At 38.5% G+C, this 144,179-nt stretch overlaps 6 protein-coding genes and 1 pseudogene across 6 annotated transcripts; 3 read left to right on the top strand and 4 right to left on the bottom strand.

Moving 5' to 3' along the window:
• Nucleotides 1-21,434: 21,434 nt before the first annotated feature.
• On the bottom strand, nucleotides 21,435-21,803 carry LOC142173571 (uncharacterized). Its single transcript, XM_075239190.1, has one exon. It carries the CDS (start codon nucleotides 21,801-21,803, stop codon nucleotides 21,435-21,437), a length of 369 nt encoding a protein of 122 aa, XP_075095291.1.
• Nucleotides 21,804-23,641: 1,838 nt separating this feature from the next.
• Nucleotides 23,642-26,596, top strand: LOC107794558 (endo-1,4-beta-xylanase 5-like; annotated as a pseudogene).
• A 997-nt stretch (nucleotides 26,597-27,593) lies between these two features.
• Nucleotides 27,594-30,334, bottom strand: LOC107794555 (thaumatin-like protein 1). Its single transcript, XM_016617051.2, has 3 exons — nucleotides 29,687-30,334; nucleotides 28,895-29,564; nucleotides 27,594-28,075 (listed from the first exon to the last, which is right to left on the bottom strand). The coding sequence occupies exons 1-3, from the start codon at nucleotides 29,757-29,759 to the stop codon at nucleotides 27,721-27,723; spliced, it is 1,098 nt and encodes a 365-aa protein (XP_016472537.1). The 5' UTR covers nucleotides 29,760-30,334; the 3' UTR covers nucleotides 27,594-27,720.
• A 35,675-nt stretch (nucleotides 30,335-66,009) lies between these two features.
• Nucleotides 66,010-71,522, bottom strand: LOC107829556 (thaumatin-like protein 1b). Its single transcript, XM_016657003.2, has 4 exons — nucleotides 71,277-71,522; nucleotides 70,475-71,180; nucleotides 66,623-66,711; nucleotides 66,010-66,510 (listed from the first exon to the last, which is right to left on the bottom strand). The coding sequence occupies exons 1-4, from the start codon at nucleotides 71,341-71,343 to the stop codon at nucleotides 66,506-66,508; spliced, it is 867 nt and encodes a 288-aa protein (XP_016512489.1). The 5' UTR covers nucleotides 71,344-71,522; the 3' UTR covers nucleotides 66,010-66,505.
• A 12,612-nt stretch (nucleotides 71,523-84,134) lies between these two features.
• LOC107816434 (auxin transporter-like protein 2) lies at nucleotides 84,135-88,711 on the top strand. Its single transcript, XM_016642154.2, has 8 exons — nucleotides 84,135-84,417; nucleotides 84,512-84,697; nucleotides 85,108-85,220; nucleotides 85,313-85,496; nucleotides 85,930-86,027; nucleotides 87,212-87,419; nucleotides 87,524-87,781; nucleotides 88,111-88,711. Exons 1-8 carry the CDS (start codon nucleotides 84,256-84,258, stop codon nucleotides 88,378-88,380), a joined length of 1,479 nt encoding a protein of 492 aa, XP_016497640.1. The 5' UTR covers nucleotides 84,135-84,255; the 3' UTR covers nucleotides 88,381-88,711.
• Nucleotides 88,712-119,592: 30,881 nt separating this feature from the next.
• LOC107816435 (glycine-rich protein 2-like) lies at nucleotides 119,593-120,614 on the top strand. Its single transcript, XM_016642155.2, has one exon. The coding sequence runs from the start codon at nucleotides 119,678-119,680 to the stop codon at nucleotides 120,335-120,337; it is 660 nt and encodes a 219-aa protein (XP_016497641.1). The 5' UTR covers nucleotides 119,593-119,677; the 3' UTR covers nucleotides 120,338-120,614.
• On the bottom strand, nucleotides 120,290-125,876 carry LOC107816433 (uncharacterized). Its single transcript, XM_016642153.2, has 2 exons — nucleotides 123,965-125,876; nucleotides 120,290-123,555 (listed from the first exon to the last, which is right to left on the bottom strand). Exons 1-2 carry the CDS (start codon nucleotides 125,358-125,360, stop codon nucleotides 122,990-122,992), a joined length of 1,962 nt encoding a protein of 653 aa, XP_016497639.1. The 5' UTR covers nucleotides 125,361-125,876; the 3' UTR covers nucleotides 120,290-122,989.
• Nucleotides 125,877-144,179: the final 18,303 nt, after the last annotated feature.

The following is a 144,179-nucleotide window of genomic DNA, read 5'->3' on the forward strand; positions in this document are numbered from 1 at the left end:
TATGTTTTAAGCTGAATCAATTCCGCACGATAAGGAAAGAACGATGGGAAATTATCCTAAATGCCCTGTAGCCTCTCGAAGATAAGTGTGGACGTCATCATACCGATCCGCAAGACTCTACTAGACATTTGCTCATGACTTGTAAAACCTATGAACATAGGGCTCTGATACCAACTTATCACGACCCAAAATCCACCTAGTCGTGATGGCACCTAACCCAACCCGTCAGGTAAGCCAATTAACAACTAACCAATTTAAATGAGATTTATTATGAAAGAAATAAGATTACAACCGCTTTTATACAAGAACTTCCCAAGGACTGGTAGTATAAATCATGAGCTTCTATGATTAGAATTTACAAAGTTGGTATGAAACAAATACATCATCTGTTCGAAATGTACATAAACAAATAAAAGAAAATTCTAAAGCTGTCATGAACAAGAGGTAGCTAACAAATGGAATGCATGTACTTCTTCGAATCCCGCTCTCGTCGATCACAGCAACATCAACATCCAATATCTGCACACAAGTTGCAGAAGTATAGTATGAGTACAACCGACCCCGTGTACTCAATAAGTAACGAACCTAACTTTAGGTTGAAAGTAGTGACGAGTTGGAGCACAGGTCAAAGTCCAACACCGATAGCCAACAACGGCTCATAACAATATAATAATAATTGTACAGGAAATAACTCAAAAATAAAATGTTCAACTCATTCACAGTTCCAGAAAATAGGCATGCTTTTCAAGTATAATAGTGAAAACTCAAATCTTTTACCGAAAATACCAGAATATGAGTAAGTTTATAAAATCGTGATTTTCCTTCCAAAACTTTTCAACAGGTAAATGTTTCATTATCAAATAGCATGAGGAACAGTACATCTCTATGCCTACATGTCAATGTGTATGAGAAGTTATGAATGACGCAATATCGTACAGCATGAGGAAAATGCATCTCTATGATTGTATGTCAAGTGTGCATGTCAATGCAGTGCAACATAGTGAACAACCATATGCATACTCTCAGAGTATCAATCCACTCAGTCCTCCCAATCACTCGGCACTCGCACTCAATAGGTACATGTGCTCACTGGGTGTGTGTGCACACTACGGAGGGGCTCCTTCAGCCCAAGCGCTATAATCTGCACGGACAACTCACGTGTTGCACGGATAACTCACGTTCTATAATATAAATATCTGGATCCGCACGGATAACTCATGTGTTGCACGGACAACTCACGTGCTATGGTATCAATATCTGGATCCGCACAGACAACTCACGTGATGCACGGACAACTCACATGCTGCACGAAAAACTCACGTGCTATAGTATCAATAACCTCACAATAAGGCTCTCGGCCTCACTCAGTCATCAATCTCTCCAGTCTCTCGGGCCCACAATGCCATGAAACTAGCCCAAAAATGATGTTATGATGTGTCAATATATGGTAACAGAGACTGAGATATGATATGAAATGAATGAACATGACTGAGTATGAAATTTCAATGCAAGCAAATAACTCAACAACAGTAATGACCTCAGTGGGTCCCAACAGAATAAGCATGTATCCTAGACATGGTTTCTAACATGAATCACAACTCAATAACTCTAGTACGTAGAGATTTCATGATTACAGATAAGTTCCAGTAACTACACAGCACCACTGAAATAGCAAAGTTATAATTCACACGATGCACGCCCACACGCCCATCACCTAGCATGTCTGTCACCTTAACAGCAAACACATAACATGAAATTTGGGGTATCATACCCTCAACACTAAAATTAGAAGTGTTACTTACCTCGATAAAGCCGAGTCCAATATCGAGCAAGCTAAATAATGCTCCAAAAATTTCATTCTACGCGTATCAATATCTGAATGGCTCGAATTTAGTCACAATTAATTCGATTAAGTCAAACACAAATTTTAGGAATTAATTCCATATTAAAATACTAATTTTTCCACAAAATCCAAAATTAAACTCAAAAATTGCCATTGGGGCCCATGTCTCAGAACCTGACAAACGTTACAGAATAAGAATGCCCATTCAACCATGAGTCCAACCATACCAAATTTACCAAATTTCGACAATAACTCGACCTTCAAATCTCATTTTCAAATACCTAGGCCCAAATCTTCTAATTTCACCTCAAAAACACGTAATATAGTCGAAATACTCAAGGATAATCCAATATTATTGACTAGCAATAATCACATGTGACTTACCTTAAGTTTTCCCGTGATTTCTCTTTGAAAATTGCCCCAAACCTGTGTTGGAAATGTCCAAAAATGGCAAAAACTCGGAACCCCTTCGAAATGTATACTGCCCAGGGGTTCCGCACCTGCGACTCACTTAGTCGCTTTTGCGGTCTCGCAGGTGCGAGAAACCAACCGCTTCTGTGGTTTGACAAGGCCTTCAATGCCTCCGCTTCTGCGCCCCAGAAACTGCTTCTACGGGCTCGCATTTGCGAGGCTCAGTCCGCTTCTGCGGAGCTGCCTAACCAAACGCCATTGCGCTTTTGCGATCAAACTCTTGCATGTGCGACCCGCTTCGGTCTACCTTCCCGCTTATGCGATCACATCCCCAACCCACGCCTAGTCGCATCTGCGATGGATAACTCGCTTATGCGAGAAAATGTCTGCAAGTGCGATTGCACCAGAAGGCAGAATTCTCAGATTTCCTCTAAGTCCAAATTTTGATCCGTTAACCATCCGAAACTCACCAGAGGTCCCCAGACCCTCAACCAAATATACCAACAAGTGCTAAAACATCATACGAACTTAGTTGATTCCTCAAATCACATCAAACAACACTAAAACCACGAATCATACCCCAATTCAAGCTTAATGAAACTAAGAATTTTCAACTTCTACATTCGATGCCGAGCACTATCAAATCAAGTCCGATTGACCTCAAATTTTCAGAACTGAATTCCGACCCTAATATCAAAAATTCAACTCTCCGGTCAAACTTCCAAACTTAGATTTTCTATTTTTGCCATTTCAAGCCAAATTCAACTACGGACTTCAAAATAAATATCCAGACACACTCCTAAGTCCGAAATCACCATAGTAAGCTTTTGGAATCATCAAAACTCTATTCCTGGGTCGTTTACACATAAGTCAACATACAGTCAACTATTTCAACTTAAGCTTTAAATCTTGGAATTAAATATTCTAATTTATTATGAACCCTCTCTGACGAGTCCCATAATTAATATTAAACATAGGATAAGCAGTAAATGGGGGAACGAGGCTGTAATACTCAAAACGACCGATCGGGTCATTACATTAAGTCCTTGCGAGCAGAAGACCATTTGAAACATTTGCAGGAAACCTTAAGCACATTGAAGAAGTACAATATGAAGCTAAACCCGGAGAAATGTGCATTCGGAGTCGGGTCCGGTAAATTCCTCAGGTTCATGGTGTCCAATCGGGGAATCGAGATTAATCCCGATAAGATCAAGGCCATCAAAGATATCAATGTTGTGGACAATGTCAAGCCGTTCAAAGGTTAACCAGATGCATAGCCGCCCTGGGGCGATTCATCTCGAGGTCCTCCGACAAGAGTCACTGGTTCTTCTCACGGTTGAAGAAAAAGAATAACTTCTCATGGACCCCGGAGTGCCAACGAGCCTTGGAGGAACTCAAACGGTATCTCTCGAGTCCACCTCTGCTTCATACTCCAAAGACAGACGAACAATTATACTTGTACTTAGCGGTATCCGAGATAGCGATAAGTGGAGTCCTGGTCTGGAAAGAGGAAGGTACGCAATTTCCGATCTATTATGTTAGCCAGATTCTAGGCGAGGCTGAAACTAGATACCCTCACCTAGAAAATCTAGCGCCTCTAGAAAGCTAAAACCGTATTTTCAATGCCACCCCATATGTGTTGTAATTGTTTACCCATTAAGAAATATAATGCATAAACCCGAGCTCTCGGGACGATTGGCCAAATGAGCCGTTGAGATCAACGGGTACGATATCGAATATCGGCCCCAGACTGCTATCAAGTTTCAAATTTTGGCAAACTTTATAGCCGACTTTACATCGGCCCTAATACCCAAGGTCGAAAGAGAGTTGTTCTTGAACTCAGGGACTTTTTCAAGAATCTGGACCCTCTTTACGGACGGCGCCTCGAACGCAAAAGGGTCCGGACTTGGCATTATATTGGACCCACCAATAGGTAATGTAGTTAGACAATCTATTAGAACTATAAAATTGACTAACAACGAGGCCGAGTATGAGGCTATAATTGCAGGCCTCGAACTGGCCAAAAGCTTGGGGGCAGAGGTGATCGAAGCTAAGTGCGACTCCCTTCTTGTGGTGAACCAAGTTAATGGGAGATTCGAAGTTATAGAGGAACGAATGTGAAGGTACCTAGATAAACTATAGGTAACATTACATCGGTTCAAGGAGTGGACTCTACAGCATGTACCTTGGGATCAAAATAGCGAGGACAATGCTCTCGCTAACTTGGGATCATCGGTCGGCGATGATGAGTTCAACTCGGGGGCGGTCGTACAACTCATGAGATCGGTAGTGGAAGAAGGTCACGCCAAGATAAACTTAACAAGCCTAACTTGGGACTGGAGAAACAAATATATAGAGTATCTGAAGACCGTAAAATAGCCCTCGGACCCTAAGGAATTGAGGACTCTGCGTACGAAGGCGGCCCAATTCAGTTTATCTGAAGACAGTACCCTATTTCGAAGAATATTCGATGTCCCACTCGCAATATGTGTAGGACCAGGATACACCGAGTATGTTCTGAGGGAAGTCCATGAAGGCACCCGCCGACATGGAAAAGAACGCGACGGAGTTCATACGAAAATGTGACGGGTGTCAAAGGCATGCTCAGATGATTCATCAGCCCGGGGACCTGCTAAATTTGGTCTTGTTACCCTGGCCGTTCATGAAATGGGAGATGGACATCGTCGACCCCCTTCCATGGGCACCCAGTAAGGCTCAATTTATATTATTTATGATTGACTATTTTTCTAAATGGGTGAAAGCCCAAGCGTTTGAGAAAGTCAGGGAGAAGGAAGTCATTGATTTCATCTAGAACCACATAATATGCCGGCTCGGAATGCCGGCCGAGATCGTGTGCGACAATGGGAAGCAGTTCATCGGCAGCAAAGTAAGCAAGTTCTTCGAAGACCATAAGATCAAAATGATCCTATCAAAACCCTATCACCCTAGTGGGAACGGGCAAGCGGAGTCCACGGACAAAACCATACTCTAAAACCACAGAAAGAGATTGACCAACGCCAAAGAAAAATGGAACGGAATCTTGCCTGAAGTCCTATGGGCATACCGTATGACCTCGAAGTCCAGTACCGGGGCCACCCCATTCTCGTTGGTTTACGGCTACGAAGCTTTAATACCATTCAAAGTGGGAGAACCGAGTCTCAGGTTCTGATATGCGATTGAAGAGTCAAACGACGAGGCCATGAATACGAGCCTGGAACTGTTATATGAAAGGCGTGAAGCCGCCCTCGTCCTGTTGGCCGCCCAAAAATAATGGATCGAGAGGTGTTACAATCGAAGAGCCAACCTTCGACACTTCAATGTCGGGGACTTAGTGTTAAGGAAGGTCACACTAAGCACCCGGAACCCGAACGAAGGGAAGCTGGGGCCAAACTGGGAAGGTCCGTATCAAATTATCGAGATCACCGAAAAAAGATCGTATAAACTCGGAGCAATGAACGGTGAGCGACTACCGAATAACTGGAACATAACTCACTTAAAACAATACTACTGCTAAGGTACGACCCCATTCATTTCTTTTATTTATCTACATTTTGGACTAATACTTGCAGGTGACCGTCAAAGAATGATATAATTTTTATGCCTGAAAGTCGTTGCACTCTTTTTCCTTTGAACCGGTTTTATTCCAAATGGGTTTTCTGGCAAGGTTTTAACGAGGCAACGATGGATCGTGCTAACTTAGAATCGAAGACCGGTTATGAACCGTTGTCAAGGATCATATCAACAGTATCTGAGGTTTCTCTATGATCGGCCTCAAACACTGGGTGGCATCACCCTCGGATAATGATTTTAGCAAGGAAAGAAACTTTATGCTCGAAAAGCCTAAGCTCGATCGATAGGATTTACTGTAAGGGCCAAATGGTCAAATGAACCGTGCCCAACATATACCGTCCGAGCCTTGACACAAAGCTTGTACACATGTCTAACCTTTTATATTATGCCGCCTCACTCAGGGACTGCCGCCCAATACAGGTTCGGAAGGCCCGGGATAATGATGCCCGGGGGCATAAAGATTATTAGGCAGTGCCCGAACTTTAAAGGCTACGACCATCCCAATTCGGGGACGGTTGTCTTGGGAAAGCCCGGAAGACTCGAGGTAATAGGCCCACTGGGAAACACCCGAACTAGAAAGGCTACAGCCGTCCTAGAACAGCTCGGAGATGCCCGAGACCCGTAACCAAAACATAAGGCCTTCAAAATTTCTAAACCAGTTCAAAAGGCTACCCTCGGTAAATTGTAATCTAAAATATTCTAAGTACTTTGGGGAAAGCTTTTGGTCATACCAAGCCCCTTACAAGTATTAAGCAAAATAATATCGAGAACAAGGCCTGTTCGAACCTCTGAACAAACCTAATTATTAAATGCTACGGCATTCGATATCTTTACGATCATAAAGAAGAGCGAAAGGAAACAACCTAAACAGCTTGGTGTTCGTCGGAGCCCGCCTCATCACAGGGACCATCGGGGTCTTCTCCGTCCAAGATCCGCCCGAACCCTCGGAGTATTCTTCGTCCTCCGGATACACCAACTTCTTGGCTTTAATCCCCTCAGCACTTTCGATCTCGACCGATAAATCAGAACCTCGAGCATGAACCTCCTCGAGGGCCTCCCTTCGGGTCTGCTACTTCGCATATTCGACAATGTCTTTCAGGCGGTCCCGGGCTTACTTGGCATCAGCTTTGAACAGGGCCACCATCTCATCGGTATCGGCCTTGGTTATTTCAGCCACCGACTTGGCCGCTTTAAGCTCCTTGGTAAGGGTCTCTCGATCCACAATAATCGAGATCAGCTGAGACTGAAGATCCTCAATTTTCTGGGACTGTGCCTCAGCCTTCTTCCTCGTCGCTTGAAGTTGGGCCTCCACCGAGAAAAATTGCACCCGGGAAGTCTCTTTTTCAGATGCCAAGTGGTCCGTCTTGCCTTTCCACTCTTCGGCCTCAAACTTGATTACATCCATCTTGGCCCGGAGTTGGTCGATCCGATCAATCTTCTGTTGGACCTGCGGGTTCTGACCATTAGTCACCATGTCTAACTCATCGTCACTAACTTCAAATATTTTTACCTGTTCAACCAGGTCGGCGTGTTCTTTCCGAGCCACGTCCACTCAACTCGAAGGCTCTTAGCCTCTCCTTCACGTTGCTTGCTGAGAAGTTTGTACGTGTCTCTCTTCTCAGCAAGCTCTTTGGCTTATGCCTCGAGTTATATCAACTCGTCTCGGTACAGGAGGAAGGTCTCATGGTGGAGCATCGAGGCCTACAAACATGAGGAAAGATATTACAGTTATCAAAAAATTAGTTCAAATATCAGAAGAAAAATTAGAATCATCAGGGATTATCGATAGTTACCCGGTTATGTTAAACATGCACGGTGAGTCTACCTCGTTTATTTTGGCCTGGTCTTCCTCCGTAACTAGGCACCGGAGGTAACTAGCTATCCCTACGGGGCGGAAACAATCCAGGCATCCTCCGAAACAGTGATGATAATTGACCGCTTCCGACCAGGATCCACACTCGGGGCAGAGAACCGGTTGACCATTCACGGGCTCGAGTAATGCCCACCTACCCCCGAGGACGGCCTTTCCTCGGTACCTTTAGATCACCTAATCCGGTGACGTCCTCCGTGGCAGTGGAATCCATGCCATAAAAAATAGTCGAGGGGATTGTCCACTCTATGGGCCCCCTTGTTGGGTCGTTCCTTCATAGTTTGGGCCTCGTTGTACATAGACTCAGTAAACGAGGGTGACTCAGTGATGTCTATCATACCAAGTTCCTCTTTCGGGGCACTGCCCGTATCCCGGGAATCCTCAACTCTGATCTCTTCATCGACCTCCCTGGTCTGAGGTAGATCAGCCTCACGGGTCTCTGGTTCAATGGCCCCTTTCTCTTCGTGGGGCGACAGCTCGCGTGCCACAAAAACAAAAGGTTCTTCCCCCTCGGACTCGTCCCTCAACCGATAAAGCAAGTCTGAAGCTGATGCTCGGGAGATGGTGTTTTCCTTTTCTCCAAGCTCGGGGAACTCGGAGCCCTCTTCCTCTTCTTTTCTCTGACTTGCCGCGAAGCAGGAGACTCTACAGGTAAGTCCCCATCCCCAACCGAAGGCCTAAGCTCGACATTTTTAGGCAAACCTGCAAAGGAAAGTAAAGGATATTAGAACGCGATGTTAGAATAAAAAGATTCACTATGACTTGTTCGGGAAGAAGACCTTACCATGGGAACGGGCCTCCCAACGACCTTTTGAAAGCTTGCGCCATGAGCACTCGGAATAGGGCATCTGTGATACGATGTCCTCGACCCACTCCTTGAGCCGAGGGATAGCATTCGGAACCCGAGCAAGGGCTACAACATAACAAGCGACGATAAGAGCTTAAAGGGAATACTTACGTGATGCATTCCACTTTTCGAGGAACGACCTCCATTCGACAGGTACTAGGTCGGCGGTCCTCAGACGAACAAAACGTCCTTGCCAACCCCAATCCCGGTCCTCGTTAATGCTCGAGAAAGAGGCTTTGTTGGCCCTGCGTACTAGCTTTATTAGTCCCCCCGGAAGATTTGGGGACTGTATAAGCGCAGTAGATGATCGACGGTGAACGAGCACCCATCAATTTTGTTCACAAAAAATCGGAGGAGGATCACGATCCTCCACAGTGATGGATGAATCTGGCCTAGGTGCACGTTGTACCTCTTGTAGAAGTCTAACATGACCGGCTCTACCGGGCCCAATGTAAAGGGCTAAGTGTAAATACTTAGATATCTCTCGACATGGGTGGTAATGGTTTCTCGTCGGGAGCTCATGTCGTTTCTCGTCGTTTACTCTCCGAGAAACGAGGGGACTATCTGTATACGGGTAAAACTTGGCTCATGGTACACCCCCAATATCTGATAAAATAAGCTGAGCTCCAGACATGATGACAAGGGACTGAGATAGAGGCAAAAGATTCATCAAGTGAGAATCCGGGGGCACGACGCCCGCCCTCGAGAATATCGGGGTCACGGTTCGGATTCGGTCTTAGCCTTTAACGACTTCCAAGAACATTGTCAGGCAATCGGGCACGGCCAACAGAAGGCCGTAATATCCGTGACCGTCCGGATATCACGGCAGGGATCTCGACTCGTATCGATGAAGAACCGGCAATCAATTAATCAGAGAATTTTTACCTGTTATAGAATTGTACCTAGAGTAGGATTCGCCTACTATATAAATGGGGTCTGATAATTCATTAAACATACTGTAACACATATTCCAAAGCAATATATTATTATTTTCTCTGCTATTAGCTTTTTCCCTTGCTCATCAGTGCTGGCCATAACAAGCCCGGATCAAGGGCAAATATTACAATAAGACTGGAACTATCACCCTCTTGTGGTTTGAATTTATTCTATCTTTGTTTGTTCAATAGTAACTTAATTTATCACTTTGTATCGAATTAATTCGCGTATCTTTAAAAACCACTTCAAATTTAATTGTTATCTGCGATAGACAAACCACTTCTGCGGGTTTTTGACCGCTTGGGTGGTTACGCTTTTGCGCTCATTTATCCGCTTCTGCGGAATAGCCACTTCCACCAGTTTTCACTTCTGGGAGAAGGAATCTCCATCTGCGGAACGGCACCTGAGAGGATACTTCCGCATGTGCGGTTAACAGGCTTCAGACCTGGACACTTATTTCATTTCACATTTTCTTCATTCCAAATCCACAAATACACGACCTAGCAGATTGAAAACACATCTTTGGCAGCCTTTGACAGTCTATGCACATCTTGGGCATCTTTTGGAGCTAGGATTCTTGCACACACACTTGGGTCTTGAAGATTTGGAGCTTTTGGTTGAGAATTTCTTATCCATTTGTGTTCAATTTTTCATTTCCTTGCTTTGTATTGAATATCTAAGTGTGTAGTATATTTTTTAGTATTTAAATCTTGTTTATCGGAATATCCATATTTAAAGTGTGGATTAAATACCTTGTTGTGCTTATGTATTGAACGATTTTTATTTATTGTGAATTTAGTTATTGTTTCTTTAATTAATCTTGTTATTGAATGTTTCCAAAGGGATTAGCTAACCCTGGGACTCGCCCATTCACTTCGAATTAATTTTGAAAAAAATAATTCAGGGTTAGAAAAGATTAATTAACAAGAACTTGAGGCGTTATCTCTCACTTTATAGATTCTACCTAGGAATAGGATTGAACTACTTGTAGCCATATTCGGGTGTCCTTAACCTCTTAATTATTTTAGGGATAATTCAATTAGGAAGTCTTATTAGTCTTCGAAAGAAGCTAATATAGAATTATTACCCGAGGTTAATTAATAATAAACTCACTCATATTTATAAAATCGTGAATAATATTGGATCGTTACTTGAGTGTAATTTCCAATGCATCCATGCTTGTCGTCGTTGATTATTTTACTTGCCTTTTAGGTTAGTTTATATTTTCGCAATTAGTTATAAATATTTTCTCAAAATATTTCTAAGTGTTTGGCTTAGCATAATAAGTGATAATTCTCTTACACGCCTAATCGCCTATATATTGTTCTATGTGGGATTCGACCCCGACTCATAGTTGGGTAAATTATATTGCATGCGACCGTGTCCATTTACTTTTTAGTTGTTGATTTGGACGTCATCAAAATTGGCGTCGTTGCCGGGGACAATTTGGCGAATTTAGTTGTTTGAGAAAAAAGCGTAAGTGCTTTGGTCCGAACTTGTGAATATTTGTGTAATTATTTTCTAATCTTTGTTTATTTTTCTTGTTAATTTTCTTGTTTATTGTCATAAATTTTGAAAATGGCATCACATAATGAAAATTGGTCGGATGGTAGTTGTTCATATTTTGATGACCATTGTCCTTATTGTGGAGGACCACACTCATGGCAAAATTATTTTAATTCTCCCGGGGCCGGATTGTGCGCACAATCTCAAACCCATGAGTAGAGTATTTGTGATAAGTGTGGTAGTCAAAATGGACATTGGGATAATTGAGCTTATTTGTCCTTCCTTTTCCCGAACCCCCGCTATGATGATTCTACTTTTTGTGATGATAATTATAGGGATATGAAAGTGGAAGAAATTGAGAATGGTCAAAATGGAGAGTTCAAGCTCATAATAGAATGCCTACTTGAAGGAGGAAATAAAGAGAAAAATGCCTTGGAGGAGCTTTTGAAAAATAGTCTCCAAAATGATTTGGCGCTTGAAAGATTAAACTCACAATTGGGAGAAATGCTTGAAGCTTTAGAGGTCCAAAAAGCCTCGAAAGTGAATGATAGCCAAGAAGCTTCCTTAGAGGTTAAAGCCGAAAATCCTTCTTTGGCACTTGATCAAAATCAAGAAGAACTCTCAAATGCTCAAAATGAGAGGATGATGCTCATGTTGGAGGCCATTCTCAAAAATGAGGAGAAGCACTACTTCGCACTCGAGGACTTGAAACAAGTACTAACTCAAAATGATTATAATATCCACACCTTGAAAAATCAAATGAAAATATTGGTTGAGGCTCACTATGCTCACCAACTTGAGAGTGTGGAGAGAGGTCAAGAAGAGTCCAACTTCGGGGAAGAAAGTGAGCTTTATTTGAGGAATCAAGAATTGAATATCCGCCAACCGACTCCATGCTTGTTAATGATGCCAAGAAAAATATGCAATTAGAGTCAACTAAACAATTTGAAGATGTGATCGAAAATGACTCTAGTTCGGGAGACTAAGAGAATGTCAAAATCCGGAAAGAATTACAATTTGGAGGCTTGATGTCACATTCCAAGAATTTTTCAACTTTGGAATTGCATGGTGATATGGGAATTGAGCTGTGCGAATCCATATGGAAGTGCAAAGAATAAAAACAAGAGCCATACATTTTGCAATTTGCATATTCAAGTGGTGAGAAAAGTGGTAAAGTTGATTCGCGTCGTGCCACGACGGTAAATGCAGCGCTTGATGGGAGGCAATCCATCGTTTTCAAATTTTTAGTCGTTTTTGAAATTTTCTATTTTAGAATAGTTTAATATGTTATTTTTGACTAATCCGCAAAGTTTCAGATTTTTTGGAAATAAATTAAGTAGTTTGAGGTGTTGAAACAAACCAAAACAATGGTTGCCCAGCTCTGCATACCAGAACTCTGGTTCAACCGCATTTGCAGAACGTTGCAGCGCAGATGCGTCATCGCAGAAGCACAAATTGAAGCACAGATGCGGAAGGTTTGCAGAAGCGATTTATTAACCGCACACGCGTGATCGTAGAAGCGGTCACAAATGCGCAGATGCGGCTCGTTGGGTAATTTGAAAGAATCCATATGTGCCCTAACAGGTAAAATTCAATACCCTCCTTCCCCAGAAATCTAACTCCTCTCATCTCTCACGCTATTGCTCTTCACCACTGCTCACACTCAAGTTCTCACACACAAAGCAACATAGGTATCATCTTCAGTTCCCTTTTCTACTTCTCTCTTCTATTTTTATTTTCTTCTTCTTCTTCATCTCTGATTTTTTTTTAATGGACGAACTCCCACAGTCCAGTTTTTCTTTTTATTTTATTTTATTATCAATGTTAGTTTTAGGAGTGAGGGACATTGGTTGAGTGTAGTTTTGTGTGTTGTTATTGTTGGAAAGAATTGGGGAAGTCTGAATACCCAATTGCTTCAAAGAATCAAAACTCACTTTGTGCTCGCTAAGTGTTCGACAAATTGTCCAAAGGAAATTTTAGTGTTAAGTACTGTAAAATCAGGTTTAATCAAGTCGTATGTTCATGTAGTTCACTAATTTAGAATTCTTGAGTATAAATTATGTGCTAAATCATGCTTACAAGTGAAAAGAGTCGAAAATTTCTGGGCCTATGAACCCTCTGATGAGTACCGCAGATGCGAACGCAGGACCGCACCTGCGACCTCGCACCTGCGATGCCCTTTCCGCAGGTGGGATTTTTGGTCAGCTAGGGCAATCGCGGAAGCAACAGACATTTTACAGAAGCGGGCTCGCACCTGCGATTGTTTTTTCTCAAGTGCGATAACTATGTTGTTTTACAAAAATCAGTAGCTCTACAACTTTTACTTCCTGGGTCCATTTGGCTTGATTCTTTGGCCTAATTGCATTGCTTTGAATTGCTAAACATAATTATAATCCTCGACTAACTTGATTTTGACTTTTAGGTACTTTAAGCTTAAAAAATGGACCAAAACACACACGAAAGTGCTACATATCATCATGAAATTGAGGAAGAAACTTAGGCGGAACAATTCAACACTGACCGATTCATGTCTGCTGATTGTCAGCGCCGATATTATGACAACCTTCTTACAAAGAAGGTCGTACATGAAAAAGGAATCTCTGGGGATAAATTGGCCGAATTGCTTCCAGAATTTTATGGCCATCTATAAACCTCCAGCTGGTCGTGTTTCATTCCTACTCCATGTAAGGCCAATGAAGAGTGGGTTCGTGAGTTTTATGCAAACATAAAGCATACAAACTTCAACGACCCACAACTCACCATCAGAGAAAAAATAGTGAGGTTTGGAATTGAACAATTCAATGACATTCTAGGGCTGCCTGACCATTCACTTGAGCTGGTGCTAGAAAAAAATCATTGCTCAAACGGAGATTGGCTAGTTTTCAAACTTTATCCAGCAGACAAGAGAGAAAAATGGGCAAACAAGAGAAAGGGTTTGAAGTCTATCAACTTCACAATTGAAGCCAAAATGTATCTTTATATCATCTGCAACAGAGTATCACCCTGTGGAAATGTTTCGGATGTCTCATACACCAGAGCCTTGATCATTGGATGCATACTAGAGGGCATTCATGTGAATGTCAGCCATTATATCATGTAGGAGCTGAAAGAGTATTTGCTAGATGACAGCCCAGGCTTGATGTTCCCTTCACTAATTATAGAGGCGTGCAAGCGGGCTGATGTTGAGGTACGTAGCACCGATCGTTGGCTACCAGCCGACAAACCCTTTCATTCATTGAGAGAAACGGGGGAGGGTAGTGCAGTAAAGAGTAAGAAGAGGAAAGTCACCACTTCTGCCGGACCAGAGTTTTTTTCAAAGACAACCCTGCCTGAGGGGCCATTTAGGATGCTGAACTCACAGCTTATCTCTATCCGTGACTTAGTGTCACAGCTCCCTAGTGGGCCCTCACACTCCCAGCCCACACCAAAGTATTTTACAAGGGAGGAAATGAAGATCTACCTGGAGAACCAGAAGAAGCAAGCAGAGTCGCAAGAGAAGTTGACAGCTTCTGTTACCAGGCTCGAGGAAGCCTATGGCAACATAGCCAAGGCACATATAGATCTTCAGGTTGATTTCCATAAGGAGAAAGAGAAAAATAAATAAAAAAGAACAAGTTCATGATCAAGATGTGGAGAGGCATCAAGGTCGTCTTCAAATGAGGGCAGCCGAACAGGAAGATACCAGTCGAAGACAAAGATGATAGTGAAGAGTATTCCTTCCTCTCGAGTATTGCTGATGCTGATGCTGATACTGATGCTACCGATGATGATGAGGCCGAGAGCTCCACACGGCAGTGATTAGCTTTTTCCCGCAGTCTGCTAGTCTGATGCAGACCTCACGGAGACCCTCAAACTACTCTTGTTTTATCTTAATTTTGTGCAATGAGGACACTGCAATATTTTTAGTTGGGGGTGGCTTTAGGGAATATGCTTTATTTGTACATTGATACTTAACTTGTGCCCTTGTCGGGCTTATGCTTTTGTATGGATATGGTGTGCCCTTGCCAGGCTTGTTCTACTATTGTTTATCATGTGCCTTTGCAGGGCGTAGTTTGTGATTGGTGATATAATTGCGGATTAGCCGCTTTTGTTATTCTATTTTTTTTAGTTATTTTATTTTTATTCCTTTAGTTTTTATTCTATTTTATAGAGTAGTTTTTAGTTATTTTATTTTTATTAAATTTAGTTTTTATTCTATTTTCTTTAGTAATTTTTAGTTTATATTATTTTTATCTCTTTAATAGTAATATACTTTGAAATAAATTTTCTTGGATTTTATTTATGCTACGGTTCTTTCCCAAGGAATATTGTTGTGTTGAACCAGGTGACTTTTCCCTATGATGGATGGCATGAAGATTTTCTTAAGGGAATTAGTCTTGTTTTGGTATGCGAAGATTTTTGGATTGTTTGGTACTAATAAAATTAGTCTCTTGTATATGAAGTGTGAATTAAGGATACCCCTCCAAATTTTGGTTGTAAATTAAAAAAGTAAGTTGCATGGGGAAGAATAATTTTTGTAATAACTTTTTGGTTCATTTTGTGACTCTTTGCGCACTAGTTGGCATGATATTGCTCTAATTGTTCTTAATAAGAAGTGAAATTGATCTGTCTTGATTAGTTCATGTGCCATGTGTGTTAGTTTTTGTCAAAAATAATTCTTGTGTTTACTTTTATCATCTAGAACTTGACCGGTTGGTCTTTCAATGCCAATGTTAATTATGTTTGGTTGGAGGGATGGCCTTAGGCATTCTTTGTGATCTTTGAAAAAAAAACTCTCTTTATCCTTTCAAGCCTACCATTATATAAATATTATCACTAGTTAATCCTATTTGAGCCTTTATCTTTTTCTTTGGCCAACACATTACAAACCTTTACCATTTTGTGAAATAATTTCCTCTCTTAAACCCGTCCCTCCTTGAATATTGAGAATGAGGCTAAAAGCCTAAGTTGGGGATGTTGGTATTAATTGAAAAATGGTGAAGATGTACATTGTGTGTAGAAGCAAATACCTCAAAGTTGTGTTAGATGAAGATACTCAAGCTCCAATAAATAAAAGTGAAAAATATATATGTGTGTGTGTGTGTATATATATATATATAATATTCCCAACTGGTACATAGAAAAAAAAATGGAGTCTTGAGAAAATTAGAGAGGTACTTTAAGGTGGTTCTATGTTGATAACTAGATGTCAATAAGGACTATGTGGTTTAAAAAGAAGCAAAGTGCAAAAAGAAAGACAAATGTGAGTAGTGTTCAAGGAGGGTGTAGTCACTTGTATCCCAAATGGTTATCCTAACCCTTCCCTAACCCTATGTTACAAGCTTAAAAAGTCCTTATGGGATCTCCAACTGAATGTTCTTGAATAGGCGGCAAATTAAAATAAGGGCAAGCTTATGGTATGATATTGTATAACATTTGAAATTCTTTGTTGTGAGTGAGTGTCTTTGTGCATTTGTCCCTTGTGTCATTATTGTAAATATGATGATTTTGGGAATTTCTTTCTTGTGAGGGCACATGGATTATGATAGATTGGTGACATTGATAAATTCCAAGTTGTATAAATTGAGCATATGTAGTAGACTAGTGCTTTTGAGTCACTTCTTGAGGCTTGGTTGTTGTCACTTGGTTATTTTGAAACTCCATTGCATTCTTGAAATTGTTTTAGATGAGGGAGTTTTTTGGTTGAAATTCACATGCTTGAGCCTAATTATTAGCACCAACCAAAACCATAAGTATTGTGCTTAATTGAAGAATGTGATTTGAAGATGATAGCGATGCTAATTAAGCTTTAAATGTTAGAGCCTCATTAAGTATTTGGCTTTGATTTTCTTGAGGACAAGCAAAATCTTTAAGTTGGGGTATTGATAAGTGGTGATTTTACCATTTATTTTAGTTTCTTTTCTTTAGTTTTTGTGTCCTTTAATTATAAAATAAGGTAATTTATGGTGTGCATTGCTAGATTTTCAGGTAAATGAAGTCTCGAAGAGAGTTGAAATCAAATGAAGCGAAATTGTGCAAAAAAAGAGTAAAAGAAGTGAAAATATTTCCAGTGATCTCGCATCTGCGAGAAAAAGGGCCGCATTTGCGGAATGAGGCGTGTAAGTCTGGAACTGCATCTGCTCTAGACAAACCGCTTCTGCAGTTGCGCTTTTGTGCTCATTTTGCCGCTTCTGCGGAATAGCCACTTCCACCAATTTTCGCTTCTGCGAACAGGAATCCACATCTGCGGAACCGCACCTGCGAGGATACTTCCGCAGGTGCGGTCAATGGGCTTCAGACCTGCACACTTATGTCATTTCACATTTTCTTCATTCCAAACCGACCTAGAAGATTGAAAACGCATCTTTGGCGGCCTTTGAAAGTCTCTGCACATCTTGGGCATCTTTTGGAGTTAGGATTCTTGCACACACACTTGGGTCTTGAAGATTTGGAATTTTTGGTTGAGAATTTCTTACCCATTTATATTCAATTCTTCATTTTCTTGCTTTGTATTGAATATCTAAGTGTGTAGTATTTTTTTCAGCATTTAAATCTTGTTTATGGGAATATTCATATTTAAAGTATGGATTAAATACCTTGTTGTGTTTATGTATTAAACGATTTTTATTTATTATGAATTGAGTTATTGTTTCTTTAATTAATCTTGTTATTGAATATTTCCAAAGGGATTAGCTAACCCTAGGACTCACCCATTCACTTCGAATTAATTTTGAAAAAAATAATTCAGGGTTAGAAAAGATTAATTAACAAGAACTTGAGGCGTTATCTCTCACTTTATAGATTCTACATAGGAATAGGATTGAACTACTTGTAGCCATATTCGGGTGTCCTTAACCTCTTAATTATTTTAGGGATAATTCAATTAGGAAGTCTTATTAGTCTTCGAAAGAAGCTAATATAGAATTATTACCCGAGGTTAATTAATAATAAACTCACTCATATTTATAAAATCGTGAATAATATTGGATCGTTACTTGAGTGTAATTTCCAATGCATCCATGCTTGTCGTCATTGATCATTTTACTTGCCTTTTAGGTTAGTTTATATTTTTGCAATTAGTTATAAATATTTGCTCAAAATATTTCTAAGTGTTTGGCTTAGCATAATAAGTGATAATTCTCTTACACGCCTAATCGCCTATATATTGTTCTATGTGGGATTCGACCCCGACTCATAGTTGGGTAAATTATATTGCATGCGACCGTGTCCATTTACTTTTTAGTTGTTGATTTGGACGTCATCAATCCTTGATTTTGAACTCTGAATTGAGAAACAACTTGAGGTCCAATTGTTCACTAGAATCATCTCCTGTAATTAGTAGACCATCAATGTAGACTGCAACAATAGTGGTTCTTCCTTTTATTTTTTCAAAGAAAAGAGAATAATCGTTGAGAGAATGTGAATACCCCTTAAAATTCATGGCAGTTGTGAGACTCACATACCATTGTCTTGAGGCTTGATGCAGTCCGTATAAGGATTTTTTCAAAAGGCAAACATGGTTGGGATGGAGGTGTTGTGCATGCTGGAAATTTCATAAAAACCTCTTCTTGTAAGTCACCATGCAAGAATGCATCGTTGACATCTAATTGAAAAAATTTCCAATCTTTCTTGACTGCAATTGCAAGTAGGCCTCTGATTGTTGTCATCTTGACAATTGGGGAAAAAGTCTCATTGAAGTCTATTCCTTCCCTTTGTGTATATCCCCTGATAACCAAACGTGTCTTGAACCTTTCCAATGAACCATTTGATTTGTACTTGACCTTGTAAACCCATTTATAAGGAAGTGTTTTCTTGCCTTTGGTCAGAGGTACAACCTCCCAAGTTTAGTTAACCTCAAGTGCTTCCAGCTCCCTGGCCATTGCCTCTTTCCACCCAAGGTGTAAAATAGCTTATGAGTAAGAGATGGGTTCAGATAGATAGAAAGTGGAGTTGATAATAGACTGATTAGAAAGAGAAAGAGCAGTGAAGGGCATAATAGGTGGATCAATTGGTGCAGAGAAGCAAGAGTTAGTGAGTTCAGTTAGATAGACAGAATTACAAACATAATCATTTAGATAGGATGGTGCATTGTATGTTCTAGAGGACTTTCTAGGCTCAGGAATAGAAATAGACATTTATGATGTAGAGGTTGAAGGAACAGGTGAGTGTGAATGTATTTTGGAGACTGTTTGAGGTTTGAGTGATAGGTTGGGTGAAATGGAGTGTGATCTTTGAGGTGAGGGAGAAGGTGTTCCGGAGACCGGTTGAGAGTGTGATGTGCAAGGTGGAGTAGAGTGAGGGGAAGAAGCCAGAGGTTCTGGTGAATCAAAATGTGGTGTAGAAATGACAGAGTGTCATTGGTCATGATAATAGGGAAGATCAGTTATGGAGAATGGTTGAGAGAGGCAAAGGGGTACAGATCCTCATAGAAGTGAACATCTCTTGAGAATGAGATCTTCTTGGTCTCCAAGTCCATGACTTTGTATCTCTTTTGGAATATAGGATAGCCTAAAAATACACATGCTTTTGCCATTGGCTCAAATTTACTTCTTCCACCACACAGAGCAGATGCATAGCAAAGACACCTAAAACTCCTTAGTGAATCATAAGTAGGAACATGTTTGTACAAAACAAAGTAAGGTGATTTCCCTTTAAGCACTTTAGAAGGTAACATGTTGATTAAAAATGTAGCTGTTAGCAAGCATTCTTCCCAATAAGAAATGAGAAGTTTAGATTGAAACAATAAGGCTCTGGCAATCTCCAAAAGATGCTTGTGCTTCCTCTCAACTATCACATTCTGTTGAGGGGTAGCCACACAAGATGTTTGATAATATTTAAGATAAGCAGCCTCTTGGGACCCTATTCCAAGCTCAAAGGCATTGTCAGTCCTAAGTTTCTCTACTTTCACTCCAAAGTACATTTCCACCATTACTAAAAATTCTTCAGAATTGCAAATGCATTACTTTTGGTACTTATTAGAAAAGTCAAAGCCCCTCTGCTATAATCGTCCATTATAGTTAAAAAATATTTGATTCTGTTGTAAGTTGGTACCTTATAAGGTACCTAGGTGTCAACATGAATTAATTCAAATGCCCTTTTTGGTTTAATATGACTCAAAGAAAAAGGAGTTCTAGTTTGTCTATCCTTGGGACATATATCACAGAAGCATTAAGAATTGGAAGAAAATGAAATAAAAGTGAGTTTCTTCATTGATGAAAAAAGGCAAATGCCCTAATATAATGTGCCAGAGGTATACATCAGAAATTGCACTTGCAGAAAAGGAAACAATGTTGAAAACTGACTAAAAACTTTTTGATTTAAAGATGAAACTATTTTTTCTTCTGAAGAAGTCCTAACTCCACTAGGCTCCAAGATATATAATCCTTCCCTTACATTACCAAAAACTTGAGCCCTATTCATTAAAGGGGGCTGCAACATACATTTATCAGAAGTGAAAAAGAGAATAGAGTGAAATTGAAAGCAGAAACTATTTAACGGATAATAAATTATATATGAAACTAGGCACATGCAACACATTTTCTAAGATAAAATCAAGAAGAATAGATATCCCGCCTATGTGAGTGACAGTAACCCTAAAAGAATTTGGCAGATTTATATGTAAAGGGACAGAAAATGGTGACAAAGATATAAAAGCATTTGAATCAAAACACATGTGTTTTGGGGCTCCTAAATCAATGTAGTAGAATTGTAAACTGAAAAACATAAACCAGAATACTTATTAATAGTACCCGCCACTACATTTACATTGATTTCTATACCATATTTTGCCACTTTAACTTATTCGATCAGTTGGACTAGTTGGCTGAATTGACCCTTTGAAAGGTGATGGTTAATGGTCTCATTATAATTGTTGTTATTGTCATATCCCTATTTTATTGAGAAAGTCCCATTGCTCCTCACTTGCATTTGATTTCTTTTAGTGAATTCAAAGTCTTCTGAAAACCCTATGATTCTGTAGCAGTCACTCATAGTGTGTCCTACCTTCTTGCAATGGGTACAAGACACATTTGGGTTGAATTTGGTTTTCTTTCCTTTGAAAGTTGAACTCTTTTGAGATGTGTTTGTTGCCTTCTGGGAGATGTTTCCATGTTTTTGTTAGTGTCCATAGGTTCTCTATGTTTGCTTCCCATTCTTTTGTGAAAAATTTGCATACCCTACAAAGTTATTTTGATTTGCTACCATGAAAGAAGAAGAATCAGTAGAAATAAGAGGATTAGCATAAACTTCTCTTTGATTTTCATCTTGTAAAATAAGTGAATAAGCATGGTTGATATTTGGTAAAGGGTTCATAATCAAAATGATTACCCTTGCCTGTCCATACTCATCATTTAGTCTTATTAGGAATTGAATTAGCCTCATCTAATGATTTCTCCAATTTTTGTTTTCTTTCATAAAACACAAAGACAATTGCATTTTACATCATAGTTGAGTGAGTCTAATTCATCCCACAATCATTTGAGCTTTGTGAAGTAAGTTGCTATATCATTTATTCCCTGTGTTAACCTTGATAATTCCTTTCTCGAGTGATAAAGTTTAGCTCCATTGGACTGTCCAAACCTGTGCTCTAAGGTGGTCCATATATCCGCTGATTTTGAGTAGATCACATTATCCCCAATGCCTTTGGACAGTGAGTTGAGAAACCATGAAGTCACCATGTCATTGCATCTACTACATGGTTTGTATTCCTTAGAAGTGACAGCTGGGGGAGGACAAGCTCCATTGATAAATTCTATTTTGTTCTTTGCTGAAAGTACTATTAGCATTAATCTTCTCCATCCTTGAAACCCCTTGTCATCGAAGGCAGCATTGACGAGGGTCATACCCGGTGTATCAGATGATGGAGGAAGTAAGCATGATTTGGATCAATTGTTGTAGATCCACCAGAAGCAGGTTGAACCAAGCTGGTCTAAGTGGTGTCTGGCATGATTGAGAATTGACATCGAAAAACGAAGAGAAGCGGAGATGAAGAACTGAAGGATCTAGCTTATTGCTCTGATACCATGAAATAATAGGAAGAAACCAGTATTGTGAAAATTTTCTATGTAATTTTATTAACAGTTGCATACTCCCTCTGTTCCAACTTATGTGAACCTATTTTTTTTTTGGTCTGTTCCAAAAAGAATGACCCCTTTCTAAATTTGGTAATAATTTAGCTTAAACTTACAATTGTACCCTTAATGAGAAGTTTTTATAACCACACAAATACTCTGGGGCCCTTTTTGACTTGTTTAGGACCACAAATTCCAAAAGTCTTTATTTTTTCTTAAATTTCGTGTCCAGTCAAACAAGTTCACATAAATTGAAACGGATAGAGTATGTATTTATACAAGAAGAAATAATCTAAATTTGTTATGCTAGGCTACGTGTACTACTCTAATTTGTACCACTCTAACTAACTAATCAGAATATACAAAAGGAATAAAGAAAATACATTTTACTTCACATGCTCACACGTATCTAGAAATAGTCTCTAAGTGTTACAACTGTATTAAATCAAGGCCTGTGATCTGAAGACTTTGGTAATGATGAACGGCCAAGATCTCTTGTTATAGAAAGGGATAAAAGACTTTGGTCAATACAATTAAAGTGTAGTTCCCGTTTCTTGTTCTTTTCACCCTCTTTCTTCTCCTCTTGTAAATATGGCATATGTAACATAAGAGCTCATTCCAGCAATCACTAAGACATTAGTAATGAGTTGCTTCGTTTCAATTTTCGCAAAAGGAGAAAAAAATGGCATGAAGATTATACTACCTTACTAGCGTTCCAAAATAGATTTATCGATATCATATCAAGATGATTATTGCTAATTATTCGGCAAATTTGACAGTTTGATATGAGTTGATTTTCTGTTACGTAAATGGCCAATTCAGTGGCTATTTCATCGGCTGCAATAGCTATAATAAATATTCAGAAAATGTCTCTTTTTAATTGACGAATATAAAAAAAATCAGAAAATACTACAAAGTTCGATTCACACGATCTACACCCTGGTTCATACAATGCGCCGCTGGGCTCTTGTATATGTAATAACTTGTGTTGAATTCAATTAAATATTGATGGAAACAAGCAGGCACATCAACTAACTCCTTTTAGATACACAGAAATTTGAGGTCAAATTGGGCACGGTTCCACTCCTATGCTATTTCATTCAAGTGTCATGTTCTTTCCAAAAATTCTTACTTCATTATCGTCGAAAAAATAAATTAGTGTTACCACTCAAATACTGTGATTAGAATTTAGACCCCCATGAAAAGAGACCCAACGACAAAATAGCTACTGTATTCTGACATATTTTATGGAAAATTAAAGAAAGGAAAACAATTAGGTAATTAATTGAGTACAATATAAATGGTTATAAATTGCGTTCAAACATTTGATATATAGACTATAGTCCAAGGAACAATTTCCGAAAACATTCCTAAGGTTAAACAAACGATAAAAATTAGAGACATTAATATGTCCTTTACTTGAGCTCAGTTACGTTATCTTTGTAGCATAAACATGTGATCAGTCACGGAGATTCTTAGAATACAGATATATATACTGTATACTGTAGGTTGTCCCATGTATCTTGTGTGGCATGGTTGCAAAGTTATATAAACTTAAATTTTCTGTAAGAAAACTTAGGTCTGTGATTCAGCAAAGCGTTAAGAGAAAAATGAACTGTCAATCTTCGTTTTTCCTCTTAGGACTCTTTCTCAGCATAGCTCCCTCGTTTGCTGCTTATGGTATGGTCTTTCTCTTTCTCTCTTTCTTTCTTTGTTTTGTGACAATTTATTATGGATTTGAAAAAGTTTGTTTCTTTACATATTCCCATTTGGATGTTGGTACTCTATATGTTTAATTAACATGTATGTATGTAGCTACAAGTAAAAGCTGTTTTTTTTTTGTTTCATGGATTTTATTTCGATGCAGAGGGACCTATTTACGATCACTCTGCATATACTGAGGTAACATTTTACATGTTACTAGTACATCTATGAACTTAATTTTGCACATTTTTCCAATAGCTGTTGAATTAACTGTTCATCCTTTCTTGAAAATGATGGTCAGTTATGTTGCTAAAACTCTCTCATACATACATATATTCATTCTCAAATTTGTCATGGCATTACAAACATGTAATGGGAGTAATATTTACCAGTTATCAGTCTTTGTGTTTTTTATAGGTTAGGTACAGATACTTGATGCAGATTCAGCTGTGATAAAGGCAAGCCTAAAAACAGATAATGGAACAGTTAAATGTGTGGGAAATGTCATTGCTAGGCCAGGGTGCCGGTCATTTTTAAAAGGTGGATTTGTGCTTGATTTTCCTTCTTCTTATGCTCTCGTCTTTCCAGGTATGTGCCTTAGAAGGGAAGTTCAAGTATTGAATTTCTATAAGTTTCTAATAATATCATACTTTGGTGCAGAGATCAGATAGGGCAATGTTAAATACCTCTATAACTAGTATTTCTTTGCAGCCATTTACTTACGAACAATGGAGAAAAAATCAACAAGACGCAATCGATAAAGTAACTCCTACAACTCCATGCTTTTCATTATTGTAACATTCATTGACTTTGTGTGTACTTACAATAGTTCTGCTAAATCCAATACTAGGAAAGAAAAAGGGCAGCAATTATACACATATCAGATGTGCACGGAAATAGACTGCCCGGAGCATCAATCATAGTAGACCAAGTATCTAGAGATTTTTCACTTGGTTCTGCCATCAGAAAAACAATTCTTGGAAATCCATCATATCAGGCAAAATGCTGATCAAATTTTCTGTCAAGACTTAGGAATGTTAACGATCAGCCTCATATCGAAGGTGTTTGAGTAAGCTTATAAGTTGGTTCAGGTAAGGGCTTTTTGTCTCTGTTTATTTTCAGTTTCAGCATTTTTACTGAAGCACGTAACTATTGATTCACAAAATCAGTTTCACCATTGCTACTGAAGCATGTAACTACTCATTTACAAAATCAGTTTCAGCACTTAAAAATGTTTTTTCAGCATTGAGCTACTTTTAATCAGCTACGCCAAACGAGCTCATATTAAAGTGTGTGAACGACTAAAACTTGTTACAGAAATGGTTTAAAGAGAGATTCAACGCTGCGGTTTTTGAAGATGAACTCAAGTGGTATTCAACAGAACCACAACAAGGAGAAGTGAACTATACAATACCTGATCAAATGCTGGAATTCGTTCGAGCAAACCAAATCATTGCCAGAGGCCACAACATATTCTGGGAAGATCCAAGATTTGTTCCTTCATCGCAATTTAACTGGTCCAGAGCTAAAATCAGCTGTTAATTCCAGGATTGAAAGTTTGATAAGTAAATACAAGAATGAGTTCATTCATTGGGATGTTGACAATGAGATGCTTCACTATGATTTCTATGAACAAAGACTTGGTACCAATACTAGTCTGGAGTTTTTCAAAACAGCACAGAATTTAGATCCCTTAGCTAAATTGTTTATGAATGACTATAATGTTGTAGAGACTTGCTATGACATGAATTCCACAGTTGATGCCTACATTTCCAAGTTGAGAGATTTAAAACAAGGTGGAGTATTTATGGATGGAATTGGCCTAGAAGGACATTTTACAGTACCAAACCCTCCCCTTATCAGAGCAGTTTTAGACAAATTGGCTACACTTGAACTTCCCATATGGCTTACAGAAGTTGATATCAGTAATACACTTGATAAATAAACTCAGGTTAGGGACTCAAAATCTCTACAAAATAGAGTTAATTTCACGTATGAACACTGAACTTTACTTACATCACAAGAACTATTTTTTGTTCATGGTAAAGTACCGAACTATGTGTGAATTGCTCAGAAAATAACATTGATCGGAAGGTGAAATTTCGGGTGTCAGGTTTATGACATGTCACCCCTCACGTCGAGAGGCGGATCAACCTTGAGAGCTACGGGTTCACGCGAACCCGATAGTTTTTATACAAACAGTGTAATTTTAATTGTGTTCGAAAAATTCACTAAATATCTATAAATGTTTGAAATTAACCCAGTTACTATTGAGAATTTACTCGAGGTCGTTGTAGTAACCTATAAACATTAAATCATAGATCCGCCTTTGCCCACGTAAGCATTTTGTCACTATATAATAGATCAGAAGATAAAAAGGAAATCCACCGTGTAAATGTAATTACATTTTAATGTTTTTAACGTGACAAAAGATAGTTTATTACTTTTCTCTATTAAAAAAAGGAGTAGTTTATTACTTTAATATTATATAGTAGACAAAGTTGAGTAGTTATGCTTGATATTATCCCCGCAGGCTAGATATCTAGAGATGGTTTTAAGAGAGGGATTTTCGCATCCAAATGTTAATGGAATCATGCTTTGGACAGCATTACATACTAATGGATGTTATCAGATGTGTTTGACAGATAACTATTTTCATAACCTTCCTGCTGGGGACGTAATCGATAACCTGCTGAAAGAATGGCAAACTGGGGTGGTGAATGGTCAGACTGATGAGCATGGCTCATTTAGCTTCTCTGGGTTTTTAGGTGAATACAGTCATATTTGGTAACAGAACAGCTATTTCAACATTCTCACTATATACAGGTGCTGAAACCAGGCACTTAAATGTTCAATTGTGATGGTGTTACTTAGATGTAATGTATGATAAAGTTTACATAGATTTTGACATGATCTTGTGAAGAAAAGTTACCACATTTTGTAACACTTTGTCTTTTTCTTCAGATAGGTTTAAGGCACTACTAAATAGTGAAGTGGCAAAATCAACTCATTAATTTTTAACTGGCACAGTTCACCTAAGCTAAAACAGTTTGGATGATCATGTTTATTGACTTGACCCTAGGAGTTGAACCCAAAATATCGAGTCAAATGGGCCAAAACAATTTAGCCCGACGGGTCAAAGTCCAAACCAAGCATGCAAAATCAACTCTTGAGACAGGAATTTATAACAATTTAGAAGAACTTGGAATTGTGTCAATTTGGAGATGGATAATTCTGTTAAAAGAATTATGGCAAAAGGCAAAACAAGAAAAATGAGAGATCATTCATGTGAGCGGATTAGGTTATAACCCATTTTGACCAAAATGTTGATCTAAGCAAACTTTGATTATATTCAATTATAACTCAATCTATTAAAATTGTTCAAATTTGTCTCAACCCATCCAATTGTTCTACTGGATGATCAAAGAAGACAGTCCACTTGTTATTTCACAGTGAAAGCAGGACAACCCGGTTTACCCTTACTACAGTTTGAAGGGTTAAGCAATCCTTTTTTTCACATAATACAAACAACATAGTAACTCACACAAGTCGATGTAATGTAATTATCAATGCAGTATAGCATAAGCCATAGCAGACAAAAGAAATAAAAGCCATGCTTGCGATTTCCGCAAAGTCAATTTTATCGCCCAATGTTGGCCCGACCATCTTTTCTCCCCTTTTCCAGATACTAATTTCTAATGCCCCAAATCAAGGGTAAAGTAAATCGCCAATCCAAATCTCAAGATATATGCTACTTAAATAATTACACACCTAACACCAACAAAATCTTGGATAATGAGAAGGGGGCCGGGGGAGAAAGAATACTGCATTACACATACACATTGAAAGGTGAATATAGGGCCAAGAAAAAGAAAAATTCATAGCTAAAAAAGAACATTAATTTATGGAAAGTGGTGGCTTACAATCTGGAGGAATCTATCAGCTTTACTGGACAAAAGGCAAAAAACCCCACTCTCATTACAAGCTACAAGAAAACAAATAAAACCAAAGTTGCAGCCAAAGCACTGAAATGCAAAGCTGTTGGATAGAGAACTCTTGCGGATTCTCCCATGGCTAATCCAGCTAAATATGACCCATCTGCTAACATAGCTTGAGACCCGGATCCGGACTGTGTTTCGGTTCCTGATCCATATTCTGTTCCGGATCCTGACCCGTATTGTGTTCCTGACCCGTACTCTAACCCGGCACCTGATCCAGAAACCATTTGGCCAGAACTTGACGATGTTCCTGTTGCAGGGTCCACAACTCCTGTCCCATCATAAGACCCACCATCACTGGGTGTAGTTGTCGTAGGTGTCGTATCTTTTGTAGATTTTTGACTGCACCATTACATAACCAAATAATGCTTGCTCATTAGCTAAATGTCAATGAAATGTACTGCTACCAATTACATCATTTACTGCAGCATTTGTCAGTTACTCTCGTGACCAAAATCATTGCATTTCTTCTTTTTAATTAATGCTAACACCAACGTTAGATGCAAACTAATGGAGTACGAAAGATGGAATTTAACATAGAAAGACACCCTTAAAAAGAAAAGAATTTAAATGTTCAAAGAACTTTATACAATCATTGTATTTTTACTCATTGTAACCCACGAACATAGTCTAAGATTCTTAGAATGCCAGTATTGTTTTAGTATTCAATTTTTTAGTACCTTGTCGTTTTCCTGCTTGTGACTATTACCTTTGCAATTGCTACTGATTTTTCCATTTATTTTTTCTCGGTCCTTACATTGTCCATATTATTTTTTGGCCTTATTGTTATTTACTTGTTCCTATTCTTTCTTTCGAGGAAAGAGTATTTCAGAACAGGTAAGGTCTTAGTATACCCAGAACCCGCTTGTAAGATCCTAGTGGGTGGTTGTTGTCGTAACAATAACTTCTATTTTGTTATTTTTATAAACGTATATATGTAATTTTCCAAAAAATTATTCAATGTGAACAAGTTTCGATTGAAAGTGTATTTTAACTTATTATAACAAACCGCTTAATTAAAGTCTGATTTTATAATTCTAACTTCGAAGGAGTTATAATTGTTGTAGCAAGCAGCTTGATAACAAATTTTACGTTTTAGCTAAAATTTTGTGGGCAATTTACAAGGAAAAAGAGTAAAAGAGTAGAGGAATAGTATTTTACCTTGGGGTTGAAGGGCAAAATGTGACCGTATAATCAGCACCACTGCAAGTAAAAGTGCTGGTTGGATCATCATAAGCGTAACTATATGATCTCGGGCAAGCAGATTTGAACATCTGCGAGTACATCGACGGTTTACAAGTCGCCGGTGTACTATACGCGCCGCTACAGCAATACTCCGGCTTGTTAAACGCCTCACACGCGCTCCTACACGCTTCTCCACCGCCACTCCTAAGCTCCGTCGGGCAGATTTGGTTCAGATCCGTAACACAACCCGTCGTCGCACACATACCCGACCCGCCCGAAGCTTCAACTACCATAGGTAAATTGTACCCGTCAACTAAACTCACGTCATAAAAATCTTGCCCGCCAGTTCCGAGAGTAAACTCCGCTAGAGTCGCCGGCGGAGCAGCTCCGGCTCCGTTGCATTCCACCTCACCGGAGCCGCAATCACCAGTTCCACAAGAACCCGACTCGGATCCATCAAATGAACAACTTGTTCTGCCCCAAAACCTGCCGGACCAACCAGTGGGTGCAGTGAATGTACGTGAAGAGTCTTGCGGAAGTTCAAATCCAGTGCTTTGTAGAGTTGGACTACCTGCATTAGCAAGAATACCTGGCCATACTGTGTACTCACATTTGTTCACAAATGTAAATGTAGCCCCTAACACACCTGAAAAAGAGAAAAAACCACAACTTTAATATCACACAATTGCAATGTTGCATTATAGATTCTGTAAAGTACGAAAAAAGGAAGCTAATAATGACATAAGAATGAAATTTTTATTTGTTTACCTCTCGATAGAACGAGGAAAGCAAAAGACAAGCTAAGAATGAAGTGTGAAGGAGAAGAAGATGACAGATCCATGTGGGTATTTTGCTTATTCCTTTAGCTGATGAATACTAGTAGTAATGTTTTACTAGTTCAACAAAAATAAAGGGTTTAATTGTTAGATAATAAAAGAGCAAAAAGCAGAGTAATGAGAAAGAGCAACAGACGATAGCAGGAACAGGACGAGAGGGTGGGGTTGATCTTGGGCTTTTTGTTGCTCTACTCTCTGTTTCTGTTGCAGATGATAGTGATAAGGAAGAATACTAACAGAGTAGAGTTAAAAAAAATTGAGAAATGGGAATGAGGTTTGGGTATTGTAGGACTTGTGAATGTAGGGTTTTCAGTGTTCATAAAACAACAAAAATGATTTTTTGTAAGGAAAAGAAAAAGAAATGGGAGATGTAAGGAATGGCAATGTCAGTTGGAAGATGAATAATTCAATACAGACTTGAGAGTATAGAAATTTGTTATTTTCTGTAGAATCTTTTCTGTGCACAATGCTTTATGTAACATTTTTAATTGTATAATATGCTCGTTATTTAATACACAATATGCGATAAGGTGAAGTAATTTAATGCTACTATAGTCCTATGACCTAGATCACTGGACTGTTGGGACCAGATGTTTCTTACCCGGTGTTAAATATAGACCGGCTAGCCCATTTGGGCCTACTTTATCATCAATAACTTATGGAAAATTGATATGAGGTAAAAACATAAATAGACAATATTTAAGAAAATATTTTAAAAATCTAGCAACAATAGTTATTTTACTAACATGGCAACTAAATAATTATATTTTTTTAATAGGTACAATAAATTAAAAAGAGGATAAAAATTAATACTCCCTAAAAATAAGCAAATTGAACGAAAAATGGTAACCTCCATAAAATAAGTAATTTTGATATTTACTCTTTTTCAAATGTTTGCTAAAATTTTATTATTTTTATCTCTCATCTAAATCTGGTAAAATCTAATTGCTTTATCTCTCACCGAAATCATGGTAGTATCTTACTTGTATAATAGGATATACTAATATATTTAGAATATATTATAGTTGTATAAATATTATTTGTATAATATACTACTTGTATAGTATTTATATAGCATATATAAATGGTATATACATATGACATAATTATCTAATTAATTATACGATGGAGTATTTTATTAATTATTATTAGTATATAGTATTATATTCTTTGGATATGCATAATACATAGTTCTTTAACCATTTATTCGCCGAATACATAAGGAATATACACAACATATATTCTGAATGTGTGAAATTTTATAATCTAATTTGACATACTTTTGTTGCATAAACATAACTATGCAAATACCATATATATTATTAAATATACACATCATATATATAAATAGTACATTTTATATATAGGAAATATATGTGGTATAACTTGTATATATATGTATATATATATATATATATATATATATATACACGCATCATATACATCTCATATATTAATAATTTCAGTCTTCCCTCCCACCTTCGCTTTCTCCATTGTATCCCCACTTCACCATGTCTCCTGCATCCAATTCCATGGCCATCAAAGAACAAAGAAACTCCAAAATCGGCTCTACACCACCATCAGTTTTCGTCTCAATCCCACTTTTCAGTCACTTCTTTCCCAAAAAATTCGTATCCGCTATTTTGAAAATTCATGAATTTCATTATAGAAGATAGAGAATCAATTTTCTAACATGTTAGGTTTGAGATATTTGAAACGTCGAAAGAGCCCCAGTGAATTTGGAGATTTAGAATATAAATTTAGAAGAGAGAGTGTGAAGACATAAATAAGGAAAAGCATCTATTCCATGATTTGTGGTATTGTTAAATCATTAATTGTGGGCATAACGTTTACAATATGTTAATACTGTAAAAACAAAATTGCTATTAATGGAATAATCAAAAAGTAGTATCATTTTCTTAAATACTTGTTTAAAAATGATCAAACATGTAGTTTTCTCAATTGATATATAGTGTGTGACAATATATAACAAGAATTGATAAATTTCTAGTCATAAATTGAGTGTGGCAAAGACAGTCCAAAAAGATTAGTATTGTATAGCCATATCGTAAAAATACCTACTTCCCTATCTATTCTTTCTCTATAATCCCTCTACCTCTCTTTATTTTTCAGTTTAGTTCTCAACAAACATCGTTAATTTTTTATTCGACTAAAGAGTAGTAGTATGATACTTCAGTTTAATTTACATCTTTCTAATAGCCTGAGTGTTTTTTCTTCCTATCTTATTGCTTAAATTGTGTTTATACAATGAAAGTGTAGTCGAAGGAAGTAGTTTTCACCGTAAACACTAAGGGATCATTTGGTATGATGTATAAGAATAATACTAAATAGGAAATATTAGTAATATCGGGATTAGTAATACTCAAATTATTTATATTGTGATTAGTTCTTATCGACTGTTCGATTTGGTGTATTAACAATAACATGCATTGCATAATTTTTTTGAAATTGTTTGAAAAAAATCACTCCACGTGCGTTAGAAAGGATTTGAATATGTTATTTTGTGGCTTGAATTATTTTCTTGTATTTTTAGGAAATCCATAATCCCTATAGGTTTAGGAAAACCCATTGTCCTAATAGATTTGGGAAAGAAAAACCTTTTTTCCTTGTCAAATTGGAAACCTTTCTCTTATAGGTTTGAGACTATTTGGGATCTATCTATAGGGGTTGTAGTTGGAGATTTTATAAATTGTATTGTGCTTTTCTTCTCATTCATAGTGAAAAACTCTCTCTGCTTCTGTCCCGAGGATTAGGCTTAGCCCAATCTCGTTCAATTCTTGTGTTGATTTTTCTTCTCTATTTGATGTGTGTGGTTGTGTGCTAGTTAACCCACAATCTTTCGCAATAATTGGTATCAGAGCAAGATTCGGATTTCTACATATAATCTAGGGTTAAGATGTTTTCATAATCTTCAACAAAGTACGAAGTAGAGAAATTTGACGGGGGTTATAGTTTCAATCTATGGAAGATTATGATGAAATCGTCATTGGTGTTACAAGGGTTATGGAAGGCAATTCATAAGGATTTTCATGAAGGGATGACATAGACAAAGAAGGCAGATCTGAAGGAGAGGGTTTTGGAATGCGATTTTCATGAGCGTTACAGATAGCGTTCTTCGGGAAATTGCTGAAGAAACTTTTGCAGCAACAGCATGGAAGAAACTGGAAGATTTTTATTCTAAGAAATCGCTAACAAACTGCATCTACATGAAAATGAGGTTATACAATCTCCGTATGAACGAAGGTACACCTGTTAAAACTCACTTTGATGAGTTTAATCAATCATAATGGACATGCAGAACGTGGATATCGAAATTGAGAGTGAGGATCGTGCCTTGATTATGTTATATTCCTTACCACCGTCTTATGATACTTTTGTCGATACAATGCTATATGAAAAAGACAACATTTCACTGAAAGATATTAGTAATACTGAAAAAAGAGCTTTTCAGATAGCAGAATTAAGGGTGAGGGTCTTGTGATTAGAGGAAGAACACAACAAAATGACTTTAACAGAAAAAACTTAACCGCTAGATCAAAGTGTAGAGCAAGGAAGCAAAATTATTATGAGTGCGGGGAGCAAGGTCACTACAAGAGAGGTTGTCCTAAGCTGAAGAGAAAAGAGGGAAGCAGAAAATAGATAATTCGACAAATATTGTTGACATTGACAATAATTCTGATGATAGTGACTATGTAGGGGAAGTCTATGTTGTGAGTTCTAGTCATGGGCAGAATTCTTGGGTTCTTGATTCTGGTGCTACTTTCCACATGTGTCCACACAATAATTGGTTTGCAACTTTCAAGCAAATAAGTGAGACTGTCTACATGGGAGATGATAATCCATTATCAGTAGAGGGGATTAGTAACATCAAATTGAGAATGTTCGATGGAATTATTAGAAACATTAAGTGTTGGTATGTTCCTTGGATAAAGAGAAATTTGATTTCTCTTTCGACTTTAGATGATCAAGGGTATAAATTTCACTCTAAGAATGGAATACTTAAAGTGTGTAAAGGCTCTATGGTACTCGTGAAAGGTAAACTGTATTCTAAATTATGTCATCTTCAGGCCAGTGTAGTTAAAGGGGAAGCTGTTATAGTTTATGTGAAAAGTGATCTGAATCAGTCTCAGTTATGGCACTTGCGACTTGGTCATATGAGTGATAAAGGGTTGACTTTGTTGAGTAAGCAGAATTTGCTGAATGGGTACAAAAATCAAGTTTTGAATTTTTGTGAGCATTATGTGCTTGGTAAACAGACAAGGGTAAAGTTCATTAAGAAGGCCGAGCACAAGACCAGAGACAAGTTAGATTATATACATTCAGACTTGTGGGGTCCAAACAGAGTTTCATCCAAGAGTGGTGCCAGGTATTTTATGACTTTGATTGATGATTACTCAAGGATGGTGTGGGTTTATTTTTCGAAAATAAAATATGAGGCATTTCCGACATTTGTTAAATGGAAGACGATGGTTGAGAGGCAGATAGAAAGAAAAGTTAAGCATCTTCGAACTGACAATGGGATGGAATTTTGCAATTTTGAGTTCGATAATTTCTACAGCAAAGGGGGCATAGTGAGACACCGCACTTGTGTCGGAACAACAACACAAAATAGTATTGCAAAACGTTTGAACATAACGCTTTGTGATAGGGCACGGAGCATGATCTCACACTCATGTGTTAGCAAGTTTTTTTGGGCTGAAGCAATCAATACAGGTTGTTATTTGGTCAACAGATCTCCATCCACAACTTTTGAGTTCAAAACTCCTTTTGAGGTATGGTCCGGTTCGCTTGCTGATTATTCAAATTTAAGGATATTGGATTGTCCTCCTTATGCTCATGTGAGGGATGAAAAACTTGAGCCGGTGGCAAAGAAGTACATATTTCCATGGTATGCAATTAGAGTGAAAGGTTATAGGTTGTGGTGCATATATCAAAATACTCCAGGGCTAATTATCAGTATGGATATGACATTTAATGAATTTGTCTCACTGGACAGTCAGAGGGAAAATGCAATAGCGAAAACAGATCATGGTGTTAGTGACCACATAGAGCTAGAAATTGAAACTCCACTAGCTTAGCCAAGTAGTTCTAAAGAAGAGGAAGTGGATGGGGTATAAAATATTGATCAAAATGATATTTTGATGCACCTGCGCAACAACAACCATATAGCATTGCAATAGGCAGAGAGAAGAGAGTGATCAACCGAACACAAAGATTTACAAACGTAGTTGATGGGAATCTTCTTGGATATACGAATTCTGTGAGATATGCTTTGGCAGTTGCAGAGACCGTTGATGCATTTGAGTGTTATAGCTGTCCGGAAGCTATTCCGAGTACATAACCAAATTGACGGATTAATGCTATGGCTAAAGAGATTAAGTCTTTTAACAAGTTTAAGCGTTGCCTAGACTTGGTTGATGTGTGCGGCAATGGGTAGAGCCCTTGCGAGGGACGAGGGCAAGGTAGAGAGACGTTGTTCCTGTTGATAAAGAGAATTCAAACCAAGGGGCAGATTTATTATTTTGTGGTTTGAATTATTTTCTTGTATTTTTAGGAAATCCATAGTCCCTATAGGTTTAAGAAAATTCATTGTCCTAATAGATCTGGAAAGGAAAACCTATTGTCCTTGTCAAATTGGAAAACCTTTCTCTTATATGTTTGAGACTATTTGGGATCTATATATAAGGGTTATAGTTGGGCATTTTATAGATTGTATTGTACTTTTCTTCTCATTCATAGTGGAAAGCTCTCTCTGCTTCTACCCCGAAGATTAGGCTTAGTCGAACCTCGTTAAATCCTTGTATTGATTTTTCTTCTCTATTTGCTTTGTGTGTGATTGTGTGCTAGTTAACTCACAATCTTCAACAACAGAATAAAAGCTTCTGAAAGGCAGTTCTGTATTTATATGTAATGACCCAACCGGTCATTATGACTTTTAGAACCCCGTTCTCCTAAATAAAACTTATGTTATGTGCTTTTATAAATTTATGACTTGCGGGGATGATTAATTCGGGATTTGGAAGGGTTCGGGTTGAAATCAGAACACTTGGTTCCTTAAGTTGGCCTTAAAATGCTAAGTCTCACTTCGATCAACATTTTGAGAAAACGATCCCGGAATAGAATTTTGATGATTCCAATAGCTCTGTATGGTAATTTTAGACTTAGGAACGTGTTCGAAATTTTATTTGAAAATTCGTAGTTAAATTAGGCTTTGAAATGGCTAAAATAGGAATTTAAGTTTAGAAGTTTGACCGGGAAGTTGACTTTTGATACCAGAGTCAAAATCCAGTTCCGAAAATTTTCATAGCTCCGTTGTGCCATTTATGACTTGCGTACAAAATTTGAGGTCAATCGGACTTGATTTGATAGGTTCCGGTGTCTTTTGTAGAAATTGAAAGTTTCAAAGTTCATTAGGCTTGAATCTATGTGTTATTCGTGTTTTAGTGTAGTTGGACGTGATTTGAAGACTCGACTAAGTTCGTATGATGTTTTAGTACTTGTTGGTATATTTGGTTGTGGTCCCGAGGGGCTCGGGAGTATTTCGGATGGTATTCGGAGTATTTTCCTTCATTTTGGCATTGCTGGTAGCTGCTGATTTCTGGTATTTTAAACCTTTTTCGCGATCGCGAAGATTGGTACGCGATCACATAGGCTTAGTTGAGGCAGTGTTAATTTGTTCTTCGCGATCGCGTGAGGTTAACCGCGATCGCGTAGGTTTGGCAAGCTCTACATCGTAATCGCGTAAGGTTAATTGAGGCTTGCTGAGTTTTGTGCTTCGCGATCGCGTGAAGTGGGATGCGATCGCGTAGCTTTGATATTTTGTAACTTGACAACGCGTGAAGAAGTCCGCGTTCGTGTAAAGTAACGAGGCAGAAGCTAGGCCACGCACTTAATGCTTCGCGATCGCGTGAGAAGGCTTGCGATCGCGTTGGCTTGCGGAGACTGTGCTTCGCGATTGCGTGGGATTTTCCGCGACCGCGTAGAGTTAAATTCGGGCAGTGAAAATTTGTACTTCGCGATCCCGTGTGGATGTTGGCGATCACAAAGATTAAAAGCCTGGGCATATTTGAGGATTTGAGGGTCAAATTGTTATTGGAATTTAGTCATTTTGGTATGGTTAGACTCGTGGTTGAATGAGCGTTCATATTTCATAATTTTCGCCGGATTCCGAGACGTGGGCCCCATAAACTATTTTTTTGAGTTAATTTCAGATTTTATTTAAAAATATAGTATTTTTTTATGGAATTGATTCTATAATTTTTGTTGACTGTATCGAATTAATTATGACTAGATACGAGTCGACCGGAATCGGAAAATCGAGGAAAAGGCGTATTATTTGGTTAAATTGGAGCAAGTCGAGGTAAGTGACTTACCTAACCTTGTGTGCGAAAATTTCTCTTAGGATTAGTATTAATTGTAATGTGATAAAAGTCGTGTACACGAGGTGACGAGTGTGTACACAGGCTAAATGTGAAGGATTATATTTTTAAATTGTGTAGGTCACTGTTGCATATTAATTAAATTAATAAATCTTGTTATATTCTCCATCATTGATTTGATTTATATACTTTAAATTTGCTTGACCTTTTTTCTGTTAATTGTTTTACCTGTTTTGTTGGAACTTGGTTTCTTTTATTCTGTGCATTATTTGAAGGTTGATTTTCTTTAAATTAAATATTATTGATATGAAATATTTGACATGTTTAAATTTGGTATTGAAGTAACGTATTAAAGATTTTGAAATATTATTTTGCTGAATTATTTATTCCTGAATATTTTTGTAAGATTTTCGTACTCATTGTGATGGAGCCGTGAGCTCTTTATTGTGAAAAATTATTATTGATGAGTTATTTTGACATGATTCGTGAGCTCTTTATTGTAAAAAATATTATTGTTGAATTATTTTTGCAAGTTAAATTATTTGAGCACTTGAGGTGCAAATTGTGATATATTGTGATATTGATACGCATGCGGTGGTATAAGGTCTGGGTATTGAAACGCATGCGGTGAGATAAGGCGGTGAGATAAGGATGGCTTGATACGCGTGGCTAGTAGGGGAACTACTAGAAGTCATGCGGTGTGATAAGGATGGTTAAAACGCGGGATGCTATTTCGGAAAAAATAATTTCTTTAAAATAAATTGTGAAGGCTCCCGCGGTGAGATAAGGGAAATGAGATATTGTGAATTTATTTATGACTTGGGACTACGAGGTGGTACCTCGGGAGTGCCCTTGTTGATATTGATTTATGGCCGTAGTTGCCTTTGATTTTGTTGTGATTTTTCTTAAAGTTGAAAAGAAAATCCGTTTTGTTCCACGAGGTATTATTTGCCATTATTTGAGTAATTAAATGGTGACATACTATTTGATTCATTTCCTTTGTTATTTTATTTTATTATATTATGAAATATTTTACCATGCCAATTATTCCCAGTAGGGCCTAACCTGACCTCGTCACTACTCTACCGAGGTTAGGCTTGGCACTTACTAGGTACCATTGTGGTGTACTCATACTACGCTTCTGCACATCTTTTTATGCAGATCCAGGTACATCTTACCAGCTCAGACATCAGTGAATTACCTGTGTACGGAGACTTTAAGGTATATCTGCAAGCGTCTGTAGACTCCGGTGTCCCCTTCTATTATTGTTATATTACTTCCTTATTTTCTTAGACTCTGCTATATAGAGACATTGATGATAAATCCTTAGAAACTTGTGACTTATTTCTACCAGGTTTTGGGAATTGTAATTATGTAAAGTTTCAGATTTATTTAATTCAGATTTTTATTTTTATTCCGTATTGATAGGCTTGCCTAGTCTTAGAGACTAGGTGCCATCACGACATTTTACGAAGGGAATTTGGGGTCGCGACATTATACATGCTTATTCATGTATTAAGAATCATGGTGTTGCTCATCCCATAATTTATTATGTATTAGAATAGTATTGAAAAGGGTATATAAATAATATCAAAGCTAATACATGTATTATTGAAAAAAAACACTACCAAATAAGAGATTAATAATATCAAAGCTAACACATACATTCTTTCCCCTGATACATTCTACCAACAACCTCTAAATAGATTGGATTATATCTAGGCCTAGTTTGAATTTGAAAGGAGGATTTTAATAATGAGATTGTCATGGAACTGCTTTTTCTACTCTTGGAAGAGGAAGAATACTTGATCCATGGGATTTGTTTTCGGATCTTCGATTCCCATCTATGCATAGAGTTGAAGAATTAATTAGAGTGAAAAGTAAAAATTAGATCTTCAACTACTTCCGAGAGGTCATGTGTGTTTTAAAGTAAATTACACTACCTATGTAAGAATTTAAAATTTATAAATCTCGAACTCGTATATGCTTCTAATAGAAAAAAATAAAATACTTTTGATGAAACATGAAATTTACGATTGTGAGATTACAACGAATAAGTCGAAATTCCAATCGATCCCTTTTTGTGATGGCCTTGTTTATAGTATGGACAATGGAGTAAAGAATAACAAAATTTGATTCTGTCTAGAAGGAGAATAAAGATACTGATAGAGTGAGATTTACACTTTTAGAAGTTAGAGCACATGTTTCCACCCAAAAGTATTATAAAAAGGCCAATAGTATTATAAAAGGAGTTTAACTTTTTTTAAAAACAAGAGAAAGAAAACGAGCAACTACGTTTCCATGATGAAGTAGAATAATTAACATGAAAATGGATTTGATAGGTGCATTTGGGGATAGCTTTTGGCCACATAGGTGGATATAGAGTTGCTGCACCAAACATAAATTTATGTGTGAAATTTTAATAAATCATAAAAATAAATATATAAATTCATAATTTTAAAAATATAATGAATTTAATATTAAAAATATTAAAAATTAAACATACTCACATTAATCACCAAAAAATGGGTTCAATTAGTCAAAGAAATATGAATAAAATCTATAGCCTGTTTGGCAAAAAATTGAGGTGTTTGGCCAAATTTTTTTGAAGGAAAAAAAGTACTTTTGAGGAGAACCAGAAAAAATTATCTTTTCTCCAAAAGTATTTTTCTGAGAAGCACTTTTAAGAAAAATACACTTAGAAGCAATTTTCAAAAGTTTGGCCAAACACTAATTACTTTTCAAAAGTACTTTTTAAATTAATTAGTCAAACACAAACTGTTTCTGACCATAAGCTGATTTTAAAAGATTGGCCAAACATGCCATAAAGGATGGCCAATAAGTAGATGATATGGATGTAGCTTTACGTGTCGCTATTAGCACCGAATGGATTTGCTGATTTTTGCTTCATGTCAGCATGGGCCTGTTGCGATTGAGATTCGTGAGGGGTGAGAAATAAATTGAAAAAAATAGTCGCTCTAAAAAAATAATAAATCATAAATATTTATTAAAATAAGGCCGTAAAAAATATTTAATGAGAAATTTTTAGAAACTATTATTGTTTAGTGGCTATTAACTTTCTATAAGTATCATATATATATAATTACTTCATATAACTACTATTTAGTTGTTACGCGAATACATCAGCGGAATTCGCCTAAAAAATAGGGGAGTCCAGTTGTGCGGCTTTATTTGCTGTATTCGCGCTACTGTATTCATGAATACAATAGTATTCGCCTAAAAATAGGGGAATCCAAATGTTTAATAACGGAAAGATGATCAATTAGCGTGTATCACTCATAATTTAACTCAACAAAATTAATTTTACATAAATTTCGCTGCTACTGTGTTGTATTCCATGTATTCGCGCGACTGTATTTATAAATACAACGAGGTAATCAAGAAATAGGGTGTATATCGTTCTATTCAATTCGATTGTATACATTGTATTCAATTCACAGATATTTATTATTCACTATTATACATTGTATTCAATTTACCGTATTCAATTCGACTGTATTCACACAATAAAAAATCACAAAACACAATGATATTCGGCTGTATTTAAAAAATACAGACCTTCGAAATATATAAATACATACAAAAAATAATATATTTATACAAAAAATACAATATATCTGAGTGTATTTGTACACAATACAATGTATTTATATCATCATGTGACTAAAATAACAAAGAAGAGAAGAAAGTTTGTCGGAGATGACATTTTCCGGGCAAGCAAAAAACTATATACATTGTATTAAAACAAAAAATAGAGACAAACAAAAACTCGGCCCTCAAATCTTCTCCGGCGTAGCCATGGCCAGATCTGTTCGCCTAAGAGGATGAGCCAATAGTAGACGATGACGCCAACGATTCTAACGCCGAAGACGATTCTAACGATGACCACGATGATGACGCCGACGATTCTGCTGATTTGATAGAGAAAAGAGAGGAATGAGAATCTTGCTAATAGAGAGAGAAAGAACATAATTGGTATATTTCATGCATTAATGGTAGGTATAAATAAATACTTATTTTTACTCTAAAATAGAAAATGTAGGTATAAGTAATAATATTTTGAAATTGTTTTAGTTTATAATAAATAGGGTGTAATAATTTTCGATAAGAGGTAAAATTTCAAATTTTAAATTCACTCTAGGTTTTTTTAAAAAAAAAATTCACTCTGCGTTTAAAGTCTAAACTCGCTATCAAAATCTGTAATTTTTGAAGTACTGAAAACATGCAACATTTTATCTTATAATTTATTTTGTCTTTTCTATTTACTCAAAAACAAATTGTTTCATCGATTTTGTCCAATTTCACCTTTCTTCCGGAAAAAAAAAAGGGAGGAGATTTTTTTCTTTCTTTGTAATTTGTATCATGATTCAATAGAATTTCTCAAGATAGTATAATTTTCCTTATAACAAATCCTTATTCTTTATTTTTCTTTTGGTTTTTGTAAGGTGGATTTCTCATTTGTACGTGTGGGGGTAGGCTAGCCATATTTTAAGCCAATAGGGAGTGGATTAGTGGCCTTGGATTCCATGACCCTCAGAGTCTCGCCTTTTCATGATTTTCCAATATGTCCGATGCAGGAAACTTTGACTATAAGTGGCCCTAAGAACTAAATTTACTAAAATTCCATATATTTACATAATGGGAAATGCACTCACATTAAATCGAGCTTCCCAAAAAACAAAAAAACTTCCTAATACCCTGATATCGTATATTAAAATCACAACCCCATGAGAATATAATATGAATCCATTAGGGGAGTTTAACGCAAAAAAAACACTCATTTGTTCACTTGCAAATTGCATTTGTTAATGCCATTGATCAAATTCGAAATCATATTGTAACCTGATAAATGAATGATTATTCATCAATTATATACAGTGTCTCTATATCCTTTCCTCAGTTCATCCCAGTTATAATTTTCGTTTGCTATTATAAATCTTTGAATTTAGGCGTTTGAATATTGAAAAATTTAACTGTTGAGACTCCTGGTCGTTTGATAATGTGATTTGAGTTTACCAGTCCCCACAGCACCAGATTATAAGGACAATTTGCTAATAATTATGTCAAAAATTTACTTTAGAAGGACGAAAGCGAATACATTGTTTAGCTGAATACTTTTTTAACAAAGCAAATTGGTGTTTGTTCTCTGCTTTTGTGACATCGAACTATTATTTCACCTTTAGTGAGGTTCTTTTCCTAAAAGTAACCTGATTTTTCTCTTCACTTTTAGACAAGTTTCAACTTTTCTAAGGAAATAGTCTCTAATCTTTTTAATTTTTTAATTCAACTAGTTATCACTAATGCGGGGTAGGAATCTCGTGTTTCTATTGAAAAAACTGGTTAAGAACAATTTCTAGATTCATTAAATGAAGAATTATTTAAAGATATACGTCTTAATGTGTCACTGTCCAAAACCTAACATGTCGTGGCCCCTATCGATGATATTAGGCAAGCCGGCGTTCCCAAAATACTCCATTAATTCAATAGAAAAGGTAGTTTAAAACTTTTTCATATCAGAAATTTTTCATAAAAAACAAAATTGAACTCAATATAGAATCAAAATGCGGAAACTATCCCCAAACATCGACGTGTCACTAAGTCATGAGCATCTAGATAACCAAACTAATACAACCAGTGTCTAAGTATCAATACAAGACAGAAAGAAATATAGAAGGAGAGACAAGGTCCTGCGGGCGGCCGGCAGCTACCTCGTAGTCTCCGGTACTTGATCCATCCGAACTCAACGACCTCCGTGATCAAACACACCTGGATCTGCACGTGAAGTGCAGGGTGTAGCATGAGTACAACCAACTCAGCAAGTAATAGAAATAAATAAGGAACTGAGAAACAGTGACGAGCTATACAGTGCAGTTCATTTTCAATAATTCCAGCAAGGATTAGACATACTTTCAAATTCGACAGTTTAAGTCAAATCAGTTTTATACAGTTACAATGCAGGTACTCCGGATATAGAAACTTTCAGAAATTTCACAACAAAGACATATAGAAACTAAATGCATCAACAATTGAAAAGCAAGTACAGCCTCTCAGGGCAACAGTCACTCAAACCCTCAACAACTTGGCACTCAACTCTCAGCCCTCAATGCACACGCTCAATAGGTACCTGCGCTCACTGGGGGTGTTCAGACTCATGAGGGGCTCCTACAGCCCAAGCGCTATAATCTGCATGGATAACTCACATGCTACACGGACAACTCACGTGCCCTAGTATAAATATAAGGATCCGCACGGACAACTCACATGCTGCACGGACAAATCACGTGCCATAGAACAATACCTCACAACCAGGCCTTCGGCCTTACTCAGTCATGAACCTCTCTAGTCTCATAACTCTCAATAAAGAAATGAAAAACAACCCAAATCAAAAGTGTTATAGACTGAATATAACTACCATAAGTAGGAATATAGCCTAAGCATGATCTCTAACATGAAAGGCAGTCAAGTTCTAGTAGACAGGAATGCATATAAACACAAATAAAGGCTATTAGACTTCACAGTCTCCCGGGACGGACCAAGTCTCAATCCCTCACGGCGTACACCCACACACTCAGTCACCTAGCACGGTTGACACCTTCAAACAGTCACATTATACCAAACTCTGGGTTTTATACCCTCAAGACCAGATTTAAAACTGTTACTTACCTCAATAGCGTAGAACTCTTACTCCGAAATGCCCCTTTCTCTCGAACCGGTCTCCAAATGACTCGAATCTAGCCACAAGTACTAAAATACGATCAATATGAGCTAAAGGAATGAATCGCACAAGTAAAATACCAATTTGTAGGACAAATCCCGAAATTCACTCAAACCCGACCCCCGAGCCCACGTCTAGAAATCTGACAAAAGTCATAAAACCCGAAAGCGCATTCACTCACGAGTCTACACATACAAAATTTATCAAAATCCGACATTATTTGGTCCCTCAAATCCCCAAATTACTCTCTCAAAAATCCCAAGCCCTAACCCCTTATTTCACTTCAAAAATCCTACTAATTAGGTGGGGGAAGTTAACGGGAAAACACCATAGCTAAAGATAATAGAGATTAAGCAACTTACCTCAGTGAATATCCTCGAATCCCCTTCAAAAATTACCCCAAAAGCTCCAAAGTCCTAATTGAAAAGGGTGGAAATGAGCAAAAATCCCGAAGTCCCTTATCTATAGGTTCTGCCCAGGTTTTCGCACATACGACTCAAAAATGCGCATATGCGAAGCTGCTTTTGCGCACAAATCTACGCATCTGCGGACAATCACTTAAGTGCCCATCTCTGCACCTGCACTCCCTATCCGCTTCTGCGACCTCGCAGGTGCGGAAAAGACCTCGCACCTGCGGCCACTGCAAGTCCTCTTCACTTTCGCTGCGACTCAGCCTCGCATCTGCGGGATTGCATATGCGACCAATCTTACTCACCTGCGGTTCCAGCTCAGGTCCTCTGCGTCCGCATCTATGGCTCACCAAGCGTACCAGCGACCTCGCACCTGCGACTCCCCCTCCGCAAGTACGGAAATACCAGTAGCAGCAGCCTGAGTTGTATTTTTCCAACTTCAAACAATCCGTTAACCACCCGGACTCACGCCGAGCCCCTCGGAACCTCAACCAAGCATACTTACAAGTCATATATCAGTATACAAACTTAAACAAATCATCAAATCACTCAAAACAACATTAAAACACCAAATTACTCCTAGATTCAAGCCTAAGAACTTCTAAGTTTCCAAATTCTGCAAACGACGCCGAAACCTACCAAACCACGTCCGAATGACCTCAAATTTTACACACACGTCACAAATGACACCACAAACCTAGTCCAACTTCCGAAAATCCATTCCGACCCCGATATCAAATTTTTCACTTCCGACCGAAATTGCCAAATTTCCAACTTTTGCCAATTCAAGCCTAATTCCACTACGGACCTCCAAATCACATTCCGGATGCACTTCTAAGTCTAAAATCACCTAACAGAGCTAACGAAATTATAAAAATTCAAATCCGAGATCGTTTACATATAAGTCAACATCCGGTTGACTTTTCCAACTTAAGCTTCTACTTTAGAGACTAAGTGTATCAATCCACTCTGAAACTACTCCGGACCCGAACCAACTAATCCGGTATACCATAATATAGCTGAAAAGCACAAAAGGAAGCAGAAATGGAGAAAATAGGGTTATAACTCTCGAAACGATTTGTCGGGTCGTTACATCCTCCCCCTCTTAAACAAACGTTCGTCCTCAAACAGGTCTAGAAACATACCTGGAGTCTCAAATAGATGTGGATATCTGATCCGCATCTCCCGCTCGATCTCCCAGGTGGCCTCCTCTACAGGCTGACATCTCCTCTTCACCTTCACCGAAATTATGTCCTTTGATCTCAACTTTCGAACCTGCCGATCCAAAATGGACACCGGCTCCACATCATAAGTCATATCACCCTCCAATTGAACCGTGTTGAAGTCCAAAATATGGGACGGATCGCCAACATACTTCTGGAGCATGGAAACATGAAATACTAGATGCACGCTCGACAAGCTGGGTGGCAAGGCAAGCGTATAAGCCACCTCCCCTATCCTCTGAAGCACCTCAAAAGACCCAATGAACCGAGGGCTCAACTTGCCCCTCTTCTCAAACCTCATAACACCCTTCATGGGTGATACCTTCAGCAAAACCTTCTCCCCAACCATAAAAGACACATCACAGACCTTCATGTCTGCCTAGATCTTCTGCCTAGACTGCGCCGTGCGAAGCCGCTCCAAAATCAATTTCGCCTTATCTAATGCATCCTGGACCAAGTCTGTACCCAAGAGCCTAGCCACACCCGGCTCAAACTATCCTACTGGAGATCTACACATCCTCCCATATAAAGCCTCGTACGGAGCCATATGAATACTCGAGTGGTAACTGTTGTTATATGTAAACTCTGCGAATGGCAAGAACTGGACCCATGAACCCCCAAAGTCAATGACATAAGCGTGCAAGATGTCCTCCAATATCTGAATAGTACGCTCGGACTGCCCATCCGTCTTAGGGTGAAAAACTATGCTCAACTCAACCTGAGTACCCAACTCTCACTGCACGACCCTCCAAAACTGTGATGTGAACTGAGTACCTCTATCTAAAATGATGGAAATTAGAATACCATCCAGGCGAATAACCTCTCGGATATAAATTTCAGCCAACCGCTCTGAAGTGTAAGTAGTTCCAACTGGAATAAAGTGCGCGGACTTGGTCAGCCGACCCACAATAACCCAAATAGCATCGAACTTCCTCGAAGTCTGTGGGAGCCCAACTACGAAGTCTATGGTGATCAGCTCCCACTTCCACTCTGGGATATCTAACCTCTGAAGCAAGCCACTCGGTCTCTGATGTTCATACTTAACCTGCTGACAGTTGAGAAATCGATCCAAACCCAATTATATCCTTCTTCATCCGCCTCCACCAATAGTGTTGTCTCAAATCCTGGTACATCTTCGCGGCACCCGGATGGATGGAATACCGCGAGCTGTGGTGTAACGATCCGGCCGGTCGTTTCGCGAGTTATAACCCCATTTTCCCCATTACTACTTCTTTTTGTATTATTCAACTATATTATGTTATATGAGGTTAGTTGGTTCGAGTCCGGAAGGAACTCGAAGTGAAATGAGACACTAGTCTCATAATTAAAAATTTTAAGTTAGAAAAGGGGACCGGATATGGACCTATACATAAACGACATCGAATTTGAATTTTGATGATTCCAATAGCTCCGTATGGTTATTTTGGGCTTAGGAGCATGTCCGGAATGTTAGTTGGAAGTCCGTAGAGGAATTAAGCTTGAAATGCCGAAAGTTTTATTTTTGAGAAGTTTGACTGAGGGGTTGACTTTTTGATATCGGGGTCGGAATCCGATTCTGAAAATTGGAATACCTCTGTTATGTCATTTAGTACTTGTGTGCAAAATTTGAGGTCAATCGGACGTGATTTGATAGGTTCCGGAGTTGTTTGTAGAAATTAGAAATTTCAAAGTTCATTAGGCTTGAATTGGGGTGTAATTTATGATTTTAGCATTGTTTGAGGTGATTTGAGGATTCGACTAAGTTCATATGATATTTTAGGACTTGTTGGTATATTTGGTTGAGGTCCCGAGGGCCTCGGGTGAGTTTCGGAGGGTTAACGGATCAAAAATTGAACTAGAACAGCTGCTGCAATTTCCTTTTGTTGGAAATTACTTCTGCCAGATTCGAGCCCAGAAATCTCTCATAATCGAGCCCAGAAATCGAGCCCAGAAATGAGCCCAGATTTGAGGTCCACGATCGAAACCATGATCGAGCCCAGGGTCGAGGGTCACGGTCGAAGGCCGGGTCGAAGTCATAAGCGAGGGACAGGATAGAGAACCAGTATCGAGGACCAGAATCGAGGGCCAGGATCGAGGACCAGAATTGAGGGCCAGGATCAAGAACCAGGATCAGGGCCAAGATCGAGGACCAGGATCTAGGACCTCGATCGAAGGCCAAGATCGAGGCAGAACCGAGGTTGTCTGGGCAGAATTATAAAAATAAAGACTTCGTCCCATTTGCCATTTTTGACAAATTGGAGCTTGAGGAGAGGCGATTTTTGATATATTTTTAAGGAAAACTTGAGGTAAGTCCCTTGTGATTATTTCTACTCCATAATATTGAATTATCATCGAATAATACGACTAGATTATATGATTTTGAGGTGTAAATCGGAGATTGGAACTTAGAAATTTGGAAATAAGATTTGTGGATTTGAGGGTCGAGTTAAGGTCGAATTTTGGTAAAATTGATATGGGTAGACTCGTGGTTGAATGGGCTTTCGGATTTTGTAACTTTTGTCGGGTTTCGAGACGTGGGCCCCACATGCAATATTTGAGCTAATTTTTAGATTTTTATGGAAAAATCATTATTATCTGGTGGAATTAATTCCAATGAATTTTATTGACTGAAACGAATTATTTATGACCAGATTCGAGGTGTTTGGAGACCAATTCACGAGGAAAGGGCATTGCATAATAAGAATTTCGCGGTTTGAGGTAAGTAACGATTGTAAATCTAGTCCTGAGGGTATGAAACCCTGGATTTTGTATCATTCTACTATTTTGAAGTGACGCACATGCTAGGTGACGGGCGTGTGGGCGTGCACTGTTGGGGATTTGTGACTTGGTCCATCCCGTAGCAACTGTAAAGTTGCATACCTTGTTGAAACCACTGATACTTATATGTTTTAGTTGGAATTTCTGTAAACTGGGCTGAATGCCATGTTTGGGCCTTGCGCCAATGCTATTTGGACCCTTAGGGGCTGTTTCTTACCATCCTCTCACTGTTTTCGATTGAAAATCTATACTCAGTCATGTTTATACTTGTTTATCGCATAACTCAGTTTTATGACTCTATTTTGATGCATATAAATGTTTTGGGGGGAATTCCCTGTTTTACTGAAATGCCCGAGTGGCTTGATTTGTGAGGATGAGTGTACATCGGGGTTGCCCGCCTGCAGCATACTTTATGATTGAGTGAGGCCGAGGGCCTGATTTGTGAGGATTAGTGTGGATCGAGGCTGCCCGCCTGCAACATACTTTATTATTATCGCACGTGAGTTGTCCGTGCAGATTATAGCGCTTGGGCTGAAGGAGCCCCTCCGGAGTCTGTACACACCCCCAGTGAGCGCAGGTACCAACTGAGTGCGAGTGCCGGGTGCTGAGTGACTGGGAGGCAAGAGTGATTGTGAGGTATGCCCGAGTGGCAAGAGTGATTGTGAGGTATGCCCGAGGGGCTGTATATGAGTGATGTTTTGCCCGAGGGGCTATTTATGATTTCATCATTTTTGCTCACCTTTGTATTGAGCCTTTGTTTGAAAAACTATTGGAAAAATGTCTTAAAATGATTTTTTTACTGGAACTGGGTTTAAACGAGATGTTTGATTCAAATCGTGATTTTTAAGAGCATGTGGTATTTTACTGAGATTTTCTGATATGAACGTTATATGCTTTATTGCTCGTTACTACTGCTCAGTCTTTATTTATTGTTGTTACTTATTGAGTTGGCGTACTCACATTACTCCCTGCACCTTGTGTGCAGATCCAGGTGTAGTTGGACACGGTAGCGGTTATTGAGTGTTCTGGATGCAGATTTTCTTGGAGATAGCAAGGTAGCTGTTTGGCGATCGCAACCCTTGATCTTCTCCCTCTTATCTTCCTCTAGTTGTATTTAGCTATTTTCTGGGCTGAGTTAGCCTTGATATTGTTAGACAGATTGTAGTATATGCTCATAACTAGTGACACCCCGATATCGGGCTTTTCTTTTTCGCACTTCTGTTTTTCTTTGATTTGAACTCTTTAAATGGAGGTTTTATGTTAAATAACCTTGAAATTATCTTTGAAATAAAAATATCGGTTTGTTTTGGAAATGAATCGGCTTGCCTAGTTCCACGATAGGTGCCATCATGACAGAGGTTAGTTTGGGTCGTGACAGATTGGTATCAGAGCCTAAGTTACATAGGTCTCACGAGTCATGAGCGGGTTTAGTAGAGTCTTGCGGATTGGTACGGAGACGTCTGTACTTTTCTTCAGGAGGTTGTAGAACCTTTAGGAAACTTCACATTCTTGGATTCTTGTCGTGCGAATTTGTTAATTCTAGTAATTAAACATCTGTTGTTTCATTCTCTCACAGATGGTGAGGACTCGCACTACCGGTTAGGAGGGCCAGCCACTAATACCACCAGTCAGGGCCACGAGAGGCCGAAGCCGCGGTAGAGGCCGTGGTAGGGGCAGAGGTGCATTCCGTACAACAGTTGGGGCAGTACCTATAGATCCACCGGTTATCCCAGATCAGGACTAAGTTCCAGTTGTTGATGCACCAGCTCAAGCACCACCTGTGCCTATTGTGATTCCAGGCCTTCAGGAGGCCCTAGCTCAAATTCTGACAGCGTGTACTGGCCTTGATCACGCGGTCTCTATTTCGACGGCCGCGGCCACTTCTCAGGCCATATGAGGCACTCAGACTCCTGTCGCTCGCACACCCGAGTAGGTTATTCAGGGACTTCAGACACATGAGGCACCACCATTCCAGTCGGTTGCTGTTGCTCAGGATTATATGGTTCCTGCTATGCCTGAGGATGATCAGCGTATGTTGGAGAGGTTTGGGAGACTCCAGCCACCACCTTTCAGTGGCACAGAGAGAGAGGATGCTCAGGACTTTTTGGACAGGTGTCAGAGAATACTCCGTACTGCTGGTATTTTGGAGACTTGTGGGGTCTCATTCACTACCTTTCAATATTCTGGGGCTGCACTCATATGGTAGGAGACTTACGAGAGGCATAGGCCTATTGGCGCAACACCCCTTACTTGGCAGCAGTTCTCCGTGGTCTTTTTGGAGAAGTTCATGCCTTAATCCCGCAGAGAGGAGCTGCGTAGACAGTTTGAGCGGCTCCACTAGGGTGATATATCTGTGATGCAGTATGATATGCGCTTCTCCGAGTTGGCCCGTCATGCTATCTGGTTAGTTCCCACGGACAGAGAGAGGATCATGAGATTTATTGATGGCCTCACTTATCAGCTACAGTTGCTCATGACCAGGGAGCGGGTTTCGGGTGCTACCTTTGATGAGGTTGTCGACATTGCTCGGCAGATTGAGATGGTTCACGGTCCGGAGAGGGTTGAACGGGAGGCCAAGAGGCCTCGTGGTCAGGGTGGATTCAGCGGTGCTCCTTTTGGGGGTCAGTTCTAGCATGGTAGAGGTCGTCATTTCAGACAGGCTCAGTCAGCACGGCTATTTCATCGGGGTGCATCATCTGGCCATGGTTCTCATAGTACTCATCAGGGCCACTCATCACTTAGTGCCCTTCCAATTCAGAGTTCGTCCTGTGCTCCACCTATTCAGGGCTTTTCCATGCCAGGTTCTTCTACTAGTCATCCTGGTGCTAGGGGTTCCCATCAGTTTCCGCCGCTAGCACCAGGGAGTTATTTTGAGTGTGGGGAGCTTGGGCATATGTGGAGGCAGTGTCCTCGTCGTCATGGAGGTCTATCTCAGCAGAGGAGTCAGCCTCCGACTACAGCACCGGCTACCTCACCACCCGTCCAGTTAGCTCAGGGTGAAGGTGAGTCAGCTAAGGGTCGCCCTAGAAGGGGAGGCAGATCACGGAGTGGTCAGGCCCATTTCTATGCTCTCCCTGCCAGACCAGATGCTATTGCTTCAAATGCTGTGATTACAGGTATTGTCTCAGTTTGCCACAGGGATGCCTCAGTATTATTTGACCCTGGTTCCACGTATTCATATGTTTTCTCATATTTCGCCCATTTTCTGGATATGCCCCGTGAGTCCTTAGTTTTATATGTACATTTATCTATCTTGTGGGCGATACTATTATTGTGGACCGCGTATATCGGTCATGTGTGGTGACTATTGGGGGTCTGGAGACCCGAGTAGATCTATTGTTACTTATTATGATTAATTTTGATGTGATATTGGGTATGGATTGGTTATCTCGATGTCATGTTGCTCTAGATTGTCACACTAAGACAGTGACGTTGGCTATGCCGGGAATTCTGAGGGTTGAGTGGAGCGGTTCTGTAGATTATGTACCAAGTAGGGTGATTTCATATTTGAAGGCTCAACGCATGGTTGAGAAGGGTTGCCTGTCTTATTTGGCTTTTGTGAGGGATGTTAGTGCCGAGACTCCTGTAATTTATTCTGATCCGGTGGTACGTGATTTTTCGGATGTGTTTCCTGCAGACCTACCGGGCATGCCGCCTGACATGGCTATTGACTTTGGTATTGATTTGGTGCCGGACACTCAGCCCATTTCTATTCCACCGTATCATATGGCACCGGCGGAGTTGAAGGAATTGAAAGAACAACTTCAGGAACTCCTTGATAATGGGTTTATTCAGCCTAGTGTGTCACCTTGGGGTGCACTAGTTCTATTTGTGAAAAAGAAGGATGGTTCCATGATAATGTGTATTGATTACAGGCAATTGAACAAGGTCACAGTCAAGAACAAGTATCATTTGCCTCGTATTGATGATTTATTCGACCAGCTTTAGAGAGCGAGGGTGTTCTCCAAGATCGATTTGAGGTTCGGTTATCACCAGCTGAAGATTCGGGATTCAGATATTCTTAAAACAGCTTTCAGGACCCGATATGGCCATTATGATTTCTTGGTGATGTCTTTTGGACTGACCAATGCCCCAGCAACGTTCATGCATTTGATGAACAGTGTATTCCAGCCCTATTTGGACTCATTCGTTGTTGTATTCATTGATGACATCTTGGTGTACTCTCGTAGCTAGGAGGAGCACGCTCAGCATTTGAAGATTGTATTACAGAGATTGAGGGAGGAGAAGCTTTATGCAAAGTTCTCCAAATGCGAGTTTTGGCTCAGTTTAGTAGCATTCTTGGGGCTCGTGGTGTCCAGTGAGGGTATTCAAGTGGATCCGAAGACGATAGAGGCGGTGCAGAGTTGGCTTAAGCGTCCTTAGCCACAGAGATTAGGATTTTTCTTGGTTTGGCAGGTTACTACCGTCGCTTTATGGAGGGATTTTCATCTATTGCATCGCCCTTGACCTAATTGACCCAAAAAGGTGCTCCATTCAGGTGGTCGGATGCGTGTGAGGAGAGCTTTCAGAAGCTCAAACTGCTTTGACCACAGCTCTAGTGTTAGTTCTGCCATCAGCTTCAGGTTCTTACACCGTGTGTTGTCATGCCTCGAGGATAAGCATTGGTTGTGTTTTGATGCAGGAAGGTAGGGTGATTGCCTATGCTTCGCGCCAGTTGAAGACCCATGAGAAGAACTATCATGTTTATGATCTTGAGTTAGCAGCCATTGTTCACGCCTTGAAGATTTGGCGTTATTATTATATGGGGTTCATTGTGAGATCTATACTAATCACCGGAGTCTGCAGTATCTGTTAACGTAAAAGGATCTTAATTTGCGTCAGCGGAGATGGTTGGAGCTTCTTAAGGACTATGATATCACTATTTTGTACCATCCGGGGAAGGCCAATGTGGTGGTCGACGCTTTGAGTCGCCAGGCTTAGAGTTTGGGGAGTTTAGCATATCTTCCAGCACCAGAGAGACCTTTGGCATTAGATGTTCAGACCTTAGCAAACCAGCTTGTCAGATTGGATATTTTGGAGCCTAGTCGGGTATTGGCTTGTGTGATCTCCAGGTCTTCTCTTTATGACCGTATCAGGGAGCGTCAGTATGATGACCCTCACTTGCTCGTTCTTCAGGATAGGGTTCGGAGAGGTGATGCTAGGGTTGTGACTATTGGTGATGAACGGTGTGCTGAGAATGTAGGGACGGATATGTGTGCCTAATGTAGATGGGCTTCGAGAGTTGATTCTTGAGGAGGCCCACAGCTCGCGGTATTCCATCCATCCGGGTGCCGTGAAAATGTACGAGGATTTGAGGCAGCACTATTGGTGGAGGCGGATGAAGAAGGATATAGTTGGGTTTATGGCTCGGTGTCTCAACTGTCAGCAGGTTAAGTATGAGCATCAGAGACCGGGTGGCTTGCTTCAGAGATTAGTGATCCCAGAGTAGAAGTGGGAGCGGATCACTATGGACTTTGTAGTTGGGCTCCCACGGACTTCGAGGAAGTTCAACGCTATTTGGGTTATTGTGGATCGGCTGACCAAGTCCGCGCACTTCATTCCAATTGGTACTACTTACTCTTCAGAGCGGTTGGCTGAAATTTACATCTGAGAGATCGTTCGCCTGCATGGTGTCCCAGTTTCCATCATTTCAGATAGGGGTACTCAGTTCACATCGCAGTTTTGGAGGGTCGTGCAACGAGAGTTGGGTACTTAGGTTGAGTTAAGCACAGCTTTTCACCCTCAGACGGACGGGCAGTCCGAGCGCACTATTCAGATATTGGAGGACATGTTGCATGCTTATGTCATTGACTTTGGGGGTTCATGGGACCAGTTTCTGCCACTCGCGAAGTTTGCATGTAACAACAGTTATCAGTCGAGTATTCAGATAGCTCCGTACGAGGCTTTGTATGGGAGGAGGTGTAGATCTCCGGTTGAATGGTTTGAGCCGGGCGAGGCTAGGCTCTCAGGTACAGACTTGGTCCAGGACGTATTAGATAAGGTGAAAGTGATTCAGGAGCAGCTTCGCACGGCGCAGTCCAGGCAGAAGATCTACGCGGATAGGAAGGTTCGTGACGTGTCTTTTATGGTTGGGGAGAAGGTTTTGCTGAAAGTATCACCCGTGAAGTGTGTTATGAGGTTTGGGAAAAGGGGCAATTTGAGCCCCCGGTTCATTGGGCATTTTGAGGTGCTTCAGAGGATAGGAGAGGTGGCTTATAAGCTTGCCTTGCCACCCAGCTTGTCGAGTGTGCATCTAGTTTTTCATGTTTCCATGCTACGAAAGTATATCAGAGATCCGTCCCATGTTTTGGATTTCAGCACGGTCCAGTTGGAGGGTGATATGACTTATGATGTGGAGCCAGTCGCTATTTTAGATCGGTTGGTTCGAAGGTTGAGGTCAAAGGATATAGCTTCAGTGAAGGTGCAATGGAGAGGTAAGCCTGTGGAGGAGGCCACCTGGGAGACCGAGCGGGAGATGCATAGCAGATATCCACGCCTATTCGAGACTCCAGGTATGTTTCTATACCCGTTCGAGGACGAATGGATGTTTAAAAGAAGGAGGATGTAACGACCCGACCGGTCGTTTCGAGAGTTATAACCCTATTTTTCCCATTCCTACTTCTTCTTGTGTTATTCAGCTATATTATGTTATATCGGGTTAGTTGGTTCGAGTCTGGAAGGAACTCGGAGTGAAATGAGACACTAGTCTCATAATTGAAAATTTTAAGTTAGAAAAGTGGTATATTTGGTTGTGGTCCCGAGGGCCTCGGGTGAGTTTTGGATGGTTAACGGATCAAAAATTGAACTAGAACAGCTGCTACAATTTCCTTCTGTTGGAAATTGCTTCTGCCAGATTCGAGCCCAGAAAGCTCTCAGAATCGAGCCCAGAAATGAGCCCAGATTGAGCCCAGAGTCGAGGGCCACTATCGAAACCATGATCGAGCCCAGGGTCGAGGGTCACGGTCGAAGGCCGGGTCGAAGTCATAATCGAGGGCCAGGATCGAGGACCAGGATCGATGGCCAGGATCGAGTACCAGGATAGAGGGCCAGGATCGAGAACCAGGATCGAGGGCTAGGATCGAGGACCTCGATCGAAGGCCAAGATCGAGGCAGAACCGAGGTTGTCTGGGCAGAATTATAAAAACAAGGACTTCGTCCCATTTGCCATTTTTGACAAATTGGAGCTTGAGGGGAGGCGATTTTTGATATATTTTCAAGGAAAACTTAAGGTAAGTCCCTTGTGATCATTTCTACTCCATAATATTGAATTATTATCGAATAATCCGACTAGATTACATGATTTTGAGGTGTATATCGGAGATTGGAACTTAGAAATTTTGAAATAAGATTTGTAGATTTAAGGGTCGAGTTGAGGTCGGATTTTGGTAAAATTGGTATGGGTAGACTCGTGGTTGAATGGGCTTTAGGATTTTGTACCTTTTGTCGGGTTCCGAGATGTGGGCCTATTTTGAGCTAATTTTTGGATTTTTATGGAAAAATCATTATTATCTGGTGGAATTAATTCCAATGAATTTTATTGACTGAAACGAATTATTTATGACCAGATTCGAGGTGTTTGGAGACCAATTCACGAGGAAAGGGCATTGCAGAATAAGAATTTCGCGGTTTGAGGTAAGTAACGATTGTAATCTAGTCTTGAGGGTATGAAACACCGAATTTCGTACCATTCTACTATTTTTTTAGTGACGCACATGCTAGGTGACGGGCGTGTGGGCGTGCACTGTTGGAGATTTGTGACTTGGTCCATCCCGTAGCAACTGTAAATTTTCATACCTTGTTGAAACCACTGATACTTATATGTTTTAGAAAGATTTTTTGTAAATTGGGCTGAATGCCATGTTCGGGGCTTGCGCCAATGCTGTTTGGACCCTTAGGGGTTGTTTCTTACCATCCTCTCACTGTTTTTGATTGAAAATCTATACTCAGTCATGTTTATACTTGTTTACCGCATAACTAAGTTTTATGACTCTATTTTGATGCATATAAATGTTTTGGGCCGAATTCCCTGTTTTACTAATATACCCGAGTGGCTTGATTTGTGAGGATGAGTATGGATCGGGGCTGCCCGCCTGCAGCATACTTTACGACTGAGTGAGGACGAGGGCCTGATTTGTGAGGATTAGTGTGGATCGAGGCTACCCGCCTGCAACATACTTTATTATTATCGCACGTGAGTTGTCCATGCAGATTATAACGCTTGGGCTGAAAGAGCCCCTCCGGAGTCTGTACATACCCCCAGTGAGCGCAGGTACCTACTGAGTGCGAGTGCCGGGTGTTGAGTGACTGGGAGGCAAGAGTGATTGTGAGGTATGCCCGAGTGGCAAGAGTGATTGTGAGGTATGCCCGAGTGGCACGAGTGACTGTGAGGTTTGCCCGAGGGGCTGTATATGAGTGATGTTTTGCCCGAGGGGCTGTTTATGATTTCATCATTTTTGCTCACATTTGTATTGAGCCTTTGTTTGAAAAACTGTTAGAAAAATGTCTTTAAAATGATTTTTTATTGGAACTGGGTTTAAACGAGATGTTTGATTCAAATCCTGATTTTTAAGAGCATGTGGTATTTTACTGAGATTTCCTGATATGAACGTTATATGCTTTATTGCTCGTCACTACTGCTTAGTCTTTATTTATTGTTGTTACTTATTGAGTTGGCGTACTCACGTTACTCCCTGCACCTTGTGTGCAGATCTATGTGTAGCTGGACACGATAGCAGTTATTGAGTGTTCTGGTTGCTGATTTTCTTGGAGATAGCAAGGTAGCTGTTTGGCGATCGCAGCCCCTGCTCTTCTCCCTCTTATCTTCCTCTAGTTGTATTTAGCTATTTTCCGGGCTGAGTTAGCCTTGATATTGTTAGACAGATTGTAGTATATGCTCATGACTAGTGACACCCCGATGTCAGGCTTTTCTTTTCCGTACTTCTGTTTTTCTTTGATTTGAACTCTTTAAATGGAGGTTTTATGTTAAATAACCTTGAAATTATCTTTGAAATGAAAATATTGGTTTGTTTTGGAAATAAGTCGGCTTGCCTAGTTCCACGATAGGCGCCATCACGACAGAGGTTAGTTTGGGTCGTGACATGTGGGCCTCCTCAAGAATCAACTCCCGGAGCCCATCTACATTGGGCACACATATCCGGCCCTGCATCCTCAACACGCCATCATCACCAATAGTCACATCTCTGGCATCACCTTGCTGGACCCTGTCCTGAAGAACGAGCAAGTGGGGGTCATCAACTGACGCTCCCTGACACAGTCATAAAGAGAAGACCTGGAGACCACACAAGCCAATACCCGACTCGGCTCCGAAATATCCAATCTGACAAGCTGGCCCACTAAGGCCTAAACATCCATTGCTAAGGTTCTCTCTTCTGCTGGGAGATACGCTAAACTCCCCAAACTCTTCGCCCGGCGACTCAAAGCATCGGCCACCACATTGGCCTTCCCCGGATGGTACAAAATAGTGATATCGTAGTCCTTAAGAAGCTCTAACCATCTCCGCTGATGCAAGTTAAGATCCTTTTGCTTCAATAGATACTGTAAACTCCAGTGATTAATATAGATCTCACAATGAACCCCACACAAATAATGATGCCAAATCTTCAAGGTGTGAACAATGGCTGCTATCTCAAGATCATGGACAAGATAGTTCTTCTCATGGGTCTTCAACTGGCGCGAGGCATAGGCAATCACCCTACCCTCCTGCATCAGAACACATCCAATACCTACCCTCGAGGCATCACAATACACTGTGTAAGAACCTAAAGCTGATGGCAGAACTAACATTGGAGTTGTGGTCAAAGCAGTCTTTAGCTTCTGAAAGCTCTCCTAACACTCATCCGACCACCTGAATGGGGCACCTTTTTGGGTCAATTTGGTCAAGGGCGATGCAATAGATGAAAATCCCTCCAAAAAGCGACGGTAATAACCCGCCAAACCAAGAAAGCTCCTAATCTACGTGGCTGAGGATGGTCTAGGACAACTCTACAATGCCTCTATCTTCTTCGGATCCACCTGAATACCCTTACTGGACACCACGTGGCTCAAGAATGCTACTAAACGGAGCCAAAACTCACAATTGGAGAACTTTGCATAAAGCTTCTCCTCCCTCAATCTCTGCAATACAACCCTCAAATACTGAGCATGCTCCTTCTGGCTACGAGAGTGCACCGGGATGTCATCAGTGAATACAATAACGAACGAGTCCAAATAGGGCTGGAATACACTGTTTATCAACTGCATAAACGTTGTTGGGGCATTGGTCAGCCCAAAAGACATCACCAAGAACTCACAATGGCCATAACGGGTCCTGAAAGCTGTCTTAAGAATATCCGAATCCTGAATCTTCAGCTGGTGATAACCGGACCTCAAATCAATCTTGGAGAACACTCTCGCTCCCTGAAAATGGACAAATAAATCATCAATACGAGGCAAAAGATACTTGTTCTTGACTGTGACCATGCTCAGCTGCCTATAATCAATGCACATCCTCATGGAACCATCCTTTTTCTTTACAAATAGAACTGGTACACCCCGAGATAACCAATCCATACCCAATATCTTATCAAAGTCAACCATACTGAGCAGCAAAAGGTCCACTCGGGTCTTCAGACCCCCAAAAGTCACCACACATGACCGATATACGCGGTCCACAACAATAGTATCACCCACAGGAGTAGATACATGAACAGATAAAACTAGAGACTCACGGGGCATATCTAGAAAATGGGCGAAATACGAGGAAACATATGAATACATGGAACCAGGGTCAAATAATACAGAGGAATCTCTGTGACAAACTGAGACAATACCTGTAATCACATCATCTGAAGCAATAGAATCTGGTCTGGCAGTGAGGGCATAGGGCGGGTGGTGGAGGAACTGGTGCTGGTGCCATCGGCCGAGTACTCCGCTGTGGAGTCCCACCCAATAGCCTAGGGCAATCTCTCATAATGTGACCAAAATATCTGCACTCGAAACAACCCTTCCTCTAATAAAACTGCTCCTCCTGATGCCTAAAAGAACTACTCGGGGATATCTGAGCGGACGGGGAATGATGAGAACTCTGTGCTGGTAGTGCACTAAATGATGACTGGCCTTGCCAATGACTGTAAGAACCATGGCCAGATGATGCACCACTGTGAAATGGTCGAGCTGTCTGAGCCTGTCTGAAATGGCAACCTCTACCGTGCTGGAACTGACCCCCAGAAGGAGCACCGCTGAATCCACCCTAACCACGAGGCCTCTTGTCCTCTCTCTCAACCCTCTCGTGACAGCGAACCATCTCAATCTGCCGAGCAATGTCGACAACCTCATCAAAGGTAGCATCAGACACTCTCTCTCTAGTCATAAGCAACTATAGCTGAAAAGTGAGACCATCTATAAACCTCATGATCCTCTTACTGTCTGTGGGAACTAACCAGATAGCATGACAGGACAACTCCGAGAATCACTTATCATACTGTGTCACAAACATATCACCCTGGCAAAGCTGCTTAAACTGTCTGCGCAGCTCCTCTCTGCGGGAGTGAGGCACGAACTTCTCCAAAAAGACCACAGAGAACTGCTTCCAAGTAAGGGGTGTTGCGCCAACAAGCCCACGCCTCTCGTAAGTCTCCCACCATATGAGTGCAGCCCCAGAATATTGAAAGGTAGTGAATGAGACCCCACAAGTCTCCAAAATACCAGCAGTACGGAGTATTCTCTGACACCTGTCCAAAAAGTCCTGAGCATCCTCTCTCTCTGTGCCACTGAAAGGTGGTGGCTGGAGTCTCCCAAATCTCTCCAACATACGCTGATCATCCTCAGGCAAAGCAGGAACCACATAATCCTGAGCAGTTGCAATCGGCTGGGCTGGTGGTGCCTCCGGTGTCTGGAGTCCCTGAACAACCTGCTCGGGTGTGCGAGCGACAGGATTCTGAGTGCCTCCCCCGGCCTGAGAAGTGGTTGCGGCCGTCGAGATAGAGACCTCTTGAGCAAGGCCGGTACACGCTGTTAGAATCTGAGCTAGGGCCTCCTGGAGGCCTGGAATCACAATAAGCACATGTGGTGCCTGAGCTGGTGCATCAACAACTGGAATCAAGTCCTGATCTGGGATAACTGGTGGATCTGCAGGTACTGCCCCAGCTGCTGTGGGGGCTTCACTTCTGCCCCTACCGCGTCCTCGGCCTCTCAATGCCCTGGCTGGTAGTACTGGTGGTTGTCCATCCTGCCGAGTAGTACGAGTCATCACCATCTGTGAGAGAATGAAACAACAAATGTTTAGTAACCAGATCAACAGATTCGCACGACAATAATTCAAGAATGTGAAATTTTCCTAAAGGTTCTGCAGCCTCTCGATGATAAGTACAGACGTTTTCGTACCGATCCGCAAGGCTTTACTAAACCTGCTCATGACTCGTGAGACCTATGTAACCTAGAGCTCTGATACCAACTTGTCACGATCCAAAACCTAACATGTCGTGATGGCGCCTATCGATGGTACTAGGCAAGGTGACGTTCCCAAAATACTCTAGTAATTCAATAGAAAAGGTAGTTTAAAACTTTTTCATATCAAAAATGTTTCATAAAAACCAAAGTTGAACTCAATATAGAATTAAAATGCGTAAACTAGCCCCAAACATCGGGGTGTCACTAAGTCATGAGCATCTAGATAACCAAACTAATACAACTAGTGTCTAAGTATCAATACAAGACAGAAAGAAATATAGAAGGAGAGACAAGGTACTGCGGACGCCGGCAGCTACCTCGTAGTCTCAGGTACTTGATCCGTCCGAACTCAACGACCTCCGTGATCAAACATACCTGGATCTGCACGTGAAGTGCAGGGAGTAGCATGAGTACAACCAACTCAGCAAGTAACAGAAATAAATAAGGAACTGAAAAGCAGTGACGAGTTATACAGTACAGTTCATTTTCAATAATTCCAGCAAGGATTAGACATACTTTCAAATCCGGCAGTTTAAGTCAAATCAGTTTTATACAGTTAAAATGCAGGTACTCCAGATATTGAAACTTTCAGAAATTTTACAACAAAGACAGATAGTAAGTGCATCAACAATTGAAAAGCAAGTACAACCTCTCATGGCAACAGTCACTCAAACCCTCAACAACTCGGCACTCAACTCTCAGCCCTCAATACACACGCTCAATAGGTACATGCGCTCACTGAGGGTGTTCAGACTCATGAGGGGCTCCTACATCCCAAGCGCTATAATCTGCACGGACAACTCACGTGTCCTAGTATAAATATAAGGATCCGCATGGGGAACTCATGTACTGCACGGACAACTCACGTTCCATAGAACAATACCTCATAACTAGGCCTTCGACCTTACTGAGTCATGAACCTCTCTATCTCATAGCTCTCAATAAAGAAAGGGAAAATAACCCAAATCAAAGTATTACAGTATATCATCAGGGAAAAATAATAGAGACTAAGGTAAGCATGTACAAGAATCACTATGACTGAATATAACTACCATGAGCAGCAATATAGTCTAAGCATGATCTCTAACATGAAAGACAGTCAAGTTCTAGTAGACATAAATGCATATAAACACAAATAAAGGCTATTAGACTTCACAGTCTCCCGGGACGGACCAAGTCTCAATCTCTCACGGCGTATACCCACACGCCCGTCACCTAGCATGGGTGCCACCTTCAAACAGTCACATTATACCAAACTCCGGGTTAGATACCCTCAAGACCAGATTTAAAAGTGTTACTTACTACAACAGCGTAGAACTCCTACTCCGAAATGCCCTTTCCTCTCGAACCGGCCTCCAATTGACCCGAATCTAGATACAAGCAATAAAATACAATCAATATGAGCTAAAGGAATGAATCCCACAAGGAAAATACAAATTTATAGGCCAAATCCCGAAATTCACTCAAACCCGGCCCCCGGGCCCACGTCTCGAAATTTGATAAAAGTCACAAAACCCGAAAGACCATTCACTCACGAGTCTACCCATACTAAATTTATCAAAATCCGACATCATTTGGTCCCTCAAATCCCCAAATTATTCTCTTCGAAATCCCAAGCCCTGACCCCTTATTTCACTTCAAAAATCCTACTAATTAGGTGGGGAAGTTAAAGGGAAAACACCATAGCTAAAGATAATAGAGCTTAAGCAACTTACCTCAGTGAATATCCTTGAATCCCCTTCGAAAATCACACCAAAAGCTCCAAAGTCCGAATTAAAAATGGTGGAAATGAGCAAAAATCTCGAAGTCCCCTATCTATAGGTTCTGCCCAAATCGCCGCATCTGCGGACAATCACTTAAGTGAACATCTCCGCACCTGCGCTCCCTATCCGCTTCTGCGACCTCGTAGGTGCGTAAAAGACCTCGCACTTGCAGCCACTAGCAGTCCTCCTCAATTCCGCATCTGCGACTCAGCCTCGCATCTGCAGGCTCGCAGATGTGACCAATCTTACGCACATGCAGTTCCATCCCAGGTCCTCTACGTCCTCATCTGCGGCTCACCAAGTGCACCTGCGACCTCGCACCTGCGGCTCCCCCTCAGCAGGTGCGTAAATACCAGTAGCAGCAGCCTCAACTGCATTTTTCCAACTTCAAATAATTCGTTAACCACCCGGACTTACCCCGAGCCCCTAGGAACCTCAACCAAACATACCAACAAGTCATATATCAACATACAAACTTAGACAAATTATCAAATCACTCAAAACAACATCAAAACACCAAATTACCCTCGGATTCAAGCTTAAAAACTTCTAACTTCCCAAATTTCGCAAACGACGCCGAAACCAACCAAACCATGTCTGAATGTCCTCAAATTTTACACACACGTCACAAATGATACCACTAACCTACTCCAACTTCTGGAAATTCATTCCGACCCCGATATTAAATTTTCCACTGCTGACCGAAATCGCTAAATTTCCAACTTTTGCCAATTGAAGCCTATTTCCAGTACGGACCTCCAAATCACATTTCAGACGCACTTCTAAGTCCAAAATCACCTAACGAAGCTAATAGAATCATAAAAATTCAAATATGAGATCGTTTACATATAAGTCAACATCCTGTTGACTTTTCCAACTTAAGCTTCTACTTTAGAGACTAAGTGTCTTAATCCACTCCGAAACTACTCTGGACCCAAACCAACTAACCTAGTATACCATAATATAGCTGAAAAGTACAAAAGGAAGTAGAAATGGGAAAAACGGGGCTATAACTCTCGAAACAACCGACCGGGTCGTTATATAATGTCTATAGAACAAAGATGGCACAATGATGAAAACTTGAAAATTAACCAAGGTCTTGCACTCCAAGGCTAATGTTATACAATGCTGAGATTTTTAAAAAAAAGTCCAACGGGAAAGGTATCTTCGTATGACCTATAGGTCGTGAGTTGGAGCTGTTTAGCCTCAAAATCGGATAACAATTGAATTTGTTAGGGGTTTAAAGGATATGCGGATTAACTTGATACAAAGCGATAAATTAGATTGAAATTGAAATAAATAGCGATAAATTAATTGCAAACAAACCACACGAATTGGATGATTTCAGCTTAGGAAAGCAATCTACCCTTGAGTTGAATGCACTTTTATTGACACAAAGATATCAAAGAGTAAGAACTTAGAGAATGTATTGCTTATCAGTATATGTTACAATGTACCTAATGAATTGTCAAGTCCCCTTTATATATTAGGGAAAACCTACCTTTTAAGATATTATCTTATTGTTCTATAAAAGGCAAAAGTTCATGATTTGCTAACCATTGGTCCCCTTTTGACTCGTTCCGTAATTTTTGCCATAATGAGTGATTAATGGCGAGAATTGCGGACACATGTCGGACGATATGGCAAAACTTTCTTCGAGACCGTTAAAAACAGGACCGGTTACGCCTTCGGTAAACTCGAGGGCAAATCTGATGGTTTCGATAGCTAACTTTGACAATGTTTTGGGTTCGATCATAATCATCATGTGCCGATCTTGGCTGATGGTGTTAGACGTCAGATCGATCTTCGAGCTCGATTTCACTCGATCACAGATATTTCGACCCTAGCCTAATCAGGGAGTTCGGAAGCTCGTTCAAATATCGAGCTCGATTTTACCCGTATACATGAGCCATAAAAGTAACTATTAATATTTATATTAGGGTAAACTGTATACATCACACCCGTAAAAACAGAACCTTTCTTCGAACAGTGCGCATATGCAGAATGCTTTCGCACGCCAAATATATTAAATTTTGCCGTGAGTTGAATTTGGAAGAGGAAAAGAAAAAGCAAATTGCAGAGGCAGAACGGGTAGTATAAAATGAGAAACCAAAAAAAGATTTTGGCAGACAAGCTTTACCTCTTTTGCTCCTCTCCTTTTTGTCATCTCATTTCTTCTACATTTTGTGTGTGTGTGTGAGAGAGAGAGAGAGCGCGCTTTATTGCCTGAAAACCGGAGTGTGTATAGTAGAAGCTGTTGAAACTATTCAGACTTCTTTTTCGTTGCTGGGCTACTATTGGTAAATGGCAATAATTAAGTTTGACCTAAGACTTGAAACCCACTTCAGAGTTCAGACCACACGTTTGAGCAAATTTACTACTCATTTCGTTAGAGAATTTGGGAAAATGAAAGTAATAGTCGAAATAATATATATTTTGTATATATATATATTCTATAAGTTATATATAAAAGTTATATAATTTTTTTTTTTTTTTTTTACTATCGAACGTAAATAGTTTCTAGCGCAGGCTAAAAGTGAAAAAAAATTCGAAATTTTTTTATACACACGTCTAAGTAGCAAGAGAACGGATTATCCACTTTTTAGTTATGTGGAATTTGCAATTCCATGATAATAATAATTTTTTAATTACAACAATTAAAAAGTAACTATTTGTGAATTTTATCTCACGTCTACACACCACCTACATAATTTAACCATTTAGTATTTGAGATTATCATGTACTTTTCCCAATTTTTATTTCCCCTCTTCGCCCTCCACCATCAACTTCCTCCGCTAATTGCATTTCTATTCATTCTTTCAAGGGAACTTCTCTATTCTTTTCCATACCTCTTTTCAATCTATGAACAAACAACATACAAGAGAAGTTTCAAGCTCAGCTGAGAGGAAAGACAGGTAACAAAAGGAAGAAAACAAACTGCACTAATAGGCCATATGAACCTTCACTCCATGTCACTCCATTTAAGCTCATAAGTCATCACTGTCCAATATTATATAAATATAAATTTTCATAAACCACTATAATTTAGAACCTATTAACTATAATTTGCTTAATTATCCTTTTTAGCTACTATTTAATTGCTACTAACTTGTATCACTTGTATTCAAACGCGCAACGAATACAATGTGTATCAACTGCATTTGGGATACAACTTGTATCGACTTGTATTTGGGATGCAACTTGTATCGACTGTATAGATAGGTGTATACAATGGATACAACATGTATTGACTGTATTTGTTCGCGCAAAGAATACAACTAAGGCGAAATATAAACACAGGAAAATAAAATATTATTAAAAGTCGAACTCAAAATCTCCGCTAATTAAGCGGGCACTTTAACCAACTGAGCTACGAGAGCTTACTGCTCTCCTATTTTAGTTCAAAACAATTAATGCCTCATTTAATGGATATGCTATAAAATTCAAGTATAGCTACGAATGATAAATTTGCTGAAAGTATAGCTACAAATGATAAATACAGTGTAAACGTTTGATGTGTAGCGTAATTATCCCTTATATAAAACCAATCAAATAACAAAAACTGTATGAAATGTGTATTTATATTCTAAGCAGCTCAACAATCCTATTATGTACCTTCAACGTGTTCAAAAAATGCTTTGAATAGTCCACCACATTACCACTATTTCTACACCCCAAAAAACAGAACAAAAAAAATTTAAAGGGAGGCATAAATCTGTTTTTGAACCAACTAAAAACATTTTAAAGCTTCTTTTGCCCCCAAGACTCTTGCTCGACATGCCCATGATATTACACAATGGACCCTTCCAACCACCAAACGCAATGGAGAGCAAAATGTAAAGTGAAAACGAAAAAGTTGCAGATTTATAAGAAGCTACAAGCGCTTATACACAAATATTGTCATTTGTATCGACGAGTTCCCCACCGAAACAAAGCAGCACATGATTTTACATGAGAGAGATTGATGGCATTTGGGTACGTAACAAAATCCCCAGCTTCAACTTCTGTTTGTAAATTAGCCTGAAAGTTGCCCATTAAGGTCAGTCTCAAATCACAATATTCACAAGTGCAATATTGCTAGGCATGGCTGACACCAAATGGTGCAATAAAGATGATCGGATAGATGACTCACCAATTCGATGATGCCTTCCAATGTACATCATGGTTTTATTAACCAGTGGCAGCTCAGCTGGATCCTTCCTTAATCCTAGCACTTTCATGCTGTACAGTTCCCGTTCAAAAAACATTAACCGCAGCATGTAGAAAGCTCAAGTTACTAAACCACTAAAGCTAATTTGCGAGTGAAAAACATCATGCTATAACATCCACCAGATGGACGAAAAAGAAAGTCACTCCATAAAGGAAGAAATGGTGAATGGCTCTAGAGAATGGTATGGCAAGCTGCTTTAAGCGAGTTGGATGGACGACCACAGATGGCAACGAAAAGAAGATTTAAGATGTTATGCTTTAGGCAATACTATTGGACAAACATGTTCTTACTGGCAGCAGATGCATCTAGTAAACCCTCAACACTTTGAAATTTGAACTTGTGGTATGCCATTTAACTCTCTTACGGCAAAGGGTCTCAACAAAATCATACATTTTACTATTCAACTTCAAGATCGTGTATAAAATGTTAGCTAATGGTTTGTTTTTTATCTGTTTTACAATTTTGAAGTAACGTGTTTCCTGATTTATCATATTGATTTTTCAGCAGATAACTTTTTCATTTTGAAGAGAACTTTCCAACAACTACTGTTAAGTACCCTTCAACTATTTAAATGTCACGATCGTCATAGATGTCTTAAACAACTAAGTAAAATTTCACCTTACTGCTTTTTTTCTTTTTGGGGACAAGATTTTGCTTTGATTATTATTTCACATTTTCTTCGTACTTTTAACAATAAGAAATTGTAATTACTTTTTATTTAGTTTGTACATAAAGAAATTTTATTTCAGAAATAACCAACGTCCGAGTTCACACCTCCACTTAGTGCCTTGATTCTCGTACATGAACTCTGCCACTCCTTCTGAGACAGAGGAAGTATGTTTTTTCTTACAATTGACCCAATAGATGTGGCAAATAGCCAGATATTGCTTACCCTTCCATTAATTTGAGTTCAGAGTTCTGTTTAATTTTTGCTATAAGTATTAATTAATCCGAGTTTACTCCGAGTTCTTCTGGACATTCAAAAGGAACTTCTCCTAAACTCTTTTTGTGCCAAGTGCAAGGACCACCTTGGGGGAACATTTACTGCACGACTTAAACCTGATCAAAAGATTTACAAGGAACATACGCTCACAGTTTACTAGAACATCTCGGACTGGGAAAAGGAATCTATGTTGCGGAGTTTCAATGCAGCAATAATTTGTATAGCTGAAAGCTGAGAGAAAACGAGATTAAGGTTTTATATCTACATTTTTCTTAACCAGCGACAATAAAAGGATTTTAGTTAATTCTCCTAAACAATCCAAATGGTGCACATTGCTTCATAAATGATGCAGTATAGCAATGGATGAATATAGACAAACAAAACTCCTGGTTGTAAGTCTTCGCTACATGCATTAAGACAACTTCTATTTCCTTTGGCTAGTCAGATCTAAAACATGCTACAAACTTTTTGTACTACTACCTTAAGGACGACTTCCATACTACAGGAGGGAAGGGAAGAGGACCAAAGAAGCTAAAACCAGATGACCTTCTCAACGAAATAATCAGTTGTAGTAGTACTCCCTCCCTTAAGTTTTACTTGTTAGGCTAGTGTCTGTACACTCTGCTAACCTTGCCAAACTAAATCAGTGGTTTAGCTTCTTCAGCACGTGAAGTTTCAGCTATGTCTATTGTTAGTTTATTACCAATTCTGTAAACTTTGTTGACATGGTTATTTTACTCATTACAGGAATCTTGGTTTTGTGGGAGAAAAAGAAAAGCAAGGAGCAGCCAATGATAATGTCCGTTTGTCATAGTCCTTTGACATCCTAGATATGTCTCTAAAATTAAATTACCTGAAAACTGTCTCATCGGGTAAATTCAAACTAACCAATATGCACAAGGCTAATACAAACAACTCATGCTCTAGATCTTAATGAGAAAGCCTATATCTTTAGCACTTATTCTCTTTCCCAATCCATTTGCCAAAGACATGTAACAAGAAGGATGTGAATGTAATTCCTTCGACATTTGGCTCAACATTAAGTTGGTGAAGCATGACCAATGTTGGCTTTGGAAGTTACATGTGGTTACTCCACGGGAAATATGTTCGGAAGAAGGACAAGAAAAAGGAGAATCATAAGCAATGAGTCAGGGCTCTTAAAGTTTTCAAACACCAAAAGCAAGTTTTGGGAACAAGAACTCTTCCACATTGACAGTGCAGGAGAACTGCCTTGATTTACCAATTCTGGAAAGAAAAGTGTTCTGCACTATAACCAGAACCCTGCAACGTTCCAACAAACCCTCATATCCACCAATACAGTCTCTCAATAGGTAAGCCGCTTCCAATGAATGGGTCATAGATTATGAGATATATGAATGGGTCACAGGTTATGAGATTCAGTGATAAGTTTTTATTTTTTGGCAGAAGAATTCAGTGACAAGTTAGCAGAATGCTATACAGCGATGGCTGATCTTTGGGCTCAGAAACCTGTAGTAAGAGTTGAATCCCTCTCCATTGTTCACTAGTTGCCAGAGGGGACTGTGGTTGGCAGCCAACTGCAAGCAAGATAAATGATTGCAGAGCTCTCATGAGCAAAATGAAAGTGCCTTATCAACTGTAGACAAGCGGTTAAAAAAAGAAAGACAGACCAGTGAGCACTTCAACGGTGTGACACTGAGACGGAGTTAGCAGCCCTGGCTAACTCCGAGCATGCAGGTGTGCGCTCTAAGAAATATAGAAATTGTATTAAATTGAAATATTCCCACTTTACTCTTGATAATAGTCACTCTCAAGCCACTTCCTCTTTCACTTCCTTAATCTCCACTTTTGCTTACACTCCTCTAATCTCTCCTTTATATCAAGTGTATAATCCTTCATAAATGTATATGCTCTAACTCTGTGAAGGACAAGTTATTAATCCGTTATTTAATGACACATAATCTCATTAAGACTTTAAGACTATTCCGGCCTAGATATTTGTAGGCTTGAGAATGTGTTGAATCAAACTATTCCTGATTAGGTGCCGCAAGGCTAGAGAATTTAGCTCCTGGAGATACCACTAGGCTGGGAATCTACTTTCCTGCCCGGTAACAACAAGAAAATATTCAGCCATTCCTCTTGGTGTGTTTCAAAGAAAAGCTAGTCTTCATAATATGCTCAGGAACTACAATTTATCTTTGATGAAGAATATCATTTTAAGTTAGATTGGAAGCCTATAAATGTCTCACGCCATAAATTCCATATCAGATGCTCAATAAATAATGAATATGGAACCCCATAGAACTTATTAGTATTCAATAGAAATTTCATTTGAATGTCCATAATTTAGATCATGTCAGTCAATCAATCAATCCACTATGAATTAATTCTACATTAGTTGAAGTCGGCTATATATTCTCTACACCTGTTCCATTTTATTGAGTTCCACAAATGGAACTCGTTGCTCATTTAATACCAAACTGAGGCCGATTTAGCGCGTGCTTAGGCAGACTTCGCCAACCAAAGCTTTCTATCATAATTTAACTATTATTCCCTCAATATCATTTTATATGGCATTGTTTGACTGAGTAGGAAGTTTAAGAACAAAAGAAGACTTTCACTCATACTTAAACATACCATCACATTATTATTCCATATCACTGCCACGCCATTATTATGGCGACAAAAGCATTTCATTAATGGTAAAATGGAAAAACTACAGTTTTTCAAATATAGAAAGATGCAACACAGAGAGTATAATGCTGAATATCAACCTACCCAACCATTTATAACTAGTAAAAATCTTCCAATAACGAGGAATCAAAATAGGAAGGGCGTAATAGTAAATTCACCTGGTATAAGGGAGAGGGCAGAAGATGATCAAGTAATCAGCAGAGGCACAAGTGAAGGTACTAGTCTTGTCGTCATAAGCATAACTGTAAGAGCGTGGGCACGCGTGCTTGAAGAAGAGCGAGTAGCTCGAAGGCTGACACGTGTCAGGAGTATTGTGCGCTTCGCTACAGCAGTAAATCGGATCATTAAACGCCAAACACGCGCTCTTACACCCAACACTCTCACTATGACTCCCCTTCCCACTCGCAACCCTCAAATCTCTAGGACACGCGCCGTTCAGGTCCACCAGACATCCCGTGGCACTGCATCCCCCCCTTGTACCTCCTTTAGCAACTATAAGCATAGGAAGATTGTACCCATCCACAAGACTGACGTCATAAAAATCTAACCCCTGGTCGCCGTTGAGTGTAAACTCCGCTAAAGTCGCCGGCGGTATAGCGCCGCCTCCAGCGCACTCAACCTTGCCGGAGCCGCAATCTCCGGTGACGCATGTAAATTTACCACCGTTGGAGGGGTCGTTAGAGCAGAGGGTCCGACCCCAAACCCGACCCGACCAAGACCTGGGCATTTTGAGAGTCCTGGATTTGCCAGTCTTGAGAGTAAACCCGGTTGGGTTAATGGGCGCTCTGTCAGCTCCGGTTAATACTCCGGGCCATACTGTGTGACGGCACTTGTTGACTATCTTGAAAGTTGTTGACTGCACATCTGCATAAAAGTTCTAATTTTTACAATAATCAAGAAAAGATTAAGATTTTAAACAGAAATTAGAAGGAAAGTGGCTGTGATTATGTTAATGATTACCTGAGAAGAGAGAGAAAGTGAGGAGAAGAAGAGAGAGAAAGGTGGGGGTGATGAGAAAACGATCCATTGGTGATGACTGATGCGTAATGGGATGTTAGTGGAGTGGTGAGTGTGTTGATTTATTTTCAGGTTTCAAGTTAAGTTTCAAAGTTGTTAGCTTTTTGTTTTCCATTTTAGTTTGCTATTTTATTTTCTATTGGTTCTTTTTTGAGGTCTAGAAGAATAAAGAAAGAAAAAGTTGATACAGGGAAGAAACAGCGCGAAAAACAATATCTAAATATATTAGAGAGAGAGAGAGAGAGTACGCTTTATCACTCATACGATATACTGTATAGTAGGTAATCACGAATGAGTTTAACTAAATACACATTAGTCGTACAAATAATATTTATATTATTAGTAAAATTTAACCAATTAGAGCATATTACTCATTAAATATTACAAGTCAACGACTCATAATTTATATGACATTTATAATGATCATTTTAATATGACCATATATAAATATTTTTTATATAAATAAATATTTTTCCTTTTTTCCTTAACAAAAAAAATATAAATATTTTTTATACCACAAGGCAACATTAAAATTAGCGGTACGGGTGGCAAGTGGGCCAAGAGACCAGCCAGCCCACCAAAAATAGGGACTAGGTTGGGCTTTATAATCTTAAAATTTGTGCCGATTAAGGGCCCGTAGACAAGAGTAGCCCAGCGCACATGAAAAAACATAAGTAATTTTACCACATATAGCAAAGGTATAGACCCAATTTATTATAAATTAAAATCATTTTAAAATATTATTTTCTATAGCTACCTTTTATATTTTATAAAAAAATAAGTATTTACTCTTTTTCTTTCAATTAACACAAGATTCTCTCTTAGATTTCTTCTTCTTTCTCTCTCTTCCTTCTCTCTCTTTCTTTCAATTAACATTTAACACACGATCCTCTCTCAAGATCCAAACAAAAATTTTCTTCTTTCTCTCTCTCTTATTCTCTCTCTTTCTTTCACTTAAGACACGATTCTCTCTCAAAATCCACGTCACACCTCCTTTTCCCGAAGGGATAGGAGATAAGGTATTTTTTCCAAATAAAGTGACATTATCGAAATGAGATTATTTATTTAATTCAGAGTCGCCACTTGAGATAATTTATGGTATCCCAAGTCACCAGTTTATTTTAAATCCTAAATCGAGGAATTTTAACTCCGTTTAAAAGTCCGCGAAAATCAGAAGATCGGGTAAGTAATTCTGTTAGTCCGGGAGAAGGTACGAGACACTCCCGAGTTTTGTAATTGTGCTTTTTAGCTTTCTGACCACTTTTAATTATTTATGGAGTTTGTTTGAACAAGTCGTGATGCCGCGCACTCATTTATTTTTGTACATATTGAGAATCGCGTTACGGGAACCGTACCTACAATCTATAACATGTTTATTTTCATTATTATTTAAAGTTATGATCGGATCACATGATATGCGCACCTAAATTGGGGATTACTTATCGTGACCATGCAAGCTACAATGTTCCTGAGTTGTTGTTCTGAACTAATTTGAGATTTGTTGTGAGGTCTATGAATTATGGGAATCATTTGTGGATGAAGTATGAGACTTGAATGAAACAAAATTGTGTAAGAATCTTAACGGGGAATCTATATGTATTTGAAATTTGTTCATTACAATAGCCTCTTAAATTAACGTTAGTATATAGGAAACAACTTGCTAGTTTTTTCACAACTATTAAATTAATCCATGAGTAAAAAAAAACGTGCTGGCACTACTTTTACACCATTTACAGCACAACTAGTAGAATACTACCAGAAATAGTTGAACTACACCATAACATGAGCATAGATTCAACATTCAATTAATGATGGAAGCTAGGTGATTCAATTATACAACTCAAACACAAGTACATGGGATTATGTGTGCATCTAGTGTTCAAAACAAGCTGAAAAGACCAACTAAAGGCTCTCAAATGAAGTGTTGGAGCTCAACAGTGGAATAGCAACAACGACAGCAACCAAAAGATCGAATCATACTTTGCAAACCCAGAAATGATGGATGAAATATCTTAGAACAACGAGAAGCAGAGGCAACTTCATAACTATCTATCTTTTGAAAGAGAAAAAAAAACTTTGTAATTACTCACAATTTCTCAACTACCCTCTATGGTTTTCTTTTCCAATCCTTGCGTCACTTAGCCCAGATCCATCCTTTAATTACTTAGTGAACTCATCTAATGACTTAAAGAGGCAAGATACATAACACATATTTTGAAAAAATCCATTTGTAGCTCATGAACTCAATTAATAATGAGGAGAATTCCAGATTAGACTTATGTCAAACACATGAAGTTATCAATTACCAATTACATCAAGCATTTTAACATCAAATTGCAACTACACAGTTAACAAATAAAATCACTCAACAAAGCTCGAAGTGTTCAACAGAATACTCAACAGCAGCGAAAACAGCGATTTCCTCCAACATAATAGCTATGAGAAACCAAGAGATAAACACAACGAAACGATTAGAAACCAGGAGTAACTTGACTCGATTTTCTGCCTCTAAGCTTTAAACTTTTGAAGGCTTTCCTTTGTTCAGATTTTTTTGTTTTAATTCCAAAACTTTTGCTATTTCGTGGGTTAGAGTGAGTGCTAAATAGAGGTGTGCATATAGATGAGACAATAAAGAGAGGTCTGGCGGCGGCTAGGGCTTCTGCTAGGGAGGGGATCTGATTCTTTGTGTCTCAGAGAGGAGGATCGATGGCTGGCCGGATTCTGGCCTTAACTCGCTGGTGAGAATGAGAGAGGAAGAGGAGGGGGTGGCCGTTACTGGTCTTCTTTTTTTTGGGGGGGGGGGGAGGGGGGCGTTTGGGTTCTCATTTTTTGGAAGGGGAGGGTCTGTTATGTGTGTCCATCAAGAATAAAGGGCTCTAGGGTTTTTTAATGAGTGGGGGAGATAGGTATATTGGACTGGGTCAGGGGAAATTGGGCTTGGGGTTGGCATACGGATTTGGGGCGTGGGAAGGTAAATGGGCCACTAGAAGCAGCTGGCCCAAAGCTGTAATGAGACCCCATATCCTTCTCTTTTTTTCTTTGTATTTTGCAAGACTAATCAATTTATTTAACACTCCTAATTTTAACTAATTTGTAAAATTAACCTAATGAATTATTTTTTTACAATTAACTAATTTATTTAGCTAACAAATGCATGTAGAGTTACTAATGTATTGTTTGGTATTTTAGTGTTTTACAAATGCAATTAATTATGCAATTAAAATCTAAAAATGTAAAAATTCAAAATATTTTTGTATTTTTTTTAGAATTTAAAATGCAACTTAAAAATGCATCAAACATGAATACGTACAAAGCTAACTAAGCAAAAATATAGAAAAATAATTTAAAATTATTTTTTGGATTTTTTAGGATTAATTTTATATTAGGGCAAAAATTAGGTGCTCACAATCCCAAAAAAGAAATTCTTCTATCTCTCTCTCTTTCTTCTCTCTTTGTTCGAGCAGTTGCGTAGTTTATACACCGGATATTGCAATGAATTTGTAATGGTTAGTTTCTACGTTGGATATTTGCAATGGATTTGTACTGCAATATTAGAAAGAAAGAGATTGTGGCTTTCTCTACGCTGGATATTGCAATGGATTCCTCTACACGGATACTACAATATTTTTTACGTCGGAAAAGATTTGAGGCCCGTGATTTTTGTTCGTCTCCATTTTTAGTTTTAATACAATGTATACAATATTTTGCTTGGTCGAAAAATGCCATATCCGGCGAACTTTCTTCCCTTCTTTGCTATTTAGTCATATACAATGATACAAACACATTGTATTATGTACAAATTCACTTAATTATATTGTATTTTTGTATAAATACATTATTTTTTGTATGTATTTATGTATTTTGAAGGTTTGAATTTTTTTAATACAACTGAATACACATGTATTCATGCATGAATACATGATATAAATATTGAAATACACTGAATACAAACATTAAAATAGAACCGAATATATAAAAAGTGAATACATTTAATTTTAAAATATAGTGAAGTATATTAAAATATACTGAATACAATAGAAATATAGTGAATACAACCAATGAAATATACTGAATACAACAACAATAACATGTATTAGGAACAACTAAAATGTTGCTAATACAAATTCATTTGAATACACTTAATATAAAATAGCGAATACAGTAAATACAAACATTAAATCTAATTAATGCAACAGTAAAACAAATATATTGAAACATACTAAATATTAAAGTTAAATACAAAAGTTATATACAACTAAAAAATTATTCTAATTAATTGGGTTGATAATGAGGCATGTAAGAGTTGATTTTGTTGAGTTATATTAAGAGTGTATCATGCTAATTGGTATTATTTCCGTTATTAGTCAACTAGACATACCTATTTTTAAATTGATTGACGTTACTTGATTCACGAATACATGGCGCGAATATATTTGAGTACATGCGCGTACAGCTGGACGGCCCTGATTTTAGGCGTTTTTTGCTGCTGTATTCATGAATACAACAGCGCGAATACATGTGAATACATGCGCGTACAGTTGCACTGCCCTGAATTTAGGCGCCTTTTGCTGTTGTATTCATGAATACACCAGCGCGAATACATGTGAATACATGCGCGTACATCTGGACTGTCCTGATTTTAGGCGCTTTTTGTTGTTGTATTCATGAATACAACAACCGGGATACATGTGAATACATGCGCGTACAACTGGACTGCTCTGATTTTAGACATTTTTGTTGTTGTGTTCATGAATACAGTCGCGCGAATACACTGCTGTAATAACTAAATAGTAGCTATAGGAAGTAATTATGTATACGGTAGCTATAGGAAGTTAATAGCTACAAAACAATAGTGGTTTATGAAAATTTCTCAAAACATAGTTAGGCAATATTCAAGAAAAAATTTCAGAATCCTAGGAGGAATTAGTAATTAACAAACTAGCACCTAATTAATTACAGTCCTGACCGAAACATATAATGCTGGACCAAAAATTAAGTTTTGACATGTGTGAACAGATTCTAATCAAACGAAGGACTGAAAATCAATCCTATTAATTAGCAAAAATTAGTCCTATTAATACTCATTTCTATTAAAATGTTTGATTAGATTATACAACCCTTTAATTACCTTCAATACACATCTCTCTTCTACATTAATGTCACAACCAAAAACATATATGTACGAATCCTCTAAAGGAAAGTAGCACTTATTTTAATTTTCTAGTTGTTATTTTCGTATATAGTAATAAAAATATAATTAGATTAATGAAATATTATAAGTATTTTATGGATCTATAAACTTAAAGTTGTTTCCCTTGTAAATGTGTTTGTTTAAGTATCCTAATAGTATATTTGTACACTTATATGTTATGTTATTGTTTGTACATAATGTACATCAAATATAAATTTAAAATATATCACATATACCGAGTATATATTTCAAATGTCAAATATACTTAAACTATATATTGATCTCATCAAGTATATATAATTATACATTAAATATACATAATACATATGTTGAATATGTATATTTGTTATGCGTGCAAAATTATACGTTGAATAGACATAAACATGTTCGGTATAGGAAAATATACATAATATATTCATTACATATGTATATATTTAAAATTACATTGTAAAAAATTATATGTATATATACACCTTCAAACATGGAATAAAAATGTTAGTTTAGATTGTGTTTGATAAATAATGAAAAAGGGGATTTTAAGAGCGGGAACTTTCATAAAAATTGTAAATATAGATTAATGATGGGAGAGAAATATGGATAAAATTAATTCCTTAAATTGTGGACTATGTTTAAAAATTTAAAGACTACTAAATATACATGATTTTGAAATAATGATGTAATTGTAAATGAATGTGCTCTTTTTGGAATAAAACAAAAGTAATGATTTTTATTTAAATACTATTTAATAAGTAACTGATAATGCAAAAAACTCTATTGGTATATCGAGCAGCCCAACACACAAATTAAAGCTTTTGAGCTTTCGAGGGTTTTTTCCTACAAATTTATAATCTGTTTATAAAATGCTTCAATCATTAATAGTAATGCAGATATGTAGTATGTGTCCTACTTGTTCATTAGGCTATATTTCATTAGCCGTTCAGCATACAAAAAAAAGGAGAAATTTAAAAATAGTCAGATTTACAAGTGGTCATTCAAAAATAGTCAGATTTATAAGTGGCCATTCAAAAATAGCCACAGTTTTAAAAGTTATCGAAATTTAGTTACTTTTCATGTAAAGATAAATTTGAACGAAAACACTGTTCAAAATCCGGAAAATACTCCAGCATAATATATTGGAATTCCAGTATAATATACTGGAACTCCAGTATAATATATTAGAGTTCCAACAAAGTATACTGGAACTCCAGTATATTATACTGGAATTTGGAGTTCCAGTATATTATACCGGAGCCAGCAAAGTATATCGGTCTAACATAATATGCTGGAAGTTCATACATAGGTACACCGAACTCCAGTATATTATGCTGGACCGGTCTCTGTTGCAACAAAATAGTGACTATTTTTCAATGACTTGGCAAACGCCAGTTATTTTTGAATGACCAGTTCGAAAACTGGCTAGCCCGTACCATTTGGGAAAAGTGCATTCATTATTTTTCATCTTAGGCCATACAATTTGGTAATTCAGCAAATATGGATAAAACACCCATTACAAAGGTATAATCAATAATTATTTCCAAACACTAACGACATTTTTTATGCACTTCATGCCAAATCAAAGTCTCTAGAATTGTGGCGGAACGGAAAATATTGTTCCATCCTTAATTAGAAGTTCGAATTGGAGCCCTGAAAATGAAATTATCTTTGGTAAGGAACACTTTATTCTAAAATGGAACTTTACAACACAAATTCTGAATTTATCGAGCCTCAAAAGGAACACCGGACATTGGATGAAAAAAAGAAAAAAAGAAGTTTCAGTATCCCGTGGAAGTGAACATTAATAGGAGGTTTCTATAATGGCCCTTTCTTTGTGTATCATTGTGCTAACACATTCATTCCATTTAAAACGAGTGCTTAAACGAATTATTTTGGACTAACTGTGGATCATCATAGACTGGCCCTGGCTTACAATTATACCCATCCTCACGCCTGCTTTTCTAGTATATTTCGGTTTCCTGTTCTCAATCATCAGGCTAATCCAATAACTCCCCTTTAATTGAAAATAAATCATGAAATTTCCCCCCTAAAGGAACCCACATATGGCCTAAATTAAAGTCCTAAAGTTCTTGGCGTATATACATAACTGATTTTGTCTGTCCATATTAAAGGCCAACTTAATTCATCATTTTTTGTCTATCATTCAGATCCTCTCAAGCTTTTCAAGTATGCCAAAAGAAACATACTATTTAACTTCATGATTCAACAACGATAGAAATTAACAGTTAATCTCGAGATCAATACCGGGAAAACTTGACAAACATAGATTGTCACAACCTTTCGAGAAAGGGAGGTTGACTTCTATTTACAAAGAATGAATATTTACTTATTTTGCATATACTCAAATTAGGATCAGATGTCATATTTTATTCATAGTTTGTGTCAACCACAATCCTTTACTAGTAACAATCAATTAACGTAATTACAACTTTTAACTTGAAAAGACTAAAATGATGAATTGAGGTTTTCATCCAACAATGGATGCTCTTGAATTCACAAACCAGCCAGTAATTACAAATTAGCATAATCATACATTTTACTAAATTACTCCTGCAGCGTATGACGTTTTTAATTCCTTTTTTTTTTTCCTCCGTTTGAGATGGCCAATATCTTTCCTTGTTTTCTATGTCACGCATTCTCTGTAAAATCTTGGGACTGCAAATCTGCAATGTTAACTAAAAGAAGTAAAATAATGTTCAGCCCACCACCGCCAGTGACTAGAAACTTCAGCCACCATTAAAATTTTGTCAGCCAAAGAAGAATAAAATGAAACCAAGTTGAGTTCATGTATAACTAACACTAGCAGTAGAATGAAATCACTAGAAATTAAAACTAGTGTAAAATTATGCGCTACACAAAGACAAAGGAGAGTGAACAATTTAGCAGTCAAAAGGGGGACAAAATTACTCAGGGAATGTTTCTGGTCCCATGAATATATGTCATGTCTACAAAGCGTGACATAACATTAGGAGTGCTATTTCTAGATTGAGAGCTCTACCATTTATTCCAACAATTAACATCAATATGTTTCACTTCACAATGACAAAATGCTCTTTTATCTATCAGCTCAAAAGGAGTTGGCTATACTCTTTCCTGATAATTCCATTGCCAGCTTTTCTTTGGTTTCATAATCAACAATTACCATATGTTTTAGCTCAGAACAAATGCTAGTATTCGATACGAGTGCGGATTTAGATGTTCACTTCTTCATTATACAAATTTTAGGATTTCGAACCACAGACAAACACATTGTTTTCTTGATAATTAATTTATATTTTTAATCAACAATGTAAATTAACTCGATTTTGATTTATTAAGCTAAATGACCAATGAATATTATAGATGCCTCCTACATGTTTCACCATCATAACATTACGAATTATCAATGATAACTCTAAGTGACATATTCAAATTTAAAAAAGACCTCTGCAACAATCTGAGGACAGATATAATTAAAGGTTCTCGGAGACTGAATAGTAACAAAAAAAACATATTGCCTTTTAAATCCACAAAATGCAGATTAAACTAACCAATCTGAATTTAAGCCCTTTTACTTTTGTGACTTTTCTTTTTGTCTTGCTCTAGCAATCAGTATGCTCCATTTAGTCCCCCTAACTTTTCTGCACATTACTTGACATCCCTTATTTCAAGCTTGGGATCTTCTGAAAGAATAGTGAAATTCCTCGACTTTTGATACTTTTTGCTGTTTCATTTTATGATAAAAGCATTGTCATTTTCTTCGTTCTTCTTGTCTTGGTTTTGAGACTTTTGTGTTGCTTTCATTGGTACCTATTACGGAGCATGTTTACAAAATGCAATATAACTAAATCTTAAGATCTAACATTAGATAATTTTGGTGGAAAAAGGATAAAGAAGAGATAGAGGGAATTACAAGAGAAAGCGCAGTTCCAAAGGAATTTTGTCCTCATGTCTCTAAAATGTGTGTAGACTACTGTTAAGACAATACGAGTTTATTAGGGTAATTGGGGGCATAAAACATTAAAACGCTTAATCATAATTGAAAATTTGCGAAAGAGTTTAAAGTTTTATATAATTTAAAAAACGTACATTGAGTCTAACTAAAACTAGAAAAGTTAGCTCTTAAGTTGAGAGTTATTCAAGAGAGTATATAATGAGACAATAACTCATTCATTCAATAAATATAAGGTGAGAGTTGTTCAAGAACATATAATGAGACAATAACTCATTTCTTCAATAAATATAACATATTTAACATTCTCTCGTACTTTCAGGTCAGACATATGGAACATGAACAAAATAACATGGAGTCCAGTATTAGATCAACCAAGAACAAGGACGAGTTTCATTTTGATACCATGTTAAAAAGATGATCATTTGGCCTCATTAAACTTTGAAAATTTTGCTCATGAAAAATATCAAGATCATATAAGGAGACAATAACTCATTCTTTGTATGTTGCGACACTTAATATATACTATAAGTAATTACTTATTAAATATGCTTATGACTTAAAAAGGATGAATTACCTATCTAATTTGGTAGATTTACACTAAAGATATATATATATACTCTACTAAACTCAGCTTGATAGTGATCAAAATGTGGAACATAGAAGAGGGTAAAAATGAAATATCGAGACCATAAAGGTATTTCCTCCCAAAGCCATGTGAGAAAAGCAGCTTTTTCTCCTTCCCTTTCTCTTCTTCTTCCTGCTATAAAGCGACCACGCCCCTTTGCTTGTAATCATTTGGTCTATTTTGTTATAATTCCCTCACACCCTCTTTCTTCTTTTTTTTTCTTTTTCAGTTTTTTCCTCATTTTTTTCGATATTAGTGTTTGGGTATGAAAATTCTAAATCCTAACTTGAGTCAAATTTTGTAATTTTCCGGGAATTCGAAAATCTTTGTAAAGATATTTTTTAAAATTTTCACTCCAAATCACTCATAAAAATTCAAAAACAACTTCAATTGTATTTATGTCTAAACATAACTCCAATTTCTAAATACCATTTTCAACTGAAAAAATAAATTTATTTTTTTTCTTCAAAATTTCACAATTATTACGCCCAAACGCCCGCTAAGTGTGTGAAATGTTTTTTTCTTGGGATCTTCCCCTTCTCCATTTAATCCCACACACCCTGCTTAACCGTTTTTGGACTAAAACTTTTAATCTTTTATTTACTGATTATAGAAAAACATAGCAGTTAGTGTAATTTTATTGGTTACAAAAGATTATTTAACATCTTTCTAATCTTTTGAATATTGCAGAACTCGAGTAAATACCCCTCGTTATACTATTGGGTTATATATACTCATGCAGTCATACTTTGGGTTCAAATATACCTCGCATTTAAACAGAGGGACACGTGTCATCGTCCTGTTGGTCAATTCTAAATATCTCCTAATTAATTAAAAAGACTCATTACTCATACCCGAAAAATAATTTTTTTTTTTTTGTAAAAACTGGAAAAAACTAAATATTGTTTTACTAAAAACTGAAAAAACGCTTTTAAAAAAACTGAAAAATATTTTCTAAAATAATATTTTTGTAAAAATTAAAAAAAATAGAAAATAATTTTCTAAAGCAATTGTTTTTTGTAAAAACTGAAAAAAACTGAATTTCTTTTTTTACTAAAAACTGAACAAAATAAAAATATTTTTTTTTTCAGTTTTTACAAAAAATCTGCTTTAAAAAAAGCTGAAAAATATTTTCTAAAACAATATTTTCGTAAAAACTGAAAAAATAAAAAGCAATTTTCTAAAGCAATATTTTTGTAAAAACTGAAAAAATAAATATTTTCTTTTTTTCAGTTTTTTCCATCTTTTAATTGCTTTAGAAAATTGATTTTCAGTTTTTTTTCCAGTTTTTATAAAAATATTGTTTTAAAAATTATTTTTCAGTTTTTTAAAGCATTGTTTTTTGTAAAAATTGGAAAAAAAATATTTTCTTTTTTTTCAGTTTTTTGTAAATTTTTTTAGTTTTTTTCAGTTTTTACAAAAACAAATAAAAAAATTCGGGTATGGGTAATAGGTCTTTTTAATTAATTAGGAGATATTTAGAATTGACCAACATGACTATGACACGTGTCCTTCCGTTTAAATGAGGGGTATATTTGAATCCAAAGTATGACTGAAGGGGTATAGATAACCCAATAGTATAACAAGGAGTATTCTTAGACCATTTTCGAAATTAGAGGAATATATTTGGTCCTTTGCCCATAGTAATATTATATATGTAGAAAGAAGGTTTTCGCATTCTTCTTCTAAGACTTGCACCTTGCAACAAATATATTCTGTGGGGAAAAGTTGGTGTTCGCCAGACTTGAAATGCAAAAAATATTTGAAGAGTTTGTTACTCTTATTAACATTGAATTTAACGTCATTATTACATCAGAGAAAGACAAAAAATTAAGTAGGGTTAAATCAAATTATTATAGTACAATTAATGTGAATTAAGCAATGTCTCAATGTTCATCATTTCCTCATTTAGATACAAGTACTTTAATAATCAAAAGTATCACTTTAAAAATAAAATAACAAAGCTTAGGTTAAGCCAAATTAATTAAATACTATATATGGCTCCATATATGTCATGGGAAGAAGAGAAGCCCGCTCGTGCGAAAAAACCAGTCACGCTCCCATAATTACATTAGGTTCTGCACTAAAAGACAATAATCATGTTTAACTTAATTATATAATTTGCTAAAAACTAAAGATTTAATCATAGGAACAATTGCTTTTGGCACGAAACCCACCGTTATTCGTCAAAGCTCGCAAAGTTGAACTGTTTGTACTTGGAAGCTCTAAATTCTGATATTTTATATACTTCCCCAATATCACACCCCTTTGTTAGTTCTAAGAGGTATATATCTTTGATAAACTGATTCAAAATACTTTAAACAATAAGGAGATATATATCTTTGATAGTTGAAACAATAAGGGGGGTTTTGATTTATCGTATAAGCAAATTAATTCAAACATAAAATTTAATATAAGTTATGCAATATTTGATGATGGTATAAAAGGCCGTGTAACTTAATACAACATCTGTTTAGTTTTTTTAAATTTCGCATTTATAAATATCTCTATAAGTTATGCGAGAATTTGTGTATTATATATACAAAGTATGAATAATAATACATATATTACAATACATGAATATGAATAACTAAAACTAAAATTCCCTAAAGTAAATAGTTATTGTATAACAATGTTATTTATCGTATAATAATCTTCACACTATTATGCAACGTATAAACAGTCTAGCCTCTAGGCATGACTAGTACGTGAATCAGATTAACCTTGTTCTAAAATATCATACCAACATTTAGGAGTTCTAGTTTTCGATATTAATAAGCATTCAATGATATATATGTGCGTGTTGTTTAAGTGACAATTAGTAGGCACATTCTAATTGTTTAACTCTAGTCATTCCCACCTTTCAAAATACACCAATTCCCCATCATTCTATTCACGATTTCACCCCTGAATTTTTTTGAAAAAAAATAGCTAACAGAACTAAAGGAAAAAAAAGTAAAATTAGAAATTGAGAGGCCCACCCACCAAAATTCTTTAACATTCATTTCTCTCAATATAAATATGGCATAGACGAGTAAACTTCCTACTAGCCAGCTGTTTTATAAGTCCATTTCTATAGTGAGACGAGATTCAAGAGGCTATTCAGTAAGTAGAGAGTGAGGAGAGGAAATAGTAAGGAAAAGAAGAGAAGAAGAAGATGGAATCTTCAGACAAAGTGGTGGAAACAGTGATAGTAGGGAATTATGTCGAGATGGAGTCTGAAGGGAAGTCTAATAATGACATGAAATCTAAGATCTCTAATTTATTCTGGCATGGTGGTTCTGCTTATGATGCTTGGTTTAGTTGTGCTTCTAATCAGGTTAAATTAATTAATTTCTTCCTAAATATTCTTTCTTATTGAAGGATAAATTTGCTTTGTTTTTATTTTGACTTTTTTTCTTGTACATTCTCAGGTAGCTCAAGTGCTATTGACATTGCCATACTCATTTTCTCAACTGGGGATGCTCTCTGGTGTTTCATTTCAACTCTTCTATGGTTTATTGGGCAGTTGGACAGCTTATCTCATTAGCATACTCTATATTGAGTACAGAACCAGAAAAGAAAGAGAAAAAGTTGATTTCCGCAACCACGTCATTCAGGTTTTTCCCTTTCACAACAGCCTCACAATCAGTAGTACTCAGGATTTTGCATAAGCATTGTCAATCTTTTATTACAATTCGACTTGTATTTGGATTTGAGTCTGAGACTGCAGAAATTCTAAAGTTTTACTTCTTGTCCCAAAGTGATGCATTTTACATTATTCTCGTGTCAATCAAAAATCTTTTCTTGTTTTGAAGTGGTGTATTTCTTTTATTTAACTTAAAACCAAAACACTCCGACAAGATATAGGTTAATAGATATTTTGTCTTGTGACAGAAAACCACCACTACTAAAATCTAAATTTACATGAGGAACATGACAACTGTGTAAATCCATTTCTCACATGGTATTCTGAGTTTTCTTTACTATTTTAATGTCTAAATTTTTATATGTAATTTGTGTGTTACAGTGGTTTGAAGTTCTTGACGGGTTACTAGGAAAACATTGGAGGAACGTGGGTTTGGCGTTTAATTGCACTTTTCTTCTGTTTGGATCTGTAATTCAACTTATAGCCTGTGCAAGGTTCGTCCTTTAATTTTCTACCTGCCCCTGCATATATTATTCTGTCTTTTTCTACTCTTAAGTAACACAATCTATTTTATTCAAATGTGCAGCAATATATATTACATTAATGATAATTTGGACAAAAGAACTTGGACTTATATCTTCGGAGCTTGTTGTGCTACTACTGTCTTCATTCCCTCTTTCCACAATTATCGAATCTGGTCTTTCCTTGGCTTATTAATGACCACTTACACTGCTTGGTATCTTACTGTCGCGTCACTCCTTCATGGCCAGGTATGTATCGGTTTAATATTACATATGATTATTAAACTTTATTCACTACTATAACATTAAAGTCGTTGTGTCACGAAATTAAACATACATCGCTTGAGATAATTCTGTTCCCATCTACCCTTGGTGTTAAAGGGAGAACTGTGAGGAACCAACCCTAGTATGCGAGGACGGGGTTGGTCTAACCTATGGTATACGGGTTGTTATTGCAGACAGTTAAGTTGGTATGGTAGCATCTTTCGAATTGAAAAAAGCAGTTACAACAAAGAGATGCTACTCTAGAGTTCTGAATTAGTTGTAATTAGATGTGCTATGTGAATTGAAAACCTTTAACCGTATCTATACATTTGTGGAGATTTGACTAATTAATTAGATACTTTAGCTTTGAAATGTTAATTACTCTATTAATTAATGCTTTTTTTCTTCTTTAAAACAGGTGGAGGGGGTGAAGCATTCGGGACCAACAAAATTGGTGCTCTACTTCACAGGAGCAACAAACATTCTCTACACATTTGGGGGACATGCCGTTACTGTGTAAGACAGAATTATTTTTATTTGCTTTTGACGATTATATTTACTAGTTCATATATATGGTTTTCCTTTTTCTTTTTCTAACATTCAAGTACAAGGCTAAAACTATAAAAATAGGAGATAAGTTAGTATCTATAACATTATTCTTTATGAAAATGACTTTACCTTGACTTCTTTCGACAGAGTCTGAAGAAGTGATCTAGTGGACTATTCTTTTGTGTCTAAAAGATTAATATTCCCTCAAAACTTAACATTTACTACACCATGACCAATCATTGTCAAAACACTATTATTGTTATGGTTATTGTTATTCTCCACAACTGTGCATATCACTTGTAACTTTTACTTTTAGCTTTTTACATGCATTTGTGCCTAAAATATAAATAGTGGTTCCAGCATCTTTTTTCCATGGCCAGATTCCCTTTTACCCTTTTCAAGTTAGAAAGCCAGAACTCTTTTTCGAATCACTTTTGCTTTTATTGCTGAATCAATGAAGGAAAACTGTTGAAGCTCTGAGCACCTCCTTCTTTTAATGTTCTTTTTCTGTTTCCTTAGCATAAATTCACGGAACCATTAACCAAGGTAAAAAGCAAGAAAGAAATCCATCATAAATTTAATAGGGAGTACTGCAAAATTAGATCGATATTTACTCGACTGGATTTTTAACCTTCTGTAAACTGTAAAAGGCATTTAATTAGGCACGTGGACTTGTGGGCATGGAGGTATAGGTCTGTAGCTCATAGGTACATTGAAAAAAAAAATCTAAAAATATTATATTTCATGTAGATCAATTTATGTAAACTTATTTAATTGGACAAATAGTTTTCAAAAAAAAAAATTTGAAACTTGTTATCTTAAACTTGTCAATAACATTTGTGTGACATACTATTTTTCAAACTTCTGATTTTATGATTTTAAACATGTCCTAACATTTGTTTGTCAATAAATGCATGTCATTAAATTTAAACTTACAAACTGGTAAGTTTAAATTAAATTATTTTCAAACTTAAAAAGGATTTTTTTTTTTCAAACTGACTAAAAAAAGAAATAAGTTAACATAAATTGAAATCGAGGGAATATAATTGTTACTCTATATAGTAAGAATGTTAACTTACATTTCTTGTGAAGAACTTTATACTATCTTTTGTATTTTAAGGGAGACTAAAATTTTGTGATTTTTTGGGCAGAGAGGTAATGCACGCGATGTGGAAACCACAAAAATTTAAGGCAATCTACTTATGGGCAACTCTGTATGTGTTGACACTGACTCTTCCATCAGCAGCAGCAGTGTATTGGGCATTTGGAGATTTACTTCTTGATCATTCCAATGCCTTTTCTCTGTTACCAAAATCACCCTTCAGAGACATGGCTGTCATCCTTATGCTCATTCACCAGGTCCATTTTAAATGTCATTTTAGTCGATTTATTAAGTGATTTTTTAATAAGTGTGTCAAAACTTTAAACGTCATTAATATTGAGTTGTTTTCCTTTTGTGGCAGTTTATAACATTTGGTTTTGCATGCACGCCCTTGTATTTTGTATGGGAGAAAGTTATAGGGATGCACGAGTGCAAGAGTCTTTGCAAGAGGGCGGCGGCGCGGTTGCCGGTGGTGATTCCGATATGGTTTTTGGCCATAGTATTCCCATTCTTTGGCCCTATAAACTCCTCTGTTGGTTCACTTCTCGTTAGTTTCACGGTCTACATTATCCCAGCTCTAGCTCATATGTTCACCTTTAAATCAGCTGCTGCCCGAGAGGTACCAATCTTAATTTTCCTATACTTCAAAAATAGAAAAAAGTAAAAGAATCTTATACTATGAGGAATCGTCCAAACATAAAGATATTCCTATTAACACATAATGCAAGATGACACATCTCAGTCATCTCAGTCCAATTCGCTTTCAATTTTGACTGTAAGTCTCAGAGATATTGGATTAATATTTAAAATTTACGTCGAAAATTAGATAATACTATGAGGTTTAAAAGTGTTAAAGGATATTAATAATTCCTAATTTATTTTGTTTATGTTTTTCTAACCTTTGGTTTGTTATGAATATGTGGTGATTGTAAACTTTATGTTATGCAGAATGCGGTAGAGCAACCACCAAAATTCGTGGGACGCTGGGCTGGAACATTTACAATAAACATATTTGTGGTTGTGTGGGTACTGATTGTTGGGTTTGGATTTGGTGGTTGGGCTAGCATGACCAATTTCATACATCAAATTGACACATTTGGCCTTTTTACCAAATGTTACCAATGCCCACCTCCTCCAGGATCTCCACCACCGTTCCTCCCACACGCTGGCGCACCACGGCCTGCTCCGGCCAACATCACGCACCGTCACCACCTATGAGCTTTTCGCCATTCATGCCGGAAATTTAACAGGGTTAAAAGGCGTAGTTGGCCGATGTTCCCGTCATGTGTCACGCCTTTATAAGTTTCTTGATAGATGAAAATCAAGAGAGATCAAGATGAGTTGTCAGCCCAAATTAGCAAGCCAATTCGGAACCCCCCCTCCGCCGCCTTCGCTTGTATTTTAAATTTTAAATTTAGCTTGATTTAGTTATCTTGTTAGTAGTTGGTATCTGAAATGTAGTATGCGACATGCTTTGGAGAAGAAGAGATTTGTTATTTTTTGTCTTACTTTTGATAGTTGATTCTTAAATCTATTGTAAAGTTACTTAGACTGGATTCATGTGTTACGGTCACCTAAGAATCTCCAATTGAACAGACCAATGACCAAAAAAGCTAAATTCGAACTAGAATATTTCACGACATCAACTTTTTCTTGCTTTGATAAAATAAATTTGCAATAATCTAGACCTAAGACTTTCAAGATAATCTTGTTTACCCTTAAAATTGGATAACAATTAAACTTATAATGAGGTTCTAAGGATACGTGATTTCACTTAATACCGATAGATAAATATGAAGATTAATAATAAAAATGAACTATAAAGTAAAGCAAATCGGTGTTAGAAATGAACTCAGCCCTCGAATTTTGATACTCTCGAACTAGTTGATGCAAGAACAATTGAAGTATAACAAGCTCATGAACAATAGTATAAACGAGAAAGAGAATTATATTGTTTTTATATCTGTCAGCCATGACATACAAATAATTAGAACCCCATTTATATAGTAGATGAATCGTACTTATGTTATGATTCTAATTACAGAAGGAAATCTCATGATTAGCTAATTAACCTTTTCTGATTTGATTCGTTCCGAGATTTACGCCATGATCCTCGACCAGTCACCGAGGTTTACACCATGATCCTCGACCAGTCACTGATATCTCGTCTTTCTGTTATTATGCTATCTTCGATCTTGCTCGATGTCTGTCTCATTTGGCTTCGATCGCTACTAACCTCGATCTCGACAGGTACCTCGGTTCTGAACTCGGTACCTAGTCCTCGTGATTTAGTCTGTTCCGTTACGAAGCCGTCCTTCGATGCAATCTCCCGGTCTCGGTCAAATAGTAAAATCAGGTGGGCCGGTTTTAATCGTATACAGATAGTCCCCTCGTTTTTTGGAGTGTAATGACAAGAAACAAATTGACCTTCGATTTTTCTACCTCGACCTGTCATGACGTCATCCTCGTGACGTAAGCAACGGAAGTGACCGAAACGTCTCGTCTGTACAGTTACCAAGGCATTAAATGCGCATCAGTCGATGATCGGCCACCGCCAATTTTGAACCATCGTTGTGAAATCTATAAATAGCTCCTCTCTTCACAATTTCGAACTTTTACTTTCAAATTTCCAATCTCCAAAGCTTTTTACATCTTCTAAGTTCTTCATCTGCAAATCTACGATTTTCACTGCTAATCTCTTCTTAGAACACCAAATCTTATCATCTCCATCTATTTTTAACTTCAAATCCAAATGGCGAAAATATCAAAAACTGTTCCTCAAAAGGAAAACGCTTCTTTATCTCGGTCGGCCGGCAACAAAACACTGGTGGAGCCGCGCCTTGAGGAGTGTGTTCCCGGGGGGTGCGTTCTCACTTCCGACTTTAAGACCGATAAAGCCTCGTCGATTCCCGATCGATGCGAGTGAGTGTCGAGGTATATATGCTCGATAACTAATGGATACCTTAAGCAGGTAAAGAAAGACTGCAACTGGGAGGGCAAAAAGGTGGTGATCCCGACCCCCGAAGAGGACATCACCACCCATGTGGAAGGGTTTCTAAGTGTTTACACTTACCCTTTCACGCTAGGCCCGCTCGACCCCGTTGTCGTTGATTTTTGCCGTTAATACTAAATAACCCTAGGCCAAGTCCATCCTTCCTTTTGGCGAATTGTTTTTCTGCTCCGATTCTTCGTGAGCAAAGTCGAGGGGATGCCTTTCACCCTCGACCACCTCATCAGGTTGTATAGCCCCCGCCTCTATCGAGGCGGGTTAATAAAACTCCAACGCCGGGCTACCAAAGTGTTGTTCTTGAGCATAGACGAGAATAAGGACCGAGGCTGGATGGGCCGGTTCATTCGAGTGAGGACTTCTGACCTAATCCCAGCCGAGAAGATGCCATTTTCCGAGTAATGGAATATGAAGTGTAAGTACAATCCCATTGTTAGCTCCTATTTATTGCTTTACTCTTTTGCTTCTTCTCATCGATATCCTTTTCCGTGATGTAGCGGTCGCTTGGATACCCGGTGCAATTCCTAACCTTAAGAGTTGTGTTCGGGACCTAGCCTTGACCTCTACGTAGGCCGAGCGCTGATGGCGCGATTTATGAAAGGGCCGATGAGAGGCCAAAACTCATGGTAAGCCCCTTTTCCACGTCTTTGATGATTTAGTTAAAGCATTTCTTACTTAATTTCTTTTCATATAGGAATTGGCAAAGATGTTGTCATGAGACCTTTATCTGGTGAGGAGGAGACTTCGATCTCGACACCGAAACCGGCGAAGGACAAAAAGAAAAGAAAAAAAATCTCAACCTCCGAAGATCGAGAACCTAAGAAGAAGGCGACTTGTAATCCGAGAAAAAACATCATCCTTTTGACTGAAGACTCTGTTCGGCGTCTAAGGGATGAAGACGAAGAAGAGGAAGAAGACGACTCTGGGCTGGTAACCCGAGTGGGAATGAGCACCGAGGCCCCAAAAGCCACCGAATCGGTGAAGTCTGTAGAGACTCCATCTCGAGATGAGGGGGTCTCAGGAAGAGACTTGGGCGAAATCCACGAGTCATCGAAGATTGAAGATGCCTCCCACCATAATGAGCCAACTGTGGGTACGACTGTAGGGGCTGGTCTTGAGGCCCCTTGAGATGGAGAGAACGCCACAAGTGATCCACTTGGGGCAATAAAAATTGGAGGCTCCCCGCTGCTCCCCTCGTTTTCCGAGGAGATAATTCAAGAGGCTCGGGCCTTGAAGACCCTCTTTATCAAAGTAGCCCACGAAAGGGAGGATCCCTTCCGTGATTACTTTACTGGAGTTGAAGATGCTACCGGCCTGAGCGACTTGGAGGTCTCGAGTAAGGACTCGGGCGAGGCATCGAGCCTTTTCAACGAAGTGCAACAAGCTCTGATTCGGGTAAGCCTTAACTCCCCTTGTTGGTATTACCCTTGTGTTCATTTTTCTCTTCCCGTCTAACTTCTTTTCTTCTTTCTGCGTAGGCAACAACGCTTCATCGGGAAGCATTTTCTCTGTCTCGAGCTGAGCTGAGTCCGTATGAGGCCGACCTCCGAGCTAAGCTAGAGAAATGCCCTTAGACTTCTTTGTGGGCAAAAAGAAGAGGAGACCAAGGACCTCCGAGCCAAGTTGGCCAAGGCTCACCAAGATCAGACCGACCTGATCGAGCAGATAATGAAAATCTTAAAAGCTCATGGGCTCGATTCGGGAACGGTGGCTAACATTTCAATCTCACAGCTGCAGCAGAAGGTCGAGAGCATCGAGTAGCTCCGCGAGGATGTCAATATGATGAAGGCGGAGACCTTGGGGTGGAAAGCAGGTATGGACCGCTTTGCTTCAGAAAAAGAGACTGCTTTATCCCAATTGTCATCGGCCAAAAGTCAGTTTCGAGGCATGAAGGAGAAAAGCTCAATTCAAGCAAAGAAAATAGAGGAGCTCAAGGCTCGGTTGGCTTCCGAACTTACAAAGTCCAAGTCTGAAGCTGAAAAGGCAAAGGTCGAGGCAGAGGCGATCGTGGCCGTCTACCAGGCTGATGCTGAAGCCGCTCAAGTCCAAGCGAGAGAGGCAGCCGAGATCACTCAAACTCGAGCACATTGGATTGTTGTACTCGCCAAATGCCAATCTCGGAAGGAAACCCTCAAGGAGATCCACGCTCGAGATTTCTATCTTAATGACGAGATAATAAAGGCTAGAAAGTGTGAAGCTGATGCTGGAGTGCTAGCCTCCTCCGATGATGACGATGACACCGAGAGCAAGAGCGGGGAGGTCCTGGGTGGAGAAAAAGCTGCCCCTGGAGAAAATTAGGAACCTTAGAATTTTTTACTTTTGATCCTTTGTGTAGGATCCTGATCGGACATTGTAAATATTCTCATATATATAAAGATCTATTTCCTTTTCCAACTTGTCTTTATTTCATTTTGTGCCTTGTGAAAATTTTGTTTCATTCATGCCTTATGAAAATTTTGTTCATAAGTTCGAGGCTTAGGCAATTTGATCGAAGTCGAACTAGTGTAGTTTTTATAATCGAGTGAGTATTTGCTCGAACTCGGAGTAGGGTGACCCTTAGGTTTTATTTGAGTGAGGATGATTTTTTGAACACAAAAATAAAATGGCCGGCTCTTGAATTAGGCCGATACGGTCATAGTAAGAAGAATGGCTTTCTCCCTCTTTTCGGCTTGAAAAGTTTTTTGTTTGATCATATAAAATCAGTTGTGCCTGAGCATAAAATAAGGGATTTGCTCGAGAGTTCGAACGATTCCGTACCCATTAGGGTTTTCAAGGGTCGATATTATCGAGACCCTTTGTTTCGTAATGCCTTAGCATAAAATAAAGAATTTGTTCGATAGTTCGAACGACTTTTTACCCATTAGGGTAATTCAGCCGAGGGTAGCCTTTTTAACCGATTTATGAAAATATTCGAAGGCTTATTTTATAACGGAAATCGGACATCTCCGAACCGTGTTAATTTGGCCGTAGCCTTTAGCTTGGGATTCACCTTTCGGGCTTGTTCCCCTATTATACTTCGAACTTGTTCGAAGTATCAGTCCCCGAGTAGGGTGGCCATGGCCTATAAAATCGAGGGTTGCCTTTTTAAGGTCGTACGATCTCGAGGTTTTAGTAATTCGATCATGTCAATTTTTTGGATGGTAGTCCCCTAGTGCGGGGTCAATTGTTCGAACTTTAGTTGTGACCGGCCCTTAAGCCAATTTCCACAATATATCATAAACACGACATTGTAAAGTAAAACTTTCTCTAAGGCATGAAATATCTGGTAAGGAAAAATACTTTTTTCAATAGATTAACATGTGTACATGTTTGCCATTAGGGCTTGAGTAATCGACATGGGTATGGTTCGTTTGACCGTTTGACCCTTACAAAATTTACCTATCGAGACCATGTCGGCACAAAGTATTTTCCTTGTAACTATCCAATGGTGATGCCCCAAGTATTTGAGGTTGATTGTAAAGGAGCCTCGGATACAGTCGAATTGCCCTAAGTTAGCACGAACAATGGTTGCCTCGTTAAAAGTCTCGCCAGAAAAACCCATTTAGGACAAAAACGGTCTAAGAGAAAAAAAGTGCAATGCGTGCTTTCAGACCTAAAGACTTGGTGTTTGAGGAATCCTTTGATGTCCTCGATTAAACACCTGCAAATGGTTAGTATAAAATATAAACGAAAGTGGAGAAGGTCGTACCTTAGCAGTAATTTCGTTTGAGGAGTGATATGTTCCAATTGTTTGGTAATTATTTGTCGTTCATCGTGCCAAGTTTGTAAGATCCCTTTTCGATGATATCAAGGACCTGAAACGGTCCCTCCCAATTCAGGCCAAGTTTTCCTTCGTTTGGGTCTCGAGTATTGAGGGTGACCGTCCTCAGAACCAAGTCTCCGATTTTAAAGTGTCGAATATTGGCTCTTCGATTGTAGTACCTTTCGATCCGCTGTTTTTGTGCGGCCATCCGAACGAAGGCGGCTTCCCGTTTTTCATCTAACAATTAGAGGCTTGTATTCATAGCCTCATGATTTGACTCTTCCGTTGCATATCAAAACCCGACGCTAGGTTCCCCGACTTCAACCGGGATCAGAGCTTCGACGCCATATACTAAAGAGAATGGTGTTGCCCCCGTACTGGATTTTGATGTTGTTCGATACGCCCAAAGGACTTCGTGCAATATTTCTCTCCATTTTCCCTTAACGTCGTTCAATCTTTTCTTTAGATTTTAAATGATGGTCTTTTTTGTCGATTCGGCATGTCCATTCCCACTAGGATGATATGGCGTCGACATGATCCTCTTTATTTTGTGATCTTCGAGAAACTTTGTCACTTTGCTGCCTACGAATTGCTTTCCATTGTCGTATACGATCTCGGTAGGCATCCCGAATCGGCATATAATGTGGTCCCAGATGAAATCTATAACTTTTTTCTCTTTAATTTTCTCGAAAGCTTGTGCTTCAACCCACTTAGAGAAATAGTCAGTCATAAACAAAATAAATTTAGCTTTACCTGGGGCCGATGGTAGAGGGCCGACGATATCCATTCCCCATTTCATGAATGGCCATGGGGATAAGACTGAGTGGAGTTGCTCTCCGGGTTGGTGAATCATCGATGCATACCTTTGACATTTGTCGCACTTTCGAACAAACTCTTTTGTATCCTTTTCCATATCGGCCCAATAGTATCCTGCTCTGATGACTTTGTGAACTAATGATTCAGCATCGGAATGATTTCCACAGGTGACCTCGTGGATTTCTCGTGGGACGTAGTCGGTATCTCTTGGTCCCAAACATATTATCAATGGTCCATCGAACATCCTTCTATACAGTGTTCCGTCTTAGGCCAATGTGAATCGTGCGACCTTCGTACGTAGAGTCCTCGATTCCCTAGGATCCGATGGAAGCTTCCCGTTCTTTAGGCATTCGATATATTTGTTCCTCCAATCCCAGGTGAGACTTGTGGAGTTGATTTCGGCGTGGCCTTCTTCGATTACTGACCTTGAAAGTTGTACGACAGTCCCCGAGCTAATCTCGTCGTCTTCGACTGATGACCCCAAATTTATGAGGGCATCGGCCTCACTGTTTTGTTCTCGAGGCACATGTTGTAGGGTCCATTCTTTAAACCGATGTAGAGTCGCCTGTAGTTTGTCCAAGTATCTCTGCATTCGATCTTCTCGAATCTCGAAGGTTCTGTTGACTTGGTTTACCACAAGCAGGGAGTCACATTTGGCCTCGATGACTTCTGCTCCCAAACCTTTAGCTAGCTCGAGACCTGCGATCATGGCCTCATACTCGGCCTCATTGTTAGTTAACTTGGCAGGTTTGATAGCTTGTCTAATTGTGTTACCTGTGGGTGCCTTCAAAACGATGCCTAACCCGGACCCCTTCACGTTCGAAGCACCGTCTGTGAAGAGGGTCTACACCCCCGATGATGTACCTGACATTATTAATAGTTCCTTTTCGACCCCGGGTATGAGGGCTGGCGTAAAGTCGGCCACGAAGTCCGCTAAGATTTGAGACTTGATGGTCGTTCGGGGTCGATACTCGATATCGTACCCACTGATCTCGACGGCCCATTTGGCCAATCGGCCCAAAAGTTCGGGTTTATGCAAAATATTGCGAAGGGGATAAGTAGTCACCACACAGATCGGGTGACACTGAAAATATGGTTTTAATTTCCTAGAGGCGCTTATTAGGGCAAGCGCTAATTTTTCTAAGTGTGGGTACCGGGTCTTGACCTCACCTAAAGTTCGACTAACATAGAAAATAGGAAATTGCGTACCTTGCTCTTCTCGAACTAGGACCCCACTTACCGCGATTTCCGAGACTGCTAAGTACAAGTAGAGTTGCTCGTCCGCTTTCGGAGTATGAAGCAGTGGCGGGCTCTAGACGTACCGTTTTAATTCTTCCAATGCTTGTTGGCATTCTGGGGTCCATGCAAAATTGTTCTTCTTTTTGAGCAGTGAGAAGAACCTGTAACTTCTATTTGAAGACCTCGAGATGAATCGTCCTAGGGCGGCTATGCGCCTTGTTAATCTTTGTGCGACCTTAACATTGTCCACGACTGTGATGTCTTCGATTGCCTTGATCTTATAGGGGTTGATATTGATACCCCGATTCGATACCATAAAGCCGAGGAACTTGCTTGAGCCGACCCCGAACGCACATTTCTCTGGGTTGAGTTTCATGTTGTATTTCCTTAATATATCGAAGGTCTCATGCAAATGTGTCAAATGGTCCTCTGCTCCCAGGGACTTACCTAGCATATCGTCAATATAAACCTCTATTGACTTATCTATTTGTTCTTCGAACATTCGATTTAGTAGGTGTTGATAAGTCGCACCAGCATTTTTAGTCCAAACGACATTACATTATAACAATAGGTGCCGTACTTAGTGATGAACGAAGTCTTTTCTTGATCCTCCAGATTCATTTGTATTTGATTGTACCCGGAGTAGGCATCGAGAAAACTAAGGATCTTGTGGCTGGCCGTGGCATCGATCATGCGATCGATATTCCGTAGAGGAAAAGAGTCTTTAGGACATGCTATGTTTAAATCTTTATAGTCTACATACATTCTAAGTTTATTTCAATTTTAGGGACTACGACTACGTTTGCTAACCATTCATGATATTTTACCTCCCGAATGGATCCTATTTTCAGAAGTTTGGTTACCTCGTCCTTGATGAATGCATGTTTTACCTCGGACTGGGGCCTTCTCTTTTGTTTTACCAGGCGTAACTTCGGATCCAAGCTCAGTCGATGTGTAGCGATTTCCGGCGGGATCCCTGTCATATCTAGGTGGGACCAAGCAAAACAATCCATATTATTGATAAGAAATTTAACGGGTTTTTCCCTGAGCTCGGGGGTTAACCCCGTACCCAAGTATGACTTGCTCCAGCTTCTCGACTGTCGATTTGGTGGCATCGGAATCCTCGGGGATTATGAAGGATCGAGGGATCCAGTAGTCATCGTCCTCGTCCGTTCCCTGCTTCCCCGACTGAGTCGAAGCTGGTGGCTGTGGTTGCTATTTAGCTTTCTATTTTCCTTTGGACTCCGATCTCTTTGTTAACGAAAGTGCTGATACCGGTATTACTTCGTCGACCACGAACATCTCTTTGGCAGCATGATGTTCCCCATACACCGTTTTTACTCAATCCAGTGTTGGGAACTTCAGTATTTGGTGAAGGGTTGAGGGGACCGCCCTCATGTTGTAAATCCAGGGTCTTCCGAGCAGTGCGTTATATCTTATATCGCCCTCGATCACATGGAACTTTATTTATTGAATAGTTCCGGCTACATTTACTGGTAGGATGATTTCGCCTTTAGTTGTTTTACTCACCATGTTGAAGCCATTGAGAATCCGAGCTGCGGGTATGATCTGATCTTGTAGGCCGAGCTGCTCCACGACCCTCGATCGAATAATATTGGCCGAGCTTCCTGGATCAATTAAAACATGTTTAACTTGAATTTTATTCATAAGGTTAGAGATTACCAAAGCATCATTGCGAGGTTGTGAGATCCCTTCTGCTTCCTCATCATTGAATGATAAAGTGCCTTCTGGCACATAGTCTCGAGCTCGTTCTTCCCTGGTGATTGATACTTTAGTGTGTTTGAACACGGGCCCTTGTGGAATACCCCACCAACGATCATGTGAATCACGTATTGTGGTTCTTCCTGCTCGTTTTTCCTTTTCGCATCCCTGTCTTTGAAATGGTTCTTAGCTCGGTTGCTCAAGAATTCTCGAAGGTGACCCTCGTTGAATAAACGGGCCACCTCCTCCCTTAGTTGTCTGTAGTTTTCGGTTCTATGACCAGGTGTACCATGGTATTTGCATATTTGATTGGGTTTTCTTTGGGATGGATTGGTTTGTAGGGGTCTGGGCCATCTAGTACCTTTGATTCTCCCAATGGCTGACACAATACCTGATGCATCGATGCTGAAGTTGTATTCTGATAATCGTGGTGCTTCTGTGGGATCGGCATGTTTATCGAAGCCACTTTTGCTCATGAGCCCTTGAGGGCTCTGTCCTCGATCTTCCTTCGATCATTTTGGATGGGATTGCATTCTGGGCCATTGTTCCTACGATCTGCGTTGTATGGTTGATACCGATCTCTATTCGACCAGGGTTCTTTGTCGATATCCCTTTGAGTTCTGCTGACAGGCCTGTTTGGATAAACGGAACCAGAAGGGGTCCCTAATTGATCATCCTCGACCCTGATCTTTGACTGGTACCGATTATGTACATCGGCCCAGGTTACCGCCGGATATTCAATTAAATTCTGCTTTAGTTGTCATAATGCCACCGAACTTTGTTCGTTCAAACCCTGAGTAAGGGCTTGAACAGCCCAATCATCTGTGACCGGTGGTAGTTCCATGTGTTCCATCTGGAGCTGAGATACGAATTCCCTCAACATTTCATTGTCTTTTTGTTTCACCTTGAAGAGGTCTGACTTCCTAGTTGAAACCTTTATTGCTCCGGCATGTGCCTTTACGAAGGAGTCTGCAAGCATGGCAAAGGAATCGATAGATTATGCGGCAAATTATGGTACCATATCATAGCTCCTTTCAACAAGGTTTCTCTAAATTTCTTCAGTAAAACAGATTTAATCTCATCGTCTTCCAAGTCATTCCCTTTTATTGCGCACGTATAAGAAGTGACATGCTCATTAGGGTCGGTGGTCCCATTATACTTAGGAATTTCTGGCATTCAGATTTTTTTCGGAATGAGTTTCGGAGCCGCACTTGGAGGAAAAGGCTTCTATACGAATTTCTTTAAATCCATACCCTTTAGAATCGGCGGTGCCTCCGGTATTTGGTCAACCCGGGAGTTGTATGTCTCTACTTTCTTGTCATTTGCCTCGATTTTCTTTTCTCCAGATTCAATCCGTTTAGTAAGCTCCTCGAGCATTTTCATAATGGCGGCGTCAGTCCCCGATTTATTGGCATTCGACCTTTCCGGCACAGGCTCGGTCTTGTGGACGACTTCTGGTTCGATCCTACTCGGTGTTCGGTGCTGATTTTGTAGTTGTGCTATAGCAGCTTGTTGAGCCTGTAACATTTCGAATATCAATTGGAGGCAAACTCCACCGTCTTCTTCGCCCTACATACCTCGACCACCTGATCGAACTTCCGTGCGTACCCTACCTTCGAGATCAACGCCTAAATTTGCATTTAGAGCGACATGTGAACTGACATCGACGGGATTTGCAATTGGTGCTCCTCCGAGGTCAGCTTGAGGCACCTTGATTCCTAGAGAGGCTATATTGTCATTTTTCCCGTGAAATTCGAGGCCGTTGTCACTAGGCGTTACTTATGAGTTTGACATGTTTATCCTGAAAACAAAGATTCTTACGAGATCAAGTGTAAAGCAGTGTGTGTTATCGAAATTAGTATTAAGCAATCACTATTATCCTTAGCCCCACGGTGGGCGCCAAACTGTTTACCCTTAAAATTGGATAATAATTAAACTTATAATGAGGTTCTAAGGATACGTGATTTCACTTAATACCGACAGACAAATATGAAGATTAATAATAGAAATAAACTATAAAGTAAAGCAACCCGGTGTTAGAAATGAACTCAGCCCTCGAATTTTGATTCCCCTCGAATTGGTTGATGCAAGAACAATTGAAGTATAACAAGCTGATAAATAATAGTATAAACGAGAAAGAGAATTATATTACTTTTATATCTGTCAACCATGTCGTACAAATGATCATAACCTCCCTTTATATAGTAGAGGAATCCTACTTATGGTATGATTCTAATTACAGAAGGAAATCTCATGATTAGCTAATTAATCGTTTCTGATTTTATTCGTTCCGAGATTTACGCCATGATCCTCAACCAGTCACCGAGGTTTACGCCTTGATCCTCGACCAGTCACGGATATCTCGCCTTTCTGTTATTATGTTATCTTCGATCTTGCTCGATGTCTGTCTCATTCGGCTTCGATCGCTACTAACCTCGATCTCGACAGGTATCTCGGTTCTGAACTCGGTATCTAGTCCTCGTGATACAGTCTGTTCCGTTATGAAGCCATTCTTCGATGCAATCTCCCGGTCTCGATCAAATAATAAATTGAGTGGGCCCGATTTTAACCGTATACAAATCTGTATTTTGTTCGAAGGTACGTTGCATAAGTATGCCACAATGAAATGGAAAACAGATAAAGGAACAATTGTGAGTGCATAGGGAAACGTCGCATCTAATGACTAATGTGCAGTTTGACTATTCAGTGACATATTTTGTCTACATTTTTGGGAAAGACAAATTCAATGAATTATCTTCTGTGTGTATATAATTAATTGAGATTGTTGTAATACTATTATATGCTCCACTTTTACATGGTGTCTATCTTCAATTTTGCATAGGTGTAGAATAATAATTTAATCATGTTATAAATCCAATGTATATGGATGTCATTTTCAATGTATGCAGATGTTCTTTTCGTAATTGTCTTTAACAAATTCAATACCAAATAAATGAGTTCATTAATACATGTAACTTGAGAAGAGATTTGTAGCCTATAAATAGGATGATATTCTCCTATGGAATATACATAAGAAGCATACATGAAATAAGACGAAAAGTTCCCTTAGAGTCTCTACATCTCTTATCTATTCTTGTCTTCTTATCTTTTGGTGCTTTAGTTTATAATTATAATATTTATTTTATAACACGTTATCAGCAGGAGTCTCTAACTATAGGTGTTGAGTTGATATTCTTTCCGACTCAGCCTGGCCGTATTTGAAGCTAGAGGCTTCGGCATAAGAAATTCAATTTATAATAAAATTATAACCAGACAATGAGGTACGTTGCTGACCTCAAGTTATATTTACTTTAATTTTGCTGGCAGAATACAATGCTATCATTAGATGAATTAGATACGCATACTACATGGTAAATTAATCTTTAATCATATATTTAGCTCTAAAAGTGTGACTATAAAGTAACATTAAAGAAGATGGGATACCGATGGAATAGAATCATTATACACAGTCACGATTCTTCGGTCTTATTCACTTCTAATTGAATTGTATGATAGTTTAATATATGCATATAGTAAATTACATTCAATAATGGTTATGGGTTTCTAAGGTAGTGCTTGCATTTTTCTTTCATGAAATAAAAAATGACTGAAATAGGTTAATTTATCTCATAGGTTTTATACATAAGTTTTATCGATTTTTATAACACTGCAGAAAGTAGAGCCCTTCAATAACTTGGCTATTCTCTGACTCTAGAGACAGGTTAACTCAATAAATAAAAGTCACCAGAATGTACATCTTTAATTAAGAGCATTTAAGAATTTAGAAAACTGTTGTTCACATAGATGTTTTGACAAATATATTGGTCTATGATATAAGACTTTACACGTGACTACGATTTCCATTAATCTATGCAAATGCTAGAAATTAATTGCATCTTGATGGTCTTTCATTTTATTAAGGGAGTATGATCATCATATTTATTTGGATTTCAACATTAGATATATATCTCCAATAAGTTCCAAAGGCATTGGTCTGTGTCACATGTGTTCGTTTCATTAGCAAATGTTGGTTACATAATTATAATAAATATATGACATTTAGAGTGATAATTAATATTCTTAAAGATTCATTATGACTAAGCATTTATGCTTATAACTGCTAAATTAAGTGATAATACATTCAAAGTATTTTTAGTTTTGATTGGTTGTTATGATCATTAAAAGTGGTAATATTTTCAAATGCTAAATTTATTATTGATGAAGACATATTAGAGAATTATTATCTATGTTACATGCCTCAAATTTTCTCCAGAAGTAGCAATATTTCGAAAGAGGTGTTCAGACATCGGATTTGAGTCCTGGTGCATCATGATGATAAGACATTAGGTTTGAGTTCTAACGCATTATGGCTTAACATGCCTTTATGAGGGTAAGACATTGAGTTTGAGTCATAATGTACCACATTAATGATATAATGATGACTCAGGCAAAATAATATGCTTTTAATGAAGCATGTCCCTCTAGATCTGCTCCATTCCCTGAAGCGAATGTGATAGCAATAGATCAAAGTCTGAAAGAAGACTAAATAATTATCGGGGCTGTATGAATATACGTGGACATGACAATAGACGAAATAATAATCGTCATCGTGATTTTAATTATAAAATGAAGAACAATAAGGGTTCTCATATTAAAATTATCCTTCAAAAGGTGAAAGTAATATTTACCATGATATGGTATGAAAGGGCATTGGATACAGGAATATTGTACACCTGAACATTTTGCGTGGCTTTAATCAATCCTCTATCAAAATAAAGAAAAATAAATGCATACTTAACCTTACAAAATGATATTAAGAAGGGCCATAAAACAAATATAATAAATAATAAGGCAACACAATAAGCTCATGCTGAGAAATCATGAGACATGTTGAGATGATTATGATACATTCTAAAAGTGAATGTGACCGTATGAAATAAACTCATGAACATGGATACGCTCTTAATTGTTGAAATCTCACAACTCACCTCTAAAGAGGTTTGAGAGAAATAAAGAGGATAAATATCATTATGTGGCCCCATGATTATGTCATTGGTCGTATACCTATTTTACGTCAAAAATATTTTGCGAGGCGTTATGAAAAATTATTAAAGGGCAAAAGAAAAGCAAGAAACAGGTCTTGCTTATAATGATTTTGACCATGATAACAATGATAATGACTTTCTTCTAGAAAGAGATGTTTCGCCATATGGATGGTAACAAATATGAATATGAACATGCGGCTTGTACTACATAAGTAGTATAGTTGGATCGCATGCCATAGTAAACCAGGGGTTACTAATGATTTTATTATTTGGCATGGCCGGTTGAGCCATCCCGGATATAATATGATGTATAAAATAATTAAGAATTCACATGATAATTTATTGAAGAACGAGAAGATTCTTCAAACTAAAGAATTCTCTTGTGTTGCATATTCTCAATGCAAACTGATTATTAGACCATCAACAATTAAAATTGGGAGTGAATCCCCTGTATTTTTGGAATATATATATATAGGGTGATATATGTGGGCCCATACACCCTCCATGTGGACCATTTAGATATTATATGATTTTGATAGATGCATCTACAAGATGGTCACATGTGTGCTTGTTGTCAACCCGAAATTTGGCATTTCCGAGGTTGTTGGCCGTATTAATATGATTAAAAGCATGATTTCCAAATTATGCGATTAAGACACTTCATCTTGCTGGTGAGTTTACATCACATGCCTTTAATAATTATTGTATATCAACTGGTATAACAATTGAGCATCTGGTTGCTCATGTTCTTACTCAAAATGGTATAGCAGAATCATTGATCAAATAACGCCTCCAATTAATTGCTAGACCAATACTTATGATAACAAAAAAAAAAATTCATATCGACATGGGGTCATGCTATTTGCATGCATCAATTCTTGTATGGATCAGACCACAAGTTATCATAAAGTCTCTCCATTACAATTGGCTTATGATCAGGAGCCAAATATTTCTCATCTTAGAATATTTGAATGTGTGATATATATTCAAATTACTCCACCACAATATATAAAGATGAGTCCTCAAAGAAGATTGGAATATATATTGGTATACCCAACATTAGGGGGAGAAAATGAGCAGCTGGAATAAGAGACAGATTGAAATGCATCGTCTCCGAGATATCAAATAAAGTTTTCATCAGGGGAAGTATAATACGCGTTGTACTCTTTTTCTCTTAACCAAGGTTTTGTCCCAATTGAGTTTTTCTGGTAAGGTTTTTAATGAGGCAGCACTCAATGCGTATTACAAGATGTGTGTACTCTTTTTCCTTCACTAGACTTTTTCCCATCGAGAGTTTTTTATAGGAAGATTTTAACGAGACACATTATCTATGGACATCCAAGGGGGAGTGTTATAAATCCAATGTATATGGATGTCACTTTCAATGTATGCAGATGTTCTCTTCGTAACTGTCTTTGGCAAATTCAATACCAAACAAATGAGTTCATTAATACATGTAACATGAGAAGAGATTTGTAGCCTATAAATAGGATGTTGTTCTCCTATGGAATATATAGAAGAAACACACTTGAATAAAATAATTTCTACATTCTCCTCATATATATCTTGTCTCCGTTAGTATATTGTTCTATTTTTCTCTCATTTCTTAATAAATCATCGATATTTTACCTTTTCTATTAATCAAAGCCCATTCTCACCCCTAAAAAGAAAAAAGAGTTATACTCCCTTCTCATATTAACAATCGTGGTTACTAAAAGTAGTTAGTATCAAATTATTTGTCATTTCAGAAGTTCAACACAAAACTAATTATTTTTTTCCCTTTAATCTTAGAAATAATTGTTCTTGAAGATAGAGATAACACATAAATATAATAAATATTCAATGAAAAAAGATTATATCTTTTGACATAAATAAGGGTAAAATAGTCCAATTCCTTTCCTAATTAATAGTATTTCTTAAGAGACGTGTCAAAAAAAAACACGATACATAATATGAGACGGCAAGAGTACATCTCAGTGAAGACCGTAAGATATATAAGCAATTAATATCTCAGGCTCGACTTTATAATAGAGCACCATCTTTATATCAAGTTAGATGATCCAGATTTCCGCAAACCAATGAGTGAAACTTATTACTTAAACAGATTTATTACAATAGAGTTATGCAAATATATGTCCAACGAATAGTCAAAATATGCACAAAGTATTTTTTTTATTTGCAAAATATGCTCTAAGTATTCAATAGACCCAGACTGAGAACAATGTTACCAACAAAATGAAGAATTACAAAACCAAATTAAAGGTGCTACAAATCTTACCTATCATGCTACAATTTAACTGCTTCCTCCCTCATAATTCAATACCGCATATGCACCTTGTTAGACCATCTTAATTTTATGGCCACAACAGTAAATATTTTTATGTATGGTCAGAACCGATTGATACAGTCGTACGGATTGATCGAAACGGCAATAGTTCGATCGAAAGGTATCTACGTAAGGTCAGGTCGAGGTTCGAAGAAAGGGGCTTCAGGATTCGAGCTCCAAGTCCGATCAAGGATCAGTTCGGTATCATTATCGCGCCCATGACCAAATCGAACCACGAGGCAAAAGGTTGTCGGAGATGCACAGACCAACCAACACCCACCCCGAATATCAAGACTCCGAGTCAGGATCGAGCTCGAGTCAAGACCAATGGCTCGACCCGATATCGAGTTCGAGTCAGTATCGAAGCTCACAGACAAAGCCGTTACAGGTGCACTAAGGGACAGAATCCTGGCGGGAAGTAGGGAAAAGACAATACATCATGGGCTCTCCACTACGTATTTTTTATTGATTGTATATAAAGTAGGATCACTCTACTATAAAGGGGGAGATGGATTGTAAGCAGAGACACATTGTAACAAAATATTTCTTCTCATATTGAAAGATATCCCCTTGTGTTTATTTCCCTTTATCTTATTCATTCTTCTTCTCACTATTCTCATTCTCATAGTCAAGAATACACGTATTTCTATTTCTCTATACGATTTGTATCAAATTATATCACATATCCTTCGAACCACACACAAATTTAACTCTATCCAATTTTTCAGGTAAACAGTTTGGCGCCCACCGTGGGGCTAAGGGTAACAGTGATTGTTTGATAGAAATCTGCAATACACATCAGTTTACAACTTCAAATCAACAATGGCAAACCTTCGATTGATGGCTTTACCTATCGACCACGAAGCCGACCTTCAAGATGAAACCAACAACTTGACACTCAGGGCCGGAAGGCGAATTAACAATGTCACCGAAGCTCGAGTCAAAGTACCAATAGATGTCAATTCACAAGTGGCTCTTGAGACGAACCAGCATTCCGAACCGGAAAAAAGCATTCAGGGCGGTACTCGATCCATAGCTCGAGACACCCATAACGTGAAGGAGATCGGAGTCAGCTTACGGATGATCTTTGAGATGTTACAAGCCCAGCAAATAGCGATAGCTCAGTTATAGAGCCAAACTCAATTACAAAGCAGGCCGGAGCCTAATCCGATTCGAGAAATCACCCACAGAACGGAACCATCCATAGTGAAGTCAAATGAGCAAGAATCGGGGACTACTCCCGAAATTATTAAATTGCTCGAGGAACTCACAAAAAGAGTCGAAGCCAACGATAAAAAAGTAGAAACATATAATTCCAGGGTCGATCAGATCCCGGGAGCTCCACTAATGATAAAAGGGCTAGATTCGAAAATATTCATTCTAAAGCCTTTTCTCTCGAGTGCAGCCCCAAAATCAATCCCCAAAAAATTCCGTATGCCCGAAATACCCAAATATAACGGAACGCCCGACCCCAACGAGCACGTCACTTCTTACATGTGTGCCATCAAGGGCAATGATTTGGAAGATGATGAGATCGAATATGTATTATTGAAAAAATTCGGTGAAACCCTATCAAAGGGGGTAATGGTATGGTATCATAATTTACCATCTAACTCTATTGATTCTTTTGCTATGCTTGCAAATTGGTTCGTAAAAGAACATGTCGGAGCCATAAAGGTCGAAACCATAAAGTCGGACATGTTCAAGGTAATACAAAAGGATAACGAGATGCTAAGGGAGTTCGTATCTCGTTTTCAAATGGAACGAATGGATTTTCCACCAGTCACGGACGATTGGGTTGTTCAAGCTTTCACTCGAGGTCTAAACGAGCGGAGCTCGATGGCTTCACGACGGCTGAAACAAAATCTAATAGAGTACCCAGCTATTACTTGGATCGATGTGCACAATCGATATCAATCCAAAATAAGAGTCGAAGATGACCAGTTGATTTCTAGGTCTGTTACGAAAAAACTACCAAGCCAAAGTCGACTAGAGATCGAAACCAGCCATATAGCGAAAACGATGCTACTACTGAGTATCCGAGGCCTCTTTAAAATCAACCTCGTATACTGGGGGGCTTTTATCATTGAACGCATCTGTGATGATTATCAAGTTTGGTGCAAGGAAGTTACTTCGTTATTTCATGACAAACAATGTCTCAACAGGAAACGTTGTAAGAGCCAAATGGTCAAAACGAACCATACTTATATAGTTGGCCCGAGCCCTGACGCAAAACATGAACACATGTATAATGACTTGCAAAGAAATCCCTCTTCTTTACCGATATTCTATGTTCAAGATTTATTATGCAAACAGGATCGAGTTCGAGCAAGCTCTCACTCGACCATTATGCCTTCGGGCTACATTATTTCGAGTTCGAATCATTCACTCGACTAATAAGCCTACGGGCTACTTTTATTTCGAGTTCGAGCAAGCACTCACTCGACTATTACGCCTACAGGCTACATTGCATCGAGTTTGAATCATTCACTCGACCATTAAGTCTACGAGCTACTTTTATTTCGAGTTCGAGCAAGCACTCTCTCGACCATTAAGCCTACGAGCTACTTTGACCATTACGCCTACGGGCTACATTATTTCGAGTTCGAATCATTCACTCGACTACAAAACCTACGCGCTACTTTTATTTTGAGTTCGAGCAAGCACTCACTCAACTATTATGCCTACGAGCTACATTGCATCGAGTTCGAATCATTCACTCGACTGCTAAGCCTACGGGCTACTTTTATTTCGAGTTCGAGCAAGCACTCACTCGACCATTAAGCCTACGGGCTACTTTGACTATTACGCCTACGGGCTACATTATTTCGAGTTGGAATCATTCACTCGACTACTAAGCCTACAAGCTACTTTTATTTCGAGTTCGAGCAAGCACTCACTCGACTATTATGCCTACGGGCTACATTGCATCGAGTTCGAATCATTCATTCAACTGTTAAGCCTATGGGCTACTTTTATTTCGAGTTCGAGCAAGCACTCACTCGACTGTTAAGCCTACGGGTTACTTTGACCATTACGCCTACTGGCTACTTTTATTTCGAGTTCAAGCAAGAACTCACTCGACCATTACGCCTACGGGCTACATTATTTAGAGTTCGAATCATTCACTCGACCACTAAGCCTACAGGCTACTTTTATTTCGAGTTCGAGCAAGCACTCACTCGACCATTACACCTATGGGTACATTATTTCGAGCAAAACTACTCATTTCTTTGAATTTAAATGAACACTTGACTATTTAAGCTGAAGGATATTCGAGCCCGATAAAGCAAAGAGGACTACCCACAAGGCCCGAAGGCAACAAAGATTAAAATTCAAACTATCTATTTAGTTTGAAAGGCTATTTTTCTTCAAAAGAAAGAAAGATTTATATTTACAAATTTTTTGTACAGAGGTGGCTACTCTGCCAAAAGGAAGTTCTTTATACAAAAACCGAAAGTGGTATCGAAAGAACGCAGCAAACGACCTAAGGCCCTAAATGACTCAATCTTCATCGGAGGCCATATTCTCGGCATCGTCCTCATCTTCAGATTCCCCCGAGTTATCGGAGTCCTCTTCAGGAAAGGCCAACCTCCGAGCTTTGTTCTCCTCCGCCCTGGTGACTTCAATCTTGGTCCCAATATCGAAGCCCTAAGCTCTCACCTCCTCGGGAGCCTCTCTCCGAGCTTGCCATTTTGCATGTTCGACCATGCTCTCAGCTTTGGCTTGGTTAACCTCGACATCGATCCTGAACTGAGCCACTTTGGCATCAGCTATTTTATTGGCCTCGATCACCTCAGATCTGGCCACTTCAAGTTCTTTGGCCAAATCTGCTTTATCTGAAGTGGCCAAATCCAACCGATGCTGAAGCTCTTTCATCTTTTTGATCAGCCCCAAAGCATTTTCTTTCGCAAATCGAAGTTGGGCATCAGACAGCTCCAACTGAGCTTTGACGGCTTCCTTTTTCGAGGCAAGGATATCCATACACTTTTTAAATTCTTCTGCCTCGGCCAGTAGCGCATCTACTTGTAAGTTAAGTCGTCCAATCTGCTCGATCCTCTATCGAACCTGCAGAATCGGATCATTAGTGGTTATCTCTTTTTCATCTTCACTATCATGGAACATTCGAAATACTTGCCCAGCCATCTCCTCATGCTCTTCCTGAGCCGCTGTCAAATCTGCTCGTAATTTTTCACTAAGGAGCTTGTACGAATCACTCTTCTCAGTAAGGCTCCGAACCTCGCATCATGCTCCTCCCGGATTTGAAGAAAGGCCTCGTGATGCAACACCGAAGCCTGCAAATAAAAGAAGAAACATTAGAATTACCTACAACTCTATGTGTAAAAGAAGTAGCGAAAACGCCATCAGAGTTACCCGATTCAAAGCATATTGGGCCTCGTTGAAGAGACAGGCGGGCCCTACCGCATTCATCACTGATTGATCTTCTTCGGTCACAAAGGACCGTAGGGAGCTGGCAATCCCCACAGTGGAAGAAAAAATTCGGGTATCCGCAGGTACGAAGACCACTATCTTCCGCCTTCGGTCGGGATCGATGCTCGGGGCCGGAAATCAGTCTACCAGTTTATGAATCGATGAAGGCTCGGTAGAACCCGACCACGACGCTTTTTTGGGTACTGACATTCTACCAAAACCGGTAACCTCGTCCGAGGCACCTGACTCGAGCCCCTCCAGAAAACCATGGATATCGGTCGACTACTGAATACCCTCATAGGACCGATCCTCCAACATGATGGCCTCTCGAATCATGGCATCCGAAATGAGAGGGGATCCGCCAATGTCAACTATCCCGAACTCATCCCTTGAAATATCTTCTACTGCCCGAGAAGATCCACCCTCGGTGTCCCTTTCAATCATCTTAGTTCGAGGAGGGATAATCTCGGCTTCTTCTTGTTTTGGGATTATGGCCAAGGTTCCCTGATTTGCTTCCACCAAATTGGAAGACTCTTGAATCATAACATTAGCCCATACGCAGGCTAAATTCTCCTCTCCTTCTTCCGGCTCATCCCTTAAATGGCTGGCCACTTCCGAAGATATAACACCAGAGCCCCCCTTTGGCTTTCAAGACCTCTTAGCCGGTTTCTTCTTCTCCGAGCTCGGGGAGCCCGATACATCTTTTCTCTTCCTTTCTTTTACCTGCTTCAGGACAGGAACTTCTTCGACACCAGATGGGGCCCTCATGACTACATCTTTCCCGAGTCCTACAAAAGGGAAGAGGGAGATTTACCATACAAACCGATGAAGAGACAAATCGACAAAAATATTTACTATGACTGCGGGCCTCTCATCGACCCTTTGATAATTCGACCCAAGCACGCTCGGAGTACGGTCTTTGCAACACCAGACTTTCGACCCATTGTCTAAGATCCGAGATCGGTTCCGGCATTTAAGATACGGTTGTGATAAGGAAAGAAAAATAGATCAACAAAATAAATGTCAATCACAAAATCAAAACGGGCAAAGAGAAACGTTCACTCACAGCTCATATTCCATTTCTCGGGAAATGGCAAGTCATCGGCAGGGTTCAGGTCCGAGGTTTTGATTCGAACAAAACGGCCCATCCAACCCCGATCTCAGGTCTCGTCTATGCTCGAGAATGGCACTTTGGTTACTCGGCGAGCAAGCTTGATCGACCCTCCTAGATAAAGTCGGGGACTGTAAAGGCACATAAGATGATCGAGGGTGAAGATACGCCCCTTGACCTTGCTCGAGAAAAATTGAAGAAGAATCACTATCCTCCAAAAGGAAGGGTGAATTTGGCCGAGGGTCATATCGTACCTTTTACAAAAGGCAATGATGATAGAGTCTAAAGGTCCCAACGTGAAAGGATAAGTGTAAGCACTTAAGAACCCTTCAACATGGGTAGTAATTGATTCATCAGGCGATGGGATTACTACGAGTTTATTATCCCAGTTGCATTCTTGTATGACTTTATCGAGAACTTTTTCGGTAATTGAACATTGAAACCTCGACATCAGCTCACACCGACCTGGTATCGGAGAAGATTTTTCAATTTAAAATCGCCTACAGTCGAACACCCTACCGGAACGAATTCCTCAGGGAGGGGCTCTTCCACATCCTCGCCACCAGCAGGTCGAGATGAAGAAGCGGTCTTTTTTTACGGAACAATTTTAGACGTTTTTGCCATTTAAAATTTTGTGAACAAAGAACGGAAGTATTTGGTGCTTTAAGAAAGAGTTTGCAGTAAAACTAATAGATTTACAGGCAAAAAACTCATAAGAGACGAAAAGGAACTTAGAAAAATTGGAAGATTGAAGACATAAAGTATGAATGATAGAAGGAAAGGCTATTTATAGATTGAAGCAATGACGGTTCAATATCAGAGGTGGCCGACCACCGTCTGACACATTAAATGCCTTGGTAAAACCGAACTGATGGGTCAGCTATCACATACGTCATGGTCGGGATCGATATAAACGTCAGTATATATCTGATCGAGATGTTGGGAAATCATATCGTTTCTCGCCACATCCTTTTCTGAGAAACGAGGGGACTATCTGTGTACGGTCAGAACCGATTGATACAGTCGTACGGACTGATCGAGATGGCAATACTTCGATCGAAAGGTAAGGTCAGGTTGAGGTCCGAAGAAAGGGGCTTCAGGATTCGAGTTCCAAGTCCGATCAAGGATCAGTTCGGTATCATTATCGGGGCCCATGACCAAATTGAACCACGAGGCAAAAGGTTGTGAAGATGCACAGACCGGCCAACACCCACCCCGAATATCAAGACTCCGAGTCAGGATTGAGCTCGAGTCAAGGCCAATGGCTCGACCCGATATCGAGTTCGAGTCAGTATCGAAGCTCACAGACAAGGCCGTTGCAGCCGCATTAAGGGAGAGAATCCTCGCGGAAAGTAGGAAAAAGACAATACATCATGGGCTCTCCACTACGTATTTTTTATTGATGGTATATAAACAAGGATCCCTCTACTATAAAGGGGGGGAGGGGGATGGATTGTAAGTAAAGACACATTGTATCAAAAGATTTTATCTCATATTGAAAGATATCCCCCTGTGTTTATTTCCCTTTATCTTATTCGTTCGTCTTCTCACTATTCTAATTTTCATAGTCAAGAATACACGTATTTCTATTTCTCTATACGATTTGTATCAAATTATATCACATATTCTTAGAACCATACACAAATTTAACTTTATCCAATTTTTCGGGTAAACATTTTTCAAAGGTGACAGTCTAGAGTTTCATGATCCTACCGACCTATCCTCTACAAACATGTTGTTGGAGCTCTTCAGTATCTTACTCTTACATGGCCCGACATTGTATTTGCTGTGAACAAAATGTGCTAATTTATGCACTGTCACTCTTTGAATCAATGGGCAGCCGTGAAAAGAGTGCTAAGGTATCTCCAACACACAAAGAAGCAACATCTCTTCTTCTCCAGATCTTTCCATCTCTAGGCAACAATCTTATCTCTTGGTCATCCAAAAAGCAACGTACCGTTGCTCGATCATCCACATAATCTGAATACATAGCGTTGGCCGATGCAGCAACTGAACTTACTTGGATCCAATCCCTCCTTTTTGAACTTGGTATTCAGCTTCCTAATGCTCCCACTTTATGGTGTGATAACATTGGCGTAACCTATCTATCTATCAATCTAGTTTTTCATTCAAGAACAAAACATGTGGAAATTAATTTTTATTTTGTGAGGGATAAAGTTGCCAGAAAAGATCTTCAAGTTCAATTCATCTCCACAAAGGATTAACTGGCGGACATTCTTATAAAACCTTTATCATCGGCCAAGTTTTAATTTCTCAACGACAAACTCAAGGTGAAAGATCCACCTTTAGTTTGCAATGGGAGTGTTAGACCATCTTAATCTTATCTTGTATATTCAAATATTATGACAATGACATAATTGTAATCTAGCCGCTTAGGACTCTTTTGACTTATCTCTTGTACATTGTACTATATAAACTACATGAAATAAAGAATACAAGTGTGGGCTTCCAACCATTGAATTCTACTGTGTATTACGTTTAACATGGTATCAGAGCAAGCCATGTTCCTTCTTCCTCCTTTTTTTTTGTTTCTTCTTTCTCCAGCATCATATCTCTTATTTTTTTCCACAACACAATGGTAACTTCTTCTTCCATGACAGTCCCAACTTCTTCACCTTCAAACAACTCTTTGTTATCTCCTAATATTCATATGCAACTCCATCATGCTTATAGGTGTTTTGATAAGAGCTCTGGTCGTATCTATATTGCAAGACACATTAAATTTGATAAATCAATTTTTCCCTTTGCTACTCAATCAATTTTTGGTCCTCCCCCCTCATCCATGTCTAATTTTGTTCCTTTGTTATCAACTCCATGTATTCCACAATATCCAATTGAGCCTCCTATACATTCTGTTGTTTCCCCAAGTTCAGAGTTATCTGTTTCCACACAACCAGATGCAAGACTTACTCCCATTCCCCCGCACGTTATGAATAGCACTCCCTCTGTCACTTCTTCATCTCCTAATTTTTCTCTTAACTCGAATAAAATTCTGTTAGTGCCCTTTTTCTCTTCTCCTATTGTAACTCGAGTTGTTGACCTTACAAATAACTTTACAACTCCATAACCTTCTCCTTGTTCCAATAGTCTACCACAAAACAGCCCCACCAGTGTAAAATCGAGTTCAACAACCACACATCCTTCAACGCACACATCACATACAATTGAGACCCAACCCCAAACCCAAAACATATTTAGCTGTTTGTTCCCCTTCTTTACATCCTTCACCGCCCACAATAGAACCCACATATTTCATTAAAGCCAAAAAGTTCAAGGAATGGCGAGAAGCCATGACTGCCAAAATGACAGCCTTGCTCAAGAACTAAACATGGTCCTTAGTTCCTCACAAACCAATAATGTATGTATTGGGGTGCAAATAGGTTTTCCGAATAAAAAAGAACTCGTCTGGAGTTGTTGAACATTACAAAGCCCGCCTTGTGGCTAAGTGGTTTCATCAAGTTGAAGGTCACGACTTTCATGACACATTTAGCCCGGTGGTGTAACCAACAACTATGTGGATTGTCCTAACTTTGGCTATGACTAATAATTGGCCTTTGCGTCAATTGGATGTTCAAAATGCGTTCTTACATGGTAGCCTTCAAGAGGAGGCCTTCATGTATCAACCTCAGGGGTTTGCTCATCTACATTATCCACACTATGTTTGTAAGCTTCAAAAATCCTTGTACGGACTCAAGCAAGCTCCGAGGGCATAATACACGAAGCTCTAACAATTTCTTATCTCTATAGGTTTCTCATCCTCTAAAACTGATGTTTCCCTCTTCATCTTCAACTCTCACGGTATTGTTGCATATTTGTTAGTCTATGTCGACGACATTATTGTAACAGGTAATAACATCAAAATTTTTGAATCTGTTGTGGATCAGCTTGGCAATATTTTTTCCATTAGAGACCTTTGCAATCTCAATTTCTTCCTTGGAGTTCAAGTCTCACGGAATTCTTCTGGTATTTATCTCTCGCAAGAACAATATATTAACAATCTTCTTGATAGAGCTAGCATGCAGAATTGTAAACCTGGCCACAACAGTAAAGCTTTTCAAAGGTGACAGTCTAGAGTTTCATGATCATACCCTCTATAGACATGTTGTTTGAGCTCTTCGGTATCTTACTCTTACACGACACGGTATTGCATTTGCTGTGAACAATATGTGTAATTTATGCACTGTCCCTCTTTGAATCAATGTGCAGCCTAGAAAAGAGTGCTAAGGTATCTCTAACACACAAAGAAGCAACATTTCTTCTTCTCAAGATCTTCCCATCTTCACTTGCAAGCTTTCACGGATGCCGACTAGGCTGGTTGCATTGATGATCGCAAATCCACCGGTGGTTATGTTATTTTTCTAGGCAACAATCTTATCTCTTGGTCATCCTAAAAGCAACGTACCGTTGCTCGATCATCCACATAATCTGAATACAAAGCGTTGGCCGATGCAGCAACTGAACTTACTTAGATCCAATCCCTCCTTTTTGAACTTGGTATTCAGCTTCCTAATGATCCCACTTTATGGTGTGATAACATTGGCGTAACCTATCTATCTATCACTCTAGTTTTTCATTCAAGAACAAAACATGTGGAAATTAATTTTCATTTTGTGAGGGATAAAGTTGCCAGAAAAGATTTTCAATTTCAATTCATCTCCACAAAGGATTAACTGGCGGACATTCTTATAAAACCTTTATCATCGACCAAGTTTTAATTTCTCAACGACAAACTCAAGGTGAAAGATCCACCTTTAGTTTGCAATGGGAGTGTTAGACCATCTTAATTTTATCTTGTATATTCAAATATTATGATAATGACATAATTGTAGTCTAGCCGCTTAGGACTCTTTTGACTTATCCCTTGTACATTGTACTATATAAACTACATGAAATAAAGAATACAAGTGTGGGCTTCCAACCATTGAATTCTACTGTGTATTACGTTTAACATGGTATCACAGCAAGCCATGTTCCTTCTTCCTCCTTTTTTTTTGTTTCTTCTTTCTCTAGCATCATATCTCTTGTTTTTTTCCACAACACAATGGTAACTTCTTCTTCCATGACAGTCCCAACTTCTTCACCTTCAAACAACTCTTTGTTATCTCCTAATATTCATATGCAACTCCATCATGCTTATAGGTATTTTGATAAGAGCTCTGGTCGTATCTATATTGCAAGACACATTAAATTTGATAAATCAATTTTTTCCCTTTGCTACTCAATCAATTTTTGGTCCTCCCCCCTCATCCATGTCTAATTCGGCTCCTTTGTTATCAACTCCATGTATTCCACAATATCCAATTGAGCCTTCTATACATTCTGTTGTTTCCCCAAGTTCAGAGTTATCTGTTTTCACACAACCAGATGCAAATCTTACTCCCATTCCCTTGCACGTTATGAATAGCACTCCCTTTGTCACTTCTTCATCTCCTAATTTTTCTCTTAACTCGAATAAAATTCTGTTAGTGCCCTTTTTCTCTTCTCCTACTGTAACTCGAGTTGTTGACCTTACAAATAACTTTACAACTCCATAACCTTCTCCTTGTTCCAATAGTCTACCACAAAACAGCCCCACCAGTGTAAAATCGAGTTCAACAACCACACACCCTTCAACGCACACATCACATACAATTGAGACCCAACCCCAAACCCAAAACATATTCAGCTGTTTGTTCCCCTTCTTTACATCCTTCACCGCCCACAATAGAACCCACATGTTTCATTCAAGCCAAAAAGTTCAAGGAATGGCGAGAAGCCATGACTGCCAAAATGACAGCCTTGCTCAAGAACTAAACATGGTCCTTAGTTCCTCACAAACCAATAATGTATGTATTGGGGTGCAAATAGGTTTTTCGAATAAAAAAGAACTCATCTGGAGTTGTTGAACATTACAAAGCCCGCCTTGTGGCTAAGTGGTTTCATCAAGTTGAAGGTCACGACTTTCATGACACATTTAGCCCGGTGGTGTAACCAACAACTATGTGAATTGTCCTAACTTTGGTTGTGACTAATAATTGGCCTTTGCGTCAATTGGATGTTCAAAATGCGTTCTTACACGGTAGCCTTCAAGAGGAAGCCTTCATGTATCAACCTCAGGGGTTTGCTCATCTACATTATCCACACCATGTTTGTAAGCTTCAAAAATCCTTGTACGGACTCAAGCAAGCTCCGAGGGCATAATACACGAAGCTCTAACAATTTCTTATCTCTATAGGTTTCTCATCCTCTAAAACTGATGTTTCTCTCTTCATCTTCAACTCTCACGGTATTGTTGCATATTTGTTAGTCTATGTCGACGACATTGTTGTAACAGGTAATAACATCAAAATTTTTGAATATGTTGTGGATCAGCTTGGCAATATTTTTTTCATTAGAGACCTTTGCAATCTCAGTTTCTTCCTTGGAGTTCAAGTCTCACGGAATTCTTCTGGTATTTATCTCTCGCAAGAACAATACATTAACAATCTTCTTGATAGAGCTAGCATGCAGAATTGTAAACCTGGCCACAACAGTAAAGCTTTTCAAAGGTGACAGTCCAGAGTTTCATGATCCTACCCTCTATAGACATGTTGTTTGAGCTCTTCGGTATCTTACTCTTACACGGCACGACATTGCATTTGCTGTGAATAATATGTGTAATTTATGCACTGTCCCTCTTTGAATCAATGTGCAGCCTTGAAAAGAGTGCTAAGGTATCTAGCACACAAAGAAGCAACATTTCTTCTTCTCAAGATCTTCCCATCTTCACTTGCAAGCTTTCACGGATGCCGACTAGGCTGGTTGCATTGATGATCGCAAATCCACCGGTGGTTATGTTATTTTTCTAGGCAACAATCTTATTTCTTGATCATCCAAAAAGCAACGTACTGTTGCTCGATCATCCACATAATCTGAATACAAAGCGTTGGCCGATGCAGCAACTGAACTTACTTAGATCCAATCCCTCCTTTTTGAACTTGGTATTCAGCTTCCTAATGCTCCCAGTTTATGGTGTGATAACATTGGCACAACCTATCTATCTATCTATCTATCAATTTTTTCATTCAAGAACAAAACATGTGGGAATTAATTTTTATTTTGTGAGGGATAAAGTTGCGAGAAAAGATCTTCAAGTTCAATTCATCTCCACAAAGGATTAACTGGCAGACATTCTTATAAAACCTTTATCATCGGCCAAGTTTCAATTTCTCAACGACAAACTCAAGGTGAAAGATCCACCTTTAGTTTGCAATGGGAGTGTTAGACCATCTTAATCTTATCTTGTATATTCTAATATTATGATAATGACTTAGAATTGTAGTATAGCCGCTTAGGACTCTTTAGACTTATTTCTTGTACATTGTACTATATAAACTACATGAAATAAAGAATACAAGTGTGGGCTTCTAACTATTGAATTCTACTGTGTATTACCTTTAACACACCTAACTCCTGTCCTAAACTTAATTTTCTTGCTTTCGAAACATGTGACCGTGCCCCCTTAACCATTCGTAACATAATTTGAGTGTATAATATTACTAATTGTACATTTATAATTGAAATAAAGAAGTAAGTTCCATAGAAAAATGAAATATCCAACTGTAAAAGTGTATATGGTAAATCGTTTTGTATTAAATACTCGAATAATAAAGCGACACGTGGAATCGGAGACAGATGAAAAATGAGGCAAGTAGAAATTAAGACCGGGGACATCAACTTCGGTTGACACCGGGAAGACTTCGAAAGGAATATTGCTAATGAAGACAAACGAACGTTTGTCACCCGATAACATTTAATGAAGAATATTCTTTAATATTAAATACACAATCCGTTATAGAGAATTTTGGCATTCATGCTCTTCCGTTACACATTCATCAATGACCCCCATAATTGTCATTTAATAGGAGCTTAATCCTAGAACCTTGTTCCCTATGTGCAACTATAAATAGTGATTTCAACAGCCATTATAATTTGTTGACAAACTTATACTATACATTATCCTAAGCTCAATAATATTTTATTTCCTATCTATTGATAGTCTTATTACCGCCTTCGGAAGTTCTGCTCCCAAAACCAAGCTATTTGCTGCCTTATCTCGATTTTAACGCTAAATCTTGTATTTTACTTAATTTATTTATCATTTTAGGATCAAATTGATTTGGTTGTTTATAAAACACGTTACAAATTCAAATATACCGTTTTACGGGTAAACAAAAAGATAATAATTGAAGATTATGTAGTAGAAGATAGGAATTCTACTCCTGTTTGAAGAGATATGATACCATTATTCCTACTATTATTCTATGGTCTTGACACCATCACCTTAAATAAAATAATTAAACAAATATATTAATGTACTTACATTTAAATGGAAAGCTTAATTTTCTCACATTCAACAAGGCCTTTTACGTTAATAAATTAGTTCACTCATAGAAGCATTAAGGGATTGTTTGGTATGTGATACAGAATTAGATGCGAGATTTTTTTAATTTCAAATTTGATTGAATTTTTGAATTAGAGATTAGCAATTTCGGAATTAACTAATCCCGTAATTAAATTAATAATATTGAGACTGATTGGATGAGGTGGTTGGATAAGAATGAAAATGGAATTAACTCGCTAGCCTCTATATTCTACGTTATAGGCCTATTTTTTACCTGAACATTTTGACAGATATAACTCTTTGACTGCTATGCAGATACAACAACAGCATTTTCTGCATGATCTAAAAAAAATGACTAAACTATCCCCATTAACCTACAAAGCACTCTCATTCTATTCGTTGAACAAAGAGGATAAAATCGCCCAGTCAATTGAAATTTGACCATTGGTCTTACCCTCGGTTCAATTTTATGACCCTGACCGTCTAATTTCCTCGAGAAATTGTAGCCGTCGATTGAATTCCCCATAAAGAAACATGGCCCACAGCCTTCTGGCCCACTAATTCACCCCAAAAACGTGGCACTCCGCTCCACTATATAATCATCTGTTTCTTAGAGGAAAAAGTCACTGTGACAATACCAAGAGAACACAAAAGGGTTTTAGGGTTTTAAGCTTATTAGGGTTTCTGTGAGAAATGGCTGAGGAGAGTGGACAGAGGGCTAAGGGTACCGTCAAGTGGTTCAGTGACCAAAAGGGTTTTGGGTTCATCACTCCCGATGACGGCGGGGAAGATCTGTTCGTTCATCAGTCAGGTATCAGATCTGAGGGTTTCCGTAGCCTAGCTGAAGGTGAAACTGTTGAGTTCGAAGTTGAGTCTGGAGGTGACGGCCGTACCAAGGCTGTTGATGTAACCGGACCTGATGGTGCGGCTGTCCAAGGTGGCCGTGGAGGCGGCGGCGGCGGCGGCGGTGGAGGTCGAGGTGGTGGTGGGTATGGAGGCGGCGGTGGTGGATACGGTGGTGGATACGGTGGTGGCCGTGGTGGTAGCCGTGGATATGGTGGCGGTGACGGAGGCTACGGTGGTGGTGGCGGCTACGGTGGAGGAAGCCGTTATGGCGGCGGTGGAGGCGGTAGCTATGGAGGTGGTGGTGGGAGCTATGGAGGTGGTGGTGGTAGAGGAAACGGTTGCTTCAAGTGTGGTGAATCTGGTCACTTTGCTAGAGACTGTACCCAGAGTGGAGGTGGCGGCGGAGGTGGCAGATTCGGTGGTGGTGGCGGTGGAGGTGGCGGTGGCTGCTACAAGTGTGGTGAGGATGGTCACTTTGCCCGTGAATGTACCAGTGGAGGTCGTTGAACATGGGTTGAAACCCTTTGTTCCCTTTATCTTTTAGTCTGTTATGTTTTTGTCTGAATGTGGTGCCTTTGGCAGCCTTTACTATGGGTCTTTGCTACTGTTTCTTCGACTATGGTTGTTTGTTATTTTTATTTTCTGCTCATTAGTAATATCCGTTATACGGTTAAGTTCAGTTTGGATCTTTTGGTAATGGGGAGTCTGATATTTTGTGGTGCTGCAAGTAATACTCTCTGTACATGTTTACATACATGTTTCTGAAGAAATATCAATTAATCAACTGACAGTATTTGTAGCCCTTTAATTTCTTTATTGCATAGATCATTCACTCCCCTTTTGCCAAATATCTTGTGTTCTTACAGTTTGATTGAATGCCTCTTCTGCGGAGAGGATGACACGTGGGATCTTTGTTCTTTGTTAATTTATGGGTATAAGTTGGAACTGAACTCTTGTATAAACTTATTCGTGTTTGGTTATGCTTTAAATGTTGGTGCAATGTCTTTTAAATTTGTGTGGTGTTTGTGTAAATGAGTTCCTTGAAAAGGACAATGCTAAGTCTCAAGTGATGCTTATTCTTTGTTTAATGGAATGGTCTCTTTGGTATTATTGAAGGAATAAACTTTTGACTTGGGTTTTTCTCATCTATTGGTTTAGCTATATAATGTTCAACCGGATGCCTTGGTATACCTATAGTCGAGCATCATATAACCTACTGTATCTATTTGGCCTTTAGATTTTTACTCCAATAAATGCTCTACTTTCAAAGAAATATGCTATTTTACTCATCCTATTTTAGCTCCAAATCACTACTTAGCCAAAAACAGAGGATGTTAGCTTGAAAAAATATCACAATGATCAGGCCTTGTGTTTTGGTAATCTTAATACCTAATACTTGTTTTTAAACTCTTTTATATATTTAATCTTTCAAAGTGAAACAATATCTAATACGAATGTCATGATACCTTATTTCTGGTTTCACTTTAGTTTTACAACATGAGGGTTCATAAAGCAGTTCCTTCCCAGTCTACTGGGACAATTCTACTAACGGTAGTACTAAAACATTGAAATATGAGATTATTAATAGTCACTCAAAAGTAATGTAGTTGGTAACACACTGGAAAGTGGACCATTATTGTTCCTGATCTCTCCAATTGTTTGCCAACTGAGTAAGTTGTCTTGATACCTGATCTTTTCTATGTGAGCTTAGTTTTGACAGGATTTCTAAAAGCAATCCGGGCTTTGCTTTGCTTTTAATTTGATTCTTGCACCATTTACTTGTTGACATTTTTTGCGTTTAGCTGTAGGCCTTGATTTCCAGCACCGTTAAAAGTAAAACTATAACAGCCTATAGGCTGAAGCAGTGTGAGCCTTCGATCTTTAATGGATGAGTTTTTCCTGTGTCATTTACTTAAATATAGCATGTTCTTCACCTTTTTGGGGATAATGTACATGGTTTAACTATAATAGGAGGAAATTCCCAGTAAGTAGAAGACTATAAACCAAATGATGATATTCTATTGACTCTTTCCATATCTTAACTTTTCTCTACACATGCTTTTCCATAATTCACAACAGGTTACAAGCTACAAAGTGGGAATGAATGCAACAGAGTAGCCTATAGTCGAACGATCTCGAGGTAACAGGTTTTTGTAGTCAAGAAGTCACTACTCTAACCATCCTAACCATTGCTCAGTACTCCTCGTGTTAACTTTTTGTAGAAAGGGAGAAGAGAAATTAAATAGAGATTGACTGCAGCAAATTGACTTCATAACTAATATTCAATACCTAACAGTCTTCTTAATTTGTTTACGTTGTCAGCCACTCGTGTCTTGATTACCTACCTCTACTGGTCTTTTGGACTGCGCCAAGAATTCTACACTATCGCCATTATTTGCCACTGGTCTTGCTCCATCACACATTGATATCAACTTTCGTCCAACATGAAGTAGGCTTCAAAATTCAACCTAAACCATGATAACAATTGCATGATAGGATATGGACTCAAGGTAAAGGCAAAAGCACATTGCATCCTGCAAAACTAAATGTTAGGCCTAATAAAAATGACGCTCCATACTTTTGGAGCAGAAATGTCTGCCATGTCCAATTTAGTGGCATGGGAATCGTAGAACTATAGGAACTGAGTAGATGAATTGCGAGTAAATCAATAACTCAATGATTTTCTTACGCAGTTAAGGCTGCAACTACCCTAACTCACAAGATGCAAAAAAGCGAGGAGTGATTGCAGATTACGTACATTAGGAAGTCATAACAGCCAAATTTAGACTTGGTTGAAAACTTAGCCCTTCCAGCATTAGGAACAGATCTAAAAATAACCCTGATACACTCGGTAATTCGAAGGTAAAGCTCAACCAGTGGCGAAGCCAGGGTGTTCAAAGTCTATTTTTTAATCAATACATAATATTATAATTTTTCGGTAAAGGGTGTTTAGTTGACCACCCTTGGCCATACATAGCTTCGCCTCGGAGCTCAACTAACAAGAAAATCGAATAGACAATGCTGGTGATTTGAATATATATGTTAGCTACATGAAGCTAATCTTGTATACGATCCAAGATGAAAATGAAATCGAAAAAGGAACACTAAAAAGTACCTAATTTTGGACATACTGTGGAAGTATCATACAACTTGATAGGTTCACAGCCGTGAGCCTCTGGATTGATAAAGTTCCATAGTTTCTCTGCCTTTGTTCACTAATTCTTCAACTATAGGATCTTGCATTAGGTGCCCTTGCTTTGTAGCCCATTCCAACACTATATGTGCATTATCATCAGCTAATGCCTCACTATCAGGAACATGTGTTGCTATGTAACTCAAGAGTTTCAAACAAGGAATCTGAACCATTTGTTCTCCAAAGTAAATCAGTGGAACTAAGTGCTTTGTGCCTCCTGCCTGAATTATTGCCTTGCAATGATTGACTCTTAGGAAATTTTCTGTGCAAGCAAATTTGTTGAGTGCATTTGCAGCCTCAATAGTTACTTCTGGTTCTCTATCATCTAATAGAGCCACCAATGGACTAATGATTCTTGTCTCTGTTGCTCGAAAAGTCCGAGCCAAATGCCCTATAGATTCGATGCTTGGAATAAGCAATTCTGAGTCTTCCTTGTTGATAATTCTCAAGAATTGATCTACCACGGCTTTGGCAGCTGGTGCCGTGGGCTTAAAGGCAGAGCGTCTCAAGTCTGCATTTTTCTCAGCAACCCCTGTGAATTTAGGAGTGTCAAATGTGCAGTTGGTCTAAATCTTGACAAGTTAAAATGGGTCGAATCAATAAACCGTCAAAAGTTTGTTAGGGCCAAAATGGGCTAGTCTACTTGCGCTAAACAATGGGCCATAAACCACTTTAGTTTTATTGTCATGATTATATTCTACCAACCAAACAAACAAAAATAATATATGCGCTAATATGAATCTCACTGACCATGTTACTCCAATTAAGTTCATCTTTGACCCATATTGTACAAACTATATCTAACCAAACAACCCAAAATATTTTTTTAATATGTTTTGATAAGTATTTTAAAGGTCTCCTCTCAAGCTTTCAAATGGACCAATTTGGTTATGTTCAAAATAGTCAGCCTAATTTTTATGAGCTAAATGTGATACACCTACCTGTGATCTCCATCAGTGCATAGGCTGAATGATATTGTACTTCATCAGGGCCTTTCTCAAGCAAAACTGCAAAGCATAATAGAGCTCTGGATTCTGTAATACTACTACAAATGCTAACATTTTCAGCACAAAGATGCCTAAGTGCTCTCGCAGCCATTGCCTTCATTTCAGCCTTCGTAGCTGGATCTTCATATTCCCTCCCTTTAATGCTAGTCCCAGTCAATCCAACATGGTGTTGCCTCTGCTGATTAGCGTGTTGTCGCTGCTGCTGCTGATTTGGATTTGCTATAGGATTGTTGGGCTGATTTTGTGTCTGGTTTTTCACGGCCATTGCACTTGTAACCAAATTATGCATTTGGTCAGTTGTTTGATTATCCATAGGGTGAGGAATTTTACTCTGAGATCTACTATCATCATCGTCAACCTTGCCTCCAGTGTGATCACTGAATTTGCTAGCACTAGAAGAATTAGAATGAGTCATTGCAGCCGCGTGTATCGACATATGATGTTTGTTTGCAGCAATAGCATACTTACTATGTTCTTGAATTGTTTCAAAAGCAAGATGACTAACCAATAACCTAATAGTATTAGTTTGAGCAAAATGATCTTGACATTTGTGGTGATTCTTAGCCAATTCTGAAATAGCCCAAGCCACCACTATCTGAACTTTCATAGGCCCATCTTTGAGAATTTTAGCAAAGACAGAACAAACACCAGCATTCACAATCTGTTCAACACTCTCAGGGTCTCTACCAAGTAGGCCAATAGCCCTCGACGCGTTCTCCTGGCCCTCCATTCGTCCTTCTTTAGCCAATTTCAACAATGGCGCGACCCCGCCTTCTTCTATAATCAACTTTCCATATCGCTCGTTGTCTCGAGCCAATGACACAAGCGAAGCGGCCGCATCAGAACGGTCCTCTAACGACCCTGTACACAAAATAGCAATTTGTTCCCATATGAGACATAAAATTGGCTCGTTGGCTGCAATTGGAGGAAGCCCGAGATACTCATCGTCGCGATCGTCCGCTGGGGTTGAGACACGTAGCAGCCATTGAACATCACCAATTGAATTCTCAAGCTGTTGAGCCGTTTTCTTTAAAGCAGCAGTTGGAATGATCGTAAAAACACGACTCAATCCTCTGGCACAACATTTGAATACGAGGGTGAGAGCCTTGTCTAAAACTTGTTCCGTGTCATCGATGATCCGACGTGTTGGACGTTCGTATAAGTCGTTGCTAGCGCGCGCGGCTTGTCGGAGGAGAGCCGCGAGCCGCTCTGTTTTGGCTTTGATCTCAAGACAATCTTGTTTGAAATTGCAAACCTCGTCAGCGGCTTTTGTTACCTGGTCTGCCAATTGTATTGGCCTTGCTAGTATTTGTTTCACTATGTCCGCCATCCTAATAGCGGACTCTTAATTATTTCCTTAGTGAGACCCAAAATCAGAGCTTTTTTTCACAAGGAAAAATGAAACCACATGAGTAAAATGGTAAACAAAGAAAGCAAAAGAGGGGGAATTGCGTTAAACCTTATATTAAAAAATGAGATGAAAACAAGAACTGGGACAAAGAAATAGCATTAGAGGTCTTTTCTTTTTTTGCTTGTTTCCTAATTGTATGTCTGAGTTCTTGATTTTTGATTCTAAGGGGGGTTTAGGGAAATGATAATGTTGGCCATAAACGGAGGAGGACAAGAGGAGGGTGGCGATAGGCTGACGGCGGGGGTTGTGATGGAGGGAGGATGGATTCAGTATGGGTTTTGGAATGGTCAAACGCAAATGTCTCTTTTAACTTTCCATGAAAAATTGAGAACAAACACTCATGCATTGGCCGTTACAACCTTATTTATAGGATACATATGTTTGTACTAACCAAAGAAATTAAGTCAGCAGCTAACATATAAAAGCCATTCTATAAACCATTGGATATCATATGTCATTTTTCAGTTTAAGTGGATGGGAATGTTAAAGGTTGGCTAACAGGAAAGTAACGGGAGGAAACATTTATATCCAGCGCTATAGCTACTAGCCTACTACCCCATTTAACGTACTCTGAAATCAACGGTTGCCTATAAATTGTCTAAGTATTTCCATTTTGTTGAGCCCAAGTCATTCGTTGCTTATAAATAAATCTACACAAAAAGTGCAGTGTAGTATGAGTACAACCGACCCCATGTACTCTGTAAGTGCTGTGAGCACCTAATTTTTGACTATATTTGAATTTTTACCACATTCTACTATGTAAATATTTTTAGAAATTTAATATATATTTTTTACCTTTGTTATATTTTTTTAATATAGGGTAAGAATTAAAAATAATTTAAAATGTCAAATTATTACTATTAGTATTATTTTTATTTTTTATCTTTATTTTAAAATAAAATAAAAACAAAACCGAAAATAATATTTTTTTAATTTTCGGATGGGAATAAAATAATAGAAAAATTAAAAGTATGGAATAAAAAATTAAAAGTAAAAGTAGGTGGAAATTATTTTTTAAAAAAATTAAAAGAAAGTGAAAATTTAAAAAAATAAAAGTAAAAGAATGTGAAAATTTTAAAAAATAAAAAGTAAAAGAAAGATGAAATTAAAAAATAAAAAGTAAAAGAAAGATGAAATTAAAAAATAAAAGTAAAGGTAGCTGAATTTTTTTTTAAAAAAAGTAAAAGAAAGTAAAAATTTAAAAAAAGAAAAGTAAAATAAGTGAAAATTAAAAAAAGTAAAGTAAAAAAAGTGAGAAATTAAAAAATAAAATTAAAGAAAAGTGGGGAATTAATTTTTTTTAAAAAAGAAGAAAATGGTAAGTGGGAATTCTTTTTTAATTAAAAAATAAAATAATAAAATAATAAAAAAATAAATCTGAACCCCCCCCCTCCCCCCCCTCCCTCTCCCCTATAAATAGAAGAAAAATGGAGGTAGAAGGAGAAAAAAATAAGGGAGGAGAGAATTGAGAGAAATTATTTTTTCTTCTTCTACGCTAAGGGAATTTCTACTCGTCATCAACCAAAACCCAACAAAAATACTCCATAACATCCATTTTACACGCCAAAAAGTGGAGTCAATATTCGAGGTCGAGGATTCCGTTGGAGCTCCGTTCACTAGGTTTGATGTTATTTGTCGCTTATGCTTGTTCGACGTTCGTCTGAGTTATTGTACCTGTTCTTGGAGACTCGTTTAATTGGAAATTTTTTATTAAAGGTTTATTCTTCCCTCTGTTATTTTTATATTATTTCATATGATTTTATTTATTTGCCTTTACACTTTATAAATAATAATGTAAGTTAGTCCTTAAATGCTATATGCTTAATCATGTTTTTTGGAAATATGGTATTCAAACTTGCTTTAAAATTGGGAAGATTTGGACCCTAATGAGTTTGTGCTTCAATTGTTGGGTTGTAGGGTATTGGTATATGATGGTTTATTTATTCAAATATCTAAAATCATACACTTCTTTAACAAGTAATTCCATAATTCATGGCCTTCACAATAATCTCAAACTTAGGAAAGAAACAAATCATGAATGCGCTAGAATGCTTTAGGCGTATTCTTAATTAATTGAATCATCGTGATTATGTATACATTCGCGTGACATAATTACGATTCCCAAAACTAAAATCAAGGTATGCGTTCGCGCAACTTTGGGCGAAACAACATTAAATATAATAAAAATGCTATTAACTGTGTACACGTACACATGACATGATTTTGGCACAATAAACAAAACGGATTCACACACGTGATTCGTTTCAAAGAAAATTCTATATTTTAATATAAAAGCGGATAGATAAAATATGGAAACCAATAAATCACAGTTTATCTAAAATTAATTCAAGCCAAGTTGGAGTCAATAAAGCGACCGTGCTAGAACCACGGGACTCGGGGAATGCCTTACACCTTCTCCCCGGTCAACAGAATTCCTTACTCGAACTTTGTTTTCGCAGACCAATAATAATAGAGTCAAACCTTCCTTTGACTAGGGATTCAAATAAAAGGTGACTTGAAACACCCAAAAAATCAATTCCAAGTGACGACTCTGTAAATAAAATAATCTCTATTCAAATTTGTCACTTTAATTGGAAAAATTCTTTAACCCATAACAATCCATAACACATATATCTTTTTGGGGTATAAAAGGGGTGTGACAATAATTTCTCAGACATACAATTTCTGAATTCAACAAGAGTTTCTAACGAACATCAGATCTAATATAAGTGCGACAATAATAATTGAACATCAGATCCTTTTCTCAAAGACACACGATTAGTAGTTTTCGATTCCAATATGCCATTTGGTTGTACTGCGTTTACTGATCCTAAATTGTTATCAAACATCAGCTAACAACTCGTAATCTTTGTTTTATCTTATTACTAGAAAAAAAAGTAATAACTGTACAAGTGAAAAATTTAACGTTTAGCTATATATATGAGTTTTTTTCCAACTTATAGTAATGTTGTGTTGTAAAAAGTAAAAAGGTTCCAACCATCACCTTTTGACCATCACAAATTCATTAACTCAACCGATGAACACCTAATTTAATCCTGATGTCAGAGTAACAACACTTTTACAAGATTTGGCGAGGCAACCATACTGCAAAACCAAGAGAACGGCAGCTTAAAATGATCAAGCAGGGTGCCATTATCAGTACCTAAATACACGAAACTATTTTCATGCCACATTATAAATTATATGAACTTCACCAACTAAGTAAAGTAACTAAACTTCACACACTAGTCATATTATTTTTTACACATCAAAGTAACTACTACTACTTTTTACCTACTATAAAGACAGAATCTACCAATAAAGGTAACTTTATTATATATTATGGTGGCTAAAATCTTGTGACTTATTGTTACAATGAGTAAAATTTAATAATTTTTATGTGACAATAAATAATACCGTCGACTTTATTATCATAGCGAGTAAAGTTCACTCACTTTAATGTGACATCAAATAAAATTGCGACTCTTTTACTAAAAAAATAAATTTCAATAAAAATTATTCTCAATAAATATAGAAGATTTTGAAGATGCAGTTCATAAAATTAATACCTAAAAGAGTTCAAATTTTTGTGAAAGGATAATTAAGATCTCTCGAAACAGAGAAAACCACCACAAAATACTAAGCGGAGTAATATTTTTCAATCCAACCCTGTCCCGAAGGCAATATGCGCGTTTTGGGGTCATGCAACCACTACTAGAAATTCGCTAAAAACCGATCAAAAATACCGACCAACGTTGGTCGGTTATGGCAAATTACCGACCAAAACGCGACCATTACGGTGTGGACGGTGTTTTGATGGTCGGAATGGCTTACCGACCAAAGTTGGTCGGAAATTACCGACCAACTTTGGTCGGTATATTAAAACGACCATCTGACAAGTTTAATTACTTACCGACCAACTTTGGTCGGAAATATATTTTATTAATTTAATTTTACCGACCAAAGTTGGTCGGTTTAACTAAATTATATTTTTTTTATTAATTATTAAAATTAAAAAAAACCGGCCAACTTTGGTCGGTAATTGAAAATATATATTTTTTAAAACTAATTAAAATTAAACATTACCGACCAACTATGGTCGGTAATCTCAACAATGCAAGTAAAATACCGACCAAAGTTGGACGGTATTCTTGAATTCTGGGAATTCAATGTTCATTAACCGACCAACTTTGATCGGTATTTTGGAATAATTTATTTATTTTTATTAAAAACCGACCAACGTTGGTCGGTTTTTTTGGGATTAATTTTGGCATAAAATGCCTGTTTTGGCAGCTAAACCACCTGCCAGTATACCAATACAACAACACAACAACAACAACAACACAACAACAACAACAACAACAAAAACACAACAACAACAACACAACAACAACAACAACAACAACAACACAACAACAACAACAACAACAACAACAACAACAACAACACAACAACAACAACACAACAACAACAACACAACAACAACAACAACAACACAACAACAATAACAACAACCAAAACATTCAATAAATACTTTAAAACTAACAAATTAAAGTTCAATTGAACATAAAAATCCAAAACCAAGTTAAAACTAATTACAACTAGTTCAAAACTGGTTCTATTTGTCTAGTTCAAAGTATATAAAAGTCAAGGGGTGTTTTGTACAACATCATCATCACCGTCTGATGAACTTTCATCTACAAGACGATATAGAGAACGGTCTTGTGGAGGACAGGAAGCACGATCACGGGGAGGACGGGAGGAACGATCACGAGCAGGGCGGGAGGAACGATCACGTGGAGGTCGACCCTCTGGAGATGAATCACGAGATCGGGGCAACGAAAAAGCTCCACTAGATAGGAGAGTTCTGATCTGAGCTTGCATGCCAAGGAATTGAGCATCTCTAAGCCTTTCTCTTTCCTTGGCCGCTTCTAGCTCTGATGTGAGCTTTGTCACTGTCTCCCGCATAGCGGAGAGGCTCTCCCTATTAAGTTGCTCGCCATGCGAGGAAGTCCCTATTCCTCGCATTCCACACTTATAGCGATGGAAGTTTTTAGTAGGAAGCCCGTATACCTTCCCCCATTTTGGACTGCCAACAGACTCCAACCATATTCTTTCAGCATCCTCGTCCGAAGGTTGGGTTGGCTCACCCGATTCACCAGCTGGATGACTACGGATGAATTCCTCCACGTTACTTTGGTAGCGACCCTATATTATTTTAAATTAAATCAGTATTTCAAGTTATTTATAAAAGTAAATTATAATACTTAAATAAAATTGAAAGCTTACATATGCAGTCGAGGCCCGGTCCTCGACCCACCTATCTTGATCCCCCTCTTTCTTCTTCTTCACAACATGTGTCTCCTTGAATAGCTAATCATGACTCATTGGACGCTCATACTTCTTTTCCTGAAAATAAATTAATTTAGTTAATAAACAGAATAGATATACTTAGAAAAGTAAAATAATTTAAGCAATTACGTACCAATATTCTTTTTATTGTCCCTAAGCTGATCGCACCTCCAGTGTGCAAGGAGCCTCCCTTCTCGGATGCGCGAGCTTTCTTTCCTTTTTCGCTCCTCTCTAAGAACTCTGCGGTAAGCCATTGCCTTTGCAAATCATTCCACAAATTCTCAAGTAACCAGCCAGGCCTCTTGTTCTTCTTTCTAGCATCCGCCAATCTCTTGCGAGCTTTATGATGAAAATTTGTAGCCACTTCCGCGCTATAGCGGTCTTCCCATACACACTTGCTTTGTATTTCAAAAGTTAAATATTAGATGGAAACATCATAAATATAAATTATTAAACTATTTAAAAGAACATTTATACCTTAAATTGATTGAAAATTTGCTCCTTCAGTGAGAATGGGCAATCAGTCCAAGTCGCATAATGGCCATCATAAAGCTTTCTGATGGCATTAGTGATTATCCTCGTAGTTTTATTACCCGGCCTTAACCTGCAATTTAACAATAAAAACATATTAATATCTTAGTAAAAATGTTACAAATCAATAGACGCAAAAATAATGAATAACACTTACCCATCACCCTCAGGGACTATGATGATCCTGCCATATCGATCATAATGCACTACCTCGTCATCACCATCCGAAGCATGTTTATCAGAGGTATGTGAAGACGGTGTAGGCGGGTCAGAGCTAATGCCTCCCAGGCGAAGGCCTGCAATAGATGGAGTCGATGATGAAGATGGTTGCAATCCCTGTGACTGCGACATAGCTGGATGTGATACCGATGGCTGTGACCCGAGTGGCTGTGACCCGAGTGGCTGTGACATGGGTGGATGCGATCCATGTGGCTGTGATATGTAGGGATGTGATCCATGTGGATGTGATGCAGATGGCTGTGAGGCAGCTGGACTGTATGTCGGACGTATAGTCCTGTGGCCCTGTGATGGAAGACTGGGTGTCTGAATGAAGGTGTACGGCTCGTGATGCTGTGGCAGCTCAGTATAGCCGTGTGGTGGAGGATAAGACATAGGCATCTCTGAAAAAGGTGGACAAGAGGGAGTATTATTTTCTACCCTCCTCTTTCCCTTCCTACCCTTTTCTCGACCCCGAGAACTAGTAGGGTCATTGTTACCTTGACCCTTGCCTGCCATCTGCATAATATAATACACATTAAGATTGAAACATATAAGAAACTAGCTATAAAACGAGAGTGCTTTAAAAAACCAACTTTTTAATCCTCATCGACGTATTGTTCCTCGTCCGAGAATTCTTCGTCCTCACTTGTTTGAGCTTCATCAGTTGATTCCTCGTCCTCATTTTCTATAATTGTTACTTCATTTATATCAACTTCTTCCAATATGCGTTCAGGATGTTCCAAATCATTTTCTAACTGATCGTCCACTATTTGGTGAATATTGGAGATATCGTTTTGATATGCAACATCTAACACATTCTCGACTTCCACCCTACCTACAGGCTTAGTTTTTATTACAACCCACCAATGGGACTTATTCCGACGCAATGGATAAGGAGCATAATACACTTGCCTAACGTTATGTGCAATTATGAAAGGATCATAGCGATCATACTCCCTCGTATGATTAACCTCAATTATGTTGTATTGTTTGTGTACTCTTGTACCTCTTGTTGGATTTGGGTCAAACCACTTGCATCTAAAGAGTATCAATTTCTTATATGGCCAACCTGTATATTCTAGTTGTAATATTTCTTTGACCACACCATAATAATCAATATCTCCAACTTGGTTGCCATCACCACCTAGAACCCATACCCCGCTGTTGTTGCTATTTTTATTTTTAGAGCAATCCTCTGTATGAAACTTATAACCATTCACTACGTACTTAGACATTGTTGTGACCTGAAGCCCAGGTCCCCAAAGTATATCTTTCAAAAATTGATTTACACCATTATTTGGATTATTTACCTACATAGAGTTAAAAAAAGTCATAAGTTAGCACAACTTATGAATCAATTTTTATACATTCACTACATATGTATATATATATATACACACACACTTACAAGCTATATATATATATATATATATACACTTACAAACTGTTTGAACCACGTATCAAATCTCGTATATACAGCATCATAGCCAAATTGACCCACGAAGTGACTGTGACATATCAAATATTTTTAGTAGTTGCATCAATATGTAGTCACAGTAAATTTTACATTTTGATAACTAATAAATCAATACTTACTTGAGAAATGGTACAACTTCGGGACAATTTAGCAACACATGAAGTGTAGCTGACTTGTACTCTATATCACTCAAACTTCTCTTTCTAACATCCTTAGAACATCGGCCTGGTTGATTGAATATGGACATTGGTGGATATAATGGATCATTCACAGATTCGACCGTGTGCCTATTGGGCCTATTCCTAGAACATGGCACGTTACTCTCAAAATAATAAGAACAAAAATGTGCAGTTTCCTTTGCAAGATAGGCTTCGCATATAGATCCTTCAATCTTATTCCTCTGCTTAACAAATTATTTGCATTTGTCAATTGTCCTACATAATCTCATGTTAGCCAATAACATTCAAATAAAATAGAATAGTACATCAAACTTATAATATTACCTCTCAAAGGGATACATCCATCTGCATTGAACAGGCCCTCCAAGTCGTACCTCGTGTACAAGGTGTATTGGAAGGTGTTCCATCACATCAAAGAAACCACATGGGAATATTTTTTCCATCTTACTAGAAATTACAGGGATGTTCTGGTCCATCCGAAGTAGGTTTTCTTCCCTTAATGTGGTAGAACACAAGTCTTTGAAAAACAAACTAATCTCTGTGATGGGTTTCCAGATTCTTTCAGGCAAACCACAAAATGCAATAGACACTAAGGTCTCCATGAAAACATGGCAGTCATGACTTTTCAAATGGCTCAACTTCCCTACCTCCATATCTACTTTTTTTCCAAGATTCGACGCATAACCCTCAGGCATCTTTAATTTCGTAACCCAATCACAAATTTGTCGTCTTTCCTCCAAAGTGAATGTGTAACTTGCTTTGGGCTTGAACACCTTACCATTGTTTGCTGTCTGCAAGTATAATTCAGGCCGCCTGCAATATTCTTGTAAGTCCATTCTAGCCTTCGGGTTATCTTTTGTCTTACCTTTAACATCCATCACTGTGTTGAATAAATTATCAAAATAATTCTTCTCAATATGCATGACATCAAGGTTGTGTCGGAGAAGATTATCCTTTCAATAAGGCAACTCCCAAAATATACTCTGTTTCGTCCAATTATGATTAACACCATATCCGGGGAATCTATAAGGTGGAGCCTCAGTAACTTTACTGAAGTTCTGGACCCTCTCCTAAATTTCCTCACCTGAAAGTATCGGAGGTGGAGAATCATATTCCACTTTATTCTTTTTGAATGCATTTTTCATCCTTCTAAACTCATGATCATCAGGCAAGAATTGACGGTGACAATCAAACCATGATTGCTTTCGGCCATGTTTCAAAGTGAACGCTTTACTATTTTCCATGCAGTAAGGACAAGCTAGCTTCCCAGCAGTCATCCACCCAGACAACATTCCATACACAGGAAAATCATTAATAGTCCACATTAAATTAGCACGCATATTAAAATTCTGCTTGGTTGATATGTCATATGTTTCAACACCATCATACCACAATTATTTTAGCTCATCAATCAAAGGTTGCAAATATACATCAATCAAAATTTTCGGATTACGTGGACCGGGGATAATACAATTTAAGAATATATATGGACTAGTCATACACAACTCAGGTGGTAGATTATAAGGTGTAAGAAAGACAGGCCAACATGAATATGGTATCGCAGATATAGAAAAAGGCGTGAAGCCATCAGCACACAGACCTAACCGAATGTTCCTTGGTTCACTAGCAAAATCTGGATATGTCCTATCAAAGTGCTTCCAAGCTTCTCCATCTGAAGGATGACACATAACACCAGGTGGTCTTCTATTTTCAAAATGCCATCTCATATGAGGAGCAGAACTCATCGACGCATATAACCTCTTTAACCTAGGTATAAGAGGTAAATAATGCATTGCCTTGATAGCGACCATATTCCCGCTGGAAAGCCTCTTGAAACGAGGCTTTTCGCAAAATTTACAACTGTCTAAAGTTGCATCATCTTTATAATATAACATGCAACCATCTTCACAACAATCAATTCTCATTGACGAAAGTCCTAACTTAGAAACCAATCTCTTCGCCTTATAGAAATCACCAGGTAAATTGATATTAGGGTCAACTAGTTCACTCATAAGGTCAATGAAACAGTCCATGGCTGCTTGAGAAATATTCCAATTAGATTTGATACTTAGTAATCTAACTGCAACAGACAGCTCAGAGTGCGGACTTTCTTCACGTAGTGGACGACTAGCTTCCTCTAACTGTTCATAAAAATATTTTGCGTCATCATTAGGAGTTTGTTCAACATTTTCATTGGGCTCACCCCCAAAAGCATCCGCAACCATATCCTGAATTCTAGAATCAAGATTTGTATTCTCCACCGACCTACTACTTTCACCAACAACCATGTTATGAAATATCCCACGGCTACCATTGATCTCTCCATGATTAGTCCACACAAAGTAATTCTCTATAAACCCCTTCCTATAAAGATGAAGCTTAACTTCCTCCGATTTTTTAAACTTCATACAATCGCACCTGACACAAGGGCACCTAATTACTCCTTCACTTTGGTATGGTGGAAGTGACATTGCATGTCTAATAAAGTCATCAACCCCTTCTACAAAATCCTCCCGCAATCCCCGCCGATTAGAATAATTTCTATTGTACATCCAAGTACGATGTTCCATCTATACAAATAAAAGAAGAATAAATTAATTTATTCTACAATTATAAATTAATTATATCTTTTTTTAGTTAATTCAAGATAATTATTTTTTCCTAATTACACCAATTTATATCCTAAAAGTTCAATTCATATCTAAAAGGTCCAATTCATATCTTAAAAGTTCAAATCATATCCTAAAAGTTCAATTCAAAAGAACAAATCCTAAAAACTAAAATTTTAATTCATATCCTACGAGTTTAAACATAAACTAACTAAACTAAAGAAATTTAACCCATACCCTAAAAGTTCGATTCATAAGAACAAATTAATTTATTCTACAATTATAAATTAATTATATCTTTTTTAGTTAATTCAAGATAATTATTTTTTTCTAATTACACCAATTTATATCCTAAAAGTTCAATTCATATCCAAAAGGTCTAATTCATATCTTAAAAGTTCAAATCATATCCTAAAAGTTCAATTCACAAGAACAAATCCTAAAAACTAAAATTTCAATTCATATCCTACGAGTTTAAACATAAACTAACTAAACTAAAGAAATTCAACCCATACCCTAAACTAAACTAATTCATAAATAATTGACTAATTAACAAAACTAATTAGTTAATAAAACTAATTAACAAAACTAATTAAAACAAGACCTAAACCCTAATCCTCAATAAAATGCAATGTTCAAATAATTAAAACACTAATCAATTGAAACTAATTCATAACTAATTAACAAAACCTGGAAATAATAAATAAATGGGTTGTAATTCAAACCTAGAATTTGTAGGAGATGGAGAAGGAGATCGAGGGGCGGCAGTTGCAGTGGCAGAGGCGACGGTGAGGGTGAGGGCTGGACGGCGAGAGGAGGCCTGGACGGTGAGGGGGAGGGGCTGGGAGAAGGAGAGAAGGGAAGGAAGAAGAGGGAATTTTTTTTTTTTTTAGAGAAATGGGGGTTTCTCCCATTTTTCACTTCTCTGATTTTAGAATTACCGACCACAGTTGGTCGGTAATTTTGGTCGGTACATTAAGTGCTGACCGTTTGACCAAAAACCGACCAACTTTGGTCGGTTTTTTTTTAAAAAAAAATTAAAATCTTTAACCGACCAACGTTGGTCGGTAATTTTAAATATAAATTCTTAAATATTATAAAATATTTAAGAATAATAAAATAATTATTAAAATTTAAAAAATTGGATCCAAATTACCGACCAACGTTGGTCGGTAATCCAAAATTTTCTTGTCTGACCAGCTATTGACCAATTTACCGACCAACGTTGGTCGGTATTTTGTTTAAAAAAAATGTAAATATTTTTTTCCCCAGTTTGCGTTCAACCTGGACGGTTTTTGGTCGCATTTTTTGACCGACCAACGTTGATCGGAAATAGTTGGTCGGTTTTTAGCAGATTTTTAGTAGTGTACCAACAATTTGTGACAATATTATGTCACTCGTCAACAATTTATTTAGCGTTCCTACGACCCGACTACTTTTATCATTAGAAGGACATCTCAAAATTGTAAAACCAAGGTACCATATTAACTATAATAATTATTATTATGCCTCACTTCCAAATAAATTTAGTCGACATATCTATATCGATGAAAAACAGATCTAGGTAGCATGTCACTTCAACAAAATAGCTATCCATAGCACGAGGAGAATTTAACTTGATTTTTTTTTTATTAAAATTTTTCGTTGGCTGAAGACCACCCTTAAATTCTAAGGAATCCTTGATTATCCATGTTTAGGGACCTTGTATCAATGTTTATGCCCTCTCAATCAACACATATTATCCCACTACGTACAATATTCTTAAAACAACGAGACATGGAATTGTGAAATATCTTTGCTCCCACAACCACATATATGCGGAATATATGCAAAAACGTTAGTTGAGTTATTCAGCTATTGAAAGTGATAAATCATACTAGTAAATACAGATAGTAAGTTATGCACCAACTTAAAATGAACTCTATAATTTGGAGAGCATTCTTTTTTTAAAAGAAAAAAGAGAAAACGTAAAGCAAAAGCATTTGTTACAGGACAGCTACAACACATGCAGAACCATATCGTGTGATGTTTCAACTTTTTGCTTGGAATTATTAGCGACATGAGTTAGAAAACTATAGGTATGGTGCACGATATTGTGTACCAATTTACTTAAAAAAAGTTCCATGCAAAAGTATGAACCCTTCGTATAATTCTTCAGACTATCGTCATATTCCATTTATAAATTCGGAACAAACAAGGGAAAAAACACATACGTACTATTTTTGTTGGGATCACTATGATTACTTGTACTGATATTAATGGTACTTTTTCTTTAATAATTGATGTAGTAATGGAACTAGGTGTTTTTAGGTGTATCAAGGTTCAGGACATATCACATTATGAGATTCACGGTTCAAACATTTAGGCAATTCGAAAAAGAAACATCGAGCATATGGATTCGGAATTTAGTTCCATTATCATTGTGAACAGTACCCTTATTTGTTCTTTCCTTTATTTTGTGAAGTATTTAACTTATATGTATTGACTGATAAGGTACATTTTTTAAAACAGTGTTTTTAACTGATTATCCCCAACTAGTAGTATCAAAATGGATTAAAAAACCAGTTATTCTATCCATATTATCCACTAAAAAAATAGACCAAAATTTTATAAAGGGGTTTCAAAAAAGATACTGAAAAATGTTATAGTTGAGACATGAAGCAACTCTAATTTGAACCCCCTTTCCACTAAACTAAAATACTCATTTCATAGGGATTTAATAGTTTATACGTAACACAAGAAAAGCCATTTCTGCTCTATTTGCACATTATGCGTTTTGGACGAATGGGCTTCAATTAAATCTCATTCTCTTCACTTTGAGCTGCCTCTGGTCTGAGCTGCCTCTGGTTATAATATAGTATCATATTAGTCTGATTATGCAAAAAAAAAAAAAACTATTAGTGTACGTAAGTTAAATTCTTTGGTAGAATAATGTCAACTTGGCAACCATAGGTTTTTAAAAAAATATACATCCCAAAACATTAAAAGCTCAGGAATATTGAGAATTTAGAGGACATACGAAGAACGTCTTTGTAGTCTTGTATACGGGTAAAACAGGCCTCACTATACACCTCGATTTCTCGGTAAGCCAAAAAGAGCAGGAACGCGATCGTAATGAATCGGAGTCAGAGCGAGGAGACCTTGTATCGGGTCTCGGGTAAAACATCTGCCCTAGGGGGTATCAGGGCCATGTCCTACGGGTCTGGTTTGAGGATTAAGACTTCGGAGGGTATTATCAAACAACTACACACGACTAGCAGAGGGCCATGATTTACGTGCCCAACCGGATATCACGGCGTGAATCTCGGCTCGTATCGGCAAAAAATCAATGATTAACGAAACAAAAGATTTTTACCTTTCTTAGAATTGCACTTAGGGTAAAACTCCCCTACTATATAAAGGGAAAGATTATTATTCAAGGGACATATTGTAACATGCATATCAAGGCAATCACTTGAGGAATAGGGACTCCAACAAGAAGACCGAGCAAGAGGAACCTCAGCACGTCATCAACACGATCATCGGTGGAGTCGACATCCCTAGGGGCCAATGCTGAAGTGCACTAAGGTGTCCATTACAAGGGAAAAGCGAACTCAAGACTACATGCCGGATGGGACCATCTCTTTCAACGATGAAGATGCTGAAGGCATCGTGCAACCGCATAACGATGCCCTAGTAATTTCTGTACTCATAAATAAATGTTAAGTTAAGCATGTGTTGATTGATACGGGTAGCTCGGTCAATATCATCAAATCGAGGGTCGTAGAGCAGCTGGGTCTACAAGACCAAATAGTGCCCGCGGTCCGGGTCTTAAGCGGATTCAACATGGCATGTGAAACTACAAAAGGGGAGATAACCCTGCCGGTGAACACTGTCGGAACCATTCAGGAAACAAAGTTCTACGTTATCGAGGGGGATATGAAATACAACACTCTACTCGGAAGGCCATGGATTCACAACATGAGAGCAATACCCTCGACACTGTACCAGGCATTGAAGTTCCTCACACCGGGAGGGATCAAAACAGTTTACAGAGAACAACCAGCCGCAAAAGTAATGTTCGCGGTCGATGAGGTGATCCTGATATTCGCTTTCTCGACATCAAAGAACTCGGAGTCGATTATGAAGGAAAAAACTAAATAGCAATCACAGACACCGGCCCCGATCGAAGCGGAGAATCAAAAAGCAGGCGAGGATGATGATTACGAAGTTCCCAGGTCGTTCATCGCCCCTAACGATTCCGATGCCACCAAGTCAACCGTTGAGGAGGTGGAGCAAGTCATATTGATCGAACCCTTGCCCGATCGGAAGGTATACCTGGGCACGGGGTTAACTCTCGAGCTCAGGAAAAAACTCATTCAATTCCTTATAGCTAACATAGATTATTTCGCTAGGTCCCATCTTGATATGACAAGGATCCCACCAGAAATAACTACTCACAAGTTGAGCTTGGATATGATGTTTGGCCCGGTTAAACAGAAGAGGAGGACTCAGTCCGAAGTCAAGCATGCATCTATCAAAGACGAGGTATCCAAACTTCTTAAAATAGATTTTATTTGGGAAGTTAAGTACCCAGATTGGTTAGCTAACGTAGTGGTAGTGCCTAAAAGGGGAAATAAATTAAGAATGTTCGTAACTTACAAAGACTTGAACAAGTCATGCCCTAAAGACTCTTTTCCTTTGCCTAACATCGATGCGACTACCAGCTACGAGATACTCAGCTTTCTCGATGCCTATTCCGGTACAACCAAATCCGGATGGACCCGGGAGATCAAGAAAAAACTTCCTTCATCACTAAATTCGGCACCTATTTTTATAATGTAATGTCATTCAGACTAAAAATCGCCGGTGCCATTTACCAACACCTAGTAACCGGATGTTCAAAGAATAAATAGGAAAATCAATGGAGGTTCACATTGACGACATGTTAGTTAAGTCCCTGTGAGCAGAGGACCATTTGGAACATTTGTAGGAAACCTTCAACATACTGAAGAAATACAATATGAAACTGAACCCGGAGAAATGCGCATTCAGGGTCGGGTCCAGGACGTTCCATGGATTCATGGTGTCTAACCGGGGAGTCGAGATCAATCCCGACAAAATCAAAACTATAGAAGACATCACTGTGGTGGACAATGTCAAGGCCGTTTAAAGGCTAACGGGGCGTATGGCCGCCCTGGGTCGGTTCATATCAAGGTCCTCTAATAAGAGCCATCGGTTCTTCTCATTATTGAAGAAGAATAATAACTTTTTGTGGACCCCGAAGTGCTAGCAAGCTTTGGAAGAACTCAAACGGTACCTTTCGATTCCACATTTGCTTCATACTCCGAAGGCAGACGAGCAGTTGTACCTGTACTTAGTAGTATCCGAGATAGCGGTAAGTAAAGTTTTAGTCCGAGAGGGGGAAGGTACGCAATTTCCTATCTATTTTGATAGCAGGACTCTAGGCGAGGCCGAAACATGGTATCCTTACCTGGAGAAATTAGCGCTCCTTTTGCTAAGCACCTCCAGGAAGTTAAAGCCATATTTTTAATGCCATCCCATATGTATCGTAACTACTTACCTATTGTGGAACAGAATGCACAAACCCGAGCTCTCGAGACGATTGGCCACATAGGCCATGGAAATTAGCGGGTACGATATTGAATATTGACCCCGAACCACAATAAAATCTCAAATTTTGGCAAACTTCGTGGCGGACTTCACGCCTATCTTAATACCCGAAGTCAAAAATGATTTGTTATTAACCTTGGGGACCACCTCGGGAATCTGGACCCTCTTTACGGACGGTGTTTTGAATGCAAAGGGGTTCGGACTCGGCATCATGTTGAAGCCGTCTACGGTAGCGTAGTTAGGCAATCTATTAGAACTGTGAAATTGACTAACAATGAGGCCGGGTATGAGGCCATGATTGTAGGTCTTGAATTGGCTAAAAGCCTGGGGGATGAAGTGATCGAAGCTAAATATGATTCCCTCCTTGTGGTAAATCAAGTCAATGGGACATTCAAAGTGAAAGAGGAACAAATGTGAAGATACTTGGATAAACTATAGGTAATGCTGCATTGATTCAAGGAATGAACCCTACAACACGTGCCCCAGGATCAAAATAGCGAAGCCGATGCTCTGGCTAACTTAGGGTCATTGGTTGATGATGATGAATTCAGCTCGGGAACGGTCGTACCACTTATGAAATCAGTAGTGGAAGAAGGCCACGCCGAGATAAACTCAACGAGTTTAACTTGGGACTGGAGAAACAAGTATATAGACTACTTGAAGACTGGGAAGTTGCCCTCGGATTCCAAAGAATCGAGAGCTCTGCGCACGAAGGCAGCCAGGTTTAGCCTATCTGAATATACTTTGTTCAGAAGAACGTTCGAGGGGCAGAATCGTTAGTTCATAAGATAATTAGAGCCGGCTATTACTGGATCGGCATGGATAAAGATGTGAAGGACTTTGTGCAAATATGCTTGTCAGATGCACGCTACACTGATCCATCAACCCGGGGAGTTACTAAATTCGATACTATCACCTTGGCCGTTCATGAAATGGGGAATGGACATCGTCGGCCCCCTACCATGGGCACCTGGTAAGGCTTAAATTTTATTATTTATGACTGACTATTCTCTAAATGGGTCGAAGCTCAAGCATTCGAGAAGGTCTGGAAAAAAGAAGTCATCGACTTCGTTTGGGACCACATAATTGCCGGTTCGGTATACCGGCCTAGATAGTATATGATAACGGGAAGCAGTTCATCGTCAACAAGGTAAGAAAATGTTTCGAGGACCATAATATCAAAAAGATCTTGTTAACACCCTATCATCCTACTGGGAACGGACATGCGGAGTCGACGAACAAAACCATCCTTCAAAACCTTAAGAAAAGGTTGACTGATGCCAAAGAAAAATGGAAGGAAATTCTGCCCGAAGTCTTGTGGGCATACTGCACGACCTCAAAATCCAATACCGGGGCAACTTCATTTTCGTTGGCTACGGTGCCGAAGCACTAATACTGGTTGAGGTGGGAGAATCAAGCCTCGGGTTCCGATATACAACCGAAGAATTAAACGGTGAGGCCATAGGCCCTATAATCTGGCCTGCCTCCTAGAAGCAGTGAATAGAATGATATTATAGCCAAAGATCCAACCTCCGACACTTCAATATCGGGGACTTGGTGTTAAGAAGAGTAACACTGAACACCCGGAACCCGAACGAAGGGAAGCTGGGACTAAATTGGGAAGGACCATATCGAGTCATCGGTATTACCGGTAAAGGTTCATATAAACTCGAAGCAGGAAATGATGCTCAGCTACCAAACAATTGGAATGTGACCCACTTAAAACGATACTACTGTTAAGGTACAACCTCATTCATTTTTTTCAATTATGAATTGGGCTAACACTTGCAGGCAACAACCAAAGGATAATGTAGCTGTTAGGTCTGAAAGCACGCGTTGCACTCTTTTTCTCTTGAACCATTTTTGTCCCAAATTTGTTTTTCGGCAATCTTTATAACGAGGCAACAATAAATCATGGTAACTTAGAGTCAAAGACCGGTTTTAAATCGGAGTCAATGGTCACATCAACAGTATTCGAGCCCTCTCGAAGATCGACCTCGAATGTTGGGGTCATAACCCTCGGGTCAAGATTTTTAGCAAGGAAGGAAACTTTGTGGTTGAACAGTCTAGGCTCGGTGGATAGGATTTATTGTAAGGGCCAAACAGTCAAATGAACCGTACCCGCGCAGGACACCTCAACTATAATACGAGCTTTTACACACTTACAATCTTGTACGTTACACAAATAAATGAAAGAAAGTTTCTACCTTGCTAACAAGCATTTTTTACTTCTTAAAAGTATCAAGCCTAAGGGCTATTCCTACCCGAAAACTATCGAGCCCAAAGGTATACCCCCACTTGGGGACTGTCGTCCGAGACAAGTTCGGGCGGCTCGGGTTATCGAAACTCGGAGGCACAAAATGTATTAGGCAGTGCTCAAACCTAAAAGGCTACGACCAGCCTAAAAATGGTTCAAAGACGCCCGAAGCCCGTATTCAAAACTTAAGGCCTTCAACAAAATTCTAAACCTATTCAAAGGTTACCCTCTGCAAAGATATAGTCTAAAAATATTTAAACAAGCATCTTGGGGAAATTTCTGGTCACTCCGAGCTTCCATAAGTTCAAATAAAAATTGCATCAAGGACATGTCTTGTTCAGACCCCCAAAAAATGACTTATTACTACGTTTGATTCTGTGCTAAGGCATTGAAAATATTTGCAATTGTAAAAAGATGCTGAAGATAATAGACTTGAAAATTTCCAAAAGGGAAAACTTTATATATTCTGGAATATCTTTACAAAGGCTAATTAAAAACGTT

This window comes from Nicotiana tabacum, chromosome 19 (genome assembly GCF_000715075.1).
Source record: "Nicotiana tabacum cultivar K326 chromosome 19, ASM71507v2, whole genome shotgun sequence".
NCBI classification, from domain to species: Eukaryota; Viridiplantae; Streptophyta; class Magnoliopsida; order Solanales; family Solanaceae; genus Nicotiana; species Nicotiana tabacum.

What these genes read in the sequence shown, in the direction of transcription:
- LOC142173571 (XM_075239190.1), bottom strand. Translation starts at nt 21,803, where the DNA reads ATGACCCTCGTCAATGCTGCCTTCGATGACAAGGGGTTTCAAGGATGG.
- LOC107794555 (XM_016617051.2), bottom strand. Translation starts at nt 29,759, where the DNA reads ATGGATCTGTCATCTTCTTCTCCTTCACACTTCATTCTTAGCTTGTCT. An exon ending in TTTCCTCGTTCTATCGAGAG is followed by an intron (nt 29,565 to 29,686) that starts GTAAACAAATAA and finishes TCTCTTTTTCAG; the next exon opens with GTGTGTTAGGGGCTACATTT. An exon ending in TTTTGCCCTTCAACCCCAAG is followed by an intron (nt 28,076 to 28,894) that starts GTAAAATACTAT and finishes GTAATGGTGCAG; the next exon opens with TCAAAAATCTACAAAAGATA.
- LOC107829556 (XM_016657003.2), bottom strand. Translation starts at nt 71,343, where the DNA reads ATGGATCGTTTTCTCATCACCCCCACCTTTCTCTCTCTTCTTCTCCTC. An exon ending in CACTTTCTCTCTCTTCTCAG is followed by an intron (nt 71,181 to 71,276) that starts GTAATCATTAAC and finishes ACTTTTATGCAG; the next exon opens with ATGTGCAGTCAACAACTTTC. An exon ending in TGCCCTCTCCCTTATACCAG is followed by an intron (nt 66,712 to 70,474) that starts GTGAATTTACTA and finishes GGAACTGTACAG; the next exon opens with CATGAAAGTGCTAGGATTAA.
- LOC107816434 (XM_016642154.2), top strand. Translation starts at nt 84,256, where the DNA reads ATGGAATCTTCAGACAAAGTGGTGGAAACAGTGATAGTAGGGAATTAT. An exon ending in CAACTTATAGCCTGTGCAAG is followed by an intron (nt 85,221 to 85,312) that starts GTTCGTCCTTTA and finishes TCAAATGTGCAG; the next exon opens with CAATATATATTACATTAATG. An exon ending in AATCAGCTGCTGCCCGAGAG is followed by an intron (nt 87,782 to 88,110) that starts GTACCAATCTTA and finishes TATGTTATGCAG; the next exon opens with AATGCGGTAGAGCAACCACC.
- LOC107816435 (XM_016642155.2), top strand. Translation starts at nt 119,678, where the DNA reads ATGGCTGAGGAGAGTGGACAGAGGGCTAAGGGTACCGTCAAGTGGTTC.
- LOC107816433 (XM_016642153.2), bottom strand. Translation starts at nt 125,360, where the DNA reads ATGGCGGACATAGTGAAACAAATACTAGCAAGGCCAATACAATTGGCA. An exon ending in TGCACTGATGGAGATCACAG is followed by an intron (nt 123,556 to 123,964) that starts GTAGGTGTATCA and finishes CTAAATTCACAG; the next exon opens with GGGTTGCTGAGAAAAATGCA.